Source organism: Mya arenaria, chromosome 11, assembly GCF_026914265.1.
Source record: "Mya arenaria isolate MELC-2E11 chromosome 11, ASM2691426v1".
NCBI lineage: Eukaryota > Metazoa > Mollusca > Bivalvia > Myida > Myidae > Mya > Mya arenaria.
Window position 1 is genome coordinate 65,468,120 of NC_069132.1, and position 144,179 is coordinate 65,612,298.

Here is a 144,179-nt window from a genome sequence, read left to right on the forward strand (position 1 = left end):
ATATGTCCGCATAATAGTGTGATTCCGTTTGTAGGTGACTGGATGTCAGTCGGTCAATAACCAGGAGCACTGTTAAATTGTTATGAAAAGAGTTGTCCGCTCTACAACTTTAACTAAGTTTTATAATTGTCCCAAAAACTTCAGTGACAAGTTGCCATAGATCAGTAATGGCCCTCTATATGTTTTTAAGATTGAAACTCAAAGTCGTGGTCAACAGATTTTTCAAAATTATGTCCGCACAACAGCTTGCGATCAGTTTCATGAAGGTTAGCAGTAAGTGTCTTTTCAATGGTAAATGATCTCTTTTAGAGAGAGGAATTTATGTAAGGCGAACTTATGAAAACTTATTCGAATACCTAATCCATTTCTGATCAACGCATTTTTTCTTCAATACATCACATGAAGCTGACACAAAGACTCTCGAACTGCATATTTATTAACAAACATGTATTGTTAGCATATATGTGTAGTATTGTACTGGCACATTTGAGATAATTGAATTTGTAATCTAAACTAGGTCTGAAATTATGTTCGAGTTACAATGAGAATATTATTGAAACTCGTTTTTTCCGAAATGTAACGGCGACCATTAAAAATTCTAAAGCATAAGTGAAAATGAATATATTAAAATATATTCTCCTTTTAGTTTGCTTTTCAAACGTTAAGAAACTTTTTTTTTCAGCCACAAGTATGCAACAAGAAAATGACATCATACATGAAATTATTAAAGGAAAAGGGCTCTGATGCAGTAAAACAGGAACTTCAAAAGGATTTGAATATATGGAAAGACTTGAATTTATTAATTGCTGTTGTCGGAGAAAGTGGGTCAGGAAAATCAGCTTTAATAAATGCCTTTCTTAATCTAACTGCGGACGACGAAGGCAGCGCTCCTGTTGGCACAACAGAAACAACGGGCACGATCAAAAGTTACATAAACCCGAAACATCCAAATCTTGCCTTCTGGGATTTTCCAGGCATAGGAACACCAAAATATAAAAAAAACATTATTTTGATCGACTAGAAAGAGTGTCAGGAAAGAAATTGTCAGACTTTGAGTTTTTTCTTATCACTTCTTGTGGGCGGTTAAGAGAGAATGATCTTTGGTTTGCCAAACACATACAACAACTAAACAAAAAGTTCTTCTTTTGCCGAACACACACAGACAGTGATGTTTCGGATGACAAAAGAACTCATCCAAGAACACATAATAAAGAAAAGATGCTTAAAACAATTAAAAATGATATTTTGGATCAATTGTCTGAAAAACAAATCGAAACAAAAGAAGAACACATATTTTTAGTGGATTGCCTCGATAAAAATAGTTTTGACTTTAAAAAATTGATGCATACATTGATAACGAATGCATCCACTTTAAAAAGAGACACTATGATATTGTCTTTGTCCTGCGATTCTAATACAGTTATTGAAGAAAAGGTGAAAGTTCTAAAAGAAAGAATTTATTATGCAGCATTGCTAGCATCACTTGGAAATTTTGTACCCATAGGGGGAACTAGCCTGCTTATCAATGCAGCTTGTTTGTTACGTGAAGCAAATTTCTATTGCGAACAACTTGACATTGACGACAACAGCATAACCGAGATCTGTTCAAATCTAAACATTGAAAAAAGTATTTTCCAGAGTAAAACGGACTTGAAGACACCATTGATAGTGTCATCAACAGAAGGGTTAGTTGAATTCCTATCCCTCTTGTCGAGGTCTGGGAAATTTGACACTGACGCAAAATCCGAGTATTCGTTTATAGATAGCTTTATTTTAAGTGCAGTAAATTACTCTTTGTGCGTGTTATGCTTGAATAAGATTCTCGAAACGTGTGAATCTGACGCCCACAAAACTCATGCAGTATTTCTTGACTGGCTTAAAAGGAAAGCAAAACAAGACTCGATTTCGTAGCAAGAATATCTAATTGCTGTTTCGATTGGCTTCTTTTTCGTATACAAATCATAGTGTGTGAGTCAAGGTCACTGAGTGAATTCATATATATATATAACTTGAAACTGGTTCGTTTATATATTGAGATCTTAAAAATTATCATTATCCTTGAAAAATATTCGCAATGCTTATACGAAAAGTCCTCACATAATAACTCGTGGCGTGATCGAGTGTGTTTAATTATGTTGAAACACAGCTCTTGACTTCGGCAGCAAGTTTGTATATTTGTCTTTAAAGGATAATGGATACAGAAGCAAATATAAATGAGCGCTAGCGGGTTCATAGAGGGCGAGGGGTCACAATACCATCAAGCGTTCAGGCGTTCCTCGAATGGCAAATTGTAAATAGGTCCTAGTTTAGGTATCCACAGTTATTTAAAGGAACCTTAACTTATTTTTGCATGATTTGGACATCATTAACAGCATCTGGTGAAATTAGACACGTGGAAACGAACATCTTACAATTCTGAAAATAATTTGTTGTTCCCCAATGTTCACCAATATATACTTGCCTTAAACCGTTTTGGCAGTTCATGACATGATGACTGGGAAACATAGATAAAAGCCGCACGTGAAGTAGAATACTGTTATGCGTATGTTGCTTCACAACAAAAGTGATTGATGCAGTATTGAAATTTGCCGATTCAAAACAATTATTAAGTGTTTGGAAATATACCAAACGACGGAAAGGGACATAAGCTGAACAGCTTGTTTACCACAATACAATGCATAACATTATATATGCATATTTATTTTTTGTACGTTCCATGATATAATACTGAATAAATACTGTTTAAACTAATGATGTAAACTTATTTTATAAATCTTATTTATTTTGATGATAATCAAGCGGGAACCAAAACAAGGAATACAAAATGTAATTGCGTAATCATGTTCATTGTTACGGTGACCTTTCCCTGTCACCTAAGTAGCGGAGAACATTTTGTCTGGCAGGCCGACTAATCATCACTCGCTCACACTTTTGTGTCCGCTCCGTATATCATAGTATATCATAAACCTTTTGCGTTTTTTTATCTAAAGCTTAATATGCACATTCTAATGGTAAGTTATTACAGTTAAAGCTTTGCTGATAAATGTAGGCATACTACGATAAAAGAGTCGTTCAATACACAATGAATTAAACAACTTGTTCGCTTTATTGTCTGTTACACTGTCACTTCGCTCTTTTTTTATAAAAAAAGGATTCAATGTTTCTCGGAACACTTGTGAAAACATTCAGCTCCATATCAAACGACATCAAGAATCGTGCAACATAATGAGAAAAGCATTTGGCGATACAAATGTTTTAGGCTTCAAAAACAACATGTTTGCTTACGACGTGAGACGCGTACGACGTAAGTGTCGGAATAACGCCTTTCAATTGTGTACAATGACTCGCTGTTTTATTCATCCGTATCTGTTATCGTTGTTAAAACATTGTGAGTGTCAAATGTTCACTCATTTCACAACTGATATTTAATCCTTTCAATAATACGTAATTATTTAGAGATTGTCTTATCAGCTTCAGTACTTTCTCCATTATCTTCTGCCTAGTGTTCGCGAGTGTTCACGTTCCTGGTCCAGTGCTTGTAAGTGGGTGCGTTTCATTATCACAAATATTGTCAAACCTCTTAAACAAACGGAGGCCTTTCAGTTCTTGATTCTTATACATGTTTTGGGTACTGAATTACTCCAACGATTCTTCAGCGACATTAGTGTTTTTGCTAAATTGGCTAGTTTCCAGCAAAATCAATGTCCATTCCATTCTGACTATAGGAAACGACCACCTCGTATCTAACCTAAGTTGTCTACGTATGGACATCTTATTTCAGAAACTAAATATCCTAAGCACTTGGCTAAATCCTTCCTAATGACTGAACATTGCATAAACACGTTTAGTAGATCGCTAAATAGAATATGAATAATGCGAAAACTTTAATTCTGATATGAAAGAAAATGCTTAGAAACTGTCTACGTTTCATACATACGTCCCGGTTTTGAAAACGCATATGTGGATGGGAATGGGAATATGATCATTCTGGCCCAAAAATGACATTTTGAGATATTGTAACCTTTATGATGCCAAGTATTTCAAGAACAAAAATCCAAAGTTTCAAGTCAAAATTCACAAAAACTAAAAAATATAGTACTTTTCGTAACACGGGTGTAGAAATCGAAATGAACAAAATGTATGGTCTAATGTGTTTATTTAGAATGAAATATCCATGTCAGATAAGTATCATGTCAAGGACTATTTACATGTAACATATAAGTTTTAGCATAGAAACAATAAGCACTCATAGTTTGATTACAAAAGTTAACGAAAAGTTCATAAGTGCATTTGGTTGCTATGGTAACTATTGATAATGCCATTTTCACTCATTTTCTAAATGTTTCTCAAAAAATAATGTTTTTCATAAAGTTGTGTTTTAAGTTATTGACATTTTTATGATACCAAGCAATTGCAGAAATAAAATCTGAACTAGTCAGTCAAATATTAAAAAAACAACAATGGATATGGAACATTTCGTAACAGAGAGCTTTAACACAATTTGAACGAAATGTTCGCTAAATCTGTTCTTATTTTGAATGAAGTACACAAGTCAAAATATTAAAATATAAAACTATCTTTACTAGTATCACATTCACTACAAAAGGAAAATAACAAGTATACATTGCTAATGTCCATAATGATAAAGAAACTTACAACAAAGGTCAAAGCAAAATTCAGTTGCTATGGTTACTTATGAAAATGCTATTACCATTCATTTTTGAAAGTCCGCATAATTTTTTTTTATTTATAAGTTATTGACATCTTTATGATATTAAGTATTTACAGAAATTAACTCTAAAGTTTCACGTTAAATTTCACAAAAGTTATAAAACATATGAAACACAGGGATAAAAAACAATGCGAACAAAACTGTTCTTATTTTAAATATTATATATATAATATGTCAAGATACCTGTTTAAATATATCACTTATCTTTACTAGTGTTACATAAACTTCAACATTAAAATAACAAGTACACATTGCTAATGTCTATAATGACATAGAAATTGGCCACAAAGGTCAAAGCAAAAATCGGTTGCTATGGTTACTAATGAAAATGCTATTTCCAATCATTTTCAAAGTCTGCCACAAATAATGTGTTCTCAATATACAATGCGTTTTAAGTTATTGGCATGTAAATGATACCAAGTATCTTAGGTATAAAAACTAAAGTTTCTAGTCATTTTTGTACAAAGAAATCAAAAGATATGGATCATTCTGTTACACATTGGTAAGCCAGTTTGAAAACAATGTCCACTAAAAATGTTCTTATTTTAAATGCAGTGTCCATGCCGAAATACTAACTTAACTGTCTGTTATAGCTAACACATAAACTAATTCATAGACACAAAGAGTACACATTGCTCATTATATGTACAAAATGACATAAAAGAACTACAAAAAACAACAGCCTGTTGCTATGGTTACATGTGATAATGCCATTTTTTACTCATTTCTTTCATATTTGCCACAAACATTTGATCTACAATCGACATTTCACCAACAAATGAGTAAACTTCGACTTTACACAGAGTTGGTTTAGGGCATACTGCAGATCTTGATGACTCAGATCTAAAGAATGGACCAAAAGAATATTGAAGGTACGATTGACGTTCAGCATCTAGGCACGTTCGGTGCTTTATTTCAGGCAAAACACCACATTCTGGACTCATCCTCAAAAGGTTAGCTTCAATTTTCTGAGGAATCTACAAACTCTTTGCATACTACAACTGCTGGTTTATGTTTTGATACATAGAAAAGGTGGTATTTGGTAATATTCTTTAGAGTTTTGAAATATGTATCTAGGAATGATTTCCAACTGTGAACTGTGATTGGCTGTTGAGGGTCATAAACCAAGTGTGGGATGTTGTGGCCGGACTTTGAAGAGGTGAAAACAGTGTGGGCAATTTCTTGAAGATTCTCGGCATTACAACATCGCCACTGGACCTTCCAGTTGCCGAAGTGACAGTCAGGAGCAAATTTGGTGTGCCCAGCCAACATAGTGTTTAGTGTTACACTCTCATGCAATCCTGAAAATTGTTGGAAGATCTGTTTAGTGTAAATAAAACTTATCTATATTCACAAAAAAATATAACTAAGCAAATGATTTAACTAGGGTATAATAAAGTTTTCAAGACATATAAATCTTACAATAATGGAGTGTTAACATATGTTTATTTAGTTAACATATTCCTCATATCAAATTACTGCCAACTACACTTTAACTTCATCCAGTTCTGCATCCTTTAAAATTAAAGCACCAATCGCAGATATCAATGATGTGATTGATTTCAAAAGACAGTGCATTTGTCCTAAAAAATCAGACAAACAATTATTAACAGATAAGAAAACTTACCTGTCATTACAGGTCACATGGCATACCAAAGCACAGCATTGTTCTTGTTTTGGCCGACAGCATTATCGAAATAAACCTGGAAAATTTAATACATTTTTTTTCTTTTTTAAGCTATATGCAGTACATGAAGAAAGCAATGTTATATTGATGGACACATTTCATAAGCCATGGTTGAATCCAATTATCCAATCGTTATCAATCATCGAATGTGAAATGGAAAAAAAAATCTGAGTAAGAATATGTTTCATGGTGTAAAATATGTTAAGTTTCATCATCTTTTATATTCACTATTGATTCTCATAATCTCTTCTCAGCAATAAGGATAAAGTTTGCATAAGCTGTTAGAACCTTTAATCCATTAAAATTCTATAGATAATTTAAATGGGTGAAGCATTAAATACCTCAGCATGTTTTTCACCGACACCATAGTGCTGAAAGTAGTGGTGGGCCAGGCTCACGACACTGTCACTTCCTTTCCCCGGCAATTCGGCCTCGTCCACCAGATAAAATGTCTACTTTCCTGTACAAATAAATGTTAACTATTGTTAAAGGGACTATACACCAGATTGGCACCAAAAACAGTTTTTTTCTGTAACAAATCTCAGGACAATTATTTAATAAAATGTTTTACTCTTTGATATCATAATTGTAAAAAAAATACCAAAATGTAAATGTTCGATCCGGATTCACCAAAATTGCAGTCCAATGTTGTATCTACTGTGCTACGAAGGCTTACTCTAAACCTTTGGAATATCTAAGCTATATACCTAACTTGGTAATATCAGGTGATAACATCGACAAGCCAATCACGCATACAAATGAATTCTACTAGGTATACATACCTAGTAATCTTTTTTAATGGTACAATACGAAAAAACTGCAAATATATAATTGTAAACTATGTGGTACTTCAGTTACATGTAGTTAGTTTCAATGCATTGTACTCATTGATACCAAGTTTATGTCAGTTTTCGACAATTTTCTTCTTTTTTTCCCGCTATTTCATCATATGGTGTATAGCCCCTTTAATTGATTTCACAAATAATAATAAAATTGTACTGAAATAGTCAGCAAGAAGATAATGTAGACAACCCAAAATGACACTAACAGATAGCTGTATTACTTTTACAGATCTTTATTTCTTATTAAAATTCATTTTTAAAATCCAAGCTAAGATCAAGAGTGTTTAACTTGTTTACGTTGAATCTTTTAAAAGGATTTCTAAGTATGGCCAAGGTAAAAGTTTTTGAACAGGAATACAAAGCTGACAACATAAAAAATCTAACCTAAAAAATTAATTCTGACTTGGAAAGACAATTTTTACAGGTACATCATTATTGTATAAGATCTGTCTTATTCTGTTACTCCATGTTTAATTCAGAGTGACATCTTACCATAAAACATAGCTGAACCTAAGGCACACATGCGAAACACATGACACTTCTGTGGGGTGGCGAAATATATCGGCCCAACTTGTTGGCATGATGTGGATAGTGGACTTGCTGGGCAAAATCCCATGAGTAGTGGTAGTGCACATCTTGGCTACATGGTTCAGCACCTTCAAAGACAATAATGATAGCAAATAAAAAATCAAATAGTATTTTACTTTATGAAAACAGGTGATCCGAACCGTTATTCAGTAACATTCAAATGATAGTAGTATGCACACTGCAGTTTGTTTACATTTTGAATCTCCTTGACATCTGCAGTTCTCAGAGTACCATCATAATTATTTTACAAAGTAATAAATCATCGTTGAAATTAGTCTCAGAAACATCATGTCCACTATCAGACTCTTGTTCATTTCACAATCAAAATCATCATTATTTATCAAACATAAAATTGACCTTTCATCTGAATCTTTTATATTTTGACTTTGAGAAGACTGCACAAATTCATTTATAATAAAGATTGTCATGTTAAAGTTGTTCATTTGCAAAATCTGGATCATCATTTTGAATATATTCTTTTTCATAAGGTACCGTCGAGGCCTGTGACAACGTTTAACATTAACCTTGGCGGTCATTATCGGTTGCTAACAACAAAACAATTCGCAGAATTCACTTCCGGGTTTTGACAATTACTTTGATTGCCATGTGAAAGTACTGTCAAATTACTTTTCAAGCTTGTAGATTGTGTTATACTGATTAAAAATAATCATTAATGATTAAATAACATTTTATTTGTACTTACCACTTGCAATTCCACAATTTAAACCAAGAAACGTTGAAGTTTAACACCGGATGTTCCTCGTGATAAACTGGGAAACGGTGTCTCGGTTACTACGTTGTTTGTCAGAATGTTAACAAATATCGGTTATAAACAACCATTTCATGATCAAGCATATTCTGATCAATGTTCTTTCGTTTCAAAAAAATAAAATAATACTGTTTTTATTTCAAAAACGCCTCACATCATCGACCAGAAATGTTTGCACCTTACCGTCATACAAACGTAGTTACCATTTTTTCAAAAACAACCTCGGATGTATATGGACGGTTTACATACTTAAAAAGTGGTACGTTTAAGTCCGCTGCAAATAGATCGCGTAGTAATCTTATTTAGTAGTTAAAATGTATAAATTAACTCTTGGGAATCGTTATTATGTTTGCAATAATACACTTCACTGGCAATCAATTTAAACTGAGAGCAATAAATACAACTCTTAAACACTACATTTAATTAATGCTTTTATTCAAAAAAATACGGACTACTTCAACAGATGTACCGGCATACATCCGAGGTTGTTTTTGAAAAAAATGGCCGAGGAGCTCCGAATGCCACATATACTGTTTGATAGCTTGAAGAATTGTTTGCGTAGCAACAAAGTTGCTATAGTTGGTCCACTATTTCTGAAAGATGCCTTAATCATAAAACTGGAAAAAAATGGATCACGGTCTATTTGTTTCCTAACACCTTCACTTGCAACTTCTAGGAATTACGCACTTCTCAATGCCTCCAATATCAGAAGTATTTTTTAGTATTAGCTCTTATTATTCGTCCTTCTTGCCTTCTACTGTTCGAGCGTGGAATATCAATCAAAACACGTCCGGAATAGTCATTCAATTTTGGGTTTTAAACAGTTTTACAACCAATCGCATTTTGCCTTTCTTTATTCTACCACGGACAGCGACGCATGCTGGCCATCCATGTTAGAAAACGTACTAAATTTAGTGCCCTTAATGATCATAGTTTTTTAAGACTGATAACCCCATGAAGGTTATTTTACTGATTGTTTGTGGAGATCAGTTACAGCTAAATGATATATTACGACTTTAAAGGCAGTCATGTTTGTATTTAGGCCCTTTCACAGTGCAAACGTCGTTTGAAGGGCCAAAACTAATATCCGTTGCAACATGTGATACAATATTTTATCAGATTTTTTTATGAAAAGCATGTATTTTTCCCGGAAGTGTTTTAATACTAACTATTAAATCAACAATGTCTTGAGGCTTCTGCTGATTACAACTTTGAATTGCTTTTATATTTGCATTTTTGTACCCAATATTTTGAATTCATCCACTATTTATGGTATTGTATTGAATTACTTTCTTTTTTGATAAGATAGTGTCAAGAATTCTTAAGATATTGTTGATAAGATAGTCTAGAACATTTTGACAAATAAACGAAGTTATAATCTCGACACATTTCTCCGATAAATGTGTGCATACCTTTTGATAAGATAGATCTTTTATACAATTTGGTCAACTCCTTACTTCCCCATAACATGTCACCGAGAATGAATTTTTCACTTTCAAAAAGGATCGTTACTCAAAACTGAATAAAACATGACATTGCCTCCACATTTGATCGCCAAGCTCATATTGAAAATAAAGTTAACACACATACAAGTTAAAGTTACCAGTATATGTACACATGTATTATAAAAACAAGCAAACAATAAAAACTAATGCAAATGAATTATTTACAAAACAGTCAAAATCTACTACAACTCGGACATCGTTTAAAAAGGTATTGCGTGTACAGTAGTTCAAGGTATTGATTGTTTTACTTTTTGCACAGTATTTAAAACATTTCAGAGAACGGACAAATGGCGTTAACCATATGCATGATCTATGACCTTTTATTTTGATTTCTGACCATAAATTGTGTTTTCAACATTTTATGAAACATGCTAATTGATTATACCGGCTCTCGAAAATGCTAGGCAAATGGTCATTTTGATAGCGGTTTGTAAGGTTCCCGCATACAAAATTAACCAATGAGCTCTTGTTTTGAATTTCGTCGGGATTCAAACAGATTATTGCTTATCTTAAGTGTATGTTTATTAAACTAGTTTATCTGTTAGTTCATGTTTAAGTGGTTAAGTGTGTTGGGCTTATTTTGAAGAACAAAATTAAGGCTCTTGCAAACAGCGTCGTCATTGATTTGACGACGCTGTTCAATGCTGTCGATTGAATGCAATACCGTCCTGTTGTTGATCCACTCTGTAATCTGATCTTCCTGATTCCTGTTTACCTTAGCTGGTCTTAAAATTATGTTGTTAAACCGTGTTGTTCATGCCCCCACAGGCTTCTATGTTGCCAATGTTTATATAAAAACGCTTCATTAACCCAATGAAATATATAACAAAGGTAAACAATTAAACGTTTCATCCACATCTTCATAATTATTATTAAACACCCGTTTAAGTCAAATGAGGTATAAATGTCCGCATTTATTCCAAAAGGTTCTGGTTCGACAACAACCAGAGGAACGTTATAATGACATTCGAAAAGGATATCAGTTTCGGTGTTTTCGTCACAATCGAGCTAAAATAAAATGTTAACAACTAAACTTTCGGCTTCAACAGCTTGGCTGAATGATGATACAAAGACCGCGCAGTAACATAAATAGTAAAAGACAAGGATTTATACCAGCAAGTTTGTATATACAAGATCATACAATATGAGCAAAATAAATTCACTTTTATATACGATGGCCTTTCAATTAAGTCGTAATAATGATTTGTAAGACAAGAGCACTAATATTAAATTTGCATAATAAAAGAAATATCCCTGACAAGTAGCATGATATTTTAACAGCCTTCGTACACAGCGACCAGTCAAAGCCATCACATCTACATGAACAAATCCATCCGGATGAACATATTTCATATACGTCAAGATGCGATGTAATTCTACAAATGTAATATAGAATTTCTGTCAATGTTGTTTTTTGATAGATATAAATAACATGTTACCATTTCTGACTGAAATGGCCGCCAACAATGGTACAAAAACAATCTCGTAGTGTTGGAAGACACTTCAATGTGCTTTTTCACGCACGCAATATGTAAATCATTACTGCTGGAGAGTCTTTATAATTTGAACCTGAATATGTTGTACAAACATAGTTATAGTAACCTGCTGTTTTTTTCTTCTAAAATATACTTGTTAAAGAAGACCAAAACCCAACCAAGTAGCAAAGTTGTGGTGCTCAACTTTAGATCGAGAAGCCCGGGATTAGCCACAAAGAAAGGGCCAGAAAAGAAACCTACAAATCAGGACTAATCCTATTGGTTAATTTCGCGCTGTATTGCGCTATCAAGCGATTCCCCATAACGAGGGATCATTCCATCGGCTATGTCCAACTCATAGCAAAACACTCATGCAAACAGTTTGGCCTTACTTTGATATATTAACCATTTAATTATGTATGTATAAGTATCTCTGGTATGGTTCATTTATCAATAACAAATACAGTTGATATTTAACACTTCTGTTTTAAATTGCTAATCATGTGTATGTGCTTGTGCTACCCAAGCAAGACAGAATGAGTAACATTAGTACCATGTCATATTAGCAGTTGGACAGAAAGTTTTACACTGGGCAACATAAATACATACTACAAATAGATTGATACAGTATTAAAACAACCGATATAAACCTTTGGTAAACAGTCAATTGATTATCACATAAAATTTATTATAATCATGCAAAATTTGACAAAGTTGCAATGTAACAATTGGTCGTACATATTTTATGAGTTTTAACGGTAAAAAAGTTCGTTTGACTTTTCATTTTGTTATAATGTTGTAATAATATTTTACTTATTCGTGATGTTAATAACATGTTGTTACAAATAAATGCTTTTACTCATCAAATAGTTCCTTTTAGTGTTGTTATACGTAGTTGATTCATAAATATTATGTTCACTCAAGTTTATAGTGTTTGTATGACTTACGTGTCATCAAAACAGTGTATGGGTCATTATTACGCAATATTAAGACGAAAGACATCCGGCAGCAAATCAATTAAATATGTTTAAAAGATATATCAAACTGGAAAAAATGACTACACATACAATAAAGATATATCAGACTGGTGTATGTCTTAGAGTTTAATGTTAAAGAAAAAATTGTGTTATGATTCAAGTAACTTCAAAGAAGCGTTAGATATTGATAAGAAATCTTTACCCCGAGCTATATATGCCTACACAGTGACACAGACACTGACCAAAGTAAATAAGTATCATATCGTAAATAAAAGCCAAACTAAAATGTGTCTAGTCTGAAACGTTACAAACATCTAGATCTTAAAACCTTGGAACAAGAACCAACCAACCTGCAGTCACCTTGCATTGAATACAACTATTCCATCCCATTAAGTCGCCTTATGGCTTCTTTCTCAAACCTGAAAAAGGAAGACAAATGACATTTTATAATGTTCAATGAAGAAAAAAATCAACAGTTAAACGATTCAAACAATAAATCATCTTCTTGTCTACTCAGGCGTGTATCTGAAAATTCAATAAATTTATTACATATTTACGCGATATGATATTGTTCTAAGTAATAAATGTCTGATTGGATGTGAAGCTAGCAGTCTAGCAGTACGGCAGTACAGCAGTGGGAACATAATTATTACTCTTTTGAAATGTGTACTCTGATATAAAACTCAAAATGGATCTAATTCTTCCGTCCTAAATATATATTGACGTATACAGTTTATTTATCTATTCTGTTCCTGGAATTATTTTTCTAGCCCATTAACAGATTACAAAAGACGGTTTAATGTTGTTTAATTGATACCCTTGATTATAGTATTTAGCTGTCTTATATAAAACACTCTCAGAACAGTTTTAAATTTGTTACTGACAAATAGACAAAACGGACAGCAGTCCTTGCTACGCAGAATACCGGATGAATTTCAACCAATACAATTATTTTGTCGTTTTTAAACTTTCTTAATTGCACTGTACATATTGCAATTGAATATTTGCCACATTGTCATTTATAAAAAAAATCTTTTGTCGTGTTTTCGTGAACATTATGACAATACACTTCATGAACCTTACATGTCGATTAAGGAGCAATCTTCGGGTACTGGATAAAGAGTCACAGTTAACGAGATAATAATGTCATTAAGACGTTTTCTTTTACAGTTATTATATGTACGAGGGGTGATCGCGAAACTCGTGTAAATTGTTCATAACATTTTTATTTGTATTCCAATACATTTGAAACTGTATTATCCACATGATCAATTTATTTAAAGATTCAATAAGAAGCGAAATAATAATCGGTTAACGATAACAACAAAATCGTCGGTGTGGAAAACACCAAGAACACCGACACCAAAAAAAGCTCGTATGCAAAAAAGCTGCGCGGAAAAGAGATGTTCATCTTCTTTATGCATCGCTTCGGGATGATCCTTCAGCACAGAGTCAAAGAGGGGAGAACGGTGAATGCTGACTATAACTCAACGGTAAATATCCATGCAACTCACGGATGTAACTAATAAATATATTAATAAACTACAATGATATAAAAATAAAATATTCATATATGAGAATATAGAAATTTATTAATTGTATATAACAATACTTTCTTGCAGTAAAACACATTGATTTTCAGGTGTTGAAACGGGATCTCGTCAATGCTCTTAAGAGGAAACGGCCGGCTTTGGACCTTGATCGGATTATCCTGCACCAGGAAAATGCTCCTGCACATAGGGACAACTCCACACAGCCAGAGATTACGTTACTGGGATTTGAAGTATTAAAACAACCTCCCTACAGCACTGACTAAGAACCCATGGATTTCAGAACCTTTCCCTCCGTGGACAGCATTTCCAGAACGTTGCTGATTTGACATTGGCAAAAACAACAGCAATACAATATTTCGAATCTAAACCATTATTATGGACATCAAAATGTGCAACAGCATTAGGTATTACCCTCTACAACAATAAACAACTAACAATTGACAAAAATACCAACAAAAAGCTTGTTGAGTTTCATTAAACACTGAATCAATGAGAACATAGGAAAATAACGTTAATGGGTAAAGTAACAGTTGTGAAAACGTATGCTCTACCAAAATTAATAACTCGTTTACAGTTTTATCGAATCCAAGCAAACAAATTGTTGAACAAATTATAAGAGCCATTTTCAAATTCCTGTGGGATGGTAAGCCAGAAAAATATATAAATATTTTGTATCAAAACTATGAAAAGGGTGGACTTAAACCTACAAATATTGCAGCTTTCATTGTCTCTTTAAAAGCTGTTTGGTTTAAAAGATACCTGGATGACACTAATAAAAGTCAGTGGGAATTATTTTTTCACAAAAAATGAAAATGTATAGAAATAATCTTATATTTGAAAATGAAATGGTTAAGTGTTTTATTAATAAAGTGTCTCAAAACGGCACATTTTTTGAATGATGTTCTCCAAATATGGAACAAAATAAAACAAATATACGACTCTAATAAAATAAAATTGCCAAAACAGTGATCTGGAATAACATAAATGTTCGTTATATAGGAAACACTATATTCTATAAAAAATGGTATGAAAAAGGCATAAAGTACTTTGAGCACATTTTTGATTATAGAACGAATACATATTTCAATTTTAATCAAATTGAATATTTATACGGCATACAAAGCTCCGATTTCATAAGATACCAAACCCTCATTAAATCAATCCCGATGGAAACGAGAATACAGCTTACTAAAGATAGAATTAGCCACACTAACAACACATCATTCAAAAAAAATGTTGTACAATCAAAGCAATCAAACAATTTTCTTTGCTTAATATTAGTTCAAACAACATTAACACCAACTTCAGAACTTAGACAAGAACAGAAACCTTAGCAAGCGAAAATGAACATATGGAAGGGAAACATATCTATAGTAATATATACAAATCAACAATAGACACCACCTTACGTAGTTTTTATTACAAGTTCCTTTTGAGAATAATACCAACAAATGCATTACTTTTTAAGTACACACTTGTCGATTGTACATTATGCTAATTTTGCCATTCAGGTGTCGAATCCATAGAACATCTATATTACGAGTGCTATGGAACACAACAGTTGTGGAACAAATTAAATAATTGTATTGCCTCAATAACAATTAATATTGTAATCAATAAACGTGAGGCTTTATTGGGAATAGTATGTAAAAAGAAATACGTAATATTTGCAACTTCCTTATTGTTTTAATTAATTTTTTATATAAACTCAACCAAGTATAATAATAGACATATATCCTTTAATGCATAAATGATGTATGTTAAATTAAGAATTAAAATAGAAGAGCAAATTGCTTTAAAAACGATAAGAACGAAGCCCACAATAAAAAGTGGGAATACTGAAACTAACATAATCAGTAAAAGACACACATAGCCATTACGATTCATTTTATGTATTTTTTTAAATTATTTAACAAATATCAAATCTCTATTGTAGTTTTTCTTGTATGAATATCTAAGTGTAGGGGACATCACTGTGTGTGTGTGTGTGTGTGTGTGCGTGTGCGTGTGCGTGCGCGTGCGCGTGCGTGTGCGTGTGCGTGTGTGTGTGCGTGTGAGCTTAACCATACTGATAGAAAATGCAAAGAAGGTTATATTATATAAAGTTGAACATGAATGTGTTATTTGTACTCTATGTAAAAAAACTGAGAAAAAAAAACTTAGAGCTTACATGTAGTATTTATCATCAGTAAACAAACACTGCTAAAAACCGATAAATTTTATAAAATGTTCACCAAAGTGTGTAACAATTATACAATTTGTAAAAGAATATAAGCCTAACATTTTCATATTCATTAAATTGATCTTGAACTGCATAACGACTTTGTACGATATGCAATGTCATTTATTATATTTGGGATAGGAATCGGGGTAAAGATGTTCACGAATGTAGGTGTCTCATAAGCTCAACGGGCTGGCCCTTAACTCAGAGGGGTGACACTATAATAAACAAACACTTTACTTTACTTTTACTTATAATAACATGTTTCCGCATAGTAATGTATTAACACTGCTGTACTGCCAGACTGCTAGCTTCTCATCCATGATATACTTCAAGTGACTTGTTTTATGTTTAAGCTTAGTAATAAAGGTATTTCCTTATTTAAAAAGAAACAGCTCTTCCCTCATGTTCTATACATTATAAGTTTAACAAGAATTGGCATATGTCTTTGAGATATAAGGTTTTACCCAATCATTTTAATGTCAAAATACTCAAAGTTAATGATATTATAACAATAAATTATTATTTTGAAACATTAAAAATGTACCAAATAACTGTTGAATTACAATGTTTGTTAATGTAAAATATTACAACTATTTTAACAAATATTCAAAACTTTTCAAAGGACAAGCATCTGTTGGTGTACAATTTCAAGTTTCTTTAAGTATTTGAAGAGGCGTTCAGCATATACGTTGTTTTAGTGATTTTCGTAAAAGAATGGTTGTATCCTCGAGTTAAATATATTAGAGAGTATTTACACACAGAAATGTATAATGGCGATTGGTTATTTAAGGATGTAAACTCCATCACGCCAGTGTGCTACCTAGCGGATTTCAAATGTTAACCGTCTAAGATTATTTACAATGGCATAGAAAGAGTTTCTGTAATAAAAGTCCGGCTTCTTTCGTTTGAGTATTAGACACTTAATTTAAGAAATAATTTGTATCCTTTGCCAAACTATACAGCAGTAATCAACTTGTGTTGGGACATATGAGTTATATTCTAATTGTTCATATCTGTTGTTAAGAAAGACGTCATATTATTGTCGGTCTGAATGCCCATGGCTGTCTTCCTGATCACACATTCAATCAGAGTATAGTTTATGCGAAGGATTAGAGATAAAAATTATTTCACTCGATTGTTTGTACTGATAATCCTATAGTTTGCTTTGATTGAATTTAATACCATTTAATTTAGGTGTTTTTGCACAAAAGTTTGTCGCAAAGTTGTTTCTATGGTTTTGAAATCTTATCCTGATCCATGAATGGTATATAGGTCAATATCTGAGGAATTACCTATAGGTGATTTAAGATATTAATGTATATATATATATATATATATATATATATATATATATATATATATATATATATATATATATATATATATATATATATATATATATATATATATATATATATATATATTAGATAAGATAAGTACCAAATGGATCCTTGCAGAACACCAGATTTTATTTCGTGTAAATAAGACCAAATGTCACCAACAGTAATTAGTTGATTGATGCCGACTAAGCAAGTGAGACTCAATATGTTTTTGTTGAAGCAGAGAAATGATAAAGTTTTTTAAAATAGCATATCGTGGTCAACAAGATCAAACGCTTGTTTCAAGAATAACGAGCAGCACCATTTGCCATATTGCACACACTCGTTATGTTTTCAATAACAAAGGTTTTGTGCCGTATGCGTGTACCATATCGTCACGTTTAACAAGTTAACGTAGCATGTGTTAATTGAACTATCATGAAATTCTAAATCTGCATGCTATTGCACTGTAACAGATCCTATTCTGATCTCAAACTTAATGCACATTGAAAAATAACCCAAACAACTATGGTACCAAAATACTCGTTATAGCTGCCACACTGAACGTTCAAATTGAAAAAAATTCAATGCCTGAAAGCCTTCAAAAATAAAAGTTTAGAAACGTTAGCTTTATATGTAAAGCAATTTTTACTCTGAATTTATGTCTCAACAACTTGACCCAACGGGTTATGTCTTTAATTATTGCCTTCGCCCTATTGTAGATAACTGCGTTGATTGCAAACCATCCTCATTAAAAATATATCCAAGAAGAGGCCTTTTTAAACAAGCAACCTGACACCCATAAGTAATAAATAGATCATATTGGATGAAATCTTGATGATTAAGAAGACCGTGGCGAGCAAACCCTCTCTTAGTCATTAAGATGATACCTAATATATCCTAAATATCTTAGATTATAGTTTGATTTCAGCAGACGGGGAACCTAGTAGTGACGTGTTGTCTGATAAATTGTAAATCTACAAAATATAAAAGATTAAGCGAGGTACATTTTGAAGCATAATGAACTGAAAATAAGTACACAAATTATTTAATGTGCATGACTGCATTGTGACCTCATTTTAGAGGTATATATATGTTTAGTCAAAACTACTTAACTACTGAGGAATGCCTTTTCGTAAATCCAACGTTGCCCCGATTCACTTACATATATTGAAGTTCTCACTGATAATTATTATTGATTTATATTTAGGAGTGTTTTCTTCCTGGTCAAAATAGCACTTAATGTATGGAGAAGTAGGATTTGTTATCATGGTCTATGGATTAAAGTTGCTAGTCTAACTAGTTCATATATTTATAAGTGCAGGACAGAGTATACGAATCCAAATATGCTCTCCACAACTTGTCTTAGGGTTAGTTATCATTTTTAAAGAGTTTGGTTTATTGGTTTACCGTATCAAAACCAGAGATTGCACTAGAACAAACCATATTTTAGGTGAAATGAAGGATACGTATACATCTGGATAAATAATGGAACATTTACATAAACTGATATTGTGTTTAGCTATTTCTTCACTTTACTGCTTTGTACAGACGACGACAGAAGAACCATGTACGGAACACAGTGACTGTCAATCGTGCACCAGTGTTAATGTTTACGAACCCTCTCGGAATGTAAAATGCAAGTGGTGTCCACTTGACCGACGGTGTCATTCTCTCAACTCTAACGGTCCTTGTAATGACTACATGAATGTTGAACAAAATACTTTGTGCCCCGAAGCAAGGCACGAGAAATACGACCCAGAAGAGGGCTACAGGCTCGCGCTTTTATCAGCCGTTGCTTATGCAGAACCAGAATACGTGCAGAAATGCCTGTATCACAGTCTCCCCAGTTATGATTTCGAATTAGTCGAGGCGATAGGAAGGAAATGTAATCTAAGATTCAACGACTACAAAGAATGCTTTGCATACACTGCAATATCTCATAGACGAAGCGCAATTATTTTATCATATCGCGGCACAGCTAGCACACCGAAATTTAAGCAGTTGTGGGATGAAGCGATGGATACTTTCAAAGAAGAGAAAGACTTCAGGAACAATGGTAAAGTCCATGCTTATTTTCATTACGCTTTTAACAAACTCTACGATCCTTGCCTAAGAGAAAGCATTCGGAAGTTAACGAGACAATATATGAGCTATGATGTTATAGTCACTGGGCATTCACTGGGAGGGGCGATGGCTTCCCTTGCTGCCGTAGCCTTAGTGAAAGACGGTGTTGTTCCAGGGAACAGATTGAGCCTTTATACATTCGGAATGCCGAGAACGGGTGATAAAAAATTCGCATATGGACATGACCTCACCGTGAACAGAAGCTGGAGAATTGTTCACTACAAGGACCTTGTTGCTCGGATACCACGTAGTTCTGACGATGCATACCACCATGGGATGGAAATATATTACCCTCGTGTGGATATGAATTACACGTCGAACTACGTGGAATGTCGAGGAGATGAAGACATGGAATGTAGCAAAGGTCAAGGAATCGATTTCATTAATGGCATTGAATATCACACGTCATATTTTGGTATAAATCTCGGAGAGCACTGCAAAAACGAACTGCGATATCGACGCTCGTCCGAAGAACCTAGATTTCCTGATAATCATTGCGAGGTTATTTCACTCAAGGATGCCGAAAAGCTTGCAAATACAGGTACAGTTCAAGCCATTTTTTTCAAATATCATATACAATTAGTCATTAAATTTGCTCTCGACATTTAAAATGTTGTTACTTTGTTAAATGAACGTTTCTGTTAAACTATATAAAAAAAATGCAGAAATAAAGACAGTAACAGAGAGCCAGTGTGATTTTGAGAATGGCTTTTGTGACTGGTCTCGTGCATCGGGTAGCACTTTCAATTTTCAAAGACACCAGGGACAGACTGACGCTGCAGGAAAAACAGGACCTCGAACGGATTGTAAAGGCTCAAAAGGTAAAAAGTTACCATAGTAAACCTTATTCAAGCATTATTGAATGATTAAAAATTAAATGATTTTGAAATGCATAATAACGTTATTAAAGTGAACTCTGTCTGTTCAACGGTATTCTATATGGAATTAATCTCACTTGAAATGTAGAAGTAGTAGTAGAAGTTGTAGTGTTTGTTGCTGTTGTTGTTGTTGTTGTTGTTGTTGTTGTTGTTGTTGTTGTCGTAATAGAAGTAATACAGAAATACAGTAGTAGTAGTTATTCTTGTTGAAAAGAAATAGAAGTAGTATCAGATTCAGAAGTAGTAAAATAAGAAGTAGTAGTAATAGTAGATGGTGTTGTTTTTTGTTTTGTTTTTATTGTTGTTGTCATCGTTGTTGTAGTGATAGCAGTAAAACAGTTGTAGTAGCAGTAGCAACAGCAGTAATAAGTAGGGTTTGTTCTGTTGTCATAATTGTAGTAGAATAACTGGAAGCCAGTACAGTTTCAATCAAGGTTTATAATCATCAATCAGTTGTTATTACTATATCTAGTTAGATATTTATTCCGAGGGAGGAAAACATTCTGCATAAAATTATGTCCCCCGGGGTCTTCATCTTTATTTGGGGGGTCATATCTCTATATAGGAAACTAATTAATAACCCTTTATTCCATCGGGCGGGATGGGGATGGGTTTAATAGTTTTTAAGGAGAAAAATCAGTCGCGGCATTTTATATGTAAAATATTTTCAAAGATTTATTTTAAATATACTGTTGAATCCATGTTATAAGCTCTAGTTTTTTTTCAATATAAGATTGTCCACCGGTACGACTTTAAGTACACAGTATTAAAATGGTATGTACAGCCTAGGAACTATCATTTGTGATACTTTGCTCGTAACATAAATATGAAGATTGCATTTTGTCCTCTATATTGCCCTATCTGGTACAAAGTCGAGACCCGGCAATGAACCATCGGCTTTCATATCTTTAATTTAATAGCTCTTTTATAAAATTAGGTGAACATTTCAGGCTATTTCATCTTCGCCGATGCAACTGGAAACTTACGAGAACTTGCAAAACTTCGTTCGCCAAATTTTCCGATTGGACCGTATTGTTTAACGTTTTACTACCACATGTATGGAGAAGATATGGGCGCGCTAAAAGTGTTTGTATATTCAAACAAGACACGCAAAAAGTTACTGGAAAGGTCAAAGAGTCAAGGAGACCGTTGGATCAAGCAAAGAGCGAATGCAAAATTCAAAAAGGCAGAAATTGACACCATACATGTAAGAAGTGTTGTTGCTGATGATGTGGATGACGTTGTTTTGTTTTTGTTTTGTTGTTGTTTGTTAAAGAGTTGTTGATGCTTACTTTTTTATTTAATATTATTGTTCTGCAACAAAGTAAGTTATTCAAACAATTAACGTAAAAAGGATTTCCTTCATGCAAACTTGTAGTAAGAAATGAAATTTTGTATTGCAGTTTGAGTTTGAAGCCCGAATTGGCAAGAATTACGCGAGTGATATTGCTTTGGACGACATCAGCATCACGCCAGGACTTTGCCACTAGTGGAAAAATTTAATAGACCAAAGACAATGTTGCCAATCGTTTATGAATAGGTTGCTTGACTTAAGGACATATAATTGTACCAGCTTTTGGAATTAATCGACATCGTTGCCATGGTTTTAAATGTTGAATAATTTGAAGAGAGTAAAACATTTTGGCGGCATATGCACATTTTGCTATACCTAGAGTTTATTCGTGTGTTGCATATGTATGTTTCATTAATCGTATTTTATATACTTGATTCCGTTTTATCGAAGACAAGAAACCTTACTTGGTCTTCTGTATATGTATTTTTCTATTAAACAGATAAAGACGGGGGTTTATTTTACTTAGTTTTCAGATATAAAATAAATTGTTTCTAAGAAAACGAGCGGTATATTACATCATTGTTTCTTAGAATTGGAACTAGAATGAACTTGAACGTTTCAGTAACACCACACGAAGATAAACTATTTGGGAAGAAATTATGTTTTTCATAACTGTATTAATCCTTTAAACATTTATAAAATGTCTAAAAGTCTGTGAATTGAATTCAAACCCCAGGTTAGGTTTCACATATGCCTCCTTAATCATAAATGTCATCTATATACATGATATTTTTGACACAGCCATGGACTTTTTTATTATCAATTAGTGACCAGACAGTGACCTTCGTAAGGTTTCATTTTACATCGTATAGATGAGTCGTCATATAAAGAACCGGGAATCAATGTCTTATGACCATTGGTCATTTTGTCTAAGGCATACTGACCAGCGGTCGTGATTCTATGGATTAAAATACTTCCTTACACAGTTCCATGTAATTTTCTGACCCGTTCAAGTCACCGGTACCACGGTAAAATATTTTAAATCCTAATGTTTGAACAATTAAGGTTAAAGCATGATACAATACTATATAAAGGATCCGTGCAAGACGTTAAAGCATTGAATTAGTTAAGTAAGCAATTTTAGACCGATAAGTCAAAGTAGAGAAAGTCTATAATAATTGAATTAATGTGATATTTCTTTTCAATATGGCTGCCAAATTGGTCAAAGGCTATGTTCGGGTTATCGGAGATTTATAATGAATTCATATAATTTACTATTTCAGAATATTTCTTTTTACATTTGGCTGAAATTTATACTGTATAACCAATGTCGACATTCGATAATGAACTACCTGGTAGATAAATATAACCTGATACTCGTAATCGAAGATTTTCTATTCTTACACTTATATTCTTACAAGAAAAAAGAAAACGTATGTACTTCTGGAAGTTGTTCATATTTTATATATTTGAATGGTTTGGCTATTGCTAAACTTCATCCCAACTCAAAGAATGCTGCAGAACAAACAAGAGGTGTCGTTTGCTATTATAAATATAAGAAAAGTTTATAAATCTGGATAAATAATGGAACATTTGCAGATATTGTTATTCGTTTTATCATTACTTAACGGCTGTGTTTCAACAATGACATCTGGATCATGTTCGGAACACACTGAATGTCAATCGCACCAGCGTGAATTCGTTCTTACCATCTCGGAATGTTAAATGTCAGTGGTGTCGACTTGACCGACAGTGCCATTCAATCAACTTTAATAGTCCTTGTGAAAACTACATGTATATTGAACAATTCACTTTATGCCCTAATGTAGAAGTACGGCGCGAGGAATACGACCCAGAGGTTCGCGCTTTTATCAGCCGTTGCCTATGCAGAGCCAGAATAGGTGCAGAAATGCCTGAACCACAGTCTCATCGGTGATGATTTCGAATTAGTCGAGGCAATAGGCAGAAAATGTGATTTGGGATTTAACGACTGTTAAGAATGTTTTGCATACACTGCAATATCTCATAAACGAAGCGCAATTATTTTGTCATATCGAGGTACAGCTGCTGGTGGCAAACAGTTGTATGACGAGGCAGCTTCAACATTCAATAGCAAGGAAAGTTTCAGGGACACCGGGAAGGTCCATGCGTATTTTCATTACGCTTTTAATAAACTGTACGATCCTTGCAAAAAAAAAGAAAGCATTCGCAGGTTGGCGAGAAAATATAGTTCATTCGAAGTTATAGTCACTGGACATTCTTTGGGAGGAGCGATGGCTTCGCTTGCTGCTGTAGCCTAAGTAAAAGATGGCGTTGTTCCTCAGAATAGATTGGCCCTTTATACATATGGAATGCCGAGGGCGGGTAATAAAGACTTCGCTTATGGACATGGCATGGCGATAGACAAAAGCTGGAGAATTGTTCACTATATGGATATGGTTGTACGTATACCGCCGAGAATTACATATATACCACCATGGGATCGAAATATACTACTATAATGCTGAAATGAAAATAAATTCAGAATACAAGGTTTGCAGCGGCAATGAAGACAAAGAATGCAGCAAAGGTCAAGAAATCGATTTCATTAATGGCATTAAATACCACACGTCATATTTTGGAATAGATCTTGGATACCACTGCAAAAACTAACTGCGATATCGACGCTCGTCCGAAGAACCTAGATTTCCTGATAACCATTGCAAGGTTATATCACTCAGGGATGCCGAAAAGCTTGCAAATACAGGTACAGTTCTAGTTAATAATAAAATTATGATGCTTCATCAGTTAAGTTTCATTAAAAATGTTATTTCATTGTGAAATAAATTAACAAGGGCAAATATTCCCTTGGTGTTGCAGAAATAAAGACAGTAACGGAGAGCCAGTGTGTTTTTGAGAATGACTTTTGTGACTGGTCTCGTGCACCGGGTAGCACTTTCAACTTTCAACGGCACAAGGGACAGACTGATGCTGCAGGAAAAACAGGACCTCGAACGAATTGTAAAGGCTCTGACGGTAAACATAAAAATGAAATTTCATTAATATGTTATTATTGTTTTGCATTTTGAAGTCCATTATTAAATACAGTCGATTGAAGGTATATATTATTCATTATCATATTACAATACGTATATTTTGTTTTTCAAACATTTTTACATTTTGCATTATCACAATGACACACGATAGCATTTTAGGTTATTTCATTTACGTCGATGCTACGGGAAATCCCGGGGAACTTGCTAAACTTCGTTCTCCAAACTTTCCTATGGGACATTACTGTTTTGAGTTCTGGTACCACATGTATGGAGAGGATATGGGTACTCTAAAAGTTTGGGTGTTTGCAAGCGGCATGAAACGCAAACTGTTGAAGAAGTTCGCGAAGAACCAAGGCAAGAAATGGGTCCGTCAACGAGTGAACGTGGACTTGAACAAGGGACAAAACGATACCATACATGTAAATGTGTTCGTGCCAGTTAGGGGTACGTACGTGTTAAAATATAATCTGTTGTCATAAAACAGCTGTTGTTTTAATTTTTTTTTTTTCAGTTTGAGTTTGAAGCCCGAATCGGAAATAATTTCGCCAGCGATATTGCTCTGGACGATATCAGCATCACGCCGGGACGTTGCCTCTAGTTCGAAAGACGAAGAAGACAAACGTTAGCGTTGTCACATCATCCATAAATATGTTTTTTTCAAATGTTAGATATTTAGAAAGACGCTTATTCCAGGTTTTGGAATATATTTTTGTGGTCACATTGAGAACTGGAATGGAGAGTATCGATTTCGTCGTCATTTCTTTGATGATTTAACACATGTTTTCCTGTTACTAGTTTTTGTATTTGTTGCTTCGTATGCTTTTGTATGTTATTTATTTCATGGTGTATGCTAGATTTTGATTGAGGTGTACTTAGGTTGATAGCTTTCTTTGTAGGATTGCATTCTACCTCAAAGGAGTCAGCACTGTTCCCCGCACTCGATGCATTTTTGACAGGTATCGGAGGTCTGTGTCTGGTCGTTGAATATTTCAAGTCTAGTTGATAACAAAGAGTGAAAGCAAGACGGTCATGTATTTATATATATCTGCTTGTTTATTATATGTCACTGTTTCGCTTCTACTCCTCATCACAGCTTTGGTTTAAGCCCGTATTAAGTTGTTACTTAGTTTTCAATGAACCCTGCCAGGTTTGTAATGTTTGTTGTAGTGCAGCGTTTTTTGTGTTTATGACATTGTTCAGAGTGCATGATAACAGAATTTGAGACTGCTAGGATTGTACCTGTAATTTAAAAAAAAATCAAAATATATAAAAATAGGTGTGTTTATCAAGAATTGTTAGGTACCGCCTTGGAACGGTCAGTAGTTTTTTATATATAGTATATATGCACTGTGCTGTTTGTGGAGTTTTGTGCCGTTCTTCTATGTTTCTTATTTGTGATTTTATGTTCTATGTCTTCGGCGTTAACCCAGTGCCTTTAAACCGGGTTTATGTTTAACTTTTTGCTACTGAGCTTGTTTCTGTAGCTTTTTGCATAAATGTACATTCAACGAGAGTAACAATAACAGATTACAAATACATTGAAATACAGATTGTAATTGACGCTTTTGAATGGTCAGCAAAACATGCAATTCGCGGCATGCCCATACACTCATATTCAAGAGAGATCTTGTTCCATTGAATGTTTGAATGTTTTATGGCGGTTGTCCATCATGTTTTCAATAAGGTATTTTGATGCGTGTCGGTCTGTTGGTGGTGTATTTGTGTTTTGGATCTTAATTTATGTCTCTATGGTATTATGTATTGAACTACAGTGTCCCTGTATATATCATTGTTTTATTGATATTTTAACTAGTTCCTCGGCATCATTAATAGCTTAAAGGCAGGGAAGCATATTTTTTATAAATTAACTTTAAGTGCCCAATGACTAGATACAAGCAACACCTGAAAACAAATGAATCCAGCCGGAGCAACAGTGTCAACTCCTGGACAGGTACTCTACAGTCATACAAAGAAAACTGCCTGGCATAGCTCGACCATTAAGTTCAAGATTTTAAACTTCTCATAACGATTGTAGCATTGTACAAACCAGGGTTACAAACCATTGTACAGACGTACAACTACAAACAACTTATTTTTGATTAATTTATAAAGGATTTTAATCGAATACAAGATCATAAATGTATAAATGTTACAAAGCATATTCAAATAAACAACCTATTTTGACAGCATGCGTTTTTTATTAATGGTTTAACATTATCATCAAATGATATTCAGACATACTACCCCTGAAATTCCTAAATGGTCATTTAGCTATATAACGAACAAGGTTCATTGTTATAACATATCTACGGATTGCGAACCCAATTTTGTCTAAGCTGAAAAGGGTATAACCTAATACACGTATCCGTAGAAAAAAACAATAACAATACTTACTGTTTATAATCACAGTTTGAGGGGAATATAGGTAAAATAGTATTTGATATTTACTTGAAACAACCTTATAAGATATGCCTGTATGAATGATTGTGCTTGCGGCCATTCTGGTAAATAAATGTTCTTTTTTGCTGTATGTAATGCCATTACCTCTTTGTTGATTTACATGTAAAGTATAATTCCTCAAAGTTTTTTATGTATTCCGATGTATAGTCAGTATTCATTTCAGAGGTGTTCGTTGAAGGCACTGTCTCCAGTCTCATTTCTCTTGTAATATTTCTTCAACCAATTATATGTAAATTGACTCTCCGTCGTAATACCACTTGATAAAAGTTGATGGAATACATGTCAAATCGTCCCCTAAATGGTCACACTATGATGATAATACCACTGTTACATATTTGTCTATTCAAATTTTCCAGTAATACAATAATTGTTTCACGTTAAAGTTAAAAAGATTCCACTATTAGTACATAAGCTGTTGTAAGACACGGTGGTAATAGCGTGGCTTGAGTGAGTGTTTCTTTCCTGAAATAAAATAATAAAAAAACTATAGAACTGTAGCAGATTATGTTTCACATAATTATATTCGCCCCGAATTCAATCCAGTTCTTCCAATGTACCGATACACCTTCTGACACGAAAGTTAAAGTATATGAGAAATTTAGATAAGATATGTTGATTGTCTAGTTGACTTTGTTCTCACAATTTTATTTTGTTTTAATGAAACATTAATTTTCCTTTTTGCATTGGTCTTACCATAAACTTTGAGCTTTCTAGGGTGGACTGTGTAAACAGTTTCCATGCCAGCAGCTGAGTGTAGACTCACGTGACAATGGAAAAGCCACGTTCCCGGATTGTGCCCTGCCATCTCCACAGTTTCGTACGTGCCAGCAAAAACCTGCAAACCCAGTAAAATATCATTCAAACACGAGTATTGGAGTAGATTTAAATGTAATTCATGAGGATGTTTTTGCGATAATGCACGAGTTCTGTAGTGCAGTTATAATCCTTTTATAAAAAACACACATCTGAAACCTCACTTTTCACGTGTGTAAGTTATACCCCCAACAAAACAAAGTTGGAGCTGAATTTCTAATCCTGGAAATAAAGATTTGAGAGCTCTTTGAAAATAGAAACCCCTTCATTCAAAAAAAAAAAATCGAAAAAAATGAAAAATGTTCTGTTTTACTTATGTTCACTTAATTTTTTTTATCTTAATATAATTTCAACTTAATCACCTACAAAGATGGAAACAGAAGATAATGGTCCAATATGGTATAACGATGCGTTGATTCAATGTCATGTGTAAGTTAATAAACAAACACACGTTACACTAAGTACTCACTTCCGATTTGGTGTAATTTGCCAAACATTTGTACGCGCGAGACCGAGTGCTTTTTTACCAGTTATTCCAATAACTCTTGTATTGCAAACGCTTAAAACAATTAAATTAATAATCCATCTATTTTTCGCACCTTTTGAGAAAGAAACTTGAAAAAAATACTAGTAAGAATTTTCAAAAACAAATAGTTAGTACGTCTTGTTCTAGGCGGGTCGCATGAACTGAATCTACACAAGCTATAAACTGACATGACATCATTTTCGATGCATCATGAAACTACGGCATATGACTAAAATAACCATCAATGAAATGTCAGAGACTTTTCGCAGAACTGTGAAAGGTGTTTAGATCGCTTTGAATGATTAAAACCTGTGCATATCACATGTACAATATTTCCTTAAAAGTAAGAAAGAAAATACACATCCAGAAAAAAGTGTCTAATGGCATGTCCGTTTTTGTATTTGCGTCTTAATATGACACAATTTGCTGCTTATGTGATATTCCTTAACATAATGTAAAATGATATCACAGCAGCTCAACTGATGTAAATTTCATAACTAATATAAGACAAATGAAGCTACATGCCTCGTAGCCACAATAATGCGCGTTTGAGGAACATTTTTAACATTTGGATATTCACTTTGTTCTCTAAACGCCACAAGTCGACTATTTCATATCAATGTAAAATAAATTCCTCAAATGTTACTCCACAATAATTAACACTTTGCAGTGAAATAAAAACACAAAAGTTACACTTTAATTATTTTGCCAATACCTTTTACTTATTGCACATAAGTTTTTAAAGAAACACAATTAATTAATTAAATTTAGATCGACTTCTGTCAATAAAGCAGCGCCATTTTGAAACCATCTAGCAGGTGCCCGTTATCTTTTCGCTCAATATACTTGGGATATGGACGCGTAGAGTCGCCAAATAAAAAACCGTCAAAGACTCTGAAGCGACTGTTTATATGGACTACATACCTCGAGAACATCTCCTCGTAATGTTTGTGACGTCCGGCGGATGTACAGCTGTCCGTGGAAATGTACTGTATGGATACCAAAAGTCGAGCCCATACCAAATATGTACCATGCTGTCCTTTCTCCTTTTGCAAAATCCAAACCTCGGAGGTTTCCGTATAATAAACCGTTTATTGAATTTTTTGAGTTACTATTTACAAAGTCTGTAGCAGATGTATTTAGTCTTCCAGGAGCACTTGTTGCAAAGTTATAAGTGCTGTAGTGACTAAGATTTTCATTAAAAATGACAAAGGCAGTTGCAAACTCGGTTGTCACTTTATCCGACCTTTGATCGTTTATGTCAAGGATTCCTGGCCTGCATATAACGACCGGACCCAGTAGCCCACTATATGTGTCGTTAAGAGGAGTAACTCGAGATGTATACATGGACCCTACACAGTTTGGTTCATTCAATTTCGGTCCTGACCTCTCTGGAACAATATAGCGGTAAAGTTTAATTTGCCCGGGAAGGGTTGGCAATGCAGAGCTGATCTCTGACCCGTCGGCAAATGGAAGGTTTCGGGGAACAACATTGAAAGGAAACGAAGCCATGTTCTTAAAGAATACTTCTATTGTATCGCCAACGTTGCCGCGAATATATGGCCCAAGGATTCCGAGGCTTTCGCGTTGGGGTACCATTTTTGAGAATGTTACATCAGTGAATTTTCTATAAATGGCTTTTCTATAGATAGTGCCGACGAAGTTTGGTCCTCCACGAATATACAAATAAGAGGAACTGCAAAACAATTAATCCTGATTAAACATGCTTAATTTAAAGCAAGCAATGAAAAATTCAACATACTTTGTAAAGGGTTAAGTCGTCTGCTTTATTATATTTAGACGATTCCATTACTGTAGTAAGTTCCGTTCGCAAAATATCTCGTCCAGTGAAATTATGAATAAAGTGAACAACTGAACGTTTTAAAAGCCAAAGATGTTTTCCCAACAATTATAAGTTTATATTGGAAATAAAAGTTGCGGATGAATAGTTAAGGACTCAAAATTTGCATACTAGTATCAATAATTAGAGAATTACAAACCTGTTTGGGTTCAGCAAACTTTCTCCTGTAAGGGGATGTATTTTCACGGGAGCATAGTCCCAGTCGACTTCTACAGCGGCAATAAAGTATCGTCGGGTTATTCCATTGGCTTTTGGGACGAGTTTTGGTTGTGGAACAATCTTAGGAGAAGCAGGGGAGCAGACATGAGCGTTATAAAATGCAAACATCCCTTCACTCTCGTATCCGAGTTGACCCGTGCGCAAAAGATGACGACCTAAAAGAAATGGATGAATATGATTAAGGGCCAGTCTCATAAACGCAAGTATCATACGTTCGCTTTTTGGAATTGATATTTCTGAAAAGTAGTTATATCTTTTCTAGAAACAATGACGTATGTTGACCAGTTAAGCATTTTTTATCTTGCAGGTAAAACTCTCAACTTATTTTTTTTACATTCACTTAAGTATTGATCGCATGTTTTCTTGTGATTATGCTGTATGAACACAGTAGGGCAAGAGAACAAATTTTATGAAGCGCACCCGCTTGTCCGTCATAACTCCTTGCGTGTTGAACAGTATGAACGTCAAAGTTCATCTTTACAAAGAACAAGGCGAGAGTAATTATCATACATTTAACTGAAATTATTCAGAATATTTTGACGAACCATCGATTATACGATGAATCCAAAGTGTGCAGCAGGGTTCCAACAACTGTGGTACTTACCGGCGCATCAAGGTAGTCATCCCATGACTTATTCATAGAGTTATTTTATGCCATGTGGTCTGTTTATGTTTATTTGTAAAGGTTGTTTTCGAAGTCTCATTTGAGCTTTTACCTTATTCCTCTAAAAAGGTTTCAAATATGCAATTTGGACTACTGGACTGGTCCCTGTTAATTTCATTGTAGTATGGGTAATAAAGTGACTTTGTTCTTTATGTATGTTACATCAGGTGAAAGCGACACTATTCTCAGACTCTTTAATCAACGAAGCAGTTCAAACATTTTCGCTTTTATCCCCCGAATTGTAGCGTGTACGGTTAAAACAATTCATGTATGACTATAGGACAGCAGTGAAAGTACAAACCAGCTTGATCAAGGATCATTTTGACTGTTATCCCGACACCAGGAAACACGGACGCTGCGTCGACTTGTCGTCCATCCGAATGGAAGTTGTTGGAATCAAATGTGAAGTGGTGATGGTCGAAACGTTCCCCAAGTCCGTACATGTGCCATGCAACTCGGTCTCCAAGACAAACATCAAGACCGGGTAACGTCCCAAAAGAGTAGCCATTGATTGCTGCGAAAAGGATAGAACAGCAAGTAGTTTATTATCGTTGATATAATTGTATTACTGTTATTTAAGAAATATAACACACCACTGAGTGTCATATGACATTATAAGGACCGGCCAGTCATCCACCGAAAGTGTATATGGACTGAGGCGTTAGCCTTCGGGGACTGACTGACCGGTCCTTATAATGCCTTATGGCCCGATGTGGTGTGTTATATTTCTTATATTATACCGAACAGTTTTCATTACCATTCAATATTTTTAAAGCGATTTAAAAGTGTGTTATTGAACAAAGCTTATAATGTTTACTTGCGACAAGTTTTCGCCGTTGAGAAAATAGCAAGCCGCACTTACCAATTGTATGACGTAAGCGGTCCATATTACATTTTGGCGAGGTCCGGACCGGCCAAAAACATAATATGGACCACTGACGTCATTTAACTGGATTTTTATCAAAATACAGTGATATACGGACCGATCGAGTTTATATATACAAAGAAGGGACACATTTATGTGAGGTTTAATATTCTGATATAATGACCGATATGTAAACAATAGAGAAACCTATGCGTGATCATTTCACGACAAGAAAGAAAACACACGGTACGGTACGCTCGACTAGACATCATAAAGACGCGTATGCTAATTCATTAATTTATTTATTACCCATACGTATAACTTTTTAAGGTATTCCACCAGTAACCAAATTGTTTAATCTCGTTTATTTCTGTTTAACTTCTGATTCCATGCGGATTACTTCGGGTAAATCCTGATCACAACATCATTTGACGTATTTTCCTGCGATGTTAAATTTTAAAATTGTTAATTAAGTAAGTATTTAAAGACGTATATTGTATCTACACGGATGCATTTTACCTTGATACCGGGGATTTTTGTTTATAATAAATGTTTTTAACGAGTCCATTCAATATTTAGTCCAATGGAATAACAATTGTAACACAGACCCGCGCAAAGGTCGTTTATGTCAAACATCGGACGTCACGCATGGCTCTTTGATGGCAAATGGCACTACAGCCGTCATCTTATACTTTTGTGACCCCTTTTTTATAAATTGGTTACCATAGTTTCATACTAATTTCGTATAAAAGATATATTCAATAGTATAAGAAAACATTAAAATGAGGTTATAAGTTGTTTATCACATTTGAAAAATATACCCAATATAATATACTTTGAGATAAATTTAACGTCCTTTCAAATTGTGCTATGATAAAAGTTTCTTTATGTCAATCACAAACACGCAAGTGCCGTTTATGTTATGTACTTTTTCAAGATTTAATAAATCAACAAAATATTTCAGCCCTGATTAATCACTTAAATAACTACGAATACATTAGCGGGTAGGGTAATAGTTTTCTAGTTGAATAGTTCTTTATATGAGCCCCTTTAAGCGAAACCTGGTTTTGACTGTAATGAAAATACCAATTATTTCGAATTATTCGATAAAGCACTCCAACGGAACAAAAGTTGAGTACAAAAAATAGTTTGTTTGTTTTTTGAACTTTTTTCTTTATTCTGAAATATGTTTATGAAATGGTTATTATACAATGACGTTCATATCTGAAGACGGATACTACGGAAGAAAAGAATTTGTATTTTAAAGTCTTTGAATTTTGCAAATATGATATAAAAATATTAATGATGTTGAAATAAAATGGCAGATCTAGCTCCTCGCCGTTAATAGTAGAATACATTGAGTTTTTATATTTTGAATGTTCTAAAAAATCATCGTGATAGAATCGAAATGAATTTAAAATTCGTGTTTTGTTCTCTGATGAAATTGTTTGTTGGATACTTGAAAGAAAAAAACAACCTCTCCAGCTATATTATGCCCTGACGAAAACTAAGGAAGAGAAAAGTATGCGGGCAGTCCGTGGATCGAACCCGGGCCACCCCTACTTGCAGGTTAGACGCTCTACCAACTGAGCTTACCAGCCCAAACAACTCACACAATATCTGACCTGTGCGAGTCAGTATCGATACTTATGTATATACTACCCCTGTTCTATCAGACAACAAACCTTTCATTTATATAAACATATAGTAATATTGTCTGAGTTGTGCGAAATCATTTTTAAAACGACTGTGTCTACCTAGTACACGTTAAGTAAACAATTTATAAAATATGATGAGCACTGTGTTCGTCAGCGCCTGTCCGGTTTGCTCTTATCAAATACCTCAAAGATAACTATTTGAAATAAATATACTTTGTAAATGTGAAACTTTGTTCTCGTAAAGAATTTCGATAACGGTTTATTTTGTTTATAATATTATCTTTAAATATATATAATTTTTGGCGAATTGTATTATTTATCAAAATGATTTTAATAAGAATTACTTTAAAATAACCCCGCTACATCAAATGTGAGTAACCTCCCTTGTATTCGATATGTGTTTATAAAACTATAAATAGCAACGCACCTGGCAAACTTGTAAGTACATCAATTTACAATATAAATATTTACCTTAAAACCGTACGTTTTATAAACACTTTATTCAAGGTAGGTCAGACAATGTCAGTTAAGGGTCAGTTAAGGATTTCGATATCAGAAAAGGAAAGTTGTCACTTTGTATATGACATTTTTGAATATAGTTTAATTTCAATGTCGATTTGACATTTTTCGAAAATGCAGTCAACTTTCACTTTCGAAATCGCATTTATATGCCTATTTTGACTCGAAAACTTCACTGGGTTGTTTATATTCGTTGTTATCAGCCTTAACTAGTTTTTTTGAAGTGACTCACTTATTGACTCACGATTTTGAAGATTTTGGACCACTTTATATATAGTTTAACTACAGTGCGTGTTAAAACTTAAACCATGTAGGTGTCAATTTGTGTCAACTGAAGTTAAATCATGAATATGCGTATTGTCGAATGAAATAAATCTCCCAACACAAGACGTGCACATGTATCGTTCTTACATAGTATTCTGTATCATGATTTCAGCAGAGGACAATCATGAGTGTGATACAGGCCATACTGGCTAAGGCATGCGTTGCACTTTGCGTTATTGGGGCATCGATGGTGTATCAGGAAGACAGGAGCTACATGCTCTTGTTTACCGTACTGATATCGTACACATTGTGGCTGATCTTAATCTTAATATATAAAGGAAAAAAGACCGATCCAGCTGTCTACAATTTTCTACAAATGCTGTATACGGTTATCGTGTTTTCAGTCGTGTACTCATCACTCCACAACGATGAATCGAATCAGCTTAGACACAAGTTCATGGTTGACAATTTGAATCCTTACTTTCAATACAAACAAACTCTGAAGTGGGCATTCAGGGAGTGTTTTTCGTTTATCGTCTTCATTTGGCGACTAATGAATATATTAAATATAGGCTGGAAACGCTTTACTGCACTTATATTTTATTTTACCTTTCATGCTTGTATTTTCGCAATAATATTTAAAGTCATACTGACCATGGTAATATCAGGTGTATGGATCACTATGGTTGAAAATTTAATGTTTACGTTTGACGCAAACAATAGCCGGGATTACCCTGAAGGATTTTTCACTCCAAAAAATGTAAGTGAAACCCCTTATTCATTACCAGTGCGTGAAACAAAAACATATCAGCAAGATTTAACTGGCAAGTTTGTACTTGTGAATAATTTCGAGACTGTGAACAATCCAGCAGATCCAGGTTCTTCCTACCCTCTTTACCAAATGTCTGTTGAACGATACATTGGCGAAGACGTTACACTCAGCTGTGTTTATATAATTACAAAGGACAACTTGCTTGGAAGGAAAACATTCTGGACTTTCAACGGAACAACACTGACTAACAATTCGAAATACAATATTGACACTAACATTAAATTGCAAGAAGAAGGTAAACGGTCGGTACATTCTTTGTTAAGTATAAAAATACTCCAATCGGTGGACTTTGGGGAATACAAGTGTTACGGCAAGATATACTACTACACCAAACGTGCCAAAATATCACTTGTTCATGGATTGCATTCAAAAAAATATTTGTTATCCGTTTTTACGCTTAAAGAAATTCACCCCAAAATACGTCTTTTAAAAAGATCAGTCGGAAACATTGTAGCCACTCAAGGTCACTTTTGGTATCATTCCAAGCAAGATATCAATGATTTCCACTTGGACTACACGGTAAATGGTAAACCTATCGGCCTTAGGTGCCCCGGAGAAAACTCGCAAATATGTTCAGTTGGAGCAAATGTTCTTCGAATGTTTTTCACAATTGGAGCCAGCAATTTCGAGTGGAAAGGAGAACAGTTTCCATATCTTGATGTCATAAAAGTGGATAATATTGAAGATTTGAATCGTGCTATTATATATTATTGTTTGTGTAGCGCTGGATTTGGTGTCCATAGAATTAGTTTTGTTCGAAGTGTTGTTGTTCCGAAAACTGGACGAGCAGTATTACACGAAATAGAGCATCCTTACATATATCTTATACTACCACATGCAGAGCCGTCACTGTTTCGAAGGACTGATGACAGGCATTTGTACCAGGAGATAGAAGACTTAATTGACTCTGGTGTGGAAATAGAATTAATAGAGCAAAAGGTAGAATACTTGTTGGCATTCATAAGTGCTTATGAATACAAAGTTATTTCATTTACGAACTATATCCAAGGATTAATTCTGATCTTATCCTTCATTGTGGTATTTGTTCTTATTCATATGACAACACGCATATATTTTAAATTACTTATACAAGCTCCAGTCAGACGCTTGCTTAATGTAATTCCACTAAAACATGAAGAGGTTCTGCAACTGGAAGATCTTAATTTTGATGTATTCATTTCCTACGCAGAGGAAGAATACAACTTAGTCACCACAGTATTGCTACCTTATATAAAAAACGAATGCAGGTTAAAGGTGTGCTTTAATGGCGATGACTCCTTCAAAGGAAACAGATCACTGATACATTTGTATCTAAACTCTATATCGAAAAGTAGAAAAATTATTGTGATATTATCCAAAAACTACATGCAAGAAGCAATATGTGAAAATTTGCAGCTTCACATGATCATATTACCATTAATTTATGAACGAAAGCGAATGCCAAAGGATGTCCTGTTTATCAAATATGACAAAGATGTCGAATTTCCGAAAATTCTGAGATGGGACCTGGATGTAGAGATACTTGATTGGCAAACGTATCTACGTGATGAAGTCAAACTGAAATTAATACGCAAATGGATGCTCACGGGGAAGTTATAACTGCTCACTCGTTTTTCAAAACATATCTGTGATAGTACGAAGGTGCCAAAAAAATTCCAGTGTGTCATTGCGGTAAATGTTTGCTTTTGTTTTAAAATCGTTGTGCCAACCGCTCTTTTTTTGTGCCATATCAGCATATGTGTTGTTGTTCTTCTCACTTTGTTGTTGTTGTTGTTTTTATTTTTTATTTAAGGGTCGTTTTTTAAACACATTTTTAAACTCATTTGACGCCTTAGCTTTTTAATTAATCTACAGGACTTAATTTGTCAAACACAGTACGTACAAGCATTTCCTTACATATAATATATCGAAATAAGAAAATGATATGATCAATTTAATTCATTTCGCCAAATATTTTATTTGTACCACTATGAACTAGCAAGTGATTATATTTCATAAATGTATACATATGCACATGGACTATTTTACATTCTTTACTTTGATATCCTTATCAACCATCTGAATGTCGTAGTATGTCAGTTTCGTCTGTAGTTCTTTAAGTTTAGTTTTATCGCTTGAAACACTTTATTTAATAATTCAAATAGTGTACTTTGTATTAGTAACACTCCCATTAATGTGTGTGTGCTTATATTTAAAAACATTGCCAAAGTGAAATAAATCTGTGAATAAAATTAAGTACAGCTTTTTGATAATGATATAAGATCTTTGTTAAAATATTTGAAATATTACCCATTGCAAAGGAAAGAAATCATATCGAACAAAACGATCACTTTAAATCCTTACCTCTCATTTGATTGGAAGATACGAACGACCGGTCTTTCTTGTTGACTGTCCATGGCATTGTTGTGAATGTTTGTATATTCTCGTCGATGTACCAAGAAAGGTTTTCATCAATTACCATCCAGTTAAGGAAGAATTCCCGATCAAATAGTTTCTGTCAAATATTTGTAAATGGGTTATTATGTAATTGTAATATACTAATTTTGGAGAAAAAAGTATAACAACAGAATATTATTACTTTGTCTTACTGCTCATTGTATACAAAGGAGCGTAAATTGTGTTTACCGATTGCTGTCCATGAACAGACTCGAGCAGTTACAAGCAAACTAATCTAATTATACTAAATATATATTCAGACTGTAAACTGTAGCTTATTTCAATCAAACAAAGTTCATTCTTAAATTTAATTTGATGAAAATGTTGTGTGTTTTTTCTTGTGATTAGCAAGAAGTCAATATTACTTAAATAATAGAAAACACAAATAGTGAGCCCTACTTAATCCTGATAAAGGAGCTCGATATATTGTGGCCAGTTCTTCGGGTTTCAACTTATTTGATAGAAGTAAAGCTTGTTTGTACGCTGGCCAGGTACCGAGCTTGTATTTAAAGTATGACGGCAGAACAGCCGCGGTGTTGGCTGTAACCGCAACATTTATTATATAAGATAGTTTGATACGCATTATTTCGTCTGCTTTGTGGCTCTCGTTTATTGCCACTAGACCTTAACATCTAGGCCTCTAGCCTATAGGTTGGGTATGCGTAACAATTTGGCTACTGTAGTTTTAGTATTGTATTATTAGAACTTAGAACAAACCTGAGTTCCTGATTTGGTCAAAGTTCCTGGCTTGCAAATGACCATGGGACCAAACAGTCCCGAATATATGTCCTTTTGTACGTCGACGGCAGAATGGTAGGGGTAGGTCAAGCAATCTGGGTCTATATGAGTGGGAGCACTGTTCTGTAGAACATCGAACTTGTAAACGCGAACAGCACCAATAGGAACAATAGCGCCACTTCGACGAGGATCTATGCAAGAAAGAAAGTGCTTGTGGTTATTGTACAGATCGTGCAAAGAGGGAACAAGTGGCGTTCATACATTTTCGATTTGTATAAGTATTCAAAAGACTGAGATAGAACCAAAGTCTATGGCGACTATAAATGAATTGCAAGATTTTAATCCCCGCGAGCCACCTTTTTTTCCGCCGTCTCTTGAAATTGATTGACTCAAATAAAACAATTGAACTGGTGTCTGTATTTGCGTATCGGCTCGGTACGGTCCGGCAACGGCGTTTATTCATACCAGCCGGCGTCGATGTAAACATTCACATTGTTAAAAAAAGATCATTGTTACGATGATGTTCGTGGTTCGTCTAGAAACACATGTATATTGTCCCGTATGCAATAAAGAAGAACATGAACACATATTCAACGGTGAAACAGTCACCTAAGAAAAATAAGACGTATAATGTTACATTAAAACATGGATGAAATGCTAGGAATTGATTTATATTGGCGTATGCAATGTCGTTGGTCTAATTTACTTTAACATATTTTGTATTAACTTATGATGACTTGGCTAGTGTTTAATATCATGAGTAATTTTAGAAGTGATGTGTAGTTCAAAATAAATTTGGCATGTACAGTTTAAGTTACATTCATTAACATGTTGAGTTTATAATTTCAATAAGTTTATAATAAAATAAAACAATGAAAACTACAGAAAAAAGACCAGTAGCCAAGTTTAACCAAGATTATGTTTAAAAACACATTCAGAGAAGCAAGAGCCAACCCAGCGGCCCGCAATAACAAGTAAACATGCACGGCTTTATTTTTTTAGTGTAAAAACATAATTTACAAACAAACTTATGCACCAGTCAATTGTAACCACACCCCAACCCCTGGTCCGAGAAATAGCGGGGACTTTGACTTTTGGTCCAGCCAATCCGGGTATAATATGCGTCCTGTGGGGAAAAACTGCCGATAAATCCCCCGCAAAATGCCCCCGTATCCAGGGGACATCCCAGGTAAGACCAATTCCCCGCTAATTTCGGCGCGAAAACAAAACCACCGCATTAACCCGGCACTGCACAGCCACCTGGAAAGTAAAAACACTGCCCATTCTACCGCTATCCCCGTTATACCCCCGGACCTATGGGGACGTGTTTACAATTGACTTGTGCATAACACACCTTTACGTGCATTCTTGTAGAACGCTCCTTCATTATCTTTCGTCATTGCAACCCCACCAGCCAAAAACGAATACGGTCTGGTAGCCAGATTGGTGACGACTACCTCAATTATATCGCCGACTTCGCCGACAACTGGTGGCCCAGCTAATCCATAATGCGTTTGATATTTGCTTCGCAGTTTTCGTACGGTGAATGTACTGTCCGTATATTCCCGGAATACCGCTTTCTTGTAACGGGACCCAATTCGTTGAGGTCCTCGTCTCAAATGTATGTCTGCTGCCCTGCATAATCAATTAAATTAATCGCTTATTGATTACAATTGATAAAGTTGGAACGCAACGAAAGTGGTAAATACAATGAGTTAAATGAGGTGAACTCATATGAATACTTATTTAACATGTTGGTAAGAATGCACATGCAAACTGTATATATTTCCAATCTGATTGTTATTTTTCAAACTTTAAATGATGTCTCAGGTTAAGAATATAACAATTTTATTCAGTTCAGTTTCCACGTATACCAAATACTTGTATTATAGGTCATGTGTATTTTAGAACCGTTATATAATTTTATCAATATTTAAACACGCAAGCTTCTGTTGTTATACACAAAAATGACTACTGTTACATTTGTTACACTGTTAAATTTAAACAATTCAATGACATATTAAACGACGTGCAGTTTGGTATCTTACACCTTATATTCAAAAATAATTATAAGTATATTTAGATATTAAAGGCAATACGTTTTAACGCTATATGTTCAGCGTTATTCATTTGACATGGAAAGAGAACTGGGGCCGTATTCAAAAAGCAACTTAGAATAAGAATCTAAGTGTTCTGATTGGCCTGTATATTTAGCTGACCAATAGGCTGAATGGAATCACTGAGGCATGTTTAAGGATAAGATAAATATTGGATACTAGCACTGGGGTGGTTTTCAATATGCAACTTAAGTCAATCTAATTGTCAATCATAATTGACTTCCTTCACTCTATTGGTCAGTTATTTATAACAAGTAATCCGATTAGCTACATCGTTCTTAGATACAATTAAGACCAATATTGAAACCCCTGAAATATATCCGTAAGTCTCCGAAACAGAAACTGTTCAATTGTTTAGGTGTTTGGCTTATCAGATGCTGTGAATCTAGCTAATCTTACCCCTGATTAACTTCATGGCACTTCAGGAGAGCGAATGCTGGCTCGATCATTTCTGGTGGAAGTTGTGGACTTAGAATGTAGACTGTTTAAAAGGTCTTCGAAACTTCGTCAAATGAAGTGTACATACCTAGAATTTGATTTCAATCCTGGTGCGTAATCCCAAATAATTTCCTCGATGGCTAAGTAAGATGTGCGCAGGACCTGGGCTTTCGATAATGTTTGAACTGCTAAACTAGACGTGATAACGTGTTGTGGTCTGTTACACTTTCCAATATTAATAAAAGCCTGCATTCCTTCTGAAAACAAAAACAAAATGACTCCAAAACAGAAAACAATAACTGGTTTCCTATGTGTGAACTGTGGAAATCCGGTAACAGAGTGAAATATATTTTGGGAAATTTAAAGTCACTCATCATTTCAAACAGAACATTGTTCTCTCACTCGTTGGAAGCGACAGACAATATACTTTAATTTCATGAAGCTATGGTGATATCATTTATACACAACTCCAACCCAAAGTAAACGAGAAACACACGCACCGGATTTTAAACTCATTGTTTATAAATTTCAAAAAATCTTACAACTCCAAACTTAAAACAACGATGCAAAAAAAAGTGGAAAATCTTTGATTTGTTTTCATAAATATGCACCTTGTACTGTCTGTATATTCTCACAAAGTGCATATTTATAAAACAAATATTTTTTAATAATATTTCACATTTTGGCATCGTTATCTTTTATTTGGAATTAAAAATTATTTAGTTTAAATTTTAAAAAATATTTTGAGTTTAAAAATCCGGTTCCAGTGATAAGAAACAATGATTTCGGATGGATGGTCGGAATTGCCAACAGGCGGGCGAACGTTGACTTGCAAATTGATAAGCCTAGATACGTGATTTCGTACATATTGGGATTTTCTATAGTGCAGGGGGGCAGTTTCGCCAATGGTCCTAGAAGCAAGTTCGTTCCGATGAGAGATGAAAAACCTTTAACTATTTACTAAATAATGCATTTATGGAAACTACTCATTACTAATAACAAGATTGTAACCGTGTGTTTTATAGTTGAAAACGCACTGATATTAAATGATGGGTTTCTACACGTTTCATACAAATTAAACGCAGTATTCTTCATAAAAACCATTTTTCTGGTGTTTATTTATCTTATCTGCAAATTGATACATTGGTTTTAATTGTGACACATCTTATTTGGGAGTAAGAGTGCATCTTTAATAAAATTCATTTGATTGAATCGTATTTTATTTCATATAAACGACTGAACATTTAACACAATTTGAACACAACAAATGTAGCATAATGCATTATACAATAGAGCTGGGCTACAAGATTTTACAATGTAATCGGCCCTCCCAGATCACTATGATGTTGTTCAAGTATTCGATAATAAATGAAATGATATATTTAATCATATAAATAATATATACTTAAAATGTAATGCTTCATTTCATACATATAATGTAATTTAAAGTAATATTATATTCGAATAGAACAGTCAGGATATAATTGCCCTCTTAAAAAGTTCTGAAATGTGATTAATTTAAAGATGCACTCTTACTCCCAAATACGATTTACCACAATTAATAATATTGTTTTACTGGTAATATTCCAAAAAAAAAGATGAATAAATGTTGAAAACAATGGTTCTTATGAAGAAATCGAGTTGGATTAAAAAGAAATGAACACAAATCACGGTATATCTACCTTATGAGACTATAGCAGACCACAGTAAATATTTTATCATTCACCAATCATTTAATATTTTTGCGCTTTCTGCTATTCAATACACGGCTACTATCTCGTTTTCAGTAAAAAAAATAATATTTTTTTGGTTATACATGTGTATGTATTTAATTTGAATAATAGTGTCATTTCAACTGGCACGAGCGCAAGAACAGTTATCAAAAAAAGTGATTCATTTTTCAAGTTTATTAGCAAACTCAAAGATGTCGTATCTATAAGAATACACACTGTATCTATAAAAATACACACAACAAAAGAATAAAAAGGAATCCAACCACAACATGACATTATATTACCCATAAATGACTTATATGCTTATTAATTTGACGTAAGGCACACAGCTGAATAATGGATTAATTTATTGCAATTTTTCCAGGTGTTGATTTACAGCGTCGCAAAAAGAGTTGTTTGGTTTTTCTTTGTATGCCGTACAAGATGGTTTTTGACCTGTAGTTTTACTGTTTACGCATCTTCATAATAATATAGGCCCCGCATTGAACAATCGAGTTCCCTTTATTTCACCTCCAACCAGTGTCTGACCTTTTCATTGGAAGCAAGAGTGCTGCATAGAAATGGGGTGTACCAAGTTACTGCTTCCTGTTCAAGGTCACTTTGGGATATACTTTGTATAATAAACAAGTGACATACATTGCCATCAACTGAATTATCAATATTCATGTAATCCATAAAACTGCTGAATTGAGCTATTTCTGTTAACTGTAGTTCGTCTAGAATATCTAGACAGGCCCGGGGTTTTGTGCTTATATTCTGATATGATGCATCTTCAAGACCGGAGCATTGTAGCAAGTATACAAACACTGCAGTTTTGTGTTGATAAGATGTGAAATTATGTGCACAGTTTTGGAAGTTCCCAAATAGGCAACTTTCTCACAAAAAGGTTAACACCAGATATTGTAAAATGTGGACAGTACTTCTGTTTCAACCATCTTTTTAGTGATTCCAAAAGATGACACACACATCTTATAATGTTGTCTTCTCTTCATTTTTGTGGAGAATAGTTTTCGATTGTAAACATCATCACTGTTTTAATGTGAAAAGTGGTAAATATGTCCCCAACTACAGGCTTGAATATAGTTTTTCTTATTATTTTGACCAGAGTATATGTTTTCACTTGAACAGGGCTAAAATCAAACATTAGAAATCGTTCCATCAATGAAGTTGAAAATCTCCACTGCCATTTTAAAACAGGGTTGTTAGCTTTGAAAGAACCATGAATGCTGTAGATCTACACGTTGATTGTTTAGTTGGTCTCTCAGTGTATCCCTGTGGCACAAGAAAGACTCCAACCTCCCTGGCCCTGGCAAGTGTGTCAGGTCGGGGCCAGTGTCCAGGGCGTGGTCTGTGGAACATGAACTTGCATTCCTCAGGCAATTGACCGCAATGGTATACAATTATATGGTCAAGTATTAGCCAATAGTATTCTCCCTTTCACATCCAGCACAACATTAGGTTTTTCTGCTTGTACTGCTGGTAGTGGACAGTTATCTCTAAGTCTCTGTAAATAGCAGTGTTGAGGAGGAGTGAGCTCATTCTTCAACACCAGACGATTTGGCATCCCATGCTGCCAGTCACTCCATCCAAGAGCCACATTTCTTTTGTTATAAAAATACAAGTAGTCAGTATCAGATTCCATTTCAGTTGTTGTTGTCGCCTCAGTCTGACAGTCAAATATGAAACCGGTAGTATTTTTCTTTCTTAACAAGCTACCAATATTTATCACTTTTTCCATTCTCATGTGTTTTCTCCTCCTCCTGGTAATCATCTAGCTGTTGATCCCGATATCTCCCATCACCCGGGACAAGCGTATTGAAAACAGTCGCCCACTCTCCCTTTCACTATCCATGGCTCGGTGTTTTAAACGTTGTGTTTATTTGTTCAAAAGACAGGTACATCAATTCAAAATGTGTATTATTGTATTTGGATTTCATTTCAGTCAATTTTCTAATAAAATGTTTTTACTTCAGAAAGTTCTACCTTCCTTGTAAATTACAATATTTAACCCATTTAGCTTTATGGGTTGTTAAATATACTGAATAGGATCTATACATTGAGATCATATTTCTGATCTGGCATTCAATTTTACTTAACGGTTTAGAATCTTAATCTCTTTGCACATGTTTATATATGTATATATGTTTTAGTTTTGGTAAAAAAGAAGCATTTAATAGCTGTATTCTTCATGTTATCGTTGATTAGCACGCTCATTCTAATCAAAGCAATCGGCATTTGCTATTTCATTGCTCCATTTCTCATATACACGTTGTAACATCAGAAGTCTATATATACAACTCATAAAACACGATTTCCTCGAGGTAAATTGGATTAAATTTGATAAAACTGTATTAAAAGGCCGAGAAAAATAATCTGTAATTTATCAGTCACCTATTTTGAAAACTTCTTTCACGGTCTAATAATAATCATTGAATATACTTTAAAAGCATGTTTTGGTTGAACTAACCTCATTCAAAGTGGAAACACTATATCATACTGGAACAAAAACTTAAATAGGATGTAAATAAACCAATTCAGTGGTACCTGAGTAGCTTAAATCATTTTAGTTGGACTTTCCACTATTTAAGCGTTTAAAAATTAGTTAGTACCTCTTGGGGTTTATTTACATATTAAAAAAGGTTCAATGTTATATGCTATATAGTTATCAAAACCCTTACTCGAGTCCTTTACTACAAAGCTATTATTTAAGAGTACGTTATGCACCTATAGAAGTTTTGCCCCACCAGGTGAAGGTCGGGGCATGATGTGTTTAGCTGGAACTCATAGTATATTTAGACGACCTGGTGATTGACCAAAAGACTCCCCTTCCCACTGCACCAACCAATGTGCCATAAAACACTGACTTGTGCATGATGCTATTCTCATTTTAGATATTTTTACTTATCTCTATCACTCGGCAGACATTAGCGCTGGTAACTAGTTCAATGGCGATATTTATACATCCAATCAACAGTAAATAATACTTTAAACACGTTACATCTTTTCCCGCAAGTAACAAATCAAACTTAAATGCATTTATTTGTAAGGACATACCAAATCACTTTTTTGGTTAGTTTAATTCCAACATCTGAAAATCTTTGAAAGATAAAAACGTCTAAACCATGAACCCTTTTTGATGTAAAAGAAAAAGTACAGATAATTTTCACGTCGATCTCAATATCAATTATATTAATGCAGAAAATAATATTCAATTTAGTTTCAACACCATTCCGTCCTAAGTTAATGGACTCCCGATATGGCAATTCCAGTTATGGAAAATAGGTTAAAATCCTTGCATTGCAATGTGTACGCTAAACATTATTCTCTAACTATATAAAATTCGTGATTGGGCCAAACCAAAATACGCATTGTCTGCGGTATACAAAGTTAAATGGTATTTGGATTTTATGAGTCTTTAAATTGAAGAACAAAAACCAAAACTCCTCGCTTTAGTTCACGTGGTCTAAGTCGGATAGACACCTCGTGGACGTATCTATGAAATATATACCCTCGTCATAGATACGTCCACTCGTTGTCTTTCCTATACTGATGCGTGTGTTGGGGTCATACTTTACATTATATCATATTTCTTATCTGCCATTCAAATTTGTTTGACAGTTTAAATTTTCAGTATGTTGTAAAATGCATACTTATTGTTTATCTATATCTGATTTTAACTTTTCTTTCTAAGGGTATATGACCCACAATTATTTTACTTTGTAATTTTGGACGCCTGGTCAACCCATATTACTTTGGTAGTATTTTAAAGGGTTTCATTTGCAAAAAACGAAAATGTAAACGTTTTAAACTAACAAGTTTTTTACCTTGTTTAAATACTTATTACATAATTTTCTAGCATCGAGATTCACCAACACAAAACACCACTTTAATAACAATTTATCTTAAATCAGTTTGCTGATATAAATGAAACCTATTACTTGAAATATTTCTTCTTTCTTATTTAAATACAATTCTCAACTCATGTTACTCTTTTGTAAACTCGATATTGTTTTTATTACCTTTTGATTTTACACTGCTGGTATTTTTTAAAGATTGATTATTGCAAATAGGATTATGATCACGTGCATATGCAAGACCGCATTGTGTTACATCTGTCCGGGATATATATTTCCAATTTTCCAAGCAATGGCTGTCTAAGGTACTTTTTAATGGCACATCACGCTGCACCCTCACCTCGGGCTCTCCTAGGAAGCAATATCTGTCAGGGGTAGCTTTATATGGCACATCACGCTGCACCCTCACCGCGGGCTCTCCTAGTAATATTTATGCAAAAAGACGCAATGTCTGTCTGGGGTACCTATAGTTGGTACATCACGCTGCATCCTCATCTCGGGCTCTCCTAGGAAGCAATGTCTGTCCGGTGTACCTTTAAATGGCATATCACGCTGCAACCTCACCTCGGGCTCTGCTAGGCCGCAATGTATGTCCGGGGTATGTTTAAATGGCACATCACGCTGCACCCTCACCTTGGTCTCTCCTAGGACGCAATGTATGTCAGGTACCTTTAAATAGCACATCAGGCTGCATTCTTACCTCGGGCTCTCCGAGGACGGAATGTCAGTCCGGGATGCCTCTGAATGACACATCACGCTGCACACTGTGTTGTTTGTTGAGTTTTGTGTTGTTGTTCCATGTTTCTGATTGTTTGTTTAGTGTTCTATGTCTTTGTCGTTTATCTTTTGCCATTATACGCGGTTTTTAAACTTTTGACTACTGAGCTTGTTTCTGTAACTTTTTCATAAAAATATTTAAGCAATAACAGGCAGGAGATGGCGTTCATCAAAGAGTTTCAATAAATGGTTCCTCCACATTTTCTAATCATTGTCATTAGAAGTATCGGAATATTTCCCACTATGTATCCATTTAAACTGAGTTCCTCGAGGTTTTCAAAATAATGGCTCCTGATTGTCATTATAACTAATGGGAACTTATTCACTATGTATCCCTTTAGTCTTAATACCTCAAGGAGTTCCAATTAATGATTCCTCGGTTATTTCTAGTGATTGTCATTTTAAGAAATGTAATATTTGTCACCATGTAATTCTATAGCCTTAGTTCCTCGAGGACTTCACAATTTCTAATGGTTGTCATTAGAAGTAATGGATGACTTTTCAGAATTGTAATAAGTACATGATTAACCGCCATTTCTGGTCAACCGGAAGTGGAGGTATTGTCCTACAAAAGAAAATCCAGCAGACTTTTTGACACGTGGTTTATCGGCTGTACAGTTAAGTAACAACACACTGTGGTCGAAAGGCCCACATTGGATCGCCGAAACAGACAAGTGGCCGACATGGGATTACCAGTCAACTTCCGTGTGTGTTACAGGAACAGACCACAGTGAAAAAGCCTGAGCCACAGTCATCGTCGGAATCTTCGACAAACACCATTGCTGGAATCCATGATATCATTGATGTCACCAGATACAGCACTCTTTTGGGAAGCGTCACTGCGTATGTATTAGGGTTTGTACAAACTGCAGACAGCCAAAAGACTAGAACACATGACAGCGAGTAAGATTAAAGAGACAGAAGAATTATGGCTCAGAAGTTGTCAACAAACTACGTATGGCGATGAGTTCAAATGGAAATCTTCTTCCATTGGTTGAGACTGTTTCTAGATGCCACCGGCTTCGTTAGTCGTGATGGGCGTATTTACAATGCAGTTGACCCTTGGTGGATTTTACGACTATTACGATTTTTTACACCGACGAAATGGACGACGAAGGTGAAACCTTTGACGTTTTGACAACCGATTTACGAGATTAAGACGAAAAGACATGCTTCCTTACAATATACAGTGCTTTATTTATAGGTGCAATGTCACTTTAAGGATGAATGTCAAAATCAGCAAAGTCAAGTCTAAAAAAGCAGGCAACATGAATGAATAAGGTATATATACGGCTTCACTGTGAACTAAAGGTAAGTTTTATGAATGTTTTTTTACCAAAAATGGTAATAGTTAATTAATTAAATACTTATTAATTAGGTGATTTCATATTGGCCTAGTTATACAAATAACTGGGCCAATATGAAATCACCTAATTAATAACATTATAATATTGTGTTTCATCATTTCAGGGATGGGAAATTAACAAGTTACATGGAAATACGTAGAAACGAAAATCACGCTTTGGGTTTACAATTTTAAAATGTAAAATCGAAAAAAGGGGGAAAATAAGTATCTACAAATTATGGTTTACTTCTACTTTAGAGAAATAGCTGGTACCTATAAGTTATGGTAATAACACATAAGGCAAAATCGACATGACTACGAAGGGTGAGGCAAGCGAGCCCGCTCGTCATTAAAATTTACCTTATATGTTCTAAACGTCTTAGATTGTAACCTATTTAAGCAGCAGGCAAACCGATATGTGACGTCATGTCTGTTGAGTTGTAAAACTACAAAATATTAACAATTAAACGTGGAACTTTTGAAGGCTGATATAAGTATACAAATTACCTATATGTGCGTGCCTGCATGGTGAAAATTTTAGGAGGTATATAATTTTAAGTCTAAACATGTATTCACTACAAAACATATTGAGGCATGCCTTTTCGTAAAACCGTTTTTACCAGGTTCAAGTACATACATTGATAGTCTCACTGATAAGTATGAATGATTTAGTGATAATAGTATTTATCTTCTGTTTAAAATAACACTTAAAAAAGGAGAGGTAGGATTTGTTATCATAGTCTATGGATTAAAGTTGCTAGTCTAACTAGTTCATATCTTTATAAGTGCAGGACCAAGTTTACAAATCAAAATATGCTCTCCATAACTTATATTACGGCTAGTTATCATTTTTAAACCGTTTGGTTTATTGGTTTACCTTATCCAAACCAGAGTTTGCAGAAGAACAAATCATAATTATTGTTGAAATAAAGGGCACGTATACATCTGGATAAATAATGGAACATTTACATAAACTGATATTGTGTTTAGCTATTTCTTCACTTTACTGCATTGTACAGACAATGACAGAAGAACCATGTCCGGAACACAGTGACTGTCAATCGTGCACCAGTGTTAATGTTTACGAACCCTCTCGGAATGTAAAATGCAAGTGGTGTCCACTTGACCGACGGTGTCATTCTTTCGACTCTAACGGTCCTTGTACGAACTACATGAATATTGAACAAAATACTTTGTGCCCCAAAGCAAGGCACGAGAAATACGACCCAGAAGAGGGCTACAGGCTCGCGCTTTTATCAGCCGTTGCTTATGCAGAACCAGAATACGTGCAGAAATGCCTGTATCACAGTCTCCCCAGTTATGATTTCGAATTAGTCGAGGCGATAGGAAGGAAATGTAATCTAAGATTCAACGACTATAAAGAATGCTTTGCATACACTGCAATATCTCATAAACGAAGCACAATTATTTTATCATATCGCGGCACAGCTAGCACACCGAAATATAAGCAGTTGTTGGATGAAGCGTTGGAAACTTTCGAAGAAGAGAAAGACTTCAGGAACATTGGTAAGGTCCATGCTTATTTTCATTACGCTTTTAACAAACTCTACGACCCTTGCCTAAGAGAAAGCATTCGGAAGTTAACGAGACAATATATGAGCTATGATGTTATAGTCACTGGGCATTCATTGGGAGGGGCGATGGCTTCGCTTGCTGCCGTAGCCTTAGTGAAAGACGGTGTTGTTCCAGGGAACAGATTGAGCCTTTATACATTCGGAATGCCGAGAACGGGTGATAAAGACTTTGCATATGGACATGACCTCACTGTGAACAGAAGCTGGAGAATTGTTCACTACAAGGACCTTGTTGCTCGGATACCACGTAGTTCTGACGATGCATACCACCATGGGATGGAAATATATTACCCTCGCGAGGGTATGAATTACACGTCGAACTACGTGGAATGTCGAGGAGATGAAGACATGGAATGTAGCAAAGGTCAAAGAATCGATTTGATTGATGGCATTAAATACCACACGTCATATTTTGGTATAAATCTCGGAGAGCACTGCAAAAACGAACTGCGATATCGACGCTCGTCCGAAGAACCTAGATTTCCTGATAATCATTGCGAGGTTATTTCACTCAAGGATGCCGAAAAACTTGCAAATACAGGTACAGTTCAAGCGATTTTTTTCAAATATCGTATACAATTAGTTTATCATTAAATTTGCCTTGACATTTAAAATGTTGTTACTTTGTTAAATGAACGTTTCTGTTTAATTATATAAAAAAAATGCAGAAATAAAGGCAGTAACGGAGAGCCAGTGTGATTTTGAGAATGACTTTTGTGACTGGTCTCGTGCATCGGGTAGCACTTTCAACTTTCAAAGGCACAAGGGACAGACTGATGCTGCAGGAAAAACGGGACCTCGAACGGATTGTAAAGGCTCAAACGGTAAAAAGTTACCATAGTAAACCTTATTCAAGCATTATTGAATGATTAAAAATTGAATGATTTTGAAATACATAATAACGTTATTAAAGTGAACTCTGTCTGTTCAACGGTATTCTATATGGAATTAATCTCACTTGAAATGTAGAAGTAGTAGTTTTTGTTGTTGTTGTTGTTGTTGTTGTTGTTGTTGTCGTAATAGAAGTAATACAGAAATACAGTAGTAGTAGTTATTCTTGTTGTTTATAGAAATAGAAGTAGTATCAGATTCAGAAGTAGTAAAATAAGAAGTAGTAGTAATAGTTGATGGTGTTGTTGTTTTTGTTGTTTTTATTGTTGTTGTCATCGTTGTTGTAGTGATAGCAGTAAAACAGTAGTAGAAGCAGTAGCAACAGCAGTAATAAGTAGGGTTTGTTCTGTTGTCATAATTGTAGTAGAATAACTGGAAGCCAGTACAGTTTCAATCAAGGTTTATAATCATCAATCAGTTGTTATTACTATATCTAGTTAGATATTTATTCCGAGGGAGGAAAACATTCTGCATAAAATTATGTCCCCCGGGGTCTTCATCTTTATTTAGGGGGTCATATCTCTATATAGGAAACTAATTAATAACCCTTTATTCCATCGGGCGGGATGAGGATGGGTTTAATAGTTTTCAATACACATGTTATTTTGATCGATGTTATTCAAATGGCTTTGTCATCAATAATTTGGGGTTTGTTTAGATGAACAATATTAGAATGAACACAACAAAATATGATCACAATTATCACATGCTGCTCCGACGGGAAGTAAGTAAAGCTATTAAAATGTAATTGTGAAACTTATGATAAATATGTCGGACATAAACCTTTGTCATTATTAAGGAGAAAAATCAGTCGCGGCATTTTATATGTAAAATATTTTCAAAGATTTATTTTAAATATACTGTTGAATCCATGTTATAAGCTCTAGTTTTTTTTTCAATATAAGATTGTCCACCGGTACGACTTTAAGTACACAGTATTAAAATGGTATGTACAGCCTAGGAACTATCATTTGTGATACTTTGCTCGTAACATAAATATGACGATTGCATTTTGTCCTCTATATTGCCCTATCTGGTACAAAGTCGAGACCCGGCAATGAACCATCGGCTTTCATATCTTTAATTTAACAGCTCTTTTATAAAATTAGGTGAACATTTCAGGCTATTTCATCTTCGCCGATGCAACTGGAAACTTACGAGAACTTGCAAAACTTCGTTCGCCAAATTTTCCGATTGGACCGTATTGTTTAACGTTTTACTACCACATGTATGGAGAAGATATGGGCGCGCTAAAAGTGTTTGTATATTCAAACAAGACACGCAAAAAGTTACTGGAAAGGTCAAAGAGTCAAGGAGACCGTTGGATCAAGCAAAGAGCGAATGCAAAATTCAAAAAGGCAGAAATTGACACCATACATGTAAGAAGTGTTGTTACTGATGATGTGGATGACGTTGTTTTGTTTTTGTTTTGTTGTTGTTTGTTAAAGAGTTGTTGATGCTTACTTTTTTATTTAATATTATTGTTCTGCAACAAAGTAAGTTATTCAAACAATTAACGTAAAAAGGATTTCCTTCATGCAAACTTGTAGTAAGAAATGAAATTTTGTATTGCAGTTTGAGTTTGAAGCCCGAATTGGCAAGAATTACGCGAGTGATATTGCTTTGGACGACATCAGCATCACGCCAGGACTTTGCCACTAGTGGAAAAATTTAATAGACCAAAGACAATGTTGCCAATCGTTTATGAATAGGTTGCTTGACTTAAGGACATATAATTGTACCAGCTTTTGGAATTAATCGACATCGTTGCCATGGTTTTAAATGTTGAATAATTTGAAGAGAGTAAAACATTTTGGCGGCATATGCACATTTTGCTATACCTAGAGTTTATTCGTGTGTTGCATATGTATGTTTCATTAATCGTATTTTATATACTTGATTCCGTTTTATTGAAGACAAGAAACCTTACTTGGTCTTCTGTATATGTATTTTTCTATTAAACAGATAAAGACGGGGGTTTATTTTACTTAGTTTTCAGATATAAAATAAATTGTTTCTAAGAAAACGAGCGGTATATTACATCATTGTTTCTTAGTATTGGAACTAGAATGAACTTGAACGTTTCAGTAAAACCACACGAAGATAAAATATTTGTGAAGAAATTATGTTTTTCATAACTGTATTAATCCTTTAAACATTTATAAAATGTCTAAAAGTCTGTGAATTGAATTCAAACCCCAGGTTAGGTTTCACATATGCCTCCTTAATCATAAATTTCATCTATATACATGATATTTTTGACACAGCCATGGACATTTTTTTATTATCAATTAGTGACCAGACAGTGACCTTCGTAAGGTTTCATTTTACATCGTATAGATGAGTCGTCATATAAAGAACCGGGAATCAATGTCTTATGACCATTGGTCATTTTGACTAAGGCATACTGACCAGCGGTCGTGATTCTATGGATTAAAAATACTTCCTTACACAGTCCCATGTAATTTTCTGACCCGTTCAAGTCACCGGTACCACGGTAAAATATTTTAAATCCTAATGTTTGAACAATTAAGGTTAAAGCATGATACAATACTATATAAAGGATCCGTGCAAGACGTTAAAGCATTGAATTAGTTAAGTAAGCAATTTTAGACCGAGAAGTCAAAGTAGAGAAAGTCTATAATAATTGAATTAATGTGATATTTCTTTTCAATATGGCTGCCAAATTGGTCAAAGGCTATGTTCGGGTTATCGGAGATTTATAATGAATTCATATAATTTACTATTTCAGAATATTTCTTTTTACATTTGGCTGAAATTTATACTGTATAACCAATGTCGACATTCGATACTGAACTACCTGGTAGATAAATATAACCTGATACTCGTAATCGAAGATTTTCTATTCTTACACTTATATTCTTACAAGAAAAAAGAAAACGTATGTACTTCTGGAAATTGTTCATATTTTATATATTTGAATGGTTTGGCTATTGCTAAACTTCATCCCAACTCAAAGAATGCTGCAGAACAAACAAGAGGTGTCGTTTGCTATTATAAATATAAGAAAAGTTTATAAATCTGGATAAATAATGGAACATTTGCAGATATTGTTATTCGTTTTATCATTACTTAACGGCTGTGTTTCAACAATGACATCTGGATCATGTTCGGAACACACTTAATGTCAATCGCACCAGCGTGAATTCGTTCTTACCATCTCGGAATGTTAAATGTCAGTGGTGTCGACTTGACCGACAGTGCCATTCAATCAACTTTAATAGTCCTTGTGAAAACTACATGTATATTGAACAATTCACTTTATGCCCTAATGTAGAAGTACGGCGCGAGGAATACGACCCAGAGGTTCGCGCTTTTATCAGCCGTTGCCTATGCAGAGCCAGAATAGGTGCAAAAATGCCTGAACCACAGTCTCATCGGTGATGATTTCGAATTAGTCGAGGCAATAGGCAGAAAATGTGATTTGGGATTTAACGACTGTTAAGAATGTTTTGCATACACTGCAATATCTCATAAACGAAGCGCAATTATTTTGTCATATCGAGGTACAGCTGCTGGTGGCAAACAGTTGTATGACGAGGCAGCTTCAACATTCAATAGCAAGGAAAGTTTCAGGGACACCGGGAAGGTCCATGCGTATTTTCATTACGCTTTTAATAAACTGTACGATCCTTGCAAAAAAAAGAAAGCATTCGCAGGTTGGCGAGAAAATATAGTTCATTCGAAGTTATAGTCACTGGACATTCTTTGGGAGGAGCGATGGCTTCGCTTGCTGCTGTAGCCTAAGTAAAAGATGGCGTTGTTCCTCAGAATAGATTGGCCCTTTATACATATGGAATGCCGAGGGCGGGTAATAAAGACTTCGCTTATGGACATGGCATGGCGATTGACAAAAGCTGGAGAATTGTTCACTATATGGATATGGTTGTACGTATACCGCCGAGAATTACATATATACCACCATGGGATCGAAATATACTACTATAATGCTGAAATGAAAATAAATTCAGAATACAAGGTTTGCAGCGGCAATGAAGACAAAGAATGCAGCAAAGGTCAAGGAATCGATTTCATTAATGGCATTAAATACCACACGTCATATTTTGGAATAGATCTTGGAGACCACTGCAAAAACGAACTGCGATATCGACGCTCGTCCGAAGAACCTAGATTTCCTGATAATCATTGCAAGGTTATATCACTCAAGGATGCCGAAAAGCTTGCAAATACAGGTAAAGTTCTAGTTAATAATAAAATTATGATGCTTCATCAGTTAAGTTTCATTAAAAATGTTATTTCATTGTGAATGAATTAACAAGGGCAAATAATCCCTTGGTGTTGCAGAAATAAAGACAGTAACGGAGAGCCAGTGTGATTTTGAGAATGACTTTTGTGACTGGTCTCGTGCATCGGTTAGCACTTTCAACTTTGAACGGCACAAGGGACAGACTGATGCTGCAGGAAAAACAGGACCTCGAACGAATTGTAAAGGCTCTGACGGTAAACATAAAAATGAAATTTCATTAATATGTTATTATTGTTTTGCATTTTGAAGTCCATTATTAAATACAGTCGATTGAAGTTATATATTATTCATTATCATATTACAATACGTATATTTTGTTTTTCAAACATTTTTACATTTTGCATTATCACAATGACACACGATAACATTTCAGGTTATTTCATTTACGTCGATGCTACGGGAAATCCCGGGGAACTTGCTAAACTTCGTTCTCCAAACTTTCCTATGGGACATTACTGTTTTGAGTTCTGGTACCACATGTATGGAGAGAATATGGGTACTCTAAAATTTTGGGTGTTTGCAAGCGGCATGAAACGCAAACTGTTGAAGAAGTTCGCGAAGAACCAAGGCAAGAAATGGGTCCGACAACGAGTGAACGTTGACTTGAACAAGGGACAAAACGATACCATACATGTAAGTGTGTTCGTGCCAGTTAGGGGTACGTGAGTGTTAAAATATAATCTGTTGTCATAAAACAGCTGTTGTTTTAATTTTTTTTTTCAGTTTGAGTTTGAAGCCCGAATCGGAAATAATTTCGCCAGCGATATTGCTCTGGACGATATCAGCATCACGCCGGGACGTTGCCTCTAGTTCGAAAGACGAAGAAGACAAACGTTAGCGTTGTCACATCATTCATAAATGTGTTTTTTTCAAATGTTAGATATTTAGAAAGACGCTTATTCCAGATTTTGGAATATATTTTTTTGTGGTCACATTGAGAAATGGAATGGAGAGTATCGATTTCGTCGTCATTTCTTTGATGATTTAACACATGTTTTCCTGTTACTAGTTTTTGTATTTGTTGCTTCGTATGCTTTTGTATGTTATTTATTTCATGGTGTATGCTAGATTTTGATTGAGGTGTACTTAGGTTGATAGCTTTCTTTGTAGGATTGCATTCTACCTCAAAGGAGTCAGCACTGTTCCCCGCACTCGATGCATTTTTGACAGGTATCGGAGGTCTGTGTCTGGTCGTTGAATATTTCAAGTCTAGTTGATAACAAAGAGTGAAAGCAAGACGGTCATGTATTTATATATATCTGCTTGTTTATTATATGTCACTGTTTCGCTCTACTCCTCATCACAGCCTTGGTTTAAGCCCGTATTAAGTTGTTAGTTAGTTTTCAATGAACCCTGCCAGGTTTGTAATGTTTGTTGTAGTGCAGCGTTTTTTTTGTGTTTATGACATTGTTCAGAGTGCATGATAACAGAATTTGAGACTTCTAGGATTGTACCTGTAATTTAAAAAAAAAATCAAAATATACAAAAATAGGTGTGTTTATCAAGAATTGTTAGGTACCGCCTTGGAACGGTCAGTAGTTTTTTATATATAGTATATATGCACTGTGCTGTTTGTGGAGTTTTGTGCCGTTCTTCTATGTTTCTTGTTTGTGGTTTTATGTTCTATGTCTTCGGCGTTAACCCAGTGCCTTTAAACCGGGTTTATGTTTAACTTTTTGCTACTGAGCTTGTTTCTGTAGCTTTTTGCATAAATGTACATTCAACGAGAGTAACAATAACAGATTACAAATACATTGAAATACAGATTGTAATTGACGCTTTTGAATGGTCAGCAAAACATGGAATTCGCGGCATGCCCATACACTCATATTCAAGAGAGATCTTGTTCCATTGAATGTTTGAATGTTTCATGGCGGTTGTCCATCATGTTTTCAATAAGGTATTTTGATGCGTGTTGGTCTGTTGGTGGTGTATTTGTGTTTTTGGATCTTAATTTATGTCTCTATGGTATTATGTATTGAACTACAGTGTCCCTGTATATATCATTGGTTTATTGATATTTTAACTAGTTCCTCGGCATCATTAATAGCTTAAAGGCAGGGAAGCATATTTTTTATAAATTAACTTTAAGTGCCCAATGACTAGATACAAGCAACACCTGAAAACAAATGAATCCAGCCGGAGCAACAGTGTCAACTCCTGGATAGGTACTCTACAGTCATACAAAGAAAACTGCCTGGCATAGCTCGACTATTCAGTTCAAGATTTAAAACTTCTCATAACGATTGTAGCATTGTACAAACCAGGGTTACAAACCATTGTACATACGTACAACTACAAACAACTTATTTTGATTAATTTATAAAGGATTTTAATCGAATACAAGATCATAAATGTATAAATGTTACAAAGTATATTCAAATAAACAACCTATTTTGACAGCATGCGTTTTTTATTAATGGTTTAACATTATCATCAAATGATATTCAGACATACTACCCCTGAAATTCCTAAATGGTCATTTAGCTATATAACGAACAAGGTTCATTTGTATAACATATCTACGGATTGCGAACCCAATTTTGTCTAAGCTGGAAATGGTATAAGCTCAAACACGTGTCCGTAGAAAAAAAACAATAACAATACTTACTGTTTATAATCACAGTTTGAGGGGAATATAGGTAGAATAGTATTTGATACTTACTTGAAACGACTTTATATATATAAGATATGCCTGTATGAATGATTGTGCTTGCGGCCATTCTGGTAAATAAATGTTCTTTTTTGCTGTATGTAATGCCATAACTTCTTTTATTGATATACATGTAAATTATTATACTCAAACGTTCTTATGTATGCCGATGTATAGTCAGTATTTATTTCAGAGGTGTTCGTGGAAGGCACTGTCTCCAGTCTCTTTTCTCTTGTAATATTTCTTCAACCCATTATATGTAAATTGACTCTCCATCGTAATACCACTTGATAAAAGTTGATGGAATATATGTCAAATCATCCGCTAAATGGTCACACTGTGTTGATAATACCACTGTTACATATGTGTCTATTCAAATTTTCCAGTAATACAAGAATTGTTTCGAGTTAAAGTTAAAAACTTCCATCATTAATATATAAGCTGTTGTAAGACACGGTGGTAATAGCGGGGCTTCAGTGAATGTTTCTTTCCTGAAATAAAACAAAAAAGGCAAAACTATATAAGGCACCGTAGAAGATTATGTTTCACAGAATTTTATTCGCCCCGAATTCAATCCAGTTCTTTCTGATTTACCTGTGAACCTTTTGACATGCAAGTTAAAGAATACGAGTAATTTAGGTAAGATATATAGATTGTCTAGTTGACTTATTCTCACAATTATATTTGGTTTTAATGAAAAAAATATATTTTCATATGTAATATAATTCACCACCCTTTTTGCATTGGTCTTACCATAAAGTTTGAGCTTTCTAGGGTGGACTGTATAAACGGTTTCCATGCCAGCAGCCGAGTGTAGACTCACGTGACAATGGAAAAGCCACGTTCCCGGATTATATCCTGCCATCTCCACAGTTTCGTATGTGCCAGCAAAAACCTGCAAACCCAGTAAAATATCATTCGAATACGAGTAATAGAGTAGATTTTAATGGCTTTCACGAGGATGTTGTTTGTGATTAATAAGTAAAGGCTATGAAATTTACATGAACATATATGCGCGAGCTCTGCAGCGCTGTTATATTGCGCGACACCATAAACTATTTTTCTTTTTTAAATCTTAAACTTCACTTTTCACATGTTTGAGTTATTCCCAAACAAAAACAATGTTGGAGTTGTTGTTCTTATCCAAGAATTTAAGATTTGAGAGTTCTTGAAAATAGCCAACCCCAATTCAAAATCGAAATTTGGCGATTTTGTTAAAAATTGTTATGCTCTACTCGAAAAATGGTCTGTCTTAACATGTTTCAACTTCATCACCTACACAGATGGAAAACTAGGTAATGACCCAATATGCTATACACGATGCTTTAATTCAATGTCATGTGTTTTTAAAAAAACGCATGTGTTTTTAAAAAACACATGTAACACTGAGAAGTCACTTCCATTTTGGTGCTATTTGCTAAATATATGTACGCGTACGAGCGAGTGCTTTTAACCATTTATTTCAATAGCTCGAACGCTAAAAATAATACTTGTGAAAAACTACAAAAACAAGCTCAGTAGCAAAATGTTTAAACATAAACCCGGTTTAATGGCACTGGGTAAACGCCAAAGACATAGAACACAAACACAAAAAAAAATCACAAACAAACATCGAAGAACAGCACAAAACTCCACACACAGCACAGTTCATACATACTATATATAAGGTATCTGAATCAAGGATTGTTGGGTACCGCCTTGGAACGGTCGGTAAACCAAATGACAAACAAAATGACAATACATCAAATTTTCACATCTTTTGAGATAGAAAATAAAAAACAAGTAAGAATTTTCAAAAAGAATAGTTGGTATGTCTTCTTAAAGGCGGGTCGCATGAACTGAATTTGCACAAGCTAAAAACTGACAGGACATCATTTTCGATGCATCATGAAACTACTGCATTTGACTATAATAACCATCAATGAAATGTCAGAGACATTTCGCAGGCCTGTGAAAGTTGTATCAGATCGCTTTGAATGATTAAAACCATGTACAGAATTTTCGTAAACGTAAGAACAAAATAATTCAATTCCAAAAAAACGTGTCTATTGGAATGTCCGTTCTTCGCCTTTGGGTCCAAATCTGTCACAATTTTGCTGCGTATGTGATATTCCTTAACATATTGTAAAATGATATATCAGCAGCACGACTGATGTAAATTTCATAACTAATATAAGACAAATGTAGCTACATACCTCGAGAACATCTCCTCGTAATGTTTGTGACGTCCGGCGGATGTACAGCTGTCCGTGGAAATGTACCGTATGGATACCAAAAGTCGACCCCATACCAAATATGTACCATGCTGTCCTTTCTCCTTTTGCAAAATCCAAACCTCGGAGGTTTCCGTATAATAAACCGTTTATTGAATTTTTCGAGTTACTGTTTACAAAGTCTGTAGCAGATGTATTTAGTCTGCCAGGAGCACTTGTTGCAAAGTTATAAGTGCTGTAGTGACTTAGATTTTCATTAAAAATGACAAAGGCAGTTGCAAACTCGGTTGTCACTTTATCCGACCTTTGATCATTTATGTCAAGGATTCCTGGCCTGCATATAACGACCGGACCCAGTAGCCCACTGTATGTGTCGTTAAGAGGAGTAACTCGAGATGTATACATGGACCCTACACAGTTTGGTTCATTCAATTTCGGTCCTGACCTCTCTGGAACAATATAGCGGTAAAGTTTAATTTGCCCGGGAAGGGTTGGCAATGCAGAGCTGATCTCTGACCCGTCGGCAAATGGAAGGTTTCGGGGAACAACATTGAAAGGAAACGAAGCCATGTTCTTAAAGAATACTTCTATTGTATCGCCAACGTTGCCGCGAATATATGGCCCAAGGATTCCGAGGCTTTCGCGTTGGGGTACCATTTTTGAGAATGTTACATCAGTGAATTTCCTATAAATGGCTTTTCTATAGATAGTGCCGACGAAGTTTGGTCCTCCACGAATATACAAATAAGAGGAACTGCAAAACAATAAAACATGATTAAACATGGTTTTTTTAAAGCAAGCAATGAAAATCTCAACATAATTTGTAAAGGGTTAAGTCCTCTGCTTTATAATATATAGACGATTCCTTAACTCTAGTAAGTTCCGTACGCAAAATATCTCATCCAGTGAATTCATGAAAAAAGGTGAACAACTGAAGGTTTTATAAGCCAAAGATGTAATCCTAAAAAAAGTTAATAGTGAAACTAAAATATGCAGATGAATAGTTAAAGACTTGCAATTTTTAGATCAATAATTAGAGAGTTACAAACCTGTTTGGATTCAGCAAACTGTCTCCTGTTAGGGGATGTATTTTCACTGGAGCATAGTCCCAGTCAACTTCTACAGCGGCAATAAAGTATCGTCTGGTTATTCCCTTGGCTTTTGGGACGAGTTTTGGTTGTGGAACAATCTTAGGAGAAGCAGGTGAGCAGACATGAGATTTATAAAATGCAAACATCCCTTCACTCTCATATCCGAGTTGACCCGTGCGCAAAAGATGACGACCTAAAAGAAGTGGATTAAGAAGATTAAGGGCCAGTCTCATGAACGCAAGTAGCATACGTTCGCTATTTGAAATTGATATTTCTGAATAGTAGTATAATATTTTTTTTCAGAAACTAGGAGGTCTATTAAACAGTATAGGCATTTTTTATTATGCAGGTGAACTCTCAATTTAATTTTTTACATTCACTTAAGTATTGATCGCATATTTTCTTGTGATTATGCTGTATGAACGCAGTAGGGCACGAGAGCAAATTTCATGAAGCGCGCCCGCTTGTCCGTCATAACTCCTTGCGTGTTAAACAGTATGGACGTCAAAGTTTATTTTTACAAAGAACAAGGGGAATGTAATTATCATATATTTAAATGAAATTCTTCAGAATATTTTGTCGAACGATCGTTTATACGATGGAACCAAAGTGTGCAAAAGTGTTCCAATAATTGTGGTACTTACCGGCGCATTTGCTCTCGTAATAACCAAATAGATGAACACAAACGCATGCATTTTCAAGTTATTCATAAAATTATTTTGAAGCATATGTGTGTTTTTTTGTAAATATTGTTTTCATGCAGTGTCATTTGAGCCTTTACCTTATCCCTCTCAATAGGATTCAAATATGCAATTAGGACTACTAAATTTGTCCCTGTTAATACAATTGTAGTAGTGGTAATGAATTGACGTTTTCTTTATGTATGCTTTTAATACATCAGGTGAAAGCGAAACTATTCTCATACTCTATAATTAACGATACATTTTCGGTTTAACCTTACGAATTGTAGCACCTACAGTTATAACAATTCATGTATGACTATAGTATTCCTCAATTGGACGGACAGAAATATAGTTTGCTTCCTCGTTGACAGGGACAGCAGTGAAAGTACAAACCAGCTTGATCAGGGATCATTTTGACTGTTATCCCGACACCTGGAAACACGGACGCTGCGTCGACTTGTCGTCCATCCGAATGGAAGTTGTTGGAATCAAATGTGAAGTGGTGATGGTCGAAACGCTCCCCAAGTCCGTACATGTGCCATGCAACTCGATCTCCAAGACAAACATCAAGACCGGGTAACGTACCGAAAGAGTAGCCATTGATTGCTGCGAAAATGATAGAACACTAAGTAGTTTATTATTGTTGATATAATTGTATTACTATTATTCTAAAATTATGACCGATATCTAAACAATAAAGAAACCTATGCGTGATCATTTTACGACAAGAAAGAAAACACACGGTACAGTACGCTCGACTAGACATCATAAAGATACCAATGCTAAATAATTAATTCATTTATTACCCATAAGTATAACTTTTTAAGGTATTCCACTAGCAACAACATTGTTTAATCTCGTTTACTTCTGTTCAACTTCTGATTTCATGCAGATTACTTCGGGTAAATCCTGATCACAACATTACTTGACGTATTTTCCTGCGATGTTAATTTTATAAGATTGTTAAGTAAGAATGTAAATACTTATACAGTCTCTACACGGATACATTTTACCTTGATACCTGGCTATTGTGTTCCTAATAAATGTTTTAACGAGTCTATTCAACGTTTAGTCAAATGGAGTCTATAAAAGTTGTTAACACAGACCCGCGCAAAGGTCGTTTACGTCAAACAGCGGAATGACGTCACGCATGGCTCTTTGATGGCAAATGGCACTCATCAGCCTTCTTCTTATAATTTTGTTTGATAAATTGGTTACCATAGTTTCATACTAATTGCGTATAAAATATACTTAAGTAATGCATGTTAAATGCATAGAGGTATATATTGTTTGTTTTAGTGTAAGATCGTAATATATTTCACCGAGTGAGCACCAAAAGCTATATTTCACGAGTGAATATTTATTTTTTGGTGTTCACGAGGTAAAGAGAATTTCGGTCATACAACATGTTTTGCTTTTTGATATATGCCTTAAAGAGATATGAAATGACATGTAATTGTAGTTTTTTTCAGAGAAGCGCGAAAACTGTAAGCGAATGTAATATCATTTCGGAAATGACGTCGTTGCAATTTTGTCCCTATCTCGTGCCCGCTGACGGTTGATTTAGAAACAGCGGGCTAAAATTTCAAAACAGTGAAATATATATATTTTTATTTCACTAATAAATCTTTATATGAGTATAAGAAAATATTGTAATGATGTTATCAGTTATTTATCACATCTGAAAAATAGACCCTAAAGTATATACTTTGAGATCAATTTAACGCCCTTTCAAATGCTATGATTAAAGTGTCTTTTTTTTTCAATTACCAACACGCAAGTGCCGTAAATGTTATTTAGTTTTCAGCATTTAATACATCAAAGAAATAGTTCAGCCCTGTTTAAGCACTTACATAAAATAACTACGAATACATAAGCGGATCGGGTAATAGTTTTCTAGTTATTTTTTTTTTTATTTGAGTCCCTTTTTGCGAAAGCTGGTTTTGACTGTATATGAAAATATCAATTATTTCGAAAAATTCGATATAGCACTTCAAAGAAGCAAAAGTTGAGTACATAAAATAGTATCTTTATTTGAACTATTTTCTTTATACTGAAATATGTCTATGAAATTGTTATTATACAATGGCGTTTATATCTTAAGACGGGCATCACAGAAAAGAGGCATTTTATTTCAAACCGCACGCGCAAAGTCTTTGAAGTTTACCAATATAATGTAAAAATAGGCATGCTTTCCGGAAATAAAATGGCAGATCTAGCTCCTCGCCGTTAATGGTAGAATACATTGAGTTTTTATATTTTGAATGTTCTAAACAATCAGCATGATAGAATCGAAATAAATTTAAAATTCGTGTTTTATTCTCTGATGAAATTGTTTGTTGGATACTTGAAAGAAAACTAAAACCCTCTCCAGCTTACGCCCTCGTAAAAACAAAGGAAGAGAAAAGTATGCGGGCCGTCCGGCGATCGAACCCGGGCCACCCCTGCTTGTAAGTCAGACGCTCTACGAACTGAACTTATCGGCCCGGACAACTGACACAATATCTGACCTGGGAGTCAGTACCGAAATACATGTATATACTTCCCCTGATCTATCAGATAACAAACCTTCCATTTATAAAAACATATAGAAGTATTGTCTGAGTTGTTCGAAAATCATTTTTAAAACCACTGTGTGTCTATCTAGTACACGTTAACTAAACTAACCTCCCTTGTTTTCGATATATATATGCTTATAAAATTATAAATAGAAACGCACCTGTCAAACTGGTAAGTCAATTTACAATAGAAATATTGACCTTAAAACCACACGTATTATAAACACATTCTTCAAGGTAGGTCAGACAATGTCAGTTAAGGATCAATTTAGGATTTCAAGATCTTTCCGGACACTTTTACATGATGTTTTTGATTAGCTTAATTTCAACTGTTGATTTGACATTTTCCGAAAATGCAGTCAACTTTCACTTTCGAAATTTCATTTATATGCCTATATTATCACTTGGAATATGCAGTTGGATGTTTATATTTGATGCTAACTTCCATAACTAAGATGTGTTTTTTGAAGTGACTCACTAACTTGCAAGTACATCAATTCACAGTGACTTGGAGGGAATGTGCTGAATTTTGACCTCTACAAAATTTAGTGACATTTTACCTAAAATAACCTAAAATATATTTATTTTTCTTCAGATTCATCAAAGGGGTCACTCATGCCAACTATCTAGACAAATCGAGATTTTCTGACTTTGTAAAAGTGCCGTAATTCATAGTTATTTATGCTAGATAGTTGGTATATGTATGTAATGTATGTATCACTTTAATGCATCATTCTGCAAATGCCCTATATTCGATTGATTATTCCATCTTAATTCCAGTCCTCGTTGCTATGTAAAGTAAAACTTGATTGTTTGTATATCTTCACTCTCACATACAACTTATGTTTTAAATGAATTATGCTCCATATACCGCCGATATATGACTTCTAGGCCCGATGGGCTGGGTTTAAATGTTAAACTGTTCATTATGAAATGTAATTATGCTATATACACATGACACTATAATGAATAATTTTACTTAATTACTTTCTGTATCGTTCTAACATAGTATTCTGTATCATGATTTCAGCAGAGGACAATCATGAGTGTGATACAAGCCATACTGGCAAAGGCATGCGTTGCTCTTTGCGTTGTTGGGGCATTGATGGTGTATCAGGAAGACAGCAGCTACATGCTCTTGTTTACCGTACTGATATCGTACACATTGTGGCTGATCTTCATCCTAATATATAAAGGAAAAAAGACCGACCCAGCTATCTACAATTGTCTACAAATGATCTATTCGGTTATGGTGTTTGCACTTGTTTACTCATCACTCCACAACGATGAGTCGAATCAGCTAAGACACGAGTTCATGGTTGACAATTTGAAACCTTACTTTCAATACAAACAAACTCTGAAGTGGGCGGCAATGGAGTGTTTTTCATTTATCGTCTTCATTTGGCGACTAATGAATATATTCAATATAGGCTGGAAACGCTTGACTGCAATGATGTTATTTTTTACAATGCATGCTTGTATTTTGGCAATAATAGTTGAATTCATACTGACCATGGTAGCATCAAGTGTATGGATCGCTTTGGTTGAAAATTTAATGTTCACATTTGACGCTAACAATAGCCGTGATTATCCTGAAGGATTTTTCAATCCGAAAAATGTAAGTGAAACCCCATATTCGTTACCAGTGCGTGAAACAAAAACATATTTCCAAGATTTTTCTGGCAAGTTTGTACTTGTGAATAACTTCGAGACAGTGAACAGTCCAGCAGATCCAGATTCTTCCTACCCTCTTTACCAAATGTCTGTTGAACGATACATTGGCGAAGACGTTAAACTTAGCTGTGATTATTTAATTCTTGATAAGGATCGGCTTGGAAGGAAAACTTTCTGGTTTTTCAACGGAACAAAACTGACAAACAGTTCAAAGCACAATATTGACACTGACGTTAAATTGCAAGATGATAAATGGTCTGTACATTCTGTGTTAAGTATAAAATTACTTCACTCTGTTGACTTCGGAGAATACAAGTGTTACGGCAAGATTTACCACTACAGCAAACATGCCAAAATATCAGTCGTTCATGGATTACATTCAACTAAATATTTGGTATCTATTTTAACGCTAAAAGAAATTCATCCCGAAATACGTCTTTTAAAAAGGTCTGTCGGGAACATTGTAGCAACTCAAGGTCATTTTTGGTATCACTCCAACCAAGATATCAATGATTTCCACTTGGACTACACGGTGAATGGTAAATCTATCGGTCTTCGATGCCCCGGAGAAAACTCGCAAATATGTTCAGTAGGAGCAACTGTTCTTCGAATGTTTCTCACAATTGGAGCCAGCAATTTTGAATGGGAAGGAGAACAGTTTCCATATCTTGATGTTGCAAAAGTGGTTGCCAGTGAAGATTTGAATCGTGCTATTATATATTATTGCTTGTGCAGCTCTGGATTTGGTGTCCATAGAATTAGTTTTGTTCGAAGTGTTGTTGTTCCTACAACTGGACGAGCAGTATTACACGACATAGAGCATCCTTACATATATCTTATTCTACCACGTGCAGGGTTATCACTGTTTCGAGTGTTTGATGACACGCATCTGTATAAGGAGATAGAGGACTTAATTGACACTGGTGTTGAAATTGAAATAATTGAACAAAAGGTAGAGCACTTGTTGGCATTCATAAGTGCTAATGAATACAAAGTTATTTCATTTACAAACTTTTGTCAAGGAATACTTTTAATTTTAGCCTTCATTGTCTTATTCTTTATTACCCACATAACAACAAGATATTATTTTAGATTGTTTATAAGAGCACCAGTCAGGCGTTTGTTTAATGTCAAGCCGTTACAACATGAAGATGTTTTGCATCTGGATGATTTTATTTTCGATGTATTTATTTCTAACGCTGATGAGGAATACAACTTAGTCACCACAGTATTGCTACCTTATTTGAAAGAAGAATCCAAAGTTAATACGTGCTTTAATGGCGATGAATATTTTAGAGGAAATAGACCACTGATACACTTGTATCTAGATTCAATATCGAAAAGCAGAAAAATAATTGTCATACTTTCCAAACATTACATGCAAGATGCAATATGTGAAAATTTGCAGCTTCACATGATCATATTACCATTGATTTATGAAAGAAAGCGAATACCAAAGGATGTCCTGTTCATCAAATATGACAAAGATGTGGAATTTCCGAGAATTCTAAGATGGGACCTAGATGTAGAGATACTTGATTGGCAAACTCATCTAGGTGATAGAGTCAAACTGAAATTAATACGTAAATGGATGCTCACGGGGAAGTTATAACTGCTCACTCGTTTCAAAATGCATCTGTTATAGTACGGAGGTGCCAAAACAATTCCATTGTGCCATTGCGGTAAATGTTTGTTTTTGTTTCAAAATCGTTGTGCCAACCGCTCGTTATTGTTCCATATCAGTATATGTGTTGTTGTTCTTTTTTTGTTGTTGTTGTTGTGTTTTTTGTTGGTTTATTGTATTATTTTTGAGGTTTTTTAACACATTTTGGTAAACACATTTGACGCCTTAGCTTTTTTAATTCATCTTCACGACTTCATTTGTCAAACACAGTACAAGCATTTACTTACATATAATGTATCCAAATAAGAAATGATATGATCAAATAAATCCATTTCGCCGAATATTTTATTTGTACCACAATGAACTAGCAAGTGATTACATTTCATAAATGTATATATATATTGCATGGACTACTTTACATTCTTTATTTTTGTATCCTTATCAACCATCTAATGTCGTAGTATGTCAGTTTCTTCTGTAGTTCTTTAAGTTGAGTTGTATGGTTTGAAAAACTTTATTCAAATAGTGTACTTTGTATTAGCAACACTGCCATAAATATATGTGCTTATATTACAAACATTGCCAATGTGAAATAAATCTGTGAATAAATTTAAAGTGGAACTCTCATTCAGTATCAATACATAAACATATATAACAAAAAATACATTTTGAGTAAAAAAAACTTTTACTATGTACTAAATAATGCATTAATGGAAAATATTAATTATTGATAACAAGATTGTAACCTTGAAATTAATGGCTGAAAACGCCAAAATATTAAACAATTGGTAAATGCTAAAAGATTTACCATGATCTACTATCGCCGCATAATGTATAAATACTGAGTTTTCTGCACCTTTCTTTCCAATTTAACTCGGTATCCTTCATAAAAACCATTGTTTTCGACATTTATTCATCTTTTTCGGTATATTAAATTTATTGTATTGATTGCGGTAAATCTTTTTTGGGAATAAGACTGCATCTTTAAGTACAGCATTTTGATAGCTGATATAAGATGCATATTGAAACGCCTGAGTTATAACCCATTGCTAAGATCATATCGAACAAAACGATCTCTTTAAAACCTTACCTCTCATTTGATTTGAAGACACGAACGACCTGTCTTTCTTGTTGACTGTCCATGGCATAGTAGTGAATGTTTGTATATTCTCGTCGATGTACCAAGAAAGGTTTTCATCAATAACCATCCAGTTAAGGAAGAACTCCCGATCGAACAGTTTCTGTCAATTTTTTGTAAATGAGTAATTATGTAATTGTAATATACGAATTTTGGAGAAAAAACTATACATACAGAATGTTATTACTTTGTCTTACTGCTCATTGTATACAAAGGAGCGTATATTTTGTTTACCGATTGCTGCCCATGAACAGACTCTAGCAGTTTCGAGCAAACTGATGTTGTTATACTTAATATATTGTTACCGATTGCTGCCCATGAACAGACTCGAGCAGTTTCAATCAGACTGTTGTGGTCATACTTAATAATATTGTTACCGATTGCTACCCATGAACAGACCCGAGCAGTTTCAATCAGACTGTTGTGGTCATACTTAATATATTGTTACCGATTGCTGCCTATGAACATACTCAAGCAGACTGATGTGGTCATACTTAATATATTGTTCCCGATTGCTGCCCATGAACAGACTCGATCAGTTTCAATCAGACTGTTGTGGTCATACTTAATATATTGTTACCGATTGCTGCCCATGAACAGACTCGATCAGTTTCAATCAGACTGTTGTGGTCATACTTAATATATTGTTACCGATTGCTACCCATGAACAGACTCGAGCAGTTTCAATCAGACTGTTGTGGTCATACTTAATATATTGTTACCGATTGCTGCCCATGAACAGACTCGATCAGTTTCAATCAGACTGTTGTGGTCATACTTAATATATTGTTACCGATTGCTGCCCATGAACAGACTCGATCAGTTTCAATCAGACTGTTGTGGTCATACTTAATGTATTGTTACCGATTGCTACCCATGAACAGACTCGAGCAGTTTCAATCAGACTGTTGTGGTTATACTTAATATATTGTTACCGATTGCTGCCCATGAACAGACTCGAGCAGTTTCAAGCAGACTGATGTGGTCATACTTAATATATTGTTACCGATTGCTGTCCATGAACAGACTCGAGCAGTTTCAAGCAAACTGATGTGGTCATACTTAATATATTGTTACCGATTGCTACCCATGAACAGACTCAAGCAGTTTCAATCAGACTGTTGTGGTCATACTTAATATATTGTTACCGATTGCTGTCCATGAACAGACTCGAGCAGTTTCAAGCAGACTGATGTGGTCATACTTAATATATTGTTAGCGACTGCTGCCCATGAACAGACTCGAGCAGTTTCGAGCAGACTGATGTGGTCATACTTAATATATTGTTACCGATTGCTACCCATGAACAGACTCGAGCAGTTTCAATCAGACTGTTGTGGTCATACTTAATATATTGTTACCGATTGCTACCCATGAACAGACTCGATCAGTTTCAATCAGACTGTTGTGGTCATACTTAATATATTGTTACCGATTGCTACCCATGAACAGACTCGAGCAGTTTCAATCAGACTGTTGTGGTCATACTTAATATATTGTTACCGATTGCTACCCATGAACAGACACAAGCAGTTTAAAGCAAACTGTTGTGGTCATACTTAATATATTGTTACCGATTGCAGTCCATGAACAGACTCGAGCAGTTTCAATCAGACTGTTGTGGTCATACTTAATAATATTGTTACCGACTGCTGTACATGAACAGACTCGAGCAGTTTCAAGCAGACTGTTGTGGCCGTATGAAGCTTAAATGACTTAAGTAGCTCATTTCAATCAACCAAAATTTGTTCCTAAATTTAATTTGATGAAAATGTTTTTTGTCACTAGCATTGTGATAAGCAAGATGTCAATATTACTCAAATAATAAAAGAATAAAAGAGAAAGCGTTGCTTTAACCCAATATAAGGGAGCTCGAAAAATTGGAGCCAACGTTTATAATTAAAGATAGTTTGATACGGTGTTTTGTGGCGTTGTGTGTCTTACGTTTAGTGCCACTAGGCATTAACATATATGCCTCTAGCCTGTAGATTGGGTATACGTTACAATTTGACTACTGTAATTTTATTATGGTTTAATAGAACCTAGAACAAACCTGAGTGCCTGATTTGGTCAAAGTTCCTGGCTTGCAAATAACCATGGGACCAAACAGTCCCGAATATATGTCCTTTTGTACGTCGACGGCAGAATGGTAGGGGTAGGTCAAGCAATCTGGGTCTACATGAGTGGGGGCACTGTTCTGTAGAACATCGAACTTGTAAACGCGAACAGCACCAATAGGAACAATAGCTCCACTTCGACGAGGATCTATGTAAGATAGAAAGTTGCAGTTATTGTACAGGTTGTGCAAAGAGGTAACACGCTGCGTTCATTCATGTTCAAATTGTTTAAGTACTCAATTTACTGAGATAAAACCAAAGCATATGACGACAATAAACTTATTGCAAGATTTTCAGCCCTGTATGTCCCTCGTTTTTCCGCCGCCTTTTGAATTTGATTGACTCAAATAAAACACTTAAACTGGGGTCTGTATTTGCGTGTCGGTTCGGTACTGTCCGGCAACGCCGTTTATGCATACCAGCCGGTGTCGATGTAAACACTGGCATGTAAAAATAGATTATTGTTACGATGATGCTCGTGGTTCATCTAGAAACACATGTATATGGTATCTCATGCAATGATGAAGACCATAAACACATATTCAACGGTGAAACAGTCATGGAGGTAGATCAATAAGATATATAATGTTAATTAAAAAAATAGATGAAAATCTAGCAATTATTTTATATTGGCCAATGTTATGTCGTTGGACTAGTGTACTTGAGCATATTTTGTATTTGTAGTTCAAAAACCATTTGGCAGGTACAGTAACAGACTTACAATTTACATAAAATAACGAAAACTACTGACACAAAACCAGTAGCCTTTAATTGAACCAAGGTCATGTTCAAAAACACATCCAGTGAAGCACACAGGGGTTTCTCTCGAAAAAAACTCTTATATATATTATATAGACAAGGGGTTGAACTCAAATTTTGCAATCCTGACACAGGTTCGCAAACGGAAACAACGTAGGTAAATGTACCTTTTTTTACGAAATGACGAATATTAAACGCTATAATTCATTAAAATAACAAAAAATAATCATATTAAATGCGCAATTTTTACCGATGCATTCCGAAGAAGAGCACAAAACACCGAAAATTCCCTCAGCATAGTTAATCTGTCAAACTCGCCATTTTCTGCGCGTGCGTTAAACTTTGTTACGAATTAATTTATTGGCTATTGTAAAAACCACCGCCGTAAACAGCCAGTCATCTGCCAATGAAATCGCTGGATACAACTGGAGTGTTGGAAATCAAAATGGCCGAGGAAAGACAAAAATAAACTCTATGTTTGTTTTTCGCCAATTATAGTGGTGTAAATCATTCAATTACAACGAACAAAGTGGTTGGTGTTCAAATTTATGATACTTCATCGAACTGGATACATGTAATCGTACAACATTACACGCATCGTGATATTTACTGAGGTAATTTCATATATTGGATTTTTGCGAACGTGTGTCCAAATGCGATGATATATGGATTTTTATGGATAAATTAATACTCTGTTGATTTCGGTCTTTTAAAAGTCATTTGTATATTGACATTAGTCACTTTATTTATAACAAAAACATTAATTTAACTGTAATACATTGTTTACTTCATTTTTTGGAGGATTGCAAAATTTGAGTTCAACCTCTTGTCTATATAATATATATAAGAATTTTTTTTTTAGAGAGAAACCCCTGTGGTGAACATGCAAGTACCAACCCAGAGGTCCACCACTACAAGTTAACATGCATGACTTAACTTTTTTAGTGTAAAAACATAATTTACAAACAAACTTATGCATCAGTCAATTGTAACCACGCCCCCCACCCCAGGTCCGGGGACTTTGACTTTCGGTCCAGCCAATCTGGGTAAAACCTCCCTCTGTGGGGACAAACTGCTGGTAAAATCCCCGCCGAATGCCTCCGCACTCAAGGGACATCCTAAGTAAGACCCATTCCCCCCGCTTACCCCGGTATAACCCCGGACATTGGGGGCGTGGTTTCAATTGGCTGGTGCATTACACACCTTTACGTGTATTCTTGTAGAACGCTCCTTCATTATCTTTCGTCATTGCAACCCCACCTGCCAAAAACGAATACGGTCTGGTAGCCAGATTGGTGACGACTACCTCAATTATATCGCCGACTTCGCCGACAACTGGTGGCCCAGCTAATCCATAATGCGTTTGATATTTGCTTCGCAGTTTCCTTACAGTGAATGTACTGTCCGTATATTCCCGGAATACCGCTTTCTTGTACCGAGACCCAATTCGTTGAGGTCCTTTTCTCAAATATATGTCTGCTGCCCTGTATAATCAATTAAATTAATCGCTTATTGATTACAATTGATAAAGTAGGAGCGCAACGAAAGTTGTTGATACAATGAGTTAAATGAGGTGAACTCATAAATGCTTACTTATTCAACACGTTGGTAAGAATACGCTTGCAAACTGTATATATTTCCAGTCTGATTGTTATTTTTTCAAATTTTAAATGATGTCTCAGGTTAAGAATATAACAATTTTATTCAGTTCAGTTACCACGTTTACAAAATACTTGTATTATAGGTCATGTGTATTTTAGAACCGTTATATAATTTTATCAATATTTAAACACGCAACTTCTGTTGTTATACACAAAAAATACTACTCACTGTTACATTTTTTTTACACTGTTTAATTTAAACAATACAATAAAACATTAAAAGACCTGCAGTTTGATACCTTACATCATTTATTAAAACATAATAATAAGTATAATTATATGTTAAAAATTATTATCATATATTTTTTTACATTTTCTTTGGTTATGAATGCAATATTTTCTTACGTGCCTGTAACATAATGAGTTTTATAGAATGATTTTTAAGGAATTTATTGGAATTTATTCAGATTGATTCAGACTTTTAAACTAATACCAGTTTAGCAGTACAATGTACATTGCTTCTATTAACTTGCTTTTACATCTATTTTATTTATTTGTACAACGCCATTGGATATGTTTTTATGTAAAAATATGCGTTTTGTCAAATTAAAATTAAAAGTCTCATTAAAGACAAGACGTTCTAAAGTTTTGTGTTCTATGCTATTCATTTAACATGGAAAGGGAACTGGTGTGGTATATTTGAGTCAATCTTATTTATATACATAATTGACTACATTCACTCTATAGGACAGTAATTAATAACAAGTAATCCGATTAGCTACATCGTTCTTAGATACAATTTATACCAGTATTGAATACCAGCACTTTGATATATTCATAAGTCCCCGAAACAGAAACTGTTATATTGTTTAGGTTTTTGGCTTATCGGATGCTTATCATGATGCTGTGAATCTAGCCTATCTAACCCCTGATTTACTTCATGGCACTTCTGGTGAGAGAATACTGGCTCGATCATTTCTGGTGGAAGTTGTGGATTTAAACTGTAAGCTGTTTAGAAGGTCTTCGAAACTTCGTCAAATGAAGTGTACATACCTAGAATTTGATTTCAATCCTGGTGCGTAATCCCAAATAATTTCCTCGATAGCTAAGTAAGATGTGCGGACGACCTGGGCTTTGGATAATTTTTGAACTGCTAAACTAGATGTGATAACGTGTTGTGGTCTGTTACACTTTCCAACATTGATAAAAGCCTGCATTCCGTCTGAAAACAAAAACAAAATGACTTTACAAATTACTCCAAAGCAGTAAACAATAACTGGTTTATTATGTGTTAACTGTGGAAATCTGATAACAGAGTGAAATATATTTCGGGAACTTTAATGTCACTCATTTTTTTCAAAAGGAACATTATTCTCTCACTTGTTGAGGCGACAGACAATATGCGTAAATTTCATGAAGATATGGTGAAGTAATTTATGCACAGCTCAATCCCAATATTAAACGAGAAACACTTGCACCGTATTTAAACATCTTTTTTTCAAAAAAATCTTATAATTCCAAACTTAACATAACGATGTACTGTCTATTTTTTATCACAATGTGCATATTTATGGAATAAAATATTTTTCAATAATATCTCACATTTTTGGCATAGTAATCTTTTTTCTTTTATTTTAAAAAAAAAATGAGTTTGAAAATCCGGTGCCAGTGACAAGCAACAATGATTTCGGATAATATGGTCGGAATTGCCAACATGTCGACGAACGTTGACTTGCAAATTGATAGGTATAGAGACGTGATTTCGTGCATAGGAGGAGTGTTCTATAGTGAGGGGGGGGGGGGGGGCAGTTTCGCCAATGATCCTAGAAGCAGGTTCGTTCCTCGGAGGGAATTTAGACCAAAGAACTGCACTTTTGATGATATTTCACATAGGTACGAAGTCGCTCCTAGGATTATTTAAATGACACTCGTAGTTAATATCAATACATACACATGTATACCAAACGAAATTATTGAGTGATAAATCTTTAACTTCTTACTAAATAATGCATTTATTGAAAATACTCATCACTAATAACAAGATTGAAGGCGTGTACTTTATAGCTGAAAACGCACAGTTATTAAATATACGATATTAAATATATTAAATATTATATTAAATACACGGTTACAATCTGTAAAAGATTTACAATTATAAACTATCATCTCATAAGGTAGAAATACGATTTTTTTCTGCACCTTTCTTTCAATTTAAACACAGTATCCTTTATAAGAACCATTGATTTTGATATGTATTTATCTTTTTCGGCAAATTGATACATTTGTTTTAATTGTGATACATCTTATTTGGGAGTAAGAGTGCATCTTTAATAAAATTTGTTTGATTGAATCGTACTTTATTTCATATAAACGACATAACATTTCACAAAACTTGAACACATTGAAAACAATATAATACATATAAAATAGTCACTCCTTCGCACAGGGTACAGACGGTAAAAGATTCAGCTCTCTATAAGCTTATCACATAATGCTCACAATGAGCCAATTTCTGACCACTGTGCGCAAGAGTGTAGTATTGGGTTACACTATTTGACAACGTTATATATATATCAGTTCTCCCAGATAGCTTAGATGTTTTTAAAGTGTTCGACAATATATGGTATAATAATGAATTTAATCATATTATTTTCGTATAATCGTATTAATTATATATACTTTATTGCTCCATTTCCATACATATAATGTAACTTAAAGTAATATTAAATTCGAATAGAACAGTACGTCAGGATATAATTGCTCTCTTAAAATGTTCTGAAAGGTGAACGTATTTATTTAAAGGTGCACTCTTACTCCCAAATACGATTTACCACAATTAATAATATTGTTTTAATATTCCAAGAAAAGATGATTAATTATCGTAAACAATGGTTCTTAAGAAGAATTATGTCTCCCCCTCTCTGGGGGAGACATATTGTTTTTGCCCTGTCCGGTAGTCCGTCCGTACGTCACACTTCGTTTCCGATCGATAACTGGAAAACCGCATGACCCAGGATCACCAAACTTGGTAGGGAGGTTGGTCGTGAGGTGTAGAGGATCCCTATTGTTTTTGGGGTCACTAGGTCAAAGGTCAAGGTCATTGGTAGGGAGGAAGTACAAATTTCATGTCCATCATTGATTATTTCTCACCTACGACCACACAATGGTGGAGACATGCGCTTTTTCAAAAAAGCAATCTCTAGTTCGAGTTGGATTTGAAAGAAATAAACATAACGGTACCTTATGAGACAATAGTAGACCACAGTAAATCTTTTAGCATTCACCAATCATATAATGTTTTTGCGCTTTCTGCTGCTCAATACACGGTTAAAGTATAGTTATCAGTATTTGATATTTTCCATAAATGCATTATTTAGTCAGGGGGTACATGTGTATATATTTATTTTGAATAAGAGTGCCACTTTAACTGTCACGAGCGCAGCAACGTTTATCAAAAGAAGTGACTCAATTTGCAAGTTTATTAGCAAAAACAAAGATATCGTATCTATAAAAATACACACTGTATCTATAAAAATACACACAACAAAAGAATAAAAGAAACTCCGCCACAACAGTGACATTTTATTACCCATAAATGACTTCTATGCTAATTAATTTGACGTAAGGCACACAGCTGAATAATGGATTAATTTATTGCAATTTTTCCAGGTGTTGATTTATAGCGTCGTGAATAAAATTGTTTGGTTTTACATTGTATGCCGTACAAGATGGATTGACCTGTAGTTTTACTGTTTACTGGTTTACGCAGCTTCATCATAATATAGGCCCCGCATTGGTGGTATTAGTAGTTTATACTCAGGGTCCCGGCGTGAGCACATTGAAGGGTCCCAGAGTGACAGTTCAACCACCGCACACTTATCCAGGGCAGAACCAGTACTAGGTGCCTTCACCTCTGCAAGAAACTGCCAGTGGCAGGAATAGTGCGAATGGTCGTAGAAAGGATTTCATAACCAATCACAACAGAAGTGACCTGGTCCGCCCGGGAATCGAACCCGAGTTGTCCGATTCAGAGTCCAACGCTCTACCGATTGAGCTAAGCGGGCGGACCGCATTGAACAATCGAGTTCGTTTTATTGCACCTCCAACTAGTTTCTGACGTTTTCATTGGATATGAGAAGTCACATGGTGACCCACTACTTTACTTTAGTTATCCCCCTTTCTGACCGTTTAGCACAGTTTTTAAAAACGTATGAACTCATTTAGTGATAGTCTTTTAAAAATCAACACAAGTATGATAAACATAATTTTAAGTAAGAAATCTTTAATCACTTACTAAAAAATGCATTTACAGAAATTGTTAATTACTGATAACAAGATTGTAACCGTGTATTTTATAGCTGAAAACGCAAAATTGATGAGTGCTATAAGATTTACTGTGATCTACTATCGTCTCATAAGGTAGAAATATCTGCACTTTCTTTTAGATATAAACTCGGTTTCCTTCATAAGAAGTTGTTTTCGACATGTATTCATCCCATTTGATCTATTAAAACAATTTTATTAATAGTGGACAATCTTATTTGGGAGTTAGAGTGCATCGGAACATCAGTATCATATTTCCGACCCCTTCTAAACAATTAAAATTCAGCAAATCAATAGATTTACTGATCAATTCATTTAAGTATCAATTTATTAATGGCGATATGAGTGGTGATGTTCAGAATTCGAACCATTGCATAAACTATAACATGAAACATGACCCAATGTAACTAAATTGCCTCCCTTGATCATTTTCTTCATCATCGCTTTAATCACGGATCAATCGAAACTCCTCGGCCATTTTTCTTGAAAAAACATCCTCGGATGTATTTGGACGGATTACAAAGTCAGAATTATTTACATTTAATTACGCTGCAAGTAGATCGCGTAGTAATTTGAATTTAGCATTTAAACCTTAGGAATATTAAATATTTATGAAAAAATTTACTTCACTGGGAACCAGTTAAAACATTGAAATTCGAATTAGATTATAAAAAACTCAACAGTAAATTAATACTATTATCATACATTTAACGAACTATTTCCACTGATGTACCGGCATACATGCGCGTTTTTTTTTCGATGTAAAATGGCCGAGGAGTATCGATATATCACGGATATGTAAACCATATATAATATGTCCATGATTTAGCTGTAGATAGAAAAGCTCAAAACGAACAAAAAAAAAACAATCTGATACAAAATTTAGACGAAGGAATTCTGAATTCATTATAGTAACAATATTGCTCACCTACAAAGTGGTACAGATTGCGACAGTATAGAAGCCAGCGTCCGGGAAATACCGGGGTCGCATATCCGGTGTAGAAACTCGCGGAGTGTAGGACAGCCGTGTCGGTTCTGAATAATACCAGAGTGTTTTTTTGCATATACTTAGGACCAAGTATTAAATCATAATACCAAATATGTAGAAAAATATTTATTTATTTTTATAAATATACAGTTTATACCGTATAATTATATATACTAACACATGCATATTTATATATATATATATATATATATATATATATATATATATATATATATATATATATATATATATATATATATATATATATATAAATAATATTTTTTCACATATTTGGTATTATTATTTTTTAGTTTGGAACTATCTTTTTTATTTTATTGTTTAAAAGTTTGAAAATCCAGTGCCAGTGGACGATGATACCCCTGAGAACGACGACCTATAAAACAATTCAATATGACATTTCTCTATTTAAAATTGACTGTGCTCATCAGTGCAAAGTTACTTTCAAACATCCGGCATTAAGATGCAACTTACCGTTTACGGTTGATGGTCATCATGAGGCCATTGGCGTGTATGGTGTGGACCCCGAGGTTGAGCGACATGAAGTAGACGGCGACCCGTTCCCCAGCGCACATCGGCATATCCGGTCCATTGCCGTATGTGTATCCGTTGATGTGGTATTTACTGTGCCTCTCCAGGAATTTCTCGTTCTTCGAGTTCTAAAATGAACGGAAGTCGCCGCATAACAACATCGACACACCACAGACGCATTAGTATGTTTCCATTAATTGTTTATGCTGTCGAATTAAACAAAAAACGATACAATTACATTGGTATTTAGCAGTTCTTAAATATTTTAACCATTCGGAACTCTTTCGGAACTCCTTTTCCATCGGAAACAGTACAGCAGTAGAAGTAGTTCGTAAAATTTGAAATAATAGATCATTATTTTTATAATAACCGATGCACTATATCTTGATTTATTACAATTGTATTGAATTGGCGTTTTTGCTACCGAATAACGTTTGTACTAAGTTCGAATAACGTTGATACTTAGTTCTACAAGATCACTACAGACACACACTGCCGTATGGAGTGATCTGCATGGATACTCGATGGTAGTTAATTTTATAGGAAATTGTTTGCCTACGATGCTGCGTTCTATTTCTAGTAATTTAGTCATGTACACTAAACATTTTGAAAAGTCAAGACATAGTACACGATATGTTGAGATAAAAGCTAGTGTTTACAATGCTCAATCCGTTCGCTTCTGACGTAGTTATTTGACGTACAAATGGCCTCATATGACGTCATTGTATACTTGTTCATCTGACGTCATTTAAACGTTGTATCTATGCAACAACTTCATTACTCTGCTGACTTGCAAGCTATAAACACTTACAATGGAGAAGAAAGAAAATCAAGGCTGTTTTGCCTGGCTGAGGCGGCTCAAGACTGCCACATTTAATAGGGTAAGTTATCCTTATCAATTCTGCTGAAATACGAGGAAAATAATAGACAATGGTGTCTCGTACGTTGTCTAACGCTTTCACTTGTATTTACGAACTATTAACTACATATAAAGTTAGGTATACATCTACATTATGTTAGACAAGTAACTATTGCTGTACATGATAACATTTAGTATCTTTATCCGAATGATGAATGGTCGTATCTTGTCTAGTCCAACATTGTGAATGTATGTTGTAACATGCAGATAGTTGTTGGTTGTTTTTCATAATGATTGCATGTTTGTGCGTGTGTGATCACGAGTATGCCTGCGTGCGAGCGAGCGTGCACGAGAGCATGTGAGTGTGTGTGTAACATCTTCATACTAAGCTGTTTTTGACAGCAAAGAAGAGGTAGCTTAATGGCAATATCGTTGTTGTTGTTATTATCATTAATATTTTTTCCTAATTGATATCATTATTGTTTATTATTATTATTATTATTATTATTATATTATTATTATTATTATTATTATTAGAATCAAATTTCAAATTCATAATATAACGGTCAAATCAAACTAACATGTTTGGATAATGTTTGGAAAAAAAACATTTTATAATTACAATGTACTCTAGAACTATTGTGTTTTCTTTCTTCAGTGTGCAAGACTTTGCGACCGTTTGCGTAAGAAGCCATTGAAGAACAATAGGGTTGAACCGTTGAAACCAGACGAGGAGACGGATAAGCAAGAATTTCTGAGAAATGGTACGTGGTATGGGGAAAACAAGACAAACCTGATAATTGAACCCTCATATCTGTACTCAATTCCATTTAAAGTAAAATAGGCGGGAGTTTCATCATGTGGGTAAAAAGATATTTTAATGAATGTTCTTAGTGTTTTGTAGCGGTCACGCAAGGCTGCGCGTCTGTTGGACCTCTGAACAATGTTATTGTGAAACGAATCACTTCTGGGTTTGTCCTTGTAGTTAACAATATATATATAAAAACTTTGAAAAATGGCAAAAATGTATGAGTTATCAATTAGAAAAGGTAATTGAATTCAGGGGTTCGACATGTTTTTGAGCCTAGAATAAATATTACAATTTATTGTGAGGACTACTACTGTAAGTGTAGACCTTTTCCTTCATATTTGTTTCAAGTTAAGTATCTCTATGTATCGGTTGTTTATGTTTCAGTGCACGAGTTTACCGTGCGGATATTACAGGAGGCTATTCATGACATCGAGGAGGAATCTTGCAAGCTTGACACAGTCTCTGTGACCTCCAGCATTATCAGCGGTACGTGAGACACAGTCTGTAGCAATCGTAACTTCTCGGCCATCTCCGGCAAGCTCCGGAACAATTGTCTTTTAATGTTAGCCGTGTGTGTTCAGATTTAGCGAAGAGTTGACAAAATGGTGTGGTTGGGCTATTTTTCTCGGGATAAAGTCATTGATTTGTTTATTAAAGTGATTGGCGAACATGACTTACTCATATCACATGTCAAGTTTTTACTACACATAAAATTAAGTTACGATTTTTGTTAGAAAACACACCGTCCTTTTTGGTATATTTCAGATCTTGCCGAGGCTGCTGTGACAACTTCCCTGACGAACATTGTGTCAGGAGTATTGGCTTAAATGGCACTGAGCGGGTAGGTAACATATGCCACGTGTCCAATCTTTACATTACATACATACGAGGTTTTAATCATATACTGAAAACGGCAGGAACAAGCACAAGGGTCATAATTAGGAACAGTCTCAAGTCTAGACTCAGATTCAGAAAAGAACTTTTATTAAATTACAAAGAATCATGTAATTCAATTTGTTTTACAAAAATAAATTAACTTTTGTCTTGAATGTGAGTTTTTGACTAAGGCTCAGAATACCAAAGCTTAAATACTGTTTTAAAAATGCTTATACAGTAGCAAAGATGGTAAACATTGCTGTATCTGTGTAAAAACAATCTGCTCTTCAATCACCTGTTGTCAAAATATAAGTTATATTATAGATATTTTCATCGGTTTTCTGAGCAGGAGTCGTAAATTCATACACAATACGTGAATATTCGTCGAGTAGCCATAGAATATAAGAAATGTCAGGCACACGGCTAAAATGCGGCTGAGGCCTAACAGATAATTTACAATTTTCAAAACACCATAGTGAAATATTTCATATGAGTCATAGTTTAGATCAAAACCATAATAAGGCATGTGTTTAGGTGATACCATCTATTAAATAAATTATTTTTATAATGATATTAAACGATAAATGAAAAAATGAAAAAAATAATGAAAACACAATGTTTATATTCAATATTTACCACTTTCAGGTTTGGGAAACCCTGCACCCTATTGAAGAGGCTACACAACAATGGCCATGTTGTTTGAGTGTTGCTGTATTGTTCAAATTGTTTGAATAAAATTATATGTTCTAAAACAAGAAGTGTTCCTCAAGAGGGGCTGAATTCCACAGTAAATACTAGTATGGTCCTTAGGGGATGCGACCGTCTCCCGCTTTGCATTCTCAACTATGTTTCAACTATTGGTGCACTTTTTTACAAATGCCGACTAATAGATACCCAGTTTATTGCTATAAAATGGTGAAATCGTTAGACAATGTAGGAAGACATGGGCAACTAGTATTAAAATCTGCTGTTTAAGTACGGGTTTGAATGTGTGTTGGTTGCTCAGGACGTTGGGGACAGAAATATGTTTTTACATGTACAAACAGTCGAACCCCGTTGGCTCGATCCTCGTTGGTTCGAACTGGATTTAAGACCGATTTCTTTAAACTGAAGATAAGTGTTCCCGCCTGGCTCGAATTTTCCGAGGCTCGATGTATTTTCGCCAGTCCCTGTGAGTTCGAGCCAACGGGGTTCGCCTGTACGTTGAAGCAGCGGTTTACTGATGGCATGACGCAAAATTGGCACGCCAATATAGATACTTCTTCACGCTGTGACACTAACAAACATTTAAAATAACTGCTAACTCTTGATTAATGTTTAACAATCGACCTACCCTTTATGATTAGACTAGCACTTGTACACTTTATATGATCTTTAATATCGTATATTATATATAGATCTGGGCGGACTTACAATGTACATCGTGAAGATCGAGTTTGCTTGTATTGTTTCACATACTGACTTGTGTAAGTCACTGAAAATTGGAGTCATGCTTTTTTCGAGTGTCCTTAATATGCGAGTATATGAACAAACCATATTGAAAAATGGGTACAGTGCCCAGAGATGTCAAATTTCATTATATTATTTTCAACGTATGAATAACTATGAGACTTGTACAATTAAACAGGTAGAATACTTGGTTTCACAAATAATGACTGCTATTAAAAATTGATAAAACAGTAAAGCAAGGAGAGTGACACTATTATATTGTTAGCATTGTTTTAAGCTGTATTCTTGACCGGGGGCCTTTTTTACATTTAATATAATTTAGTTGATTCTGTATGTAAACGTGTTTCACTATGCGGGTCACCAAACCATGTCTGACAAGTTGTTAAAGAAGCCCATGAGCTAAACATAAAAAGGCAGTGTTTAGAAGCATGCGGCTTATGACTAACAGACACAAAGCGGCTTATGGCTAATAGACACAAAGCGGCTTATGACTAACAGACACAAAGCGGCTTATGACTAATAGACACATAACGCCACTTAACAACATAGACACACAACATACCAGTGATAAGTAAATTTTCTTTAATTTATTATGCCGTAGAACAACAACGATCTTATCATAAAGTGGAATTTTCCATCTCTCAAAAATTTAATTAAACTTAGTGAACCGCTATATCATGATTAAATACAATTGTTAAAAGTGGCAGAAAATGGTGTTGTTCTTTTGCTACTTTAAGAGTAAAGCTGGCTATCATTGGGTCACGAAAGTAGTTTCAAATTAGTCATAGAAGCTCATTACAGACACCAACTGCCTTGCGGAGTGATTTACATAGATACCCGAAGGTTTGTTAGGCAGTTTTATAAGAAATTATTTGCCTTCAATTTCGTCGTTCTATTTGCAGTAATTTGGTCATGTGCACTTAATGTTTTGAATAGTCCAACATAGTACATGATATGGTGAAATAAGAACTAGTATAATCGTTAATAATGCTCTATCCCTTCGTTGCCGACGTTATAACATGACGTTAATATGATGTCATTGTATATCTGTTCAAATGACGTCATTTAAACGTTGTATCTACGCAACGACTTCATAACTTTGCTGACTTGCAAGCTATAAACACCAACAATGGAGAAGAAAGAAAGTCAAGGCTGTTTTGCCTGGCTGAGGCGGCTCAAGACTGCCACATTTAATAGAGTAAGTCATCAATTTTGCTGAAATACTTGGAAAAGAGAAAAGACAATGGTGTCTCGTACGAATAAGGTGGTCGTTTTCTTGCATTGCCAGTATTGTCTGAAATTTTATTCCACTTTGTATTCACGATGGCACTTTTTAAAAACTTATATTGTTACGTGTACAACTACATTTTAGTCCACAGACAAGTTAGTATTTCTGTACATGAAAGCATTCAGTATTTTACCGAGTGATGAATCTTATTTTATGGTCGTACGCTATGACTGTTTATTACAAGATGCAGATTGTTGAAGATTGTTTTCATAATGATTGCATGCTTGTGTAAATGAATGATGATTTGCTTTAATTTTGTTAAATCCATGTACATGTACATGATAGCAATAGCTTTTTTGCAATATTATTGTTGTCATCATAAATAATCTTCTTTTTTTCAAATAGATAATACCACGGTACCATCAAATTAACATGTTTGAATGATGTTTGAAAGTAGAATTTAAAATTACAATGTATTCAGAAATTCTATGTTTACATTTTTTTCAGTGTGCAAGACTTCGCGATCGCTTGCGTAAGAAGCCATTGAATAACGATAGGATTAAACCGTTAAAACCAGACGAGGATACGGATGAGAAAGAATTTCTGAGAAATGGTACGTGGGTTGGGGAAAACATGACTAACCATATATTGAAACTCAAATCCAATAAAATTAAAAAGGCGGGAACACGAACATGTGGTAATAAAGATATTTGAATGCATGTGTTGGTGTATTGTGGCGGTCACGCACGCCTGCGAGTCTGTTGGACCTCAAAACAATGTTATTGTGAAAAGATTTGCTTCAGGGGCCGTATTCAATATGCATCTTAGTAATAATTTTCAACTAAGTGAAAAATTGCCATTTTTCTAATTTGAATTTTAAGAAAACGAACAAAGTTTGTAAACCAAAAATATGAAAATAAGCAAGGAAATGGTCTAAACAATATATGCGTATGAATAGATCTTATGAAAAGTAGCTGGTATTTAAAGTAATCGTTGTCCAAAATTACAAAATTTTCACTAAGTTGAAAATATTCACTAAGATGCATATTGAATACGGCTGGGCTTGTTCCTGTAGTCTACAATGTAACTATTTAAACTTAAAAAATAGCAAATAAAGAATGCGTTTTCAATCAGAAAAGGTAATTATTAAATTCAGGTTTTCGACATGTTTTTTAAGCCTAAAATAATATTACACTAAAATGTGGTGAACTACTATTGTAAGTGTAGCCCATTTTGTAAGTGTAGCCCTTTCCACCATGTTTTAAGTTCAGTATCTCTATGTATCGGTATTTCATGTTTCAGTGCACGAGTTTACCGTGCGGATTGTTCAGGAGTCTGTTCGTGACATCGAGGAGGAATCTTGCAAACTTGACACAGTCTCCGTGACCTCCAGCATCATCAGTGGTATGTCAGATACAGTTTGTATCGTAACTTCGTGGCCATCTCTGGCAAGCTCCGGACCATTTGTCTTTTAATCTAAGCCGTGTGTGTTCCGATTTAGCGAAGAGTTGACAAAATGGTGTGGTTCGGTTTGTTTTATTTTGTTGTTGTCAAGTTCTTACTACACATACAATTAAGTTACAATTTTTTACATTAGCCTTATCGTTCTTTTATGTATCTTTCAGATCTTGCCGAGGCTGCTGTGACAGCTTCCCTGACGAACGTTGTGTCAGGAGTGTTTGTTTAAATGGCACGGAGTGGGTAGGTACCATATTTAACGTGCCCAGTCTTTACATTTCTCACATTGTATATGGGTATTTTGAAACATTCAATAAATCAGTTTTCTGACCCTGACTCTTAAACTGAGACTCAAGACCTTAGTGAATATTGGTCATATGTAGCCCTAAAATAAGGAATGTCCTATTTGAAGGCACTGGCCTAACAGACACTAAATGATACACACACAATTTACAAAACAACATACAGTGGTGTGTCATAACAGTCATATTTCAAATTGAATTCATAATAAGATATGTGTTCTTGTGACCACAATGGTATTTGAAAATATAAATCGATGAAACGATCAATGCAAAAATGAAAACAAGAAATACATATGTTACCTTCATTTTTACCACTTTCAGGTTTGGGAAACCCTGCACCCAGTGGCCATGTTGTGTGTGTGTTGCTGCATTGTACAAATTGTTTTAATAAAATTGTATGTTATAAAATAAGAAGTGTTCCTCAAGATTGGCCATGTGGTGTTTCTGATTATTAAGCAATGCTTATTGCAACATGAAGCTGGAGTGAAGGTGAATTGACAAAATAATCCTAGAAACGGGATAACTATATGTAGTGCTTTAAATATTGTATAATGCAGTTCGTTTTCGTAAGTGTTTAATGGGGTAGGGGGGACTGGTAGCCACAGACTCTGAAGCGGCTGTTTATATGGACAAGGGGGCCTGAGGTCTTTCAAAGATTTAAAGTGCATCAAACTGTAAGAACATTAGACCAATCGCAACATGTTTTTGTCGCGAGATCAGGGTTTAGGGTAAGTTATAGTAATGTTATACCGAAAACGACAATTCGGAACTCCTCGGTCATTTTCCATCGAAAACAGCCACGGATGTATGCCGGTACATCGGAAGAAGTAGTTCGAACATTTTTTTTTAATTAATTGTATTTTTATTAAACGTTTATTTTATATTGTTAGTTTTAATTGATTGTCAGTGAAATGTCAAATTGGATAAATAATTAAGATTCCCAATTTCTAAGTAGGCAACAATCTGTTTGTTTGTTTTCCCTCCACTGTGTTTAAAACTGGAAAAAAAAACTTTCTAAAGTTCAGGTTTTTAGAACAACAAAAATATGACTTTTTAAAATAAGTTCAAATAACGACTATCAGGCCGAGGCGGTTGTTTTCGATAATGGCTGAGATGTTCCGAATGGAAAATAGCTTGAAATGTTCAAAATATTTAACAGTCATACCAGAAGCCGTTTGCATTCGGCGGGTCGGCCACATCGTCGGATGTTTTCATTAATGTACCAGCTATTCGTCTCATCAGTGATGTCCGAATACACGACTAGTTCCCGATCAACGTCCATCCGTGCGCCGTCAAGGCCCAGCGTACCTGGAAAGGGTTGATTTGTTTAAAAGCTATAATTCTTTTTTTCTTTTTTATTTTAGTTATTGTCTATTTTTTATTTTTTTTCTCTTATTTTTATTTTTTTATTTATTTATTTTTAATATTATTAATTTATTTTAGTTTATTTATTTATTTATTTATTTATTTATTTATTTATTTATTTATTTATTTATTTATTTATTTATTTATTTATTTATTTATGTATTTATTTATTTATGTATTAATTTATTTATTTATTTATTATTTGGGGGATGGTGGCTTAATTTCATAAATATTGCAGCTGCTACTTTAACCTGGGGACATTCATTAACCTGAATTGAAATGTACGCCTGAGAGAAAAGTCGTTTAAATTTTCCCATTGTCAACTGAAGTTTATTAAACCAACTTTATATAAAAAATAAAATATACCTGGTCTACATATAAGCGCAATCCCCACTAATCCGGTTGCTATGTCCCTCGGTCCGTTCGTGTGGGAATGGTAACCCCAGGGCACGCAATTCTCGTCGTCTTTCGTGGGCGCGTGAATGTTCGCCGCCACCCAAGCATACGTGATTGCGCCCCCTGGCGGAACGAGATCGTCAAACTTGGCGTGCCCGGAAGTTCCGTCAATGTATAAAGCGCCTGAAATTCATGATATTATAAACACAACAACCAATAGCGTTATTGTGGATCTCCGGTAACACCATATAAAAATGTTACCATTTAAAAGAGTTTGTGAAAAAGAAAATGTTAATAGTATACCCAACATAATATATCGAGTACGTTTTTGTGTCTTTATATATTGCTAAATTGGTATATTTACGTCGGATTTCATTAACAATTCAGAGCAAATATACAATTGTATCTTGATGTATATTAAAAGTCTGGTAATTAGTAAAATATTTTTTGTACATCAATTTTTATTATGACTCTGAGCTGGTATTTAATATTGGTCTTAATTTGATATAGGAATGATGTAGCTAATCGGATTACATGTTATTGATAACTGACCAATACAGTGAATGTAGTCAATGATGTATGACCATAACGTTAACTGAAGTTGAATATTGAATACCACTCTGCAATCAATTGTATTAAACTGGTTCTTCATGTTTTTGGTTCGGTTAAAGTCTCCCAATATAATAATTCATTTGGTCTATACATATCCAATAATTGCTATTGACCAATCAAATTGCTTTCATGTGCAAACTAGCCAAAAGATAACTTGACATGTTGATGATTTATCCAGTTTTATACAACTGGCTGCAGTGAGAGGAGCGGGTCATGATCATGTGGTAACACACCTGACTGTCAATCCAGGGATCGCAGGCTCGATTCCCCTCCCCCCCCCCCCCCCCCCCGTGTGACAATACTATACACTGGTGCACGTTAAAGAACAAGGGTAGCTCTAATCAGGGTTACATTACGTATGTGCACTATGCTCTAAATAACGAAAAATAATAATAATGTTATCGGAGCACTCGCCGAAAAAGCAAGGCCCGAGTGCGAGTTTAAATAAGCTTTCACGCAACCTTGGCTGCAGCTGACCGTTTGGGCATAAGTGGCATTTGTTTTTAGGCAGCAGCACAACACATGTAAGGCCTAGTGAAAAGAATTTTCTCTTAACTCGCAGTATAGGACCTAGCGATGTAGCGATCTAGTTTTAGTTGTTTTTAAAAATGGCAATAATTTAAACATTTTCTATCTCAAAATGAAGGGGGTGGCGAAGGGGGTGGCGATCGCGTTTCATTCGATATATGTAGCTTTTCCGTTTAAAATAATAGACGACACAGAAATTCTGGATAACAAACATGAATACAAATCTTGATTGTCAAAATCGTTTTATGTTTTTCGAGCATCTTTGTTGACAATTGTTAAATCAATGTTTATCAAACTTTGCTATTTTGTTCTTTAGTATAAGATATAAAGTACAGTTAACATGTAGAAATGCTATAAATGAATGAAGTGCTGTCATTTTGTACTTGTACAAGTAAAGATGATACCGTTTTTTATTTGTGAGTTACATTTTATTACGAAATTCATTAGTTCAATGTCAAACCGACAATACGCCAGTACATTCAGTTTGATTTACACAGATTCACATAACGTGAATCCAGTCGGGCGTGTTCGGCCGGTATTTTATGTGGATGCTGACCATGAAATCGAGTCAGTTAAGAATTGTTGGGTCTGTTCCATGTGTTCGCATCAGCTTGCGCGTACGATACTCGTCCGATCCAATTCGGAACTCCTCGGCCATTTATGGAAAACAACCTCGGATGTATGCCGGTACATCAGTAGAAGTAAATTGTAATGTTTCGAATTATTTCATTAAGTAAATGTAGTGTTTTAGCTTGTATTTTTCATCTGAGTTTAAATTGATTGCCAGTGAAGTGTATTATTGCAAACATTTTTAAGATTCACAAGAGTTAAGTCTTTAAGTTAAACTGCTAAATTAAATAACTATGCGATCTACTTGCAGCGGACTTAAACATACCGATTTCTGAGTATGTAAACCATATACACCCGGGGTTGTTTTCGATAAAAAATGGCCGAGGAGTTCCGAATGGTCCGATCCGTGTCCGATAAAATCGCGCAGTGAGGCACTTTAGCGGACGTGGACAGGGTGTAAACGAAAGCTTATATTAAAAGAAGTAGTGGTAAAACATGAGTGTTATGTTGGGAGGTTGTTGGTAGTTGGTTATTCGAATAATCAACTACCTTCGAGTTGCCAGTTTGGGATTCAAATATTAAACTACCTGCTAGTTTCCAGTTTGGGATTCGAATAATTAATTACAAAGTAGTCAGATGTTGATATTGATATTAAGCTGGTATTTGCGAATATCCAACGACATACCAGTTCGTAGATGGGAATTTCTCAAATATTCGCAAATAGTTTTGTCCCGACAATTGTTCCTTCTATTTTCATATAAATATACTGACGCTGGATATAAACCTAAATAACTCGAGGAGTCGAGGACCATTGCCGGCCCCAAATACATAAATCATGTGCAATATGTACCGTTAAAAACATAAGGTTAACGTACGCACCTTCATTTTTCTTATTATATAGAAATCCATGAGGATGAACGCTGAAGTTCCGCAGAGTAGCGAAATTTCGGAAATGAACTTTCACTGTATCCCCGACCTCCGCTTTAATGAGCGGCCCAACAAATCCCTGCCAGTCTTCAACCGGAAGTTGTTTGGTGAAGCTCGCGTCCGTGAATCCTCTGTAGATCACCTTTCGGTAAAGGCTTCCTATCCGGTCCGCGCCAGAGTCGATCAGTAATCGAGTTTTTCTGGAAAAAAACATATTGGAATAATAAGAAACAACAATTTAGTTATGTTTATAAAACTAAAACAGCCGCAATGCGACGAAACCATGTTTTTCATATGGGCAATTAGAAATTTACATTTTGATGACCGTTCCAAGGCGGTACCTAACACTCCTTGGTAAACACACCTAGTTTTTATATAGTATAAATGCATTGTGTCGTTTGTGGAGTTTTTATGCTCATGTTTCATGTTTCTTGTTGGTGATTGTTTGTTTTCATGTTCTATGTCTTTGGCATTAACCCTGTGCCACTACACGGGGTTTATGTTTAAATTTTTGGCTACTGAGCTTGTTTCTGTAGTTTTTCATATAAATATTGTAGCCAATTAATTTCTTGTATCAGTAATAAATATGCAGATGACCTTTTCCTTTCGTTGATGGAAAAGAGACATAACTGAAAATAACTATGGTTAAATTGCGTATGTGTTTATTTTCGCTGCGACATTCAGACTAGGTTTCATGACCTTGACCCTCAGCCCTCCACTCCTTCAAAATCAACATTACTATGAATCAAAATGAATCAGCTCTAGCAAATATCTATTTGATTAAGCCTTAATAACAGCGAAACCTATCTAACATATTTGTACTTTTAGAAATCATAATGTGTATTGCTGTTTCCTAAAAATGATCGTCTAAATTCAATGTTTAGGCTCAACACGCTTAGCCCTGTTCTATGTCTGTAAGTCGTAAAGTACAAGTATCTCAGACCATACATTATGTTTTATATTCGTATTTGATGTGTTTTTATGAAAGTATGAGTATTGGCCAGTATGAACATTGATGACACAGTGGAATAAACAAAACAATTGACGTGTTGCCTTCTGTGGCTGTTCTACATGTTTTTTACGACCAATGGACATCATTGAAACAGGGTCCAGTGCCCGATATCTCGCCAACGTCAGGCTGTGTCGAGAATTTAGTGTTAGTCTTTGTCAAATTTTAGATGAACTTAAAGCTGCACTCTCACAGATTGAACGTTTTGACAACTTTTTTTTATTTTTGTCTTGGAACGAGCCAATTCGTGCCAAAATCCATGGAAACATGTTATATAAGATTGCTGACAAGATATCAGATCGCATATTTTCATATATACGTTCAAAAATTGATGTTTTATGCATTTTTCTTAAACCGTTAGTAACCATAAAACATTAATTTTCGAACGGAAATATGAAAATCTACGATCTGAATTTTTGTCAGCAATCTTATATCATTGGTTTGCAGACATTTACGGACAAAATTGCTCTTTCCAATACAAAAAATAAAAAAGTTGTTAAAATCGTCAATCTGTTAGGGTGCAGCTTTAAGGTAACTACATTTTGTATTTAGTTGGTTGTCCGGTTAGCGCGGTGGTAAGCGCACTAGCTTCTTACCGGGGCCACCCGGGTTCGATTCCCAGCTTGGGCGCATGCGAGTTTGGTTAGTGGTCACCAAGCTGGACAAGTGGGGTTTCTCCGGGACCACACTCTCGAGCGACATCGAGCCGACGAGTGTGCCTTAGTTAATCATAGCTATCATAACTTTCTTCACAATCGTTGTAAAATATTTAATGTTAAAGTTATTATTAGTATCGAACAAATAAAAATTATCATAGTGAAGAACATGTGTATCTGTAGCATAGGTGGTATAATCAAATGTATGTGTCTCATTATATGAAATAATTGAATTTTTGTGCTACATGTATAATCAGGATGCACTTTTGATTTTAAAATGATTTTTAAAAATGCCATTAAAATTATAATTATTACATGCTTCAAACTGTGTTGTTTTCATACATGTAAATACATATAATTATCGTACCGCCCTTGATGTGTGTAAAGTATGGCAGTCACGATTGACCTTCATATTTTTCTAAAGCCAAAGTGAACAGACACACATTGTTTATAAAACAGGAATAAAAATGCATACAAATTTAAACACTTTATGTAACCAATTTTATGAAAGATGAAGGCAGGCCAATTTAATGATGCGCTGTTTCCATGCCAGTTATTTTCTATAAAAATCATTGGTACAGATTTGTTTATAAACAATATATGAGAAAATGAAGATAAACATGGGTCACATGGAGAAGTGACCACCAACCGGGATCGAATCCGAGTCACATTTAAAAAGAGAACGCTGACCGGGATCGAACTCGGGCTACATTTAAAAATCGAACCCGGGTTACATTTTAAAAGAGAACGCTGACCGTGATTGAACCCCGGCTACATAAAGTATTGAACACCGACCGGGGGCAATCCCGGTTCACATATATTACTGAACGCCTACCGGGATCCAACCCCGGCTACATAAAGAAGTGAGCGCTGACCGGGATCGAACCCCGGTCACATAAATAGTGAATACCGACCGGGATCGAAACCAGGTCACATTAGGTATTGAACACCGAACCCGGGTCATAGTTAGAAGTGAAAATCATCCGGGATCAAACCCGAGTCACACCAAGTAGTGAACACCGATCGAGATCATAGTATTACCCGGTCACATTAAGTAATTAACACCGACCGGGAATAACCTGGGTCACATCAAGTAGTGAACGCTGACCGGAAATAACCCGAGTCACACCAAGTAGTGAACACCGATCGAGATCATAGTATTACCCGGTCACATTAAGTTATTAACACCGACAGGGAATAACCTGGGTCACATCAAGTAGTGAACGCGGACCGGAAATAACCCGGGTCACATCAAGTAGTGAACACTGAACGGGGATAACCCGGGTCACATCAAGTAGTAAACAAAGACCGGAATCGAACCCGGGTCACACCCAGTAGTGAACGCTGACCGGGTCACATTCAGTAGTTAACACCGACCGGAATCGAACCCGGGAAACACTAAGTAGTGAACACGGACCGGGAGCAAACCCGGGTCACTTTAAGTAGTGAACACCGACCGAACTTAATCGGATCTTATTTAGTAATGAGCAACGACGGGGATCGAACCCGGACCACCTAAGGTAGTGAAAACCGGGTAAGTTTTAACCACTGTGCTTATATTTATATGAAATATCCTAAATAGAAAACTCATACTCAGTATCTGGTCCCGCCATATTCCTTCGGTACGGAGCATAATCCCAATCCACCTCAAGCGCGGCTAGGTAATAATTCCGGACAGTTCCCTCTGTCGGCGTCGGCAACGTCCACACTATCACCACACATACCAAAGTGAATAATCCGACATAAGCCGTTTTCGGCATGATCAAGGTCCAGATAGTGTCCCGTGCCCTTGCACGCTACCATAGAAGGTCCGAGACGTTGTAGAAAAGACTTTATATATGAATAACCTCAGTCAAAGTAGCGATAATGAATATTAATCTTTGTTTGATGTCTGACTGACAGTTAATTGAATATGCATCACTTAAGCTCATAAAAGTGTAATAAAAAATGATAATAAAACACACAGCTGATTAAGGACTTGTATGACCAGCTTTGTTCATACATGTGGTATTAACATGTTTATCGCTGGTTCACGAACTGTGCCGAGAAACATACATGGTGCATCTAGTGCCTAACTTTATATTCGTTATCATTCGCACGAATGAAAAATTAATAGTATGAAGCTAACAAATTAAGATACGTTTAAAGTACATGTAGTAAAACATTTTTTATTAGTCGAAGTGATCCAGGTTGAAATGTAAGCCGGCTCTCAGTAATACATGAAACAAAAGAGAATTTATAAATGTCTCTGTTTTTTCCCATTTTTCACATCAACCCCAAATATTTTAATGAAATATATTTAGAAATCTAGGTTATTTTCAAACGAGCACTGAGTTTGCCATGTTGAAGAAATAATAGATATCAAAATATAGAGTTGATATTTGGACCGCGGAGCAAAGAAGCGAGGAGGTTATAGGTAATAAACGCGTTTTGTGTTTGTGTTTTGCTATGGAAAGAAACACTTTAGGTTTTAAAAAAATATGCGCGGAAGTAAAATTGAAATATCTCAACCTTGCGTGCATTTTTTGTGTGTGAACTCGTATGATTTTCTCATATGTTATCGAAATAGAACTTTGGCAATTTCAAGGGTTTAAACCCACAATCTCGGTAACGGCTGTTTATACTTGCAAAAGAAATATAAATAAAACCTTTGTAAATATCCTAGAGCCATAATACCTGGTGGCAAAAAGTCTCTTAAAATGAGCTTGGCTCTAGAATGTGTTCTAGAATGTGTTCAATTTCTTTAAAACATTGTTATATAATATTTACATTCGCCTTGTCCTTTGTATAGCTAAAACTTGACGTTCATATTGTATAACATGCTAGTAGCGCGCTTCATGGAATTGGCTCGTGTGCCCTACTGCGTTCATACAGCATAAACGCAAGAAAAAAAATCGATCAATCCTTAAATAAACACATACACTCAGATGTTAAATTTCGATTAAATGTCTTATTATGATATTTGTTTCTATGTTCAGTATTGATTAATTATTAAATATAAAAAAGAAAAGAAATTTCAGAGCAATGGATTTTGTTTTTGTTTCTAGCGAAATAATCACAGTGGATTATTTCTGCTTGCAGATTTAAACTGCAGAGGACCCGGGTTCAAATCAACCTCTTCATGATTTATAATTATACTTAAACAAGAACAAAACTGTCACAAACCGAACACAGCCTCGTCTTTTTTTAGTCAAACTGCATGGGTACACAACTCGACAATTATAAAAGCTAGAGTTATGGCCATTGTTCGAACATGTTTGTTGTCCGGTTGGCGCAGTGGTTAGCGCACTCGCTTCTCGCCTAGGCGACCCGGGCTCAATTCCCGGCCTGAGTGCCTGTGAGTTTGGTTAATGGTCACCAAGCCGGACAAGTGATTTTTTTCCGGTTTCCCCCACATCACAAGATCACACTCTCGCGTTTAATCCTGCCAACGAGAGTAATTAATATAATGTTGTTATAACTTGTTTCACAATCGTTGTAAAAAATAAATATGTTTAAACTAACATGTGTGTGTATTGTCTGTGGAAACGTGTATACAAAATGATTTTGAATTGCTACGCATTCAGTTTTATCTCGCGACTCGGACCAATAACGACCGTGAATTGGACCTTCAACGACCGCGAATCGGACCGACAACGACCGCGAATCGGACCTTCAACGAACGCGAATCGGACCGACAATGACCGCGAATCAGACCGACAACGACCGCGAATCGGACCGAATCGGACCTTCAACGACCGCGAATCGAACCGACAACGACAGCGAATCGGACCGATTACGACCGCGAATCGGACCTTCAATGACAATGATCGGACCGATAACGACAACAAGTCTTTGAAAAAACTAAGCCACTGTTCAAAATTTAAAATGATGAAGGAATAAAAAGTTATCTTTGATTTTCGTTCGTATGCGGTGCAAAAAAAATGCCGTCCGATGTAGCATTATGACGTCACTTATCACGTAGTACGTACGCACACTGACAACAAGGGTATTACAATACCTCTTTTTTGTTTTGTTCGAAAATCGATATCAGCTGGAAATAGTTATACATGAATGGTTCTTTTATTATTAAACAAATGACGTTGTTTGATTGTCATTAACTCACACGTAGAACTTGGCCATCAATACCTATCTAACGCTGTTGTCGACCATTAAACTTTATTTGTGAGCCCTTAAAATCTTAATTAAGTTTAAGGCGATGGATTGGTTTGAAATAAAAAAAAAAGCAACAACAACATTTTATGAGGCGATCAGGTCAATAAAGAACTGATTCTAAGAAATATTGAGTCATTCATTTGATTTATGCCTTTAATGCGGTTTGACCACAGTCTTTGATGTACAATAGTGTTTATCTTTGTCAAAAATTTATTGGGTATGAAGTTATTTCAGTAAAACGTATGATATAGTTAATCATTTTGTTGAAAGTAAATTGTTAAACAATTGCTCTAAAACAAAGCACCATTGATTCGATGCGTTTTAAAAAGTTTATAGTGGATACGGAGAGCCCACGTGGGTATGAATATCTCAATTGACTAATTAATCAGCTCCTAGAAGACATCATCACTGACAAATAATTTGAAAGAGATAGCACGTGTCAAATGCTTTAAAACGAGCGTATGTTCACACAATGAGAATCGTGACATTGTCAAGCATTTTCAAATGGTAGAAATAAACGAGTTAGTGTTTCATTTCTGTTTGCGCGGGTTGCCTAAATTCGAAACAAAACTTTTGTTTTAAAAAACATTGCATTCCTTTATTTGTTTTTTTTTTCATTGGGGAAAATATTTAAAACGTAATTTCGTCCGGTGGTCATTTTTGCTGTTGTCGTTGATGATGTTGTTGTTTTTGCTGTTGCTGTTTTTTGTTGTTGTTGACGATGTTCAATTTGGGCAGAGTGAAGGAAAAAAAATCATAATATTTAAAAAAAAAATGAACATTGTAAATATATCTTATATAAACTTCCAATTATAAATGTCAAGTACAACAGTGTGTGTTTTTACATTATTTTCCACATAACTTAAAGCTGCACTCTCACAGATATACCATTTTTACAACCTTTATTTTATTTTATTTTTGTCTTGAAAAGAGCAAGTTTTTGCGTAAATATCTGCAAACGAATGATATAAGATTGCTGACAAAAAAAGCAGATCGTAGATTTTCATATTTCCGTTCGAAAATTAATGTTTAATGGCTCAAACCTTTAATAACGGTTTGAGAAAAAATGCATAAAACATCAATTTTTGAACTTAAATATAAAAATCTGCGATCTAAGTTTTTTTTCAGCAGTCATATATAACTGGTTTCCATGGATTTTCGCAAACATTGGCTCGTTCCAAGACAAAAAGTTAATACTTAAGTTGTCAAAACGTTCAATCTGTGAAAGTGCAGCTTTAATAACAAAATTAAAACTCTCAATATCTGACCCTAAATACCACGTTAAACTGTCCCATTCAAAAAGCTGTCTTGCATGCTATTGAGATGGATATGTCGTTGAGTAAAAATGTTAAAACCATCAAAGTTTTCCCCTTGGTTCATCGGCCAGTGGCCTTGTAGAATGCAATAATCCTTTGTGTTTAACAAGACTTACCGTAAAAAGGCACTGACAATAAAGTAGCTGAGCGACAGCTGCCCACGGCCTCATGAGGTCAGATGATGTAGTGGTAATAAAACGAACGATATGCTGACAAAATGCTTATAATAGTATCAAACATATGTCCATATAATTATGCGACCATTTCTGGACATCTCAATTCATTGTATATTAATATTTCTATTTTGTTGACTGTTATTGTTTTCTGTTTCATAGGTAGTTTACTTCTTTTAATGTCAATAAAGTGCACGTTTACTGTAACCCTTCACTAACGCTCTCATTATTCATGTCAGGGTGTTTTCAAAACTCAGCCTCAAACCCAGCACCAGTAGAAAATTCGGAACCAGCTGTGGCAGAACTTAATGATCTGGTATACATATTGGGAAATGTTGAAATAAATGTAGAGCTTCGGTCATGAGCAAGTTCAGGCTACTAAGTGTTTACGCACACGCCCATGTCTCCGCCAATTGCTTCGACGGGTTGTGATTTAATCGTTAAGAAAGCTGTTTACGAAAACATTTACCGTCAATTTTCTATCATATCACTTAGTGGTTCTTTCTCGGACCTATACACGTTTTGTTAAGTGCGGTCTGCGCCCGACCTGTTAATTGTATTTATAGTAAGCAGATTTTTAGTTAAGTCATAGTTATACTGACGTAATGTTAACGCAAATCTGACGTAGGGCGTATGTATCGGATGAGTGACAGTCACCTGCGAAAGTTGAAATAGTTGAAATCGTGTTGTTGTTGTTTTTATATGAGTTTATCATGGTCTGCCGTTGCTCATTGGCTGCATTATGGCTTGACCCCGCCGTGACGCCATCACGACGCCAGACTTGAAGAAACAGAGTGAGAAACAAAAAATCTGGGTGCGATACCCTAGCTATTTGCGAAGAGACCTCTTAATGGTTCTTTAACAAGCTCGGTGTAAAGCATCGATACACGGGATACACATTTATTGAGTTGAACCAGAACTGAGTACACCATTTTCCCAGTACTACCAATTAAATGCCAAGCACTAGGCAATACATATTCAAATGTATTTCGGTTTGACGCGGCTGGGGTTTGACCCCAACCTTCCGCACCCAAAGCGAACGCTCTACCAGTGAGCTATCGCCGGGGTGGTTGGAGTTCTTGATGATGAAGCCTAGTACTTATACAATGATTGCCTATCTACAATTTCATTGCCCAAAAAATTAAGTTGTTCTATTGGCTGGGAAGACCAAACGTAAGCAATAGCGATTATTCCACCCTACATTGCATAGCACAAATCACTTCATTTTAAAACCGAATCCTGGCTAATGTTGATGGGTTAAGAAAGATAAGTGTTATTGTTTGCTTATAAAACGAGCGGGAAAAGGAGACGTATTCCAGTTATGAAGGGTGGATAGTCAATTCAAATAGCCGCTTCAGAGTCTGTGACGATATTTGTTTTGGCGACTCTTGGGGGAACATAATGAATTATAATGAACATAATTCTTAACGCGCATTATTGGGTCTAGCAAAGTTAGATTGGGTTGTGACGGGGTATCTGTGTAAGATGGGAATAACACTTTTTTTTTCTTTTATTACGCTCAACACATTATACATGTGCATAGAAGTAGACATTACATATTATAATATGATATAATTATAAAAACACTCGTCGCGATTGAATACCACGTACCAAATACATATAGTGGAGTTACAGGCATACTGCATTTGTTTATATTGAATCTTGTGACTTTTAAACAATTATTATAATATCGTCTGTTTTGACATTTTGTTATAAATATTTCAAACGACATCGACGTTTATTTGAATGTTAATGAATATTCATCACCCTAAAACAAGCTTTGTAGAGAACGAGCTCTACCAAGACAGAAAAACGTCACACCAAACTGTTGAGTGTTGTCTGCAGCCGTATCAAACAAATCCCATTTTATTGATGTTGAGGAAACTAAATATGAAATACGTTTGTATCACATGTGGAAATAATTCAGATAAGCTGTATCATGATTACAAGGGCGGCATTATCAAAATTTCGATTTGTGTGAGTATGTCATACATTTTCGCGATTGATGAAACATAATCTAAGATACGTCATGCGGTTTTTCGACAATTAGACATTTGCAACACTATTGCTTGATTTTTCTGATTTGAAAGTCTACTGCTTTTCGACCACTTTATTGCTTTGACAATAAAATTTCCCGAACAAGAATATGTCGACTTTAAGAAAATATCTTGAACTAAATAAAGTATTAAACCTTCAAAATTCTATCAAGCATGCTAAGATATCCAAAATTCTGTCACTCTAAGGGAAAGGATGCAATAAACAATTTGTCAAATCTCTTACAGGAGAAATGCGGCAACGTAGTGGACAAATACATAGAACATGATCTGGTGATTGTCAGTCTAGATGCGTTGTTGTTAAAGCGACAGGCATTCAGACATGTGCTTATCAACAGTGGCATTGAGGTAAGAATCATTCGGTTGTTTCTGTTGTAGTATAATGCGTCATCATATCATACATGCCAGATTTCTGGAGACCATTCAGGGGGATTTGTTTAGAAAGGCTGAAAATTCAGGGGGATTTTGGTAGTATTCAGGGGGATTTTTTAGCAGGTCTAAGTTGGCAAATTTATTAAAAAGTATTTTAAGATGTAAGTACGAAAAAATGTATTTACATATATTTTGCCATGAAACCTCTAACATTTTCATTATACAAAATTATTTTATGTCATGATTTATCATATATTCTTATGATACACTGTCATGTCCCCCGCCGGGGGATATGGCATGTATGTCAATAATACTAATTAATATAAAATAAAATATGATAAGGAAATTGGTAATTGTATGTATTTTAAATTTCTATTGCCTCAACAGAAATTTACAGATTAGATTGAACAAATTGAGAACACAATTTATTTATCACTTATTTTGATATTATACTTTTGATATTTTTTTTATATTATCATGATATAATATTAGTGTATGTGGCATTTTTTCTAACACTAGGTTAAAATGAGTTGGAAGTTTTTTTTAATATATTTCAATGTAGCCTTGGTTGCCTGTGCCTTTCTTAGGAGGAACGATGTTTATTGGAAAATTTTCTTGCACATGGACTCATTTTCGGTGTTTGTATTATAGAAATATATTTAATATTTATTTTAAGTATGTGCCTGATGCAGTTAGGTCAAATTGTTTGCTGACTTTCATCATTCTTATTCATTAGAGAGGTTTGATAAAAATAAATGCATAGTCATCACTGATGTTCAAGTATGACTTTCAAGAGATCATCATTGCAATATATATGTATGCTACGATGAAAAGATAATTTCAATGGATTTACATTCATCCTTTTGATACAAATTAAGCAATCACAGCAATGTTTTCAGTCTCACTGGAAATTCTGTCTGGTATTGCTGTTATGTGAGGCCGTGACGAAACTGTTAAGACAGACCAGTGTAAACCGGGAACCAGAATGGCCACCAGAAAATGTTCTGTACTCAGCCCTTGAAGTAGACCTGTACTGGAACTTTGTGTCTTCAGCTGTTGGTGGGTATTCACATATAAAGGTTTTGAATGCAACTTAAGTTGCAGCAAATGATATTGCAGAACGACAACCATTATGTACTAGGCTTATTCATTAAGAATAACTTCAGCGGGTGTTTAAATGTTCGCTAGTGCCATTCATCCGATACACACTCTCTGAATTCGATTTTGCATTGATAATTTGTCAGTCAATTAGGTAGTATTCTATGACAGTAAGATGACTTGAAGAAATATTTGAATGATAAAGAAGGGCTTTTTCACTACGTTCACTACGCCCATTCTTAATCATTAAAATGTTAGTTCATGTCATCTTTCTGTTACATAACTCAATTTGCTGAGGTGCCCTTTTGATTGGATAATGATACCATTTGCCATTATTTAATTTCAAATTTAAGTATAATCCTGTTATTGGCAGATTGTTTGCTGGGTTCAATTTAGTTGGAATTTAAAAAAACAACACTATAATTTGTTAAGAATGATGTTATTATATTATAAGAAAAGGAGTTTATTTACTGAAAAAGTCTTGTTGTTTTTAATTATGTTATACTCATCTTTATGACACATATCTTTCCAGAATTGTTCTGTTTCCTGATTATTGTTGTGGCTATGATGTGTATATTCAAAAAGGTTTCTTCAAGCAATGAATGGCCAAGGTAAGGATAACAGTTTAACTGTAAAATGAGGTATCTATCACAAGGGACCTGATTTTCAGAGATCTTTAATATAATACACCAGTCAATGGTAACCTTGGTCCCCCAGGTCCAGGGAATAGCGAGGACTTTGACTTTCGGTCCAGCCAACCCCGGGTAAAATCCCTGCCCTGCGGGGACGAACTGATGGTAAAATCCCCACCAAATGCCCCCGCACCCAAGGCACCCTAGGTAAGGCCCATTTCCTGCTATATTTTGCGTGAAGACAAAACCACCGCATTCACACGGCACTGCGGGGCCACCTGGAAAGGTAAAAACACGGCCCATTTTCCTGGCTATCCTCGGTATACCCCCGGACCTGGGGGGGGGGGGGGGGGGCGTGGTTACAATTGACTGGTGCATAAGATGAACCATTTTTACAGTACATGTATACATGTATGTGTAATATGAAAGGGAGGTAACAAAACAAAATATTACTATGATTATATAGCAATTTTATTAATGTGTTTCTTAAATAACAAAATGCCTATATCAAAAATAGTTCTCAGTGAAATCTTTAAAACTATTCAAACTTAAAGATGCACTCTTACTCCCAAAAAAGATTTACCACTATTTATAATAATACAATTGTTTTAATGTACCAAAAATGATGAATAAAGTCAAAAACAATGTTTTTTTTTTATGAAGGATACTGGGTTTGATTTGAAAGAAAGGTGCAGAAAACACGTTATTTCTACCTTACGAGAGGATAGTAGAGCACAGTAAATCTTCACCAATCATTTAATATTTTTGCGTTTTTCAGGACTTAAATACACAGTTACAATCTCGTTATCAGTTATGAATATTTTCCATACATGCATTATTTAGGAAGTAGTTAAAGGTTTATCACTCCAATTTTATGTTTGTTATACATGTGTATGTATTGATTGTGTATAAGTGTCACTTTAACATTTTGTAACTTAACCAATTGGATTTTTTTGTGCAAATGATGGATGCATTACCTTAAAGAATATAATAGTGAGTTTATTATATATGTAACAATATGCATACTATTTTTCAGCGCCCACACATTCTTGTGCGGAATATTGCTGTCGATGTTCGGAAAGATGTTTGTCCTGCCCGCCATTCTGTGGGGTCACAAGTACAGTGCGGTATATACCTTGCTGTGTGACGTCTTTACAGCTGCTGCAAATATACAGGCAGTGAGAGGTCGGTATTTGAATTTTTAGCAATTGAGTAATTATTAACTCACATGTCATGTGTTTTAGAAAAGATTTATTTATTTTTCACAATAATTATTTGAAGAAAAGATATTTGTTAATGGAATGGAAAAATCTTTTTATATATCCTGTTATTTAAAGCGGTCAATCACTGCCTTTCACAATTACACATACAGGTCGTAAAAGCAAACTTTAATGTCTATTACATTGTATCTCTTTAAAGTTTTGACATTTTCTCTTGATTAACATGAGTTTATTTACTAGTATGTGTTAAAAGTATTGTTTCCTGTACATTACACTTATTTTAGTTGTTTAACCTGGAGTGGTGTTAAACACCAAGGTTTAATTGTCCATTTCTCGTTTCAGTGTTGTGTCCAAAATGGAACATAGTTGGCTTAACCGTATCAGTCGTGATGGGACATTTACTGGTATATTTTGTGTCAAAGGAACTTCAGCAGTTTTCATTGGTCGATACATGAGGAATAGTTTCTCGTCATATGAATAACTTTGCCATAATAATATATAGAAGGTGCAGTCAGTGTGGTCTAGTGTAAAAGGTGACTGCCTCTCAAAGATTTTGGCTGTTTGTTGAAGCCGAAACAGGGCCACATTCTCTTGGCCTCTTAAGAAGGACACCAATTCCGTTTCTTTACCAAGATCAAGAGCACATTCAAGCTAAAATAGAGAAGTATAAACTTGATTATCTAAGCTAATCAACATTAGCTTATGAAAATCAGACAAAATGGATGATCATCAATAATTGGAGAGGTCATTTTCGATCAATTAATTATCAATGTCATAATCGGAACTGAATTGTTGGTTCCAATTTATTTGCATGCAACCGACTCGAGATAGAAAAATCCTTGATAACAATTTTGTGTTGTGTGTTAAATGTGGATTAATTTGATCAATAAAATATATCATATCATTTGTGGGCTTTAAAATTATTTTACCATGGGCAAACAGAATGATAATAATATACAAAATGGGCCATAACTTTAGGATGTCTGGGATGATTGAGATGTTTGCAAGGGACTATAACACAGGGATATCAGAGAGGATAGGGATCTTTATTAAACTTATCTGAGATTGTATTCCTATAAAGTTAAACATAGTTACCTGGCTTGCAAGGGCCATAACTCTAGGATGTCAGAGACGATTGTGATGTTCATTAAGTTCATCCGAGATCTTTTGCCTATAATATTGAAGTGTTACCTGATTCAAAAGGGCCGTAACTCTAGCACATCAGGGAATATGTCCATAGCGTAAAACATTGTCAACTATATTGGTGATCAAAGACATTAAGTTGTTGTGGACGCCCGATGTTGATGAAGCATGACTCAGAGTCACTGAAGTGATCTTGCTGGACATAAAACCTGTTTCTACAGACGTATTGAATAAGAACTGGGCAGCACAAGCAGATTTAGAGGGGGGTGCATTAGGCTCGCGCCCCCTCTAAAATCTTCGCGATTTACATTTTTCATCAATATGGGATGAAAAAAGATGATGAAATATGCTCATAATGCACCATTTCCGACTACAAATTTGGGTGCAGGCATTGTCAAGTTATGGCTCAAAACATTTTCGCATTCAAGGGCACTGTGAACTTGACCTTTGACCCGATGAATCCTAAAATCAATAAGGGTCATCTTCTGGTCAGGCCCATTGTTGAGGGAGTAACCCCAAATTCCCATGCAAACAGTTCATGCCGTTCGGAGGGAGGAGGCGCATGTCAAAAGGTTGCACGCCCTTTAACATCAATTCCTGGATCTGCCCCTGGGCAGGGTTATTTGGTGGAAAAGTGAGAAAAATTGCTTGACAATGTGCTTTCTTGGTGTTCTGCGTTTCTACCAAATATATGGAACACTGGTAAAATAATAGCTCAGTCCCATACAGCGTTAACATCAAAGAAAGTAGCCTATCCATTACCTGCCCACTGACATTCATGCATACCACTACAATGCATTTGATGTTTCATGAGCGCATTCGATTTGATATTGTATACACCTAGACATTGAAACTTCGAGAGAAAACTCCATTTAGTCATGTTTTGTTTTAAAGTTTATATAAAGAAAAACTTCTCCCTCAGCTCAAATAAGGGAGAAGTTAGATAGCCTAGTCAATTTTTACGGGGGACCACACTTTGACGCAATAGCATGCAAACTGAGTGACTCAGGTTAAGTTAATATTACTTTCTTTACAATCATTGTAAAGAAGATACAGTTTAGTAGACTAACCTAAACTAAACGGTTAAGAGTTTGAACACAACCTGCCTGATATAAGTGATCCCTGATATGTCCTGTATTGCATGTGCCATAACTTTGAAACAAAACACAAAACAATTAAATCATTCTACAGTTTTATTTCTTTTGCAAAAACATGTGTATACACATGTTACATGTGGTGACACAGTTCACCGATTCATCAACATCTACACATAAAGTACATACACACTTATACACAACTTGGAACTACAAATAATTATTCACAGTCAAATTTCTCCCATTGAACACATATTTGCACCATTTGAAATCAAAACAAGGAACATACAGTCTTAAAAAAAAAAATATGTCAGACAGAGTGATGCACAAAGTTCTAAATTCATATTTCACATGTATAGATCAAATATTTGAAAGAAACTTGCTTAGATTTAAAATTAATTCAATAACTAATCATATTCAATAACTGATAATAAAAAAGGTTTTATTTTTTTACATATGTACCTACTACAGATTTTGCTTACCAAAATCTTTCTGAAATTCTTTTTATAAAAAATAACATTAACTGTCATAAACTATCAACATTGAACCTTCTGACACATATACCATTATTTTCCGATTAGACATGCACATATAAAACGAACTGACACAAGATGTTGAAAATAAATACAATTGCACAACTCATGTATGAGTTAATGAACTAGTGATGTAAAAATGTCCAGGGGGCTGTATTCAATAAACCTCTTAAGATTAATTCCAGGAGTAAATAATCAGAGAGTTTTCATTGGAAGATAAAATCAATACACCGATACTTTGACGTCCGTCTATGGATAAGGCCATAAAAAGAGCTCTGGTTTAGCTTACCCGTCCTTACCTAAGAAAGGTGCCAACCCTACCCATGGCCAGTCCATCAGTTAAAAAACTCTTTCCATATTTGTTTTAGAGCTTTGCCATTTAATTTGTAGTTTTTAAATGGTTATACTGAAAATTAAAATACAAAGCCTTATAAAACAAATAAAAAAAATCGCTCCTTCGATTCCCCACCTGTTTTTGGACAAGATGTAACAATTGCCACACATTTGTTTTGCCTAAGTATTATATTGAATACCTGCCAATAGGTGGTATTTAAAATACTACCTGAGTGACTGTCAATCAATCAGTCGAGTTCCAAAGACTACGATACATTCCCTGTATTGGTGTGTTATATTTACTAATCAGACTCGCCAGATCATTCTTGGATACAATCGACATTCAAAACAGTAACTGTAAAACCAATAGGGAAATGTTCTTAATAGAAGTCACATGATAACCCTGGACAAACATATGGACTTGGACTATTACACAAAGTAGGTAATAGTTAAGGGCATTGGCAGGCATATTAAGTGCCATGTCAATTTAGACCATATGCTATATTGAATACTCCCCTAAGACGCATTGAATGAGAAATATGATCAGTGTCATTGGGCCGATTGATTTGAACTTTGTTAAAGTTATCAACGTTGTTAACATCATCATTGTAAACTTTAAAATTGTTTCTGCACTGGAAGTTGAATGGATGCCCACGTGATCTGCAGAATTTCTCATATGGTTTGAGACAACTTGTGTTTTTTGCAAATATATGCGTGCATCATAAAAAAGTTCTCATTTTAAAGTTCACGACGATTGACGATGACTTGTTACGTTGTTAACTTTATCAAAGTTCTGAACAATCGGCCCAATGTGAATGTTCAAAATACAATTATAACAATTATGAGTAAAAAAAAAAGAATAAGTTAATTGAGACAGTAGAAAGTGATTTTGAACCACGTGATAAGTGCGCTGCAAACAAAACTATGATTATTACATGTCGTTAGAATAAGTTGACTTTAAGCCATTATTAATTTATTAAAATATAAAATACATAGATCTTTTTCTTTTTAAGAAACTATAAATACAGCTGTTAAGAATAAAAAGTTTATAATATTTTTTTATATAAATTGTGCAAAAATGATGTTTAAATACATAAAAAACAGTACATGATATACATTATCAAAAAACAAAAGTGACAACTGTACAACGACAAATGCTATTTACAATCATAACAAGCAAACAAATGTGCCTCAGAGAACTATCATGATTTATAATATTGTGACGTCATAATCAAATAATGAATTTGTTGGAGGAAAAAGTGGTGTTCATTTCTGCCAGTTTAAGGCAGGCGATCATAGCTAGTTTGAGATATTTTAGAAAAGGTTCCATTAATTGAATTTTACAAATAGTTAGAAGTTTGTTTTGTTACCATATCCAGTGGTTAAAATTTGATTTTTGGATAACTGTAGGGTTTAAGCCAGGTTATATAAAGGGCATGGTTCTGCAGAAAAGGGACAGGGTGCTATTAGGGAGAACAAGAGCACCGCGAAACGGAGCATTATACGCCCGAAGAAGATTCGGCTTGAGGTCCTTTTATGTAGTGATGATTTGTATAAAGTTATTTGAAAATCGCTTTATTAGTTACCAAGTTATGGCCCGGACACGGAATTGCTAACGGACGAGTAACAAAGATGTGGCCCGGACACAGAATTGCTAACGCCCCCCCCCATGGTGATTCTAGTCTTTGAGTTATGGTCTGGACATGGAATTGCTAACGTCCCCCCATGGTGATTCTAGACTTTGAGGTATGGACCTGGAAATTGCATGTGACACATCCTTTTAATGTAGTGATGATTTGTATAAAGCTATTTGAAAATCACTTTATTAGTAACAAAGATGTGGCCCGGACACAGAATTGCTAACGCCCCCCCATGGTTATTCTAGTGTTTGAGGTATGGACCTAGAAATTGCGCGCGACACATCCTTTTAATGTAATGATGCTTTGTATAAAGTTATTTGAAAATGACTTAATTAGTGACCAAGTTGTGGCCCGGACACGGATTTGCTAACGCACCCCCATGGTGATTCTAGTCTTTGAGGTATGGACCTGGAAATTGCACGCGATACATCCTTTTAATGTAGTGATGATTTGTATAAAGTTATTTGAAAATCACTTTATTAGTTACCAAGTTATGGCCCGGACACGGAATTGCTAACGGACGGACAGACAGACAGACGGACGGACAGACGATGGAGGCCATAACATAATACGACCCTTCGGGCGTATAAAAAGGCACATGGTGTCAAGCTGTGAAGAATTGGATCTAATGAATTTGCCAGTTATTGCGAAGAATTGTGCCTTATTGAAGTAAATATTTGGTTTCAACTGCCAAATATGTCCAGTTTGTATGAATTTATAAACAGCTTTTAATTTAAATCAAATAAAGAAATATTTAAGTAGTCTATTACGACAGGAGGGTGCCCATGCTGGTCTCCAGGAAGGCAAAATGGTGCTACCAAAAACAGGACAGGGATTAGCACCCTTCCATAACTCTTCTGCTAAACCCCTGTAACTATAGCAGGGATGTGATTGACCTGGCAGCTGGAGGGCTGAAACATTTTCGGCCATGGGTTAATATGGGCGCTCTTGGGGGTCAAAAGCGCACTGCTGTAGAAGAAAAAATGGCTTTTTAGAAGCTCTTTTAAGGGCTCTCCTGACTACAAATTTGAAGCCAACTGGTATATTAGCTTAAACAACTGAAAGCAACCAAATTTTTTTTTTTCAGGTTGTTTTTTTTTTGGGGGGGGGGGGGGGGGGGGGGTTCTGGGGCCACAAATCACATCCCTGCTATAGGTATGTGAATGGGGATTGACCCATCAAAACAGGTGCATGTTAGACCACAGACATTCAGGTACATATTAAGCCACAGAAAATATTATAAATTATGCTCGTTTGAGGCAAACCGCCACATTGAAAATGTGGTTTGTTTGCAAGATGATACTTATACCTGTATGCATGGTTTTGATATGACAAAAAAAGCTATGTACAATTGTTCAGTTATCATGAACTTCCACGCGAGGGTGGGGTCGTAATTAACTGACAACATATGGTACTAGATGTGCTTGGTTAAGAAATGACAAAAAACGCTATATACAATTGTTCAGTTATCATGAACTTCCACGCGAGGGTGGGGTCGTGATAATCTGACAATATATGGTACTAGATGTGCTCGGTTTAGAAATGACAAAAAACGCTATATACAATTGTTTAGTTATCATAAACTTCCACGCGAGGGTGGGGTCATGATAAACTGACAATATATGGTACTAGATGTGCTCGGTTCTGTTATGACAAAAAACGCTATATACAATTGTTCAATACAATTGTTCAGTTATCATGAACTTCCACGGAGGGTGGGGACGTGATAACTGACAATATATGGTACTAGATGTGCTTGGTTAAGAAATGACAAAAAACGCTATATACAATTGTTAAGTTATCATGAACTTCCACACGAGGGTGGGGACATGATAAACTGACAATATGTGGTACTAGATGTGCTCAGTTCTGTTATGACAAAAAAAGCTATATACAATTGTTCAGCTTCCATAAACTGCCACGCAACAGTTGGGACATGATAACTGACAATATATGGTACTTAATGTGCTTGGTTTTGATATGAAAATATATGTACAATTGTTCAGTTCTTACAAAATTCCACATTGCAGTGATTTTAAATGAACTAACAAGCAAAGGTTAATTGGTAAAGCTGGACTCTCACAGATTTTAGGTTTTAGCCATAAAACATCAATTTTCAAGAGTAAATGTGAAAAAAGCGATCTGATTTTTTGTCAGCAGTTTTATATCACTTGTTTTCAGATATACACAAGAAAAAAATGGACAGAATTTTTTTTAATTTTTTTGTCAAACGGTCATCTGTGAGAGTGCAGCTTTAAATGTGCTTGAGTTTGGATTTTACAAATACGCAAAAACATTTATAACAGACAAAACAAGTATTAAACGTAATTGAATAAAACCAATACAAAATGACTATTGTATGGTAACACTTGTATAAAAAGGAAATTGAAAATGATTGTGAAAGTAAAATACATAAGAATAAGTTACAAATTAAAATAAGAGATGTATACTTCAAAACAATGATATAAATGACATAAACAAACAATAAATGCATGGACACTTAATCCTAAGCATAGTAACAAATACACATGGGTTACTTGTAATAATCATACATCCAATCAGTCTGCCATTTTTACAACACAATACAACATATCATCCCTGAATAAAAATAATTTCAATACATGGTTTTTCTGATTGATTCTTGATTTTTGCATCATTATCGAGCTGTTTACCAATGTTCCTCATTGTATAGCTGCGTCATTTTTGGTAAATATGAAAATGACTAAATAAAGATATCATATATGACATTATTGTTATTATGCAGATAGCGAAAAAATGTATGCAGTTCCAAAACTATATTCATTTTAATTTTTCTGTTTATTTATTTAAAAATAAATATATAGATTTAGTTTCGGAAAATTTGGATAGCATTGTGTATTGTTAACATGTTTCTAAGCATTTGGTGCTTCTTCGTTTTATCCATTTAATCAGACTGGTTCTCACTATATTGTAGCTTTATTTAGCGACTTTGATGCAAAACGATTAACCAATCTCTATCAGTATACAGCAGAATACAGCGTCTGTTATCTGTAAGACAATATTCCGAGTCTGACACGAACAGAATCCCTTGAACCAGTGTACACTATATTTCATGGAGGGGACACAAGAACTTCCAGGTCAGGCCTCGAATTCATTAATGTCCTGAGGCTGAGTTTAAGACTACAGCTTAGAAAAGCCATATCTTAATTTTACTGTAAAAAGGATATTACAGGTGTAAATATGGTCAAAAGAGCTTTACCTGCTTAAAATAATCTGTTCTATAAACAAGCACACATCTGTTGTCAAAATTAGTCATAGCATAGATATTTTGGAACATTTAAGAATTTATTTTTCTGAGCCCAAGTCTCAAACTCAGTCTAAGGCCTTAGTGAATACAGACCCAGGTGTCCCAGCAGGACACCATAAATCTTTCGTTTGATAGAAGGAAAAAATACTTGTTACTCTCAAGCAAACCCTAATAGATATCTTTGTAAGACAATAACAATACTAAGGCCTAAAAAAAAAATTTGTTTGGTTAGGGTTACATCCTTAAAAAAAATAGGTAGGGTAGGTATGACATATGAAGAATTTAAGAGCCCTTCTACAGCAAGTTTAATATGAAATTTTTGGTAAAACAATTCAGTATTAAAACCATATATGCCATATCACCCAGCAAAGGGAAAAATCCCCGGAATTTTTGATCCTTCCCCCCATTTTCCGGCAGTGGATAGAGATCACCCGGAATTTGAAAAAAATAAACAAATTTTTTTTAAAGAAATTTTTCAACAGGCAAAAAAACATAAATTTTTTAGAAGAAAACAAGTCCAAATGACAATTTTCTGTAAGGGGCACCTGACTTTAAATAGTGAAACTTGGGTTAAATTTGTGGTGTCCCTTCAGAACCCACAGGAAGTAGAGTTAGTGTTGAATCCTGTTATAAGAGTTTTCCAAATGAGTATCAAAATGACTGAGATCTGAGATGAAATTTAATTCTAATGAATTGACATTATAACTGTAGAAATGGTGCATGCAAAATGTCAGACGAGTTATTAATTCAGCGTAAGAGAGAAGATCAAAACATGTGATAAATAATGAAAACAAGATTCACATACCAGTAATATCCATATTAGGCCATATCATTAACAAAATGAGGATATAAAACAACATACATCTAGTTCTGTACAAAAAATGGATTTGGATATCGGATGACGCACGTCGAGCTCTATGGCGTAAAACTGACATTAAAGCCACACTCTCTCAGATTGAAAGTTTTGACAATGCCTTCAATTCAGTCATATAAGATGATTCACAAAAGATCAGATCTCAACTGATTGGCAACTGCCGAAAAACTAATCTTTCTTAAAGCGTTAGTACCATAACTATCAATTTTCGAACGTAATTATGAAAAACTGCAATCTCATCTTTTATAAGCAGTCTTGAGTCACTGGTTTTCAGATATTTACGTAAAAATAGGCCCATTCCAAGACAAAAAATAAATAAGTTGTCAAAACGATCAATCTACTGAGAGTGCATCCATCCATCATTGATACAAAATAATTCCTATGCGTTTCATTCTAAAATTACAAAATGTTAAGTTTGAATATTTCTAAAATATTATAATTTCTGTAGATGTAAATCCTGTACTTTTCATCCCACGCTGAAGGAATGAAAAACCTCTATTTTCTCATAATGTCATAAAAACGATCAATTATTTAAGCTATAGCCTCAAACTCCTGTTTTTTTCTGTATAACCAAAAATATACTTTATAGCCAATTTGTATAAATCCTATATATAAATAAGTTTTGATTTCTCTACCGACCAAAAAACCCAATTAAATATGTTTTTATCTTGGAGCTAGTGCCAACTTTGAACACTTGTGCATAGAATTATTCAATTCAATTTATTTAAAGCACATTTATCTCCCCTGGGCACTCTCGCCCTGTTATCCCCACATTAATTGATATACAATGAGACATAGTTATCTCCCCTGACACCTCTCCCTTTTTAAGCCTCCTCCTCTTCCTCTCCATCTTCCCCGGCCTCCTCATCCTCAGCGAAATCTTCTGCCTCTTCATCCTCCTCACCATCATCATCCACCTCGTCTTCGTCATCTTCATCATCATCATCAAACTCTCCATTGGCAGCCAGCTTTACTCTTTTAACCTAAGATTAAAATAAATATTGGTCTCGACACTCCATATTATTGATTTGAAGATTAAATGAGTGGGCAAAGAATTTTATTTATATTTAGTCCTACATTTTGGTAAAGGCTATTCCGTTTAAACATATAACCCCCAGGGGGAAGGCACTTTTGAATTATGCCACCTCCCTACAGAAGCAAATTTACCCTTTTGGGGTTCAAATTAGCAGAAAAAAACACCCACCAATATACTAATAAAATAATTGCCTTCCCCTCTTGGGTTATATGTTTTACTGGAATAGCCTTAAGATCTAAGTGAAACTATTTAACCTTATGCCAGACCCCGGGCCTAAAAAAAAAATATATTTGGTTCGGGTTACCCGACCCTACCTATGGAATAGGCGCCGACCCTACCGTTTTTATAGTCAGTTTGAAAAAAAAATGAAAAACTAAAAAAAAAAAATTTCGTTTTTTTTTTAATTGCTTTTTAATATTAAGTTTAAACCTTAAATGCTTGTACAGAAGATAGCTTTAACACCATTCTCCAATGATGAAAATTATATTCTTATAAAAAACCTAATAAAAAAAATAAATAAAAAAATAAAAAGCCTACCTACCCTACCTATTTTTTTTAAGGATGTAACCCTAACCAAACAATTTTTTTTTTTAGGCCCCATGATGGTTGACCTCAAGTTTGGGGGAGTGATTACCGGGTAAGTAAGAGGTAGAAACGAAACATCATTTTATGTACTGTACACATGCACCAAGTAATTCTAAAACCTCTCCATGCATAACAAAGTAACAGCCCTGACTTGACCAACTATACAGTTACTCTATCCATGAGCACATATATCATAATGTGCAGCAATCCATTATGATTAAAACACTTTAAGTGTGAAATTGACCTTTGAGGTAGAATCAAGGGTCTTGCATGTGACACATCGCCTTTATTTACTAAACAAATGTGCAGATTATTTAAAAAAATATCTCCACAATACAGTATTGTCATAGAAAACTGGAAAGACAGACAGAATCAACAATCGGCAGATGGTGCTACTTTAATATGCCTACCTTAGGCGGCATGAACAGAAATCTGAAGAAAAAACAGGCCTGTATCATATTACTTGTAACCATTTCCCAACACCCTACCTGTCCATCAAATCCTTCCATTTCGTCGAGATCATCATCTCCAAACAGGTCGTGCAGGTTTTCAATAACCTGGAAAGACTGTCGAGTCGCCTCGTCGATTTCTATACTGTCTTCCTGTTCGAGAGATCTGTCCACAAGTATCGCCACCCAGCCCGCAAGTCTTGCAGCTTTAGCCTCTGAAGATACACATAAACCAGATATGTTAAATTAATTTGTATGAATGTTAATCAAGCTTCATATGACGCCTCCAACCTAAATGATTCAACGCCATTGGTCCAGGACTGGTCACATGGTGACCCAATATTTTTCCTTATTTGGTCACCAAAATTATATTGTATCAAATTGGCTTCTATTTTCTGATGAATAAATGAAACATTTAATCATGTAAACAGGCTGTAAACATAAATTATACGTTACAGGGTTAATAGGTGACACGTTATGGGATATAAGGGGCGCAGGAAACCATATTTGGGTGTGAGAGAGTTTCCTTTGCACTGCATATTCCTTATTGGGTCACCTACTATCCCGTAATTTATAATATATAACGTTTTAAATAAAGTTGTAAGGTTGTACCCCAATGTGTCATTTTGTAAAGTGTATTGGTCACCTTGGTTTCATTAACTGAAGAATAATGGCAATTGTCAAAGTCTATTGGCACACTAGTCTATTGACACACTGAAGTGCGAACATTCGCATATATATTATACAACGATTAAAAGTGGCGCTTGCATTGCAATATAAAACACACAGCGCATGTCAAGGGAAATAAATGCGGACGGGTTGAAGTGATTCTACAAGGTTTTAGAAGTATCTTTGATTGGGTCTAAACATTTTTCCTTAAACAGTTACCAATTCAGCGTAGTAATGGTACGCCCTTATAACAATTTGTTTTCATACCGATACAAACGGTATGTTTGATTACATATCATACCCTTATCTGCAGCTGTTTAATATGTCAACATATTATCTTAAAAACAGACAAGCTTAAATAAAGCACTGACTGCATTATTCTTTACCGCTCTTTCACAGGAGTGTCAGCTGGTCTTTTTCTGCCCGTTTCGGGAATAAGATTCTAGACATTTTGGGAAACTTTGTTGCAAAATAAGCCATTCTGAGAAAAAATAATCCCTCGACATAAAAAATTGGGAAATTTTACAGTTAAAAGAACAAGCTTTTCTGTTTCCTGCATATATAAGTTTCTTTTCGTGTTCAAAATATTCAATAATACCCCAAAATTTACATCACACGATTCAGTTTGATTGGTAATTTTTCTCCAGATTGGGAAATGTATTTTGCTAGGATATGGGAAATATAGAAAATAGCCTGGTCAGTAAATGTATGTAAAATACACCGTTGATGTCTCGTACCAGCGGGGCTATCAGTAAGGAAGAGTATTTCTTCCACATCAACTGATTCTCCGTCAAAGTCCTTGATGATTTCTGCCCGAATGGTTTTATAACTCTCAGCCTCGGTCTTTGGTCCAACATTGGTGTCAAAGAAACCAGAAAAGATCTGAAACAGTTGTGTATTATAATTAATATAATTAATAATGACAACCATACATGTATATAATACCAATAGTACATGTAAGAGTGGGTTTGAGTGGTAGTGTCAACCTCTTGCACAAGAGGTCATGGGTTCAATCACAACCAGGAATACCTTCTAGTGGCCTCTCAAAATGAACACCAGACTGGTTTTCACCCAGGATTTGAGTGTTTTTTTAAGCTTACATTTTTCGTCAAAATCGAGCAAACATTTTTTAGTTAAAGTAAAAGTATATGTGATAGAACAATAATAAGAACACATCTTACATTGTTTACACATAAATTACACATGGTTTAAATTTTGGGTCTGTCTGTTAAGCATCATTGATTTAATGAGGTGAAAACCTCTTTTTAAGCAAACTGATGTTAGTTACATCAGCAATCAGAAAGCAACATTAGACAAATATCCACCTGTAGAGGACTTTAAACAATAATGGTGTTCGGGTAATTTTTCTGACAACAGTAATTGCAATAAGAAAGTAATATTTGGATATTTGTTTGATATAAATTTAAGTTATACAATTGTATTAAAGATGTCCCCCAGATTTTCCTGGGCATTTTCTTGCTGCTTTTTCTGCACACTAGTGAGTCACTTTTAATCACCAATATACACACACTAATGACTATAGTAATAGATCATCATGTTTTCCATACCAGTCATGATAAGCAAAACTAGAAATGTGTCCATAGGACACGGATGCCCCCACTTCGGTTTTTTGTCACAGAAAATAAGCCATAATGATTTTTGAAGTATTTTTGGCAAAAAAGGGCCGTAACTCCTAAATGACTAAAGCGATTTCCATGACTATCGAACTTGATCAAGATATTATGGTCACAAACATGTGTTTAAAGTTTGGTGAGGATTGGACAAACAGTTTTCAAGAATTAGATCGGAAACAATCTTCGGGACGTATTTTTCAAGTCTTTTTTTGCAAATAAAGGGCCGTAACTCCTAAAATAAAAGCGATTTCCATGGCTATCGAACTTGATCAAGATATTATGGTCACAATCATATATGTAAAGTTTGGTGAGGATTGGACACATACTTTTCAAGAATTAGATTGGAAACATATATTTTTGAAGTATTTTTGGCAAATAAGGGCCGTAACTCCTAAATGACTAAAGCGATTTCCATGACTATCGAACTTGATCAAGATATTATGGTCACAAACATGTGTTTAAAGTTTGGTGAGGATTGGACAAACGGTTTTCAAGAATTAGATCGGAAACAATCTTCGGGACGTACGTACGGACAGACAGACAGACGTACGTACGGACAAGGGCAACCCTATATGCCGCCACTTTGTGGGGGCATAAAAACTGTTTTCCCCAAATTAATTTAGGACCAGCAATCCTTAACTAACAATCATGGATGACAACTGTGCTCCAGCCAGGATTTGAGGGCAGGATGTTATGTCAGAAAGGGCACTTTTAATGCGCATTGAATGATCCTTAATGGGGCACTTGCAAAGGCCAATGTTCCAATTTCATTTTGCTTATGAATGTGCTGTATTTTTTTTTACAAATCTCATAGTTTATTATGAATACCTTAGTTGATATCTTTACTTCAGAGACAAAATGATGTTTATTTATTTTTTATATACTCTTATCTGCAAACTGACTCTGTCAAACAAAAGGGCTCAGCAAGGTAAAGTAAAAAAGGCAGCTGGGTGCTGGAAAAGGACAGCAAGGTCCACCACCCTGCTATTTGGAGCACTGGATGAGCAAACCTGCACATACCTCTGTAAGGTCGCCATCTGTAGAATTTGCAATGAGAAGTTTCTGTGCCTCGACACTTCCCGAGGAGTAAATATAGATTCGGAAGTCTTCCTCACACAGCTGCTGTAACACTGGTCCCACGTCCTCAAATAATCTACAAGTACAGGGGCCACATTTAATAGGCTACTAAGATTGAACTTAAATTTAAGATAAGAAACTAAGTGTTTTGATTGGCTTGTATATTTAGCTGACCAATAGGCTAAATGGAATCACACAGGCATGTGTAAGGATAAGGATTAGACTAGTATTAAATACTGGCCCTGGTTAGTATATCAGGCCAAACAAAAATAACTTTGTGGTTCAGTTTTCCCGATCAACCCAAACCTTTTTATCTATAATTGGAAATATAAAGCATGTGGCACTATTATTTGCAACATTTGCTAAATGTTAACAGGTCAATGCTCCATAAAACGAGTAGGGGGTAATATATACTTTTTCTGTATGGTCCGAATCGGGCCCCAAAAAGGCACAGAAAAAAACCCTGATTGTATACATAGTTCATTCACAATAACAAAATAATTTTCCAACATAAAATGTTTCCATAACCTGTAACGCTTGTTTTTTTTAGCATATAACATTAATCACATTATCCTTTAGTTTGGCCTGATGGTTATAATCTCCTTTTTCAATGTTTCTACATGTACATATAACATATTTTTATTTTTTTACTGAAGTTTTAATTACTGTATGACCAAAGCAATCTTAGATATTTTTTTTAAACTTGGTTAAACTTTAACAAAATTTTAAACATTACAAGTTGGTCAGTCCACAATAATATAACTTAAATAACATATATTCACTTACTCTCCCTCAACTTTTTTCGTCTTGTATGCCTCTCGCCACATGTGACCCTGCAACTGTTTAAGCTCTGTTGACTTTCTATCCGCATCCATCTGAGCTATAACGTTCTTTACTACAGCCTTCACAACCGCATCCTCGTTATCATCTGTTGAGTCCGGGATTTCAACAACATCTGCCCCACCTTCCTTGTCCTTCTTGGCCTTAAATGTAATATAAGTCTTCATTAAGTTTTGCTGGATGCATTTAAAGACATTTGTTTATGTTTAATAGAGTCAAACATCCTTTAGACACAATTTTCTCAATTTTGAACGGACAACACTTTTGTTACATTAAACTTAACATTAACAAACAGAGTTCTAAAAATAAAATATATGTGTCATTTTTAACCTTTGAACTAGTTTGTTTTTAGCATTACAATGAAATGGGTTATTAAAATGCTATGGTATTAAATCCTGAAGATAACAAATATTTTGTTTTCATAAAGATTCGTCTTATCAATAAGTGGATCAATCAATTTAAGGAAGAAGTGATAACCTTCAATGGTAAAATAAATATTATATCAGTCTGCACTGATATAAACGTTGATAATTATCTTACCAAATCTCTAAGAGCTGTGATATCAGCTTTCGTCTCATCATCATCAAACTTGCTGGTCAGGTAGGTTTCAATGTTTTCTCTAATATATGGGAACAATTTGTCCTGAAAATACACACAAATAATTAAGAAAATAATCCAATAAATTTATCAAAATCCTGATAATTGCATAGACCTATATTTTTTTATTTTTTTTACTTAAACTAACATGTTGTGGAATGTATGTTTGAACCTGGTATCATTGATCTTTCATCTGATTCATTTTTAACTAATGTCTCATTCCAAACAAAAGTATTTTGAGATGACCCCTTGTCTAATTTTGTAACAAATTTGTGTGGAGGATGCTGGGTGTTCTGGCATTCTGAAGTGAACGTGGAAACACGTCAAATACAACATGACATCTTTGAATAAAACTTCCTTCAAATTACATATAACAGATAAGCAACAGCTATGACAAAAAAAGTATCAACAAAGCCATTTAAAACAACTGACAAAGGGTTCTGCGGTTGGTAAACAACCATCATTCCATGTGATGCTAGAAATGTACATTACCTTCACAAATGATATGGGCGTGATCGTTCCCTCTATGTCCAAAACCACTGCTTTTACCCCTTCCAAAATGGATTCCGCTTCCTCAAGCGTTCTTTTCTCTGTCGGAGGAGGCATACTTTCAGATCAACACCGAAAACAATTACTAACCACTGTTTCAAACGGACCGACGCCGGTTAACAAAAGGAAATAAGCAGGTGCGTTTATAGGTGGCGCTTTTACTATCTAGTTCAACTTGGCTTTTCCATCTAATGGATCGAGTATAAATTTCAAATTTGATAAGAATTAAAGATTGACATTTTATAGACATGGTGTCAAAATATTGTATTTTCAGTGTTCTTTTTCTTGTATGATAAAAATACTTTTGTCATTAAAGTGTGTTGAAACTATTGTCTTTTGAGGTGGGAGTAAAAACAACAGCCGTTCATCTGTCAAAGATTGACCAATGAGAATGCTTCTTACATAAAGCGTAGACTGGTTAAAGCATCCACCATTGAATGGAAGTGTCGCCGGTTCGAGGTGTGAAAAAAGTTTGTAATAGTAAGTAAATTACATTAGCATATGTCGGTAATAGGTGCGAAATGACCGTATATTCGTTTGATCTTATGATTGTTATATTAATCTAATAAAGTCACGCTTAATTGTCAGAATAGCAATGGTGAAAGTCGCAAAACCCTGAGCTGTCAAAAACGAACTGTTGACGTGGACATGGTTTCTGCTCAAAATGTACATGAATGACTTTTTATTTTCAACGAAAACACACACAGTAACTCAACTAATTGCATTTTCATCATTTTCTTATCCTCTCTCCATTGCAGACGAACTCTTCTATTGAAAGTGAGTGCAAGCTTCGGAAACCTGTTAGCCTGTTAGGGGCGTGGTAAAGCCCACGTGCAGAATTTCATTGTAAACAAACTGTCAGCAATAAATATTGAAATTTGAGTGAAAACAAACACTTGCAACCATGGTTGAGGCACAAATTGTCATGGTTGGAGCAGTGGTCTTCATTGTCTCCGCTGTTCTTATCTATCTTATATCAGCATTCACCATGAAGGAGAAAACATTTGAAGAAGTGATTGAAGAGCAAAGACGTCAAAAGGAGCTGGAAGAGGCAAAGATAAAACAAGAAAAGAAAGCTGAAAAGGATGCACGTAGACGAAAAAAGCCCAAGGAAAAGTCTAAAGGAGATCAATCCCCAAGATCTGGTAAAATTGTTACTGAGTCTGTAACAGTTGTCGAGCACAAGATGGTCAATCTTGAAATTGAGCCTGAAATTATTGAGCCAGTTGCTCCAGAAGTTCCCCTGAAAATGGGCAAGAAGAAGGACAGGCCAACGAAGACTATTCTGCATAACAGAGATGAGAAAACCCCCGTTGTTTCTGAAGATAATGTAGAAGAGTTTGTTCATGGCCCTGTGCCCAGGGATGATGTTGAACTGAAACACAGTCATATTAAACAGGATAAGAAAAAGAAAGATAAACAGAAGCAGGTCCAAGTGGTTGAAGAAATGATCCAGATAAAACAAACCACTGTGCAGGCTGCCGCTCCTCCTGCAGCTGAAAGTAAAGTGAACTTTAAAGGTAATATACTAAATACCTTGAAGAAACATTCTAAAATCTATTTTAAAGATCAGTTCCACTATCCTAACCTATAATCTGAAGTTATAACAACTATAGATTGAAGATGGGGAAGTTCTTATTTACAATACTAACATGAACAATGAAAACAAAGCAGCAAAAGCTTTGCAGGCCTGCTTATGTACATGTACATTGTATGCATTTGTAAACAGAGAAGTGAGCTCATTGAACATCAAGTACAAATGTGCAATTTTAAGTTATTGGTTATGTTAATATTATTTCCCCTATAATTATGTCACATTGTTGTGTTTCTGGTTACCCAAATGACCATGTTTTTTTGCCACTTGACAATTGTTTTTTAAATGTAAAACTATGAATGTCTAGCTATCTGACCGAAAAATGTAAATATAATTATGAAGTATATATATTTATCATTTTGCAGAGGGAGGGAATACCAAGCTGATTTCGACAGTGAAGACGGCAAATCTTAGCGATAATGAAACTCAGCAGCTGGTTGAAATTCTCCTTAATAAGCAGGGAGGAGCTTCTGTGGGGGCGTCAAGTGGATGGAATAAGGTATGTGCAGAACTTCTGTTTACTTTTATGAGCACTTTTGTGTATTACTTTTAATACACAGCATAAATACTGTATATTTCATAATCCTGCTCATATATGTCCATTTCTTAAGAATAACTTAATTGTAATTTTGAAATTTGCAATGACATACATGGCTTTTAATGGTTTTATATAGAATATTTCAAAGGTTGCATAGCATTTGTACATTAAAAGAAGTAATAATATGAGTTGAAAAGGACAGTTTATTGGAAAATCATGAAGAGAATTTGTTTATTATAAGTAACTGCCGGATGTTTTGAAAGTTATAAAATCATGAAGGGATATAAACATTATATATCTGTAACTGCCGGTTGTTTCAGAAACCTTTGAAAGGTGACCAGGAAGCTGCTCTACGCAGACAGCTGGACGATAAGGAAAAGGCTCTCCAGCAAGGTACATTGCAGTACATTTATTACAGTTTAATGTAATATCTGGATTTTTCTGGTTAATTTAATGAGTTTCTATAATTGAATTGTAATTGACTAAACTGGAACTAAATGATTTTTAAGATTTCGAAAGATAGTTCTAAACTGGACAACTACCATTACTATGTGTTGAACTGAAAACAACTATAATTATGCATATGCGACATTTGTAAAGTTTGAATGGTATGTATTAAAAAAAAGCTTGAATATGTTGGAATAGGTGTGTTTTCAGTTAAAATGTTTATACTTTGATTTCACACAAATATTACAGAGTTAATGCTGCACTAGCACGGATAGCGTTACTATTGCTTGAAAAACACATTAATTTTTGAACATATATATGAACCCCTGCGATTTGATATTTTCGCAGCAGTCTTAATCACTCTTTTTCCATGCATGTTTGCAAAAGTTTGCTGGTTCTAAGACAAAAAAGTTTTTAAAATGTTAAATCCGTGAGAGTGCAGCTTTAAGTAATGATAGCTGGATCAAATATAGGTTAAATATTTGATTGGCCTGTTCCATTTCCAAAACTATCCTATTGATGATTCACTCTTCTGTGTTTCCTTCTTCCATTAAGCCAAGCCTTTGTGTAGCTATCTTATATTTGATAAGGATATTCCTGTTGATAAGTCACATACAAAGGATAATTCAGTGCTTGTGTTAAAAGGATTGACGGCCCTTTTATGTAACTAATCTTTATGAAATCCCATCTATCACCAAATTAATTTGATCAATGGACAATGTCACAATGGTTGCTTTTAAAGTTATTAACAAAACCAAAGACAGCTTATATACATATGTGATAAAATTATATGAAAAACAACATTAAAAACAGCGAACAATAATAAAGTCCCTTACATGTATATATATATATATATATATATATATATATATATATATATATATATATATATATATATATATATATATATATATATATATGGCTTACAAATCTGGTTTGCTATGATATATCTAAGATTGTGCAAATTTAAGATCTCATTTTGTTAAGACACCTTGTTTAAAGACATCACATTTTTGAGCAGGGATTCATAAAACATCTCAAGTCATTTTCCTAATACTTGCTAATTTTCCAAATACTTTAATATCATTGACTTAATAAAAAACAACGTTCTATTATATATATACACTTTTAAATTGATATTATAAATACTGGGCCAGCCTTTGATTAAGCAATTCATATAGAAGTTGTAACTTTGTCATGCATGTACATTCGAAACCTGTTGGCTTGATATCTCAGGGACCGGCCAAAATACATCAAGCCTTGCGAATATCGAGCCAAGCAGAAAAGCTTACATAGAGTAAAAACAAATCGGTCCTTTACATCAAGTTCGTGCCTTTACAGGAAATCGAACCAACTGGTTTCGACTGTACGTAAATGTTATGAAATAATTCTCTCACTAAACCATGTTGTTGTTTATTTTTCAGAACAAGAGATGGTTATTGACGCCCGGAGAAATGTTAAAGAATTAAAACAGGAGTTGAAAAATGAAGCAGCCAAGTCTCAAGCTAAAGAAAAACAATTCAATGAAAAAATAGAATATCAGGTAATTGTTTTTTTTCACTTTTAAGGGAATGGTGGGGGGCCTTTGTTACAGTAAAAATAGCGTGTGTTTTTTAAAAAGGTGCACAAATATAGGATGATACAAAAATTATTTTATTTTATGTTAAAACTCATTTGACTTTATTGCGGTCATTTAAACTGATAAAGCCTTAAAAAAAAGTTTGGTTGAGGTTACCTCAGTATATAATAAAAATAAATGTTTTTTTTAAATGTGTAAAATGTAATGACAGCTTTATAAAGAAGAACTTTGACACAATTCTCCAATGATGAAAAGAACATTCTTACAAAACGTCAAATAAAATGGCACACAAAAAAGCCTAATTACCCTAAATGCACCTGTTTCTTAAAAGGATGTACCCAAACTAAACCAATTTTTTGAATAATGAATATGGCCCATGATGTTAAAGATGCTAGCAGGAAATATATCAAGGACCCATCCAAGTATATTTTTGCCACAGGCTCGCGAGGTTGCCGCATTCCACCTGCGTTTACAACAGACTCATGAGCAACACATGACCGAGGTCGCGCAGTTACGAGCCCACATTCAGAAACTAGAGGGCCAAGCTGATCCAGGAACTATGCAAAGACTTGTTGATGAAAATAAGACTCTGCGCGATACACTTGCTAAAACACAGTAAGCTTTTATTGAAATCAGACAGAATGTGCCCTTAGTCATACACTAGTGCTTGCTTGGCATATTTTTTTTTTTTAACAAGCCAGGTGTTATATGAAATGCAGATTTAAAGCCTGGAAAGCATTTAACAAGAGCAGCTTGATAAATGATTTTATTTTTTTACTTAAATATTTTTATGCTCTTTATAGTTTTTCTACTTGATTTACATTTTTAGCATACATTGAATCATCAATGATTTTCTTTGATGGAATTCCACTGATTATTTACTTTCATGAGCAAAATTGAAAAAGTGTATTGAAAATGTTTCATAATTTTCACTGTCTCAATGCTTGTAAAATTTATGTTAAAGCTTCATTCAATATACTTGAATCTAATTATTTCTCATATGATGTAGTTCTGTTCCTTGCCCTGGAGGTATTGTTTTGCTTCACATTTAGTGTTGAAATTACATGTAACTTAATATATTACAGCAATTAAATATTTACTGCTGTTAGCAAATGGAACAAGCATTTCAAATTTTTGAAGCATTGAATAGTGGCACCAAATCTATGACTGCCTTTTGAAAAAACTAAGTTTCAGGAATATCAAAAGACCGCCAATTAATAGATGTAAAAGATTTAGATGACAAAACCACTGAATTTGAACTGCCAGACTCTGGTGGGCTGACATTAATGATTAAAGGCATCAGGGTGTGCCACTAGATTATTAGTAAGTTTCCCTACAATTTTTGTTGCTGATTTTTCAGAGCGGATTCTCTGCCAGCAGCTGATGCCAATAACCTGAAACAGAAGGTGAGCATCTTGGAGAAGGAGATGTCGAGCCTGTCCCTGAAGCTGAATGCCAGCGAGAACACCAAGAGGACGATGGAGAAGAAACTGGAAAAGGCCGAAGCTGAGCTGAAGAAATATGATTCACAACAGGTAAATAGAGGTTACTTCTTCATATCAGACTTTATTTTAAAGGGCTAGACACCAGATGGTCCAAAAATGAAATACAGTATTTCCTGAAAACAAGCCTAAAATTGTTAATGCGAGCCAGTAGGAGGCTGATACAACATCACTTAATATACCTAAAATAATGAACGCAACAATCATGTTGATGTCTTATCTGTGTTTCCCCTAATAATGCATAATGGTTTCCCAGTTTAAATCATATCTGTTTATGAGTGCAGGTTAATATACTGACGCTATTTATTAATCTTACTTGGATTTACGTGGTTGACTACACAAGTAAATTTTGAATTGGAAAAATGCGCAAAATCTGCAAATGATGCATGTGTTGAAAGCGATGTGATACATCAATAAGGAACATTGTATGCATTGTATACACAATGATGTCAAATTTATGTTATTTTTTGATAATCTTATTTTCTTGCAATTGTATCATCTGGTGTCGAGCACCTTGAATCCCAAAAAAGGAACAATGATTCAACATTTGATACAGAATAACATATTGATCACATAATTTTAAATGGTTAAATTATTGTTTTTTTCCAGTCAAATGCCAGCAATGTCCTAGAAAAACGCTTGGATGAGCTTAGCCAGGAACTACGCAAAGGCGAGGCCCAGAACACAACACTGACCAAGAACCTTCAGACTAAAGAACAGGCTGTGGATATGGCACAAAAGGAGTGCGCCAGTCTACGTACAAAGCTACAAGAGCTTGAGGCGGCCTTAACTGCGAGCGATATGTCTTCACGGGAAATAGTAGAACGTCTTAAGGTATGGATTTTTCTGTGTGTTTTGTTTGTATAAGTCCAAAACCTGCTCTTGTTTTTAGGGGTCAGATAAAGTCTATTTTTCTAACTGAAAATGTTTTGAATTGTCGAGGGCACTTCATTTTTTTGCTAAGAATTTGTGTAGCTACCTTATAAGTTGTTAAGATTGAAAAAATTAACTACAAGACTAATTTTGTATTGATTTTAAGCTGGAAAAATTAAACTGGAAAACTATATTCATATTTATAATGAAAATTAAAATCTATCGAACCGTAGCAAAATTTTATTGGAAGGAATAAAAAATTATAACAACTTGAGGATTGGAAGTGGAGGTGATATCGGAAATCGATGCAGATGGAACTCTAATCCCTTCATCCCTTTCAATTATGTTCAAATATCCCCTTCCCATGTTTTCTCCTCATGTTTGACCTTATTTTCCTTGACCGAACACTGTGTACAAAACCCTTTCCTCACTAAATCTTAAACCATGGATTAATTTAATGGTCGTCTGTTTTTTTAAGACATAAAGTTGAGGTATTGTCATAGTCTTGTTGTTGGCATTATCGACGTCGATGAGGTCGGTGTCAAAAAAATATAACCTTAAGCTTGGTACAACTGTTAAAGATATTTAAATGAAACTTGGTACACATGATAAAGATATTGAAATGAAACTTGGCACAATTGTTAAAGATATTCAATTGAAACTTAGTACACATGTTGCCAGAAACAATATGACCAGTTATTAACTTATAGCAAAGCCCATAACCCTAGCCCAAATCAATTTTAGAGCTATGCCCCTTTAAGCAGACAAGTGTTGGGGTTCACACCCCTGTGCTTTTGAAGTAGCTTTAATTCCATATTCTTCGCATCTTATTTAAAAGATGGTTTCTTTTTTTACAAATATTTGTGTGTTTGGCCAAGCACATGTATTTAAATATCTGACTGAATTAAGTTTCCAAAATCTATATACTGTCAATAGATCTAATAACAACCATCAAAAACTTACATTTGAATAAAAAAGATGGTTGCTCAAATTTTACAAGAAAATTTTGGATATGGAATTAACGCTACTGTGACTTGGGAGTTAAATTTTGTTATGGGTGATAGTATTTCATGTTTTTTGTTTATTTTTGATGAATTACACAGGCAGCAGATAGACAAAAGATTGATACAGACGGAAACTTAAAAAACTTACAGAAGAAAATTGAAAGTTTAGAACAAGAAAAATCTGGTCTCGAAAAAGAGAAGTCTGCTCTCTTGACCGATGTACAGGTAAATAACTGGCAGAAACAGATTATGTAGTTCTTGCATGTATTTAATAGTCTATTTAGAAAAAGGGTTTTAGCCAGAATTTAAAAAGGGCAGGGTGCTGCAGAAAAAGGACAGGATGGTTAGGGTTTAAAGGGCACATTCAATCGGGCTATGAAGAACTTGGAACATTATGAATTTGGCAGATTTTTTTTGAAATTGTGTTTAATTGAAGAAATATCGGCTGTAAACTGCAAGATATGTATGTATTTATAATCTAATTATTAATGTTAAACAAAGCATAAGAAATATTTGACAGCCTTGAGCATTTAATTCTATGAATGCAGAACTAAAGGGTGACCGTGCTAGTCTCAATGAGGGCAGGGGGGTGCTACAGAAATAGGACAGGGTGCTGCACCCTTCCATGACTCCTGAGCTAAAACCCTAATTTAGAACTACTGTTTGCAAATGAACTCAGCGTTTGAAGGTTTTTGAGCATTGAATGACCATGGCCTTTTGACTTATTCCAATATCTCCAACTAAACTTAGAATGAAGTGCAACATCTATAGTCTATCAATCGACTTTATACAAGACAGAAAGCCGGCTGTCAAGTCAGCATAGAAGTAACTACTCAGGGACGGTCTTTTACACCCAAAATAGTTCTATACATGGACAGTTTGAATTGGTTTCACATCAACCGGCCAAAGCCTTAAATTACACGCTTTGAAATGGCGAAAACTTACAGTTCAAAATCGTGTTTGAGGCGGTACAAATTGACAGTCTGATCTTGCAAAGAGGCATAATTATAATGCTTTTATAAACTGATAAACAAGTAGGCTTTGCTTAGTTTATTTGCAAACAGTTAGTGAAAGCAAAAAGCATTGTTGGTGTAAAACTAAGTTTGTTGATGCTGTCAATATTGGATGATGCTATTGAATCTTATCATGTTGATGAAGGTGTTTCAATCCCATTCATCCCCATACCTATATGTGTATTCCTAACCAATATCCCTCCGTGCACTTGTTGAAAATCAGTTTTATTGTATTGTAAGGAATTCAAATAAAATCCCTTTGTAAGACTTGCTTGAAAAGAATGTTATTGACTTGTAACTTTTTTTGCCTGAAAAAAAAAATGTTTTGTTTTTTATCATAGCTTGTTGCTGTTATTAGCGATGTCTGTATTCAGAAACCTTAAAATGACTTGATATTAATGATGAATTTAAAGAATAGACGAGAAATTCATCATACTTCTGTTGATATCAACTTTTTTTTCTCCATTTCTGTAAAGTACTTTAGGAAAAAACATAATATATAAATAACAGAATTTTCCATATTCTTTTTTCTACTCTTCAAGCCATATAAAATCCTGCTAATAATATGGAATCAATAAACATAAAAAATTCACAAAGTTGTTGACCAATTGGATATGAAAACAATCTCATGTAAAAAACGAAAAAATATAGAATTGATGAAAGCAAAACTGACACTATATGTTATTAGGAATTCAGATAATTACATGAACTAGCAGTATTAAATTTACTACATAATCATTTATTTAGTCGAAATTAACACGAGTTTGCAAGCCCTGCACTGGGAAAATGTCATCTGGGCTTGCTAAATTTCTGAATTTTATATAGCAGGGCTTGATTAAAAAGATGAAGCCAAGTAATAGTGTAAGAATTTGGGCGGGCTCGTCCAAAAGTTTCGATGAATGTGTAAAAATTTTTGCTTTCTTTTTTACCAGTCATTGAAACAACAGAACACGAGTCTGAATACGGAACTGAAGGTGAGCAAAGATACAGTTCAGACGGTGGCTGCTCAGCCGAACGGCGATGTGGACATGATCAGCCTCGATGAACATAACAAACAGTGAGTGGAAATTATTTCAAGCTCAGTCTTCTTAAACATGGTTTAATGATTTTATGAGACATAGATTAAAGCATGTGGGTTTTGTTTTATATATTCATAGCTGCCATTTTATTTCACAATGGCACATCATAATATTGTAAGATAAAAAAGAGTGTTTAAAATAGTGTAATAGTAAAAAATTACTTGAAAATTCCAACAAGCTGTGTCGTTCGTGACCATTATAACAATTTGTATGCAATTTTATTATATTACTAATAAGGATTTCAATTTGAAAACAAGATGGTACAATTGTAAATATTATTGTTTATGTGAAGATCTGAACTTGAGAAGTTTTCTGTTTGGAAGCTTCATTAAATGTGTATTCTCAATTGTTGCCATGAATAAAACAAGAGAAATGAATAAATAAATATAAATATATCTTTGTCATTTATAGTAAGTACATGAATGTTGTGAATAGTCTACACATTAGAAACAATGACACAATGGGCCGATTGTTCATAACCTTGTGAAAAAAACAACGTCATAGTTGTTTACTTTCAAATAATTTCTGCTCTGGAAGATTAATAGATACACTTGTCATAGGCTTTATATCTTACAAGATTTAAGATAACTGGTTCAACAGTTCTTGTTGTTTTTTTTAAATGTATATATAAAATATTTTAGTATAAGAGCTAACAACAATGTCATTAAAGGGACTGTACACCAGATTGGCAACAACTTATTTTTTTCTGTTACGAATCTCAGGACAATTATCTCTTATAGAATGTGTTACGCTCTGATATCATAATTGTAAAAAAAGTAACAAAATGTAAAAAAAAATATTTTGTCGGAGACCGGGTTCGAACCCGTGCCGCCAAAATTGCAATCCAGCATTGTATCCACTGAGCCACGGTGGCTTACTCTAATTGGGTGACATATTTAAGCTATACACCTACCTCGGTAATATCACGTGATAACACCTACTAGCCAATCACGCTTAAGGAATGAATTCTACCTGGTAGACATACCCAGTAATCTTTTTTTAATGGAAAAATACGAAATAACTGCTAAACTTAAATAAATTGTTAACTATATGGAACTTCAGTTAGTAAGTTTCAATGCATTGTACACATCGATGCCAAGTTTATGTCAGTTTTTGACAATTTTCTCTTTTTTTCGCTATTTTATCATACAGAGTACAGCCCCTTTTTATCATGTTGTTAACTTTAATAAAGTTCTGAACAACGGGTCTATTGTGTCTTGAAAATACTTTTTAAAAAAATAGCAATTTCATTGAACAGATTGAGTGAGAAGACAACAGAAGTTGCCTCCCTTGCAAAGGAAATAGAGAACAAAGTTACAGAGTTGCAGGACCTGAGAACACAGGTGGAAGCTCAGAAGAAGAAAAATAATGTAAGTGAAGAGCTAGCATTTCATGGATGAACTTGCTAGTAATAGCCCTTAATCAGATTGCTAGTTTTTCTGGGCAAGATTGTACAACAGGTCCTGCATGGAGTTGGTCTAACAATATTGAAAAGATTACCCATTCCTTCCACAAACAAAATGAAGACAAGTAATTGAAAAAAAAAAATTTCAAATATAGAAATTTTTGATTTTTATCGAACAGTTTGTATGCAAAAATTGATAACAGCAGCTCCTTCAAAAGTAAATGTTTTGTCCACACCATGCACCATTGCGAACTTAGTGACTGTAAAGATACTTAGAGATTTTTTTTTCTGGTTTTAGGACTTACGAGAAAAGAATTGGAAGGCAATGGACGCTTTAGATAAATCTGAAAAATCTCTCAATGAAAAAGTACAAAGTGCAATTAAGACAAAAACGGTAATTATAGCTTAAATCATTCCTTTCATATTGTGAAATGTGTTTTTTTGTTTTCAATATATTTTTTTTATTGCCTGAAAAATGTCGAGAAAAATGTTTCAAATACATATATTTATTTTTATAAACATCCCCTTTCTTTTGCATCCTTCAAAGTTATAGCATAAATGGTTTCCTATTATATACAAATTTTTATTTCAAAATAAGTTGATAAATTGCTAATTTGCATGAAATTTAGTTTAAAATGATTCTTTATACCCCTTTTAAGTTGTGAATATGTAACGCCCCACTGCCTTTCTTATATTGCTTTGCATTATCAAATAAAACATCTTTATCACATTAAACATTATTTTTAACCCAACACCAGCATTATTGTAAATTCCCAATTTATTCGTAACATCCTTTTATGACCATGCATGGCTGTTGTATTCAAACATCCCACATTTTTTTTTACAGCCATTTCTATGCTTTGAAGTAAAACACATTAAAGGGGCATTAGCTGCAATTTAAGTGTAATAAAAAATAAAATATATCTGAACATTTTGAAAACTAAAATACCAACATGATGTATACATGTTTTGTGGCTTCCTTAAAATGAACAAATTATTGAACAGTTTTTATCTTTGTAGTCATGTTTCTATTTAGTCTGACCGCATTTTCTCAGAAGCTCCAAAGCATAACAAGCTTAATTAACAGGTTTCATTAAGCCAAATTTTGTGCTTAATCTTGTTTTGAAAAATAAGTTTACCATGATGATCATGAAGACATTTTCCTTAAAAAGTCTGAAATACTTTTAAGAATGTAAATATGACACAAATTATACCGAAGCAAAAATAGTGAGCTCAGCTTGAGCCTGTAACAAGGAGTTTAAGATGTTTGGAGAAATTTGGGCCAAAGGGTTAATATGAAGTGTTCAGGCGACCTTATGTAACCAGTAGCTCATTTCTTTATCAATAGAGATCAACAAATATATAGGTAAAAAAAGAGTTATGTTCCTTTAATATTCTAACTTGCTCGTAGGCGTTTATAACTAGACTCCCTGTCAAGTATAAACCATCAATTTTCTGCTTAAAAAGTAGTTTGTGGTTTGCTTTTCTGACATGAGATAAAACTTGTATGTTAAATACGGTTGTAAAATAAAACTTGAAAAGCTTCATTTCAGGCCATTAAAATACCAGGCTAATTGTGAAGATATTAAAATATACAATGTGCACGTTATTAAATCAGATTACTTCTCAAGTGTTACCGTGATTAAGTTGATGATTAAAACAAATTTTAACATACATGTATAGACTACATTATGTGTATGCTAATTGTGCTTTTTGTCATATAATGTTGTCTGTGACATTTTTGATGATTTTTCGAATTACGCATGAGCAAATATCCAGAAATCTTAAATAGCTTACAAAATTCTCTGATTTATTTATTGATCATCGGAGAAATAAGAATCATTTTTTTATTGCAAACTTTTTATTAAAGACACATTGATAATTAAACTGATTTTTTAAAAATAACTTAGGCATTACAAGGAGCTTCATGAATACCATACATTATAATTAAACAATATTATTTTTCTGCATTTGAAAGCCTTTTTCCCATTTGCATATTTTATTGTGCTGTAATTTTACTTTGGAAGCAATTACATCAAAAGTGATCAATATGGGATCAGATTTACAAAATACACCGACAGCAGTGAATCAAATTAAGGAAAATATTACGTTTCTTGATCACCCCTTATTTATTTACAGGAGGAGGTACAAGTGATCCAGTCTGAGTTTGAAAAATACGACCAGTCTGTTCTCACTCGACTGTTCCCAGACATATCGGTGTCCAACAAATCTGTAAGTCAGGCAGTAACAAATCCATGAAAAATGGATTAGCGATGGTGGTAAAGCCAAATTGGACAAGATGTTAAAACTTGTACCGGAAATATGAAACACTGGAGAATTTTGTCTAAAATGTCCTACCATTGATACATTGCATCATAACATAAACATGGGAAACTAAGCATCTTGGAGATAAATTATCTCATATATATTATTAAACAAATTTAGACCTTGAAGTGAGGACAAGTCCATAGTTTGTTATGTAGTCAATTTTGTACAGGAAAGCCTGTATTTTGATGTGTAGTCCACTTATAACAGCAAAGTTCATAGTTCGAAATGTAGTTCACCCTTAACAGCAAAGTCTGTAGTTTAAAATGTAATTTCCACTTTTAACATCAAAGTCTGTAGTTAGAAATGTAGTCCACTTTTAACATAGTCCATAGTTTAAAATGTAGTCCACCTTTAACATAGTCCATAGCTTAAAATGAAGTCCACCTTTAACATAGTCCATAGTTTAAAATGTAGTCCACCTTTAACTGCAAAGTCCGTAGATTGAAATGTAGTCCACTTTTTACAGGAAAGTTCCTGGCTTGAAATGTAGTCCTCCTTAAACATCCAATTCCGTAATTTAATACCTGCATACTGCCTTACTGTACTGTTATTTTAACTGAGCCTTCAATTTTCAGAACCATAAAGACTGGATGACAGAATTTGAAAAGGAAGTCTCAAGTCACCTTAAATCCCTCAAGCAAGCTCCGTCTGGGTCTAGTGAAAATGTAAGTACAATGGTGGTCCTAATGAGATATATTAAAGTGGCACTCATATTAAAAATCAATACATACATATTTATGGCAAACATACATTTTGAGTGATAAACCGTCAACTACTTACTAAAAAATACATTTATTGAAATATTAATTACTAGTAACAAGATTGTAACTGTGTATTAAATAGCTGAAAATGCACAAATATTAAATAACTGGTGGGTCCGTAAAGATTTACAGCGATCTATTCATTAGGTAGAAATGCCATGTTGTTTACACCTTTTCTATCAAATAAAACATGGTATCCTTTATTAGTTCTAACTTTTTCGATGTTTATTCATCCTTTTTGGTAAATTAAAACAATTGTATTAATTGTGGTACTGCTTACTTTGGAGTAAGAGTGCATCTTTTAAAATCAAATAGATTTTTGAATTTCTTTATCCTTATATATTTTGTCAAAATGTTCTTAGATAAGGTTGCCATAATGTAAGGAAATAATATAAACTGCGACTTCTAAAGATATTATGAAAAAAAAATGATTAAGGTTAGGTAACTTCTGAATATGACACCACTGAATGCAGGGATGTGATTGACCTGGCAGCTGGAGGGCTGAAACATTTTCAGCCATGGGTAATGGGGCGCTCTTGAGGTCAAAAGCGCACTTCTGTAGAAGAAAAAATTGGCTTTTTAGAAGCTCTTTTGTTGGCTCTCTATACTTTAAATTTGAAGCAAACTGGAATATTAACTTAAACTTATATGTAAGTGAAAGCCACCAAATAGTTTTTTCAGTTTTTTTTGGTTTTTTTTTTTTGGGGGGGGGGAGGGCTCTGGGGCCAATAGATCCGCGGAATTCCAAATCACATCCCTGGAATGTATTGTTCAAAACATTCATTTCATTTGTCTGCATCGTTTCACCAGCTTTTCTCAAGGATTTTACATGGCGGATCTAACTCAAAGGTGATTGGTTGATGGGGATTTCAAATTATAATATAAATATTTATTTATTATGCAAAATGTTTAATTATTATTTTATTTGAAATATCCTGATTATTTTGTCCTTAAGCACAATTCTTTTTCAGGTTTATGATATTCTTGTTTATTTTTCCCTTATTAGGCCACAATTGTTTGGCCCTTCCCAACGCTACTGTTTTAAGCTGCTCTAGTTTAGTTTAAACTTATTTATTTTTACAACGAATGTAACAAAAGTCATCGCAACTTATATTATTCACTCTTGTTGGCACAATGTTGTGCGAGAGTGTGGTCTTGTGCTGCGGGAAAACCCACTTGTTTGACTTGGTGACAAACCAAACTCAAATGCGCCCAGGCCAGGAAACGAACCCAGGTCACCAAAGGGAGAACCGAGGGATCATATCACTGTGCTAAGCGCTAAGCCTTTTTGGTGGTTATAATTTTTTTTCATTAAAGTATTATATTTATTGTGGCCTTACAAGTTTGTTATACCTATTTAAATGTTTTGGTGTGAGGAAATTTTCTTTGGTTATTTATCCCACATTTTTAGCTCGACTATTCGAAGAATAGGTGGGCTATACTACTCGTCCCAACGTCGGCGTTGGCGTCCGGTTAAAGTTTTAGGGCAAGTTGGGATGTTCACTTAAAAGTCCAATACTTTTTATTCAATTGAGTTAATACTTCACACAGTTGTTCAGGGCCATTACATGATGAGGTTAGATAACTCCATATTATTCTTTACATAGATAATGGCCCCTGATTGACTATGAAACTTAGGTTAAAGTTGAAGGACAGGTTGGGATATTTATTAATAACTTCTATACCCTTCATTCAATTGACTTAATACTTCACACAATTGTTCAGGACCATCACCCAATGAGGTTACATAACTCCATATCTTTAATACAAGTTATGGCCCCTGATTGACTTGATTAAAGTTTTAGGCAATTAAAAGTTAAGGGCAAGTTGGGATTTTAATAAAAAAAACTTCTATACCTTTCATTCAATGCACTTAATAAAATTCAAAATTATTTACGACCATCTTACAACAAGAAACATAACTCCATGTTAACCCTTAATATGAATTATGTCCCTTGAATATATATATATATATATTTTTTTTTTTTAATTTCTTTTGACAGCACATTTTTAAATTCTTAACCAGTTTTTTACCAAGGGAAAACAAGGAGGGCTAAACTATATGGCCCTTGAATTTATTATTATTATATTTTTTTAAATTTTATTTTAATTTCTTTTGAAAGGCATATTTGTATATTCTTTACCACATTTTCATAATGCATGGGTGAAAGTTTTCAGTATTGATACTGAATTCAGTATTTTGGATTTTTTTTATCCTATATAATGTATTGTATAAATGGCATTTCCCTATGTAAACACCCTATTTTTAGTATTTTGAAAAATTCAAACTTTCACCCATGATAATGGGAAATCAAGTTATTTGAATGACTTGCGTCATTTTTCGGGTGGTGGGAGGGCAGCATCAAAGTCACCTTATGTATTGAGTAATTTTAGTTAGGTTTGACATAGACCAAACTTGGTAATATTACACTGTTATTGTATTCACTTCTAAGTCATAGCGGCGAAGTCGAGCGCGCTGTCTTAGGACAGCTCTTGTTTTATCGAGTGTTTTCATGTATGCATTAAGTGGCATTAACTTCTGCATAACCGTCAAGAAACATATTGATGTTAACACATATTTGTTTGTGTCAGTTTTAGGCAACCAGCCAAAAAACAAAAAGTATGCTGCTTTTTATTTTCGAAAGAATGCATTCCAGATGTTTAATCCTCACACTAATCTAACAAACTTAGTGCAGTGTTGTGATAACTTTCATGCTGTGTATTTCTGAAGGAATTAAACAAATCTTCTTTTCCATTTCAGAGTGCCAAATTTGAAACTGAGATCTCCGATTTAAAATCGAGGTTGTCGAGTGCGGAGGCATACACAGCTGAGTTGGAATCCAGGGTCGAGACTGCTGAATCTGAATTACAGAAGGCTGAAGCTCTAACCAGCAAGTCAGATATAAGTGTTCATGAGATAGAAACCGCGTTACGGGAGGCAGAAGCCAACCGTGACCGATTGCAATCTGCCCTCGATGAGTCCGAGAGCTCCTGCTCAAAGCTGCAAACTCAGGTGGCGCAGTACAGGAATGTGCTCGGAGAAACCGTAAGATTTCTAATAAATATTTTTTGCTTTAGGTATACATTTATAATTACAGAGAATAAATTTCTGAAAATTGTAAAACATGTTTTATGATATTAAATTTGAGATTTTGAAAGGTGTTGAAATACTGAAATGAACATTTAAATTGCGTTTATATTGGTATAAAGTCAACAAAATCGATTTTCTGGATTGCTTACTTTACTTCTTGTAACATATAAGCCTGGCTATCTACAATCAAGATTTATAGTCTTCAATACATGTCATACTGTGGAAACCTCGGCATGTTTTTTTTTGTTTAAATGCTACGGGATTTTGACATTAGCCCAGGGGATTTTAACGAGACTAAAAATAACCGCATCAGTATCTTGTACGTTCCATATTTCTAAAAGGCTCCCCATTTGATTTAAAATAATCACACAGCTCCGGCATGTTTGTGTGCGTGTTCTGCTTTTAAAGAAGCCTTTTATTATCCCCCGCCTATGAAATAGGGAGGGGGATATTGAAATGGCGTTGTCCGTCCGTCCTTCTGTCCGCTTGTCCGTCCTTCCTTCCGTCCGTCACCTGCGTTTTCTCAGTAACTAGCCGGTAGAATTTCATGAAACTTAAAATAAATATGAACCACTATACTGGAATGATGCCCGTCCAAAAAAAAATTTGATTTGTCCTTGGAGTTATTGCCCTTGATTTTTTGAAAAATGCACATTCACAGCCATTTCTCAGTCACTAGCTGGCAGAATTTCATGAAACTTAAAATAAATATGAATTACTATACTGGGATGATGCCTGTTCATTTTTTTGGGATTAGTCAATTGTACTTGGAGTTATTGCCCTTGATTTTTTGAAAAACTCATTTACAGCCATTTCTCAGTAACTAGTTGGTAGACTTTCTTGAAACTTGAAATAAATATGAACCAACATATTGCGATGATGCCTGTTTATTTATATTTTGGATTGTGTAATTTCCATACGAGTTATTTGCCCTTGATTTATTAAAAGATCCATGTTTGCAGCCTTTTCTATGCAACTAGCTGGTAGAATTTCATGACACTTGGAATAAATAAGAACCAACATACTGTGATGATGCCTGTCTATTTTTCTTTTGGATTGGTCAATTTTCCTTAGAGTTATTGCCCTTGATTATTAAAAAATCATTGTTTGCAGCCGTACCCATTCACCGCATAACCTATGCTGTTGAAAATAGTGCAGTTCCAGATAAGACGCCGCTTTAAAAGGTGGCGTCTTATCTTATACTGTACTATTTTGCAATGATTTATGTTTCCGAGTAAGCAGTTTCGGAAAAGACAGTTTTATTTAATCATCCCTCTGATTTATTTCGTTAATTTTTTTTATCATAAAGTAGTCCCGGTCGATATTTTATAATTTGGCTCGGAAAGGGATAAACCAATGTGCCTATCTTATTCTTTCTGAGATTTTTTTAACCTTCAAGCACAAACAAGCCATCATTGGCGGGGGATATCTTTTCACTGAAAATGCTTGTTTAACTAGCGTTTCTTTTTACCAAAAATCAGTGTATTGAGAATAGATTCTGTTAAAAAATATATTGGGCAAATCAATCTAGTCTTCATTTTTCCTAGCCACACAAACAAAAGTATTTTCATTTCTTTAATTCCTGGGGAATGAATATCCCTTGCAGGGAGACAAGGGGATGAATCAAAATTCCAGGTGCTATTCTTTGTGGACATTTATTGGTGCCAGGTTTGAGGATATTTCAAACGTTGGTTAAATTAGCTTATTTAATAGTGAGGATGTTTTTTTTAATTCAATGGAAATAAATATCCACTGCAGGGAGAAAGGGGTATGAATCAAAATTCCAGAGGGGGATATATGTTATTCTTGGTGACCATGAATTGGTACCAGGTTTTAGGACTTTTCAAACATTGGATAAATAAAGTAAATAAATAGTGAGGATGACAAATTATATGATTGTGACTATTTGTTTCCAGGAGAACAAGCTGACTCAGCTGGAGTCGAGCGTTGAGCAGGAGGAGAAGAAGTGGCAGGAGAAGTTGGGTGCTAAACAAGATGAACTTACACAGGTACAATACTGGTCTTAATTTCTCACGCTTAAGAATAAGTGTCTAAGTTCATTTAAGCTGAACTACTTATTTGAGCTTGATTTTACTGAACATAAATAAGGTTATCTTTAAAAAAATCCTCAAAACTCCTAAAAGGAGAACATTTAACAATACTTTCAAACCTGTTGGCTGGAACGCGTAGGGACTGACAAAAATACCTGGGGACTCGAGAAATTTGAGCCAAGTGTGAATGCTTACATTCAGTATGAAGAAAACATTCCTTAACATTCAGTTTGAGCAAATGAGGAATTCGAGCCAAGCGAGTTCGATCCAACAGGGTTTGACTGTATTGTTAAATTTTTTAATTCTTTTTTTAGTTTTGAGACATTTAAAGGATTTTATAAAAAGATAATCACAATAACCTACTTTATGTAGGCTCAAGCAAATGATTCCGCTTAAATGAACTAATTATCTCATAAACATTCATGGCTTATCAGGGCTTCCGAAGGATTTGATTTGAGAAGTTTTAACCAAAATTAAGCGAGTTATACACTTGCAAACTTTCTTTACCCTTGACTTATAGCATGAGTTTTAATAAATTATCCATCAGCTCAGTTTACAATATAATATTTACACCTCAACTTCCATTCCTCAAATGAACTAAAACGGACTCTACATACTTTAACCAGCCCAACTGCGTGCATACCCTGATAATACATCAGCCCCGCAATTCATTCCTTAAATGTGTCCTTTCATATGCCTATTGCCCATGAAGTGTTATTTAATTCATAGGGGTTTGTGTTCCAATTAGCTTATAGCTCTCACAAGATCAATTGACCAATGATTACCACTTTTTTTAATTTAAATGGCTAAAATTCATAGGGAAATGTTAACGTTTCTTGTTTATAATTGTGTTGCAGTTGAAGTCTGAAATTGCATCATTACAACAACAGTCGAGCACGGCGCCAGATAGTCAGGAGGTACGCTATGTGCAAAATTACAACTGCTGTTATTATCTGTGCATACTGCATGCTTACCTTATAATTATGTAGCTTATACTCTGAAGCATAATTTTGTGTTATTTTGAACAGTTTTTAGTTGAATTCTAAATCTGTTAAAAATTGGTAGTTAATTTGTTATTATATATTTTAGTATGACTAACAGCTTATAGTTAAAATTTAATATATAATACATGTGTGTACCAGTTAATTTAGAAAAGGTAAGAAATAAAATCATGAGATTAGATATGAAAATTATTTTTATCTTCCAAGTTACTTTGTTTTTATTTTAAAAAGTGAATTTTTCTCTGGTATGGCTACACAGTTTTGGCATGCTTATTTCACTGCTTGAAATGCAATCTCCATAAAAAAGTTTGTTGTGTAATAAATATGTGTTTATTCTTTTTGACATTTATTCGTTTGTGAGTAGGCTAATCAAAAGCCAGAATGTATCACTAATAATCGTTCAAATTTTTAAAATCCCCCTTTTAGGATGTATCCGATATAGGATTTGCATATCGCTGTGTAGAGAAAAGTTTATCTACAATTGTAGATGAGGTACGCAGCTCACTTTTTTCTGGGAAAACACTAACATTTACACTAACTGCTATTATATTATAGTATGTATATATATATATATATATATATATATATATATATATATATATATATATATATATATATATATATATATCATGTGTTTATTGTATTATTAGCCTTCGAAATAATTCTCTTGCGAAACTTGCCCAATCAGGAAATTTGCTTTTAAAATGAACTTGCCGGAAACCTGTATTTGCCGGAATAAAGTTAAGAAATAATGCAGCTTTTTTCCACCGCTTTATTCATTCCAAGAATTATTGGCCTTTCCTTACCTGCCTGAATCTCTTCAGTGCAGCGAAAACAAAACATTTGTTTTTAAATACATGCGCAATGTTTACTTTAAGGTAACAAGGTTAAATAACCGATTAAAAACAAATAATCTGATAATGGTAGTAGAAATAAAATATGTAATCAAAGATTTCCATGATAATTAACTAAGTTATTAATTTGCTTGACAGCTTTATGAAAAGTGTGTAAAAATCAGTAAACCGGAACTCGAACGTTAAATGCACTGTTGGGCGACGCATTTGAGTTTTTAATTGTATGACTTCATTTTACCTGTTGCTAGGTTTGGGCATGAGGGTTATTTTGAAGACTTATTTATTTTACATGTATGTTTGTACTCATTTTCATTATATGCTTGCTGTGTTTATAAGGTTTAGGCAAAACCAATATATATATTATTGTTGTATTTACCAAGTTCACCAGGGGGTTGTTTCATTTAAGATGTTGGTCATCAAGAGAAATTATTTTTATATTAGATTTTAGTTATGTTATAATATATTTTACAAAAATGAGCTATTGCCTGCGTGTTGAAGACAATATTTGGACTTAAAACTATTGAATTAACGGCTAAGATCCTTTATTATAATGTTATAATTGGGCCCAGTAGGTTTAAAACTTGTTCCTCCATACCTGATGTGTTATTTTTCATATTCTATTAGTTTATGTCAATATACATACATGTATTAAGTAAGATTTTTTCATATTTTCATAACAAGAAACATCAATGGCCTGGTGTTTAGGAAGAAGAAAGTATTGAGTGCTACCTTATACATTGTTAACTTTTTGGACTTTAACAAAACATGTATTTGTTTGTGCTAACAAAATAGTTAATGCAGTGTTAAAAACTTAAAATGGTATCCTATAATATGAATAAAAAACTTTTGCTTGATGCATGAAGATTCTTAATTTCTCATGCCGGTAAAGCTGTATACTCATATGCACATGATAGTGATAGTCTTTATATTAAAACCCCATGTTATTTTTAGATGACATGAATTAAAATCTTTATGATTAAGAATGGGTGGAGAGAGCATAGAGGTTTAACTTTGTCTGTCAACATTATGATCTGCGGCTTCACATTTTACTTGACAATCAATGACTTTAAGGTGACTTGATGTAGAGTCTTTAAAATTGGTATATAAGTTAATTTTGGGTTAGTAGGTCATGGAGACCTTTAAAGCTGCACTCTCACAGATGGACCGTTTCGACAACTTTTTTCATTTTTGTCTTGGAATATGAAAAACTGTGATCTGATTTCTTGTCGGCAGTCTGGTTTACACAAAAATCAGCTCATTCCAAGACAAAAAATAAAAAAAATGCCAAACCGGTCCATCTATGAGAGTGCAGCTTTAATGCTCTAGATAGGCAACGCATTTAAATCAAGAAATTCCTGTCTATTAAGTTTGCTTATGTCAGATATATCGTATAACAATACAAAATGGCGTTGGTGCATGAAATATATATCTCTGTATTGGAAAAATAGGTTCTTGTTCATCATATGAAGTATGTTAATTAAAATGACTAATATAATACAATCATGTATATACATGTCCATATTTTTTAGTGAACTAAATTTTGTTTGAAAACTTGGAAAAAAATCACTGAGGATTTCAAAATAACCTTTGTAATTAAGTCAATAAAAGTTGTTCAATTGAAACAGATTTTGGTTTCTTTGGTAACATTGGAATTTGTTTATTTCAGATGAAAGAAAAAGTAGCTAACCTAGAAACCCAGTTACAAGCATCAGATGACCGCTGTTCACAGCTACAGTCTGAATTGCAGCAGGTATGTACTCTGGCTTGTAAATTTCAGTTAAAGGTCTCGGAAGACAGATGATGTTTATGCGGACACTTAATTAGATTGATTTTGAGTTACAAGCATGAAGAGAAGGGTGTTCACTGTTTGATAGGGCAGGGCAGGGCTGGGCTGGGCAGAACAGGGCAGGGTAGGGTGTGGTAGGGCAGGGCAGGGAAGGGTAGCAGGGGCAGGGTACGGCAGGCCAGGGTAGAGCAGGGTAGGGTAGGGTATGGCAGGGCAGGGGTAGAGTAAGGCAGGCCTGTGAAGAGCAGGGTAGGGTAGGGTATGGCAGGCCAGGGTAGGGTATGGTAATGCAGGGCAGGGCTAGTGTAAGTCAGGCCAGGGTAGGGTATGGCAGGGCAGGGGTATGGCTGGGCAGGGGTAGGGTAAGGCAGGCCATGTTAGAGCAGGGTAGGGTAGGGTAAGGCAGGCCAGGGTAGGGTAGGGTATGGCAGGGCAGGGGTAGAGTAAGGAAGAGTAGGGTAGTGTAGGTCTCATGACATGAGTGAACACAGGTGCTGGTGTTCACAGTTATGTGTAACGTTTTAAGTGTCACATTGTTTTACATTGTTTTAAGAATTGTTACTTCTTCTTTCAGACTGAGAGCAAGGTTACAGAATACAATATTAAAATAGTGGAATTAGAAAAATCTGGTTCAACCATAGTCGAAATAAATACAGTAAGTATACTTCAGTATAAATGACACGAAATTTGGTACTTTTGATAAATCTGCTGCCGATTTTATTAACAGGATAACTTAATCCGCAGATTATCTTTTGGTTTGTTTTCACAATCAAGCAATTTCATTGGTCAACAGGATTTTTTGGATAAATATTAGCCAATTAATAAACATTTTGACTAACTTTAACCAAGCCAAAGAATTAAACGGTCTTACATAATTGGCTGCAGGTATTTGTTTCCATTATTTTGAGGATATTTTTCCTAATTTAATGACACTTTTTTCCAAAAATTATTGAATAAAAAGTAAACAAATTTTGTTAGTGTTTTTATTTTTTAAATCAT

The 144,179-nt window shown here is 34.6% G+C and overlaps 10 protein-coding genes, 1 long non-coding RNA gene and 1 other non-coding gene across 18 annotated transcripts in view; 7 read left to right on the forward strand and 5 right to left on the reverse strand.

The window, feature by feature from the left end:
- The window catches only part of LOC128207374 (interferon-inducible GTPase 1-like), an 11,294-nt gene extending 8,543 nt beyond the window's left edge, over window positions 1-2,751 (forward strand). The window contains exon 6 of the mRNA XM_052910252.1: window positions 683-2,751. Coding sequence (XP_052766212.1) covers window positions 683-1,021 — 339 coding nt within the window. The 3' untranslated portion in view covers window positions 1,022-2,751. The remainder of the gene's footprint in view (window positions 1-682) is intronic.
- A 1,388-nt stretch (window positions 2,752-4,139) lies between these two features.
- Window positions 4,140-8,799, reverse strand: LOC128207387 (uncharacterized). The gene is made up of 5 exons (XR_008256694.1): window positions 8,553-8,799; window positions 7,754-7,917; window positions 6,761-6,879; window positions 6,360-6,435; window positions 4,140-6,033 (listed from the first exon to the last, which is right to left on the reverse strand). It is a non-coding gene; the product is annotated as an uncharacterized LOC128207387 (long non-coding RNA).
- Window positions 8,800-18,993: 10,194 nt separating this feature from the next.
- LOC128209561 (uncharacterized) lies at window positions 18,994-22,481 on the forward strand. The gene is made up of 4 exons (XM_052913639.1): window positions 18,994-20,339; window positions 20,464-20,619; window positions 21,627-21,883; window positions 22,080-22,481. Exons 1-4 carry the CDS (start codon window positions 19,160-19,162, stop codon window positions 22,164-22,166), a joined length of 1,680 nt encoding a protein of 559 aa, XP_052769599.1. The 5' UTR covers window positions 18,994-19,159; the 3' UTR covers window positions 22,167-22,481.
- A 1,840-nt stretch (window positions 22,482-24,321) lies between these two features.
- Window positions 24,322-25,603, forward strand: LOC128208698 (MAM and LDL-receptor class A domain-containing protein 1-like). The gene is made up of 4 exons (XM_052912246.1): window positions 24,322-24,334; window positions 24,830-24,985; window positions 25,165-25,370; window positions 25,517-25,603. Exons 1-4 carry the CDS (start codon window positions 24,322-24,324, stop codon window positions 25,601-25,603), a joined length of 462 nt encoding a protein of 153 aa, XP_052768206.1.
- A 2,262-nt stretch (window positions 25,604-27,865) lies between these two features.
- LOC128208699 (ferroxidase HEPHL1-like) lies at window positions 27,866-41,426 on the reverse strand. Its single transcript, XM_052912247.1, has 9 exons — window positions 41,377-41,426; window positions 40,215-40,495; window positions 38,840-39,051; window positions 38,030-38,180; window positions 31,850-32,062; window positions 30,805-31,039; window positions 29,729-30,500; window positions 28,159-28,300; window positions 27,866-27,927 (listed from the first exon to the last, which is right to left on the reverse strand). Exons 1-9 carry the CDS (start codon window positions 41,424-41,426, stop codon window positions 27,866-27,868), a joined length of 2,118 nt encoding a protein of 705 aa, XP_052768207.1.
- An 8,528-nt stretch (window positions 41,427-49,954) lies between these two features.
- On the forward strand, window positions 49,955-53,509 carry LOC128209747 (uncharacterized). The gene is made up of 4 exons (XM_052913930.1): window positions 49,955-51,260; window positions 51,388-51,543; window positions 52,733-52,989; window positions 53,186-53,509. The coding sequence occupies exons 1-4, from the start codon at window positions 50,081-50,083 to the stop codon at window positions 53,270-53,272; spliced, it is 1,680 nt and encodes a 559-aa protein (XP_052769890.1). The 5' UTR covers window positions 49,955-50,080; the 3' UTR covers window positions 53,273-53,509.
- Window positions 53,510-58,980: 5,471 nt separating this feature from the next.
- On the reverse strand, window positions 58,981-94,675 carry LOC128208700 (ferroxidase HEPHL1-like). Its single transcript, XM_052912248.1, has 15 exons — window positions 94,509-94,675; window positions 91,203-91,450; window positions 88,584-88,796; window positions 88,018-88,160; window positions 79,813-79,997; window positions 79,261-79,367; window positions 75,063-75,231; window positions 73,612-73,892; window positions 71,586-71,797; window positions 69,485-69,635; window positions 62,932-63,144; window positions 61,814-62,048; window positions 60,747-61,518; window positions 59,305-59,446; window positions 58,981-59,042 (listed from the first exon to the last, which is right to left on the reverse strand). The coding sequence occupies exons 1-15, from the start codon at window positions 94,673-94,675 to the stop codon at window positions 58,981-58,983; spliced, it is 3,300 nt and encodes a 1,099-aa protein (XP_052768208.1).
- Window positions 65,716-69,009, forward strand: LOC128209746 (uncharacterized). Its single transcript, XM_052913929.1, has 2 exons — window positions 65,716-65,806; window positions 66,127-69,009. The coding sequence occupies exon 2, from the start codon at window positions 66,139-66,141 to the stop codon at window positions 68,380-68,382; it is 2,244 nt and encodes a 747-aa protein (XP_052769889.1). The 5' UTR covers window positions 65,716-65,806; window positions 66,127-66,138; the 3' UTR covers window positions 68,383-69,009.
- Window positions 78,002-78,078, reverse strand: Trnaq-cug (transfer RNA glutamine (anticodon CUG)). The gene has a single exon. It is a non-coding gene; the product is annotated as a tRNA-Gln (tRNA).
- Window positions 94,676-100,379: 5,704 nt separating the features above from the next.
- LOC128209739 (protein ARV1-like) lies at window positions 100,380-104,822 on the forward strand. The gene is made up of 6 exons (XM_052913920.1): window positions 100,380-100,536; window positions 100,842-100,961; window positions 101,885-102,044; window positions 102,616-102,694; window positions 103,752-103,900; window positions 104,278-104,822. Exons 1-6 carry the CDS (start codon window positions 100,432-100,434, stop codon window positions 104,388-104,390), a joined length of 726 nt encoding a protein of 241 aa, XP_052769880.1. The 5' UTR covers window positions 100,380-100,431; the 3' UTR covers window positions 104,391-104,822.
- A 1,436-nt stretch (window positions 104,823-106,258) lies between these two features.
- Window positions 106,259-120,424, reverse strand: LOC128209055 (enolase-phosphatase E1-like). The gene is made up of 7 exons (XM_052912882.1): window positions 120,218-120,424; window positions 119,669-119,770; window positions 119,075-119,271; window positions 118,232-118,364; window positions 116,315-116,459; window positions 114,948-115,123; window positions 106,259-113,821 (listed from the first exon to the last, which is right to left on the reverse strand). The coding sequence occupies exons 1-7, from the start codon at window positions 120,329-120,331 to the stop codon at window positions 113,663-113,665; spliced, it is 1,026 nt and encodes a 341-aa protein (XP_052768842.1). The 5' UTR covers window positions 120,332-120,424; the 3' UTR covers window positions 106,259-113,662.
- Window positions 120,425-120,671: 247 nt separating this feature from the next.
- The window catches only part of LOC128209053 (kinectin-like), a 38,388-nt gene continuing 14,880 nt past the window's right edge, over window positions 120,672-144,179 (forward strand). For 4 of the 7 annotated variants that reach the window (XM_052912876.1, XM_052912874.1, XM_052912880.1 and 1 more), the window contains exons 1-20: window positions 120,672-120,754; window positions 121,033-121,794; window positions 122,234-122,367; window positions 122,727-122,799; window positions 124,278-124,396; window positions 124,872-125,047; window positions 125,793-125,967; window positions 126,544-126,768; window positions 127,911-128,036; window positions 129,757-129,881; window positions 131,162-131,273; window positions 131,607-131,702; window positions 133,448-133,540; window positions 134,212-134,301; window positions 135,208-135,246; window positions 137,159-137,443; window positions 139,405-139,497; window positions 140,397-140,456; window positions 143,061-143,144; window positions 143,755-143,835. In XM_052912876.1, coding sequence (XP_052768836.1) covers window positions 121,179-121,794; window positions 122,234-122,367; window positions 122,727-122,799; window positions 124,278-124,396; window positions 124,872-125,047; window positions 125,793-125,967; window positions 126,544-126,768; window positions 127,911-128,036; window positions 129,757-129,881; window positions 131,162-131,273; window positions 131,607-131,702; window positions 133,448-133,540; window positions 134,212-134,301; window positions 135,208-135,246; window positions 137,159-137,443; window positions 139,405-139,497; window positions 140,397-140,456; window positions 143,061-143,144; window positions 143,755-143,835 — 2,802 coding nt within the window. In that variant the 5' untranslated portion in view covers window positions 120,672-120,754; window positions 121,033-121,178. The remainder of the gene's footprint in view (window positions 120,755-121,032; window positions 121,795-122,233; window positions 122,368-122,726; window positions 122,800-124,277; window positions 124,397-124,871; window positions 125,048-125,792; window positions 125,968-126,543; window positions 126,769-127,910; window positions 128,037-129,756; window positions 129,882-131,161; window positions 131,274-131,606; window positions 131,703-133,447; window positions 133,541-134,211; window positions 134,302-135,207; window positions 135,247-137,158; window positions 137,444-139,404; window positions 139,498-140,396; window positions 140,457-143,060; window positions 143,145-143,754; window positions 143,836-144,179) is intronic. The other 3 variants (XM_052912875.1, XM_052912878.1, XM_052912879.1) reach the window with 3 other exon arrangements.

Bases quoted from the DNA above. Each gene is read 5' to 3' on its own strand.
- LOC128209561 (XM_052913639.1), top strand. From the start codon at position 19,160: ATGGAACATTTACATAAACTGATATTGTGTTTAGCTATTTCTTCACTT. The intron at 20,340-20,463 runs GTACAGTTCAAG...AAAAAAATGCAG, and splicing joins CGAAAAGCTTGCAAATACAG to AAATAAAGACAGTAACAGAG. The intron at 21,884-22,079 runs GTAAGAAGTGTT...TTTGTATTGCAG, and splicing joins CAGAAATTGACACCATACAT to TTTGAGTTTGAAGCCCGAAT.
- LOC128208698 (XM_052912246.1), top strand. The intron at 24,986-25,164 runs GTAAACATAAAA...ATAGCATTTTAG, and splicing joins GAATTGTAAAGGCTCTGACG to GTTATTTCATTTACGTCGAT. The intron at 25,371-25,516 runs GTCCGTCAACGA...TTTTTTTTTCAG, and splicing joins AGAACCAAGGCAAGAAATGG to TTTGAGTTTGAAGCCCGAAT.
- LOC128208699 (XM_052912247.1), bottom strand. From the start codon at position 41,426: ATGATCGAGCCAGCATTCGCTCTCCTGAAGTGCCATGAAGTTAATCAG. The intron at 39,052-40,214 runs GTGTGTTATGCA...TTTCTTGCATAG, and splicing joins CTACAAGAATGCACGTAAAG to ATCCTCGTCGAAGTGGCGCT. The intron at 32,063-38,029 runs GTAAGGATTTAA...TCCTTTTCGCAG, and splicing joins ATCTTCCAATCAAATGAGAG to CAATCAATGGCTACTCTTTT.
- LOC128209747 (XM_052913930.1), top strand. From the start codon at position 50,081: ATGGAACATTTACATAAACTGATATTGTGTTTAGCTATTTCTTCACTT. The intron at 51,261-51,387 runs GTACAGTTCAAG...AAAAAAATGCAG, and splicing joins CGAAAAACTTGCAAATACAG to AAATAAAGGCAGTAACGGAG. The intron at 52,990-53,185 runs GTAAGAAGTGTT...TTTGTATTGCAG, and splicing joins CAGAAATTGACACCATACAT to TTTGAGTTTGAAGCCCGAAT.
- LOC128209746 (XM_052913929.1), top strand. From the start codon at position 66,139: ATGAGTGTGATACAAGCCATACTGGCAAAGGCATGCGTTGCTCTTTGC.
- LOC128208700 (XM_052912248.1), bottom strand. From the start codon at position 94,675: ATGCCGAAAACGGCTTATGTCGGATTATTCACTTTGGTATGTGTGGTG. The intron at 88,161-88,583 runs GTATATTTTATT...AACCCTTTCCAG, and splicing joins TGCGCTTATATGTAGACCAG to GTACGCTGGGCCTTGACGGC. The intron at 79,998-88,017 runs GTATGACTGTTA...CGTTCATTTTAG, and splicing joins CCGAATGCAAACGGCTTCTG to AACTCGAAGAACGAGAAATT.
- LOC128209739 (XM_052913920.1), top strand. From the start codon at position 100,432: ATGTTGAGGAAACTAAATATGAAATACGTTTGTATCACATGTGGAAAT. The intron at 100,962-101,884 runs GTAAGAATCATT...CAATGTTTTCAG, and splicing joins TTATCAACAGTGGCATTGAG to TCTCACTGGAAATTCTGTCT. The intron at 102,695-103,751 runs GTAAGGATAACA...ACTATTTTTCAG, and splicing joins TCAAGCAATGAATGGCCAAG to CGCCCACACATTCTTGTGCG.
- LOC128209055 (XM_052912882.1), bottom strand. From the start codon at position 120,331: ATGCCTCCTCCGACAGAGAAAAGAACGCTTGAGGAAGCGGAATCCATT. The intron at 119,272-119,668 runs GTAAGATAATTA...ATTACATTTAAG, and splicing joins TCACAGCTCTTAGAGATTTG to GCCAAGAAGGACAAGGAAGG. The intron at 113,822-114,947 runs GTAGGGTGTTGG...TTTTAATCTTAG, and splicing joins TGGAAGGATTTGATGGACAG to GTTAAAAGAGTAAAGCTGGC.